Source organism: Lichenostomus cassidix, chromosome 2, assembly GCF_008360975.1.
Source record: "Lichenostomus cassidix isolate B80296 chromosome 2, HeHo_3.0, whole genome shotgun sequence".
NCBI classification, from domain to species: Eukaryota; Metazoa; Chordata; class Aves; order Passeriformes; family Meliphagidae; genus Lichenostomus; species Lichenostomus cassidix.
The window spans coordinates 104889674-105003285 of NC_139482.1; the positions used below are offsets into that span (position 1 = coordinate 104889674).

The following is a 113612-nucleotide window of genomic DNA, read 5'->3' on the forward strand; positions in this document are numbered from 1 at the left end:
AGCTGGGAATAAAGTTCCATACTTGCATTGGGAAAGTAAGATCATGCAGTACCACAGAGGCAGGGTAATACCTACATAGGTAGGAAGGCCAAAGATCACTATAAGATCCTTAGGAATAAAGAAGCTACAATCACAGTTGGGTTCAACCAGTGAGAACTCTTTTTAATAGAGGTCATAAAGCAAGCAACTATTGAAGTGCCTTAAGTAAAAATAAAATAATACAAAGTACAGGTCGATACATCTGGGGGTTTATCTGTATATATTTACATATCCATAAATTTCTATTCTTGTATTTTATATGCATCTGTATGTTTGTATAAAACAGTATGTATTTAAAAACTTGGTGGATAGGACCATTTAAATTCAGCTGTATTTATGTAGGAATGGTGGTAGGTTCTTCTGGTGGAGAGGTTTTAGCATAGGCCCAAGAAGAAAACTGAAACAAATGGGATTGATTTAACTGTAACACTGACACAGAATCCTTTTAGGTTGAAATTACAGGCCTTGCAGAAAAGTAGAAGAAAGTATAACAGTAGGTACTGATTTACTTACTTTAGCATTTACTTACTTTAGCATTTTACAGGGGTATATCCTAAGGAATGCCAAAGGCATAAAGCCAAATAACAATTAAATTCTCTAGTCATTCCCATATATAATAATACACACTAACAATAAATGTTTACACACTGTAAAAGATCATTTCTTGGAGCAGGCAGCCAAAGAACCCATGCCAAGGTAAGTCTGATCTCCTGCAAATTAAAAAAAAAAAAAATAAAAAAATTAACAGGTGCTGCCAAAAAGTGGAGTTCTTGCAGGTATCTTGAAAATTGTTTTAAGACAACTTACATGCTCTGAATAAATATTTATCCATTTTAAAAGACATTTTTAACAAGAAAAGTAGGGTAGGATGCTTCTTTTAACTAGGGAGAACCTCTACACCGTAGAAGCTATGTCCACAAAAAGTATGGTGGAAGCACATTGTAACATATCAAATTAATTTTTAGTAAATTTTGCTATGAAGTAGGCTGTTTGAGAATTTTTTTGAAAGAAATAATTATAAATCCTATTTTAAGAACTATCAGAAAGAACAAACTTTATCAGTAAAAGTGAAAGGTAACATAAAAGATCAATAGTGGGAACATTTATCGGTAAGTTGACAAGAAAAGCTGGGATTTTTACAGCAATGTTCCTTATGGAAGTGCCTGGGAATCTTTCTTTGCAGAGTGGGTGGGCAGAGCTGTTGTGAACAAAATGGCAGAAAAGGTCAATGATGACAGTGTCTGATTGGAGCCTGCTCCCATGGGTTGGAAAGGGAGAGAGGAAACTGCCAAATGCCTCACTCTAGCATGGAACATGACACCCAAACCAGCTCTGGTGGTGAAGGAGGCCAAAGTAACAATTCTGCCATCTGGCTTTAAACGACTCCAAGGAGATCAATGGGCTGCAGTTTACACACTGTAAAATAACTGGGCGAATTGATAGTACAACAAACGACTTTCAGGCCTTTGGATAAATACATTGTGAAATACACTTTTTAAAGGTGTTGTTCTGATGGTCTTTTAGACATCAGACACTTCGAAGGTGTCAAAGTATGTTTTATCTGACAGCTCACAGTAGAATCAGCTTGTCATGGTGCAAAAGAAGTTGTCTCCTAGAGGATGCCTGTTTAAAGGTACATAAGAAATTACAGTGGGGTTCTGCTAGGTCCCATTTTATTCAGCCTGTGTTCTGAGAAAGGGTGGAGGGAAAAGTTGGGTAAATTATTCACTGAGCAAGTGGAACTGGGATATAGAAGGGGTGAATTTGCAGAGTAGAACTCCTTCACACACCAGAAGGGGTGTGATGAATGCTGATAAAGTCATGAAGTGTGGAAGCAGGAAAGAGCAAGGATTGCTCTCCAAGGGCAGCACGTTTAGTTACAAGAAAAAAGGAGCAGATAGTGTCTGTGATGATATTACTACTCCACTAGAGGACAGTAAGGAACTGCTTTTGAGTTTCAAACCGGTTAAGAATTATCCTTTCTTACCCTTTGATATCAAGTGACTTCCAAATTCTAGATCTCTTGCCTAGCTCTTCTAATGCCAGAAAGACTGTTTCACTTCATCTTTAAAAATAAGAGATCAATTGTAAAAATCGAGAAGTATAGAAACAGCCTATGATTTCCCCTCCAAAAATAAGAATAAAGAATACCAGAAGTCTAAGCAACCTTTGTGTACTAAAAGGATTGTTGAAATTAATAAATTTTAAACATTTAGTTAAATATTTCTATTTGTGGAGGTTTCTAATTATTACTTACCTATATTTTTAGCACACTCTTGGATTAATATATGTCTTTTGCCCAGAAGGAATGGAAGAAAAAAGGGAGGCAATCAGACTCAACAAGGAAAGTCTGCTAGAAAAAACTTTAAGTATTGTTACATTTATATATATTGGCTATCTCTGCCGTCTTTATGGCATGGCAGCACATTGTAATTGCAGTCAGCTGCACTGTCAGAGGAGTGGACTGTGTTCTTTGAGACTTGTGGGTTTTTCCACATCTGTAAGTGGCAGGGGGGGAAAAAAATTTGGATAAAACCCATAAGCTGAAGTAGGTTTCTGTCTCTGGAGGAGATTGGGGAAATTGGCTGAAACAAAGTTCATGAACTGAATATTCAATGACTTCTTACCAGAAGCCATTACTCAGAAATTGAGAGGGCAGGAGTAATTTCCTCAGGTGTATTGAGGTGTGAACATCCAAATGGGAATCTCTGAACAGCAGTGCCTGTTGGATCATGTATCCACCATCTGGCAGAACAGCCAGGATAGCCACAGATGTCTTCTAGCTCCCTCTCCTTGTCTGACTGTGTCTTAGGATTCACGCTGCTTCTTCAAATTTTATGAGATAAGAGAAAAATTAGTGTAATTGATGCTAGGATTTGTGCATCTTGTAGTTATGTAAATAAATACTAATGTAACATTAGCCATGACTGGAAGAACTTGAAAACTTTACAATCATGTAGTAAGAATTCCCAAGGATACAGTAATATCTTGGAACTTATCCATTCAACATCATCAAAAACAACCCTCACTGGAATGGGTTGAAAACTGGAATGGGCTTCTGAAAGTCAGTTTTTCTGAACTCAGATCAAGGTAAACCTCTTGGGTTCCAGCTGAGCTCCTCCTGGCCTGCTGGAGTACAGCACATTCCTAGTGATTCTTAGCATATATTCCATCCTGGGATGTTCAGACACTGGTATGGACCCAACATTTGTACGACTTCAAGTTGGTGGCTTAGTGCAAAAACCCAAAAACAACACAAAAACCCCACCACCCCCCCCCCACACCCACAAAAAAACCACCCACAAACAAACAACCCCCCCAAAAAAACACAAACCCACAATCGTTGCCAAAAACATAAAGATGGCAAGGTCACTTCCACAGTGTTATCTGTCCACTCTGCAAACCATCTTAGCCTGAGAAGGAAGCCTTTGATCAAAAGTCATTTTTTAGGCTGCTTGGAACACAGAAGTCAGATTGTTGGTAAAATGTCCACAGGCAAGCTGTGTTTCCCGTGCTGCCTAAGAGGTTAACTTGGTTGTTAGTTGCTTTTAATTAGTCGTGCTTTTGAACTTTGCCTTTCTCATGCAGAAAGGATGAATGCCTTGTCCCTAATGATGCAGGAGGAGAACTACGTCTGTTTGCTAACAATTAGAAACTCCCGTCAGAAGAGAAAAAAAGGAAAACAGTACAAGAAGACAAAATCATAGGCCAGGGGAGAACAGAGGAGGCAGTGGAAGAGTTGATGAGGTGCTTATTGGTGGTACATCATGGGGTATCAGTGGGCTCTTGTTTCTAGAAATAATAAACATCAGCCCTGATCCTCAAGGGAAGGGTTTCACTGTGTTCTAATAAATCTGTTGTGGAGTATTTAGAAGAAGGAACTGATGCTTTCTTTGTCCTGTCTGTTTTAGTGTAGAAAGGCTGCTCAGTCTGAACATACTCTGTCTTTGCTGTGTTCATGCAGAGAGTGAGCATAAGATTTCCAGGAGTGTTCTCTACGTACAAGTGTTTTTCTGAGAATTCATCTCACTTCTTTAGTCTGTGCTTTGCAGTCTGTATTCCTGTATGTCAACATAACAAAAATTATGTGCTGTAGATGATATAAACAGTGTTGTCCTCTGTGAATTATTTTGCAGGTTACAAAGTGATGGGTCAGCACAAGTTGGGTTGTTGTGTCTTACAACAAGGATGTGCTATAAAAACACACAATTCATTTTGATCATCAAGATCCAAATTATCATTCCTCTAAATGCACATAAATCTCCCCTTGATGGTCATTTTAATATGAGAATTTTTTTTTCTGAATTACAAATTGTCTCCTGTCTCCCACTCTTTAAAAAGCTACTTGTCCTCTTTAGAATATTTATTAGGGTATATATGTGGCTAAACATTTGGCACCCTGGGCACAGTGCCTGAGGTGCAAGCATTATCACAGCAGAGCCATATGGACTTCCAGGGGTTCAGGAGAAGTTTTTGTATCATGTTCACTGTGGAGAGAGGCACTGGGAGCCTCCAGTCAAGGGCAGCCATGTCTGTCTCCACCCTTGGCAATGGTAGGAGATAATGCTGCCCAGCAGGAACTTTGAGAAGGACATTTGCAGACTTCTTGTCCTTGGTTGGTTTTTGTCTGTTTTCCAGCTGCAGCCATGAACAAAGCTTATCAGTCTCATTTATAGCTGAGGTTCCTGTTTAGCATCTTGTTAGGAAAATTAGTTGGAGCTTAAGGTCAACATGGCAGAAAGGTTTTTTCATTACAGATAGGAAAGCTGATTTAAGCTAAAAGCATGTATTTATTGGGAAGGCATCCTCAAACTAGAGTATGTTACCAAATCAGGACAGTAATATTTGGTGCATACTTTCTACACCAGTAAGTGACTACACTTGGAACTAACCAATGCACCTAACAAAGTTTTAAGTACAAACTGCTGACATACATGACATATTCAGACAAGAAAAGTGAGGAAAATATCCCCAGAAATAATTATAGGAAGAGTTCCATACCTCTTTTCCACACATTTCTTCTATGAAGATATTATACCCATATGGTTATGATGCACATTAATATATTTCAGCTACTGTACCAGAATAAATATAATATTAACAACAATTTGGAAATACAGAAGATCTCCCTTTTCCCCTTTATTTTTGAGCGGACTACCTAGGACTTTAAATTTCAAAGTAGAGATCAGTTAGATTTTTGGGTTGGCTTTTTTTCAGTTTTGATAATCACTAACTTTAATAACTGTTTTGAATTAATTCATTTTCAGTTACTTAATACCTTTCTTGGCATGCTTCCTACTTAAGACAACAATTTCATGTGGAGAATGCTTTAAGAAAAAATCAGTGATAGAAAGGACAAAATCTTTATATGCCTGTATTCCAAAGCCAGTAGGAATAGACAGGAGACAGTGCTGTGGATCAGACACACATGAAACAAAAAGCAGAGGAGACAAAATTCAGTTCTAGTCATCAGCTCAAATCCATATGGTGATAAAAGCCGCTCAATTCCCTCACAGTCAAAACTACCAACTCTAGGAGTCTTTTTAGAGCAGTTTTAAATAAAGTGAGAATAAAATAAGGCTAGATAAGAAAGAAATAAAAATTTAGGGGCCTTTAGGAGTACATTTTGTGTGCTTTACTTGTGCCCTTGGGTAAATCAGTTGTGGGAAAAGATAAAGAGATTAAATACAGTCTTTGAAATTACATTCCTAATGACTCACCATTTCAGAAAGCTTGGGAATTCAAGCTGCAATTGAAAAGAAGCATAAAATGAAAGAAAAGTTAACATTATCTTGGATAATGTGTATCAGATAATGAGTTGATACTCTTTTAATGTTGAACAGATGTCCTAGAAGAGGCAATTATTTTAATTCAAATTTTCTTCTACTTAAGCCAGTTTGCAAAAATACAGGTACTCTCTCACCCAAATGTAAGGATGAATATAATTAGAACCAAGATACTAATAGCTGCAAATCAGAAAATCTGATTTCTTATTTCTATTCCATGGAAATATCCTGCATCTCAAATTGTAGTATTCTTCCACTTTGGAACAAAATGGCAAAATTTTCCATTAAATTAAATCTAAAATAATTGGATTTGAAATATTAGACTTCTTGAGGTATTTCACTCTGTCCTAGCAATTGAGCTTGTATCATTACTGTCAAACTAATAGAAGCAGACAAGAAACTCAAACTCATCATGACAACCCTCTCTGAAATCCCTGTGCTCTTTATATGTGTTTCTAAAGTGTTTTGCTTGCTGGATATCGAATGAATACTTTCCAGTTTGCTAGCCTGCCAAGCACACTCTATTAATTGCTAATAGATCATTAAATGCTTGGCAAACCATTCAGAGAAATGGGACTTTTGAAGCTTAATCCTAATAATTTGACACTTAACCAAGGAAAAAAACAAATGTAAAAAATTGCAAAGAATATTTTTTAGCCATATTTCCCTCTTATTTCTTTTTTGGTTGGTAATAGAGAAGCACATGAAATCATTGGAAATATGATTCTCTTCTTCTCAAACCTGTGTTGGAAGAGTTAACTGTTTAGGGGGCATGTCAGAAACCTTTTTTTATTCCTCAGCATCTGAGTATTGACTGATAATATTTTCTTGGCAACTCTTGAAAAGTATTATGTATTCCCAAGAAAGGAATTGCATTTATGTCTCATCTGCTCTGTCTTGTGCTGTGGTTAATGAAGAGAACTGAGCCAGGGGGGTCTGGGACTCATGGTGCTTACTGGGAAAGCCCCTCCACACCTGCACTTATCAAGACCTTGTTAAAGCTCTTCTCCACCCTAAGGATAAGCAAAGGAGGCTTTTGTGAAAATTTTGTCTAGACATGAAATGACCATGTTGTTCTGATATAGCATTGTGGAAATAGATATGGAAATACATTATTTATTTCATAAGTAATTAAATGTGATCAATACTTCTTTCAAAAGACAGGTGTGTGCTGTGGAGAGTGGTGGTCTCTAGGCTGTGCCAGCTCTTTAAAGTCACTGCTTGTATGATCTCCTCACAGAACAGGGTTCATTTATAAAAAGGCATTTATATTAAAACAAATGTGAACTGGCACTGAAACAATTGCTATTAAAATATATTTCCCTTTGTGATGTCAACAATTTTCAATTCAGTATATATAAAAATAGATCTCTTGGGCTTTCTCAGAAGAAAACTTCTGCAGAATCTGCTTATCCCAGGACTGAACTGGGAAGGACATGAGAACAAGAGCAGTAAGATTTAAGGCATTTGTTACCCAGAGAGACTACAAATTATTATTCCAAATGGGTCTGTAGACTTGACATGACCTATTCTAGGGGTTCTGACCCATATTCCCAAAACCCATGGCAGCTTTTTTACACCCAGCAAAGACACCCACAAGCTGTAGCATACACTGAGTTGTTCAAGAGGGAACTGCCTTCAACATGCAGTTATGAGACTCACAGGAGTCTCCCAAAACCAAATGTTTCTTGTTTCTGCCACTCTAATTTGCTTCCTAGAGGCAGCCCCCTGCTTTAATTTTTTCAGTTCTTCCAATTTCTAGATGTACATCCCTTTGGAGGAATAAAACTGATACTTTTCTGCCAAGGGTCATCACCTGCATTCCTGGTGGTAAAACATTTTCCCCAACAATTTCCCCATCTCGTCCACAATTCTGGATTCAGACTTCCAGTTCAGACTAACTTGAAATGTTTTGAAAAGGGGATCACATTTCAAAGGGCAAAAGACTCAAGGCACTCTAAAACATGATGGAGTTCAGCAATTAGAAAGCAAGGTGCTGCAATTCACATCCTATTGCAGAAAGCTGGGATATAGGTTGGCAGCTCATGCAGAGTTTTGTGTGAAAATATTGCCTTTTCTCAAAGAAGCAGGTTAACATTAGGATGTGTTGTGGTTTTGAGGATGTTACAGCAGACTTTACTCTAGAGCTTCTCTACCCAGCCCGGTTCAGCGCTTCAGTGCTCCAAACCCTCTGTCCCAGGGCTGGACACTGCACTTTCACCGGCCAGGGAGCCATAAGGCTAGCTCTGGTCCGTCTGCTTCCACAACCGGCGGTGATAAAGGAGGCGAGGAGGGTCTATGCGTTGTGTCCATGGAAGATGTTTATTCGCATGGTGCAGCAGAGGTCAACGACCTCCCCGAGGCAGAGATGCCTCGAGGGCGAAGGCCTCACATGCACAGCCACATGTGGAGCATAAACACACATGGAGCATAGACAGCAAGATGGCGGAGGGTAAGGGGTTTTATAGGGAAACAGAGAGGGCAGGGACAGCACACAGGCCCAGTGACCTCTGGGTACAGGGGAGGTACAGGGGCGGAGTTAGGAGTACAGGAACCAATAGGGGAAACCCGAGGGAGTGGCCAGGGCCACGTGGGGTTAGGGTACAGGAACCAATAGGGAAAACTGGGGGCGTGGCTAGGACTATGTGGAGTAGGGAAGGCAGGACAATAGGTGACAAGTACAGTTGTTAAGAAAGGGGTGTGGGGAACTTGCAGCCATTATCACAATATTTCCCCATTTTTTACTAAATTAAAGAGGGAAAGGTTTTTCCTAAAAACTTTCATAGCAAATTTTTAAACAACAGGAAAATGGTAAAACAACATAATGTAAAGCAATAACAAAATTAGTTTTGCTGTGAGTATGGGGAAAACGATGATGCAGCTGGCTGATTTTGATGTTGGAGTTTAGTATAGGTTGAATTTTTAGACTGCAGTCATGTTTGTAGTTTATTTTTCTTTTGCTGGGGTTGCTAAGATGAAGGCAGGGTTTGCAGCAGCAACGGCGTTGTTACCGAAGTCTTTCTCAGCTTAGGAGAGGGAGAAAACTTTGGATGCAGCGCAGCTCTACTGGGTGACACACAGCTCTTCCCTGCTGTGGCTCTGCCGGGTCTGGAACATTTCCACTAGGCTTCAGCACGGCTAGACGGCAGTACAGCTTTAGGGACTGTTTTGGCACAGCTCTACCGGGCTTCAGGGGCAGTGTCTGCCGCGGGGAGCTAGAGGTGCAGCTCCACCGGCTCTTCTGAGCTTGCCGCGGGCAACTGGAGGTGCGGCTCTGCTCTTGGCTAGGCTATAGCTGCTTCTGGCTGAGAGGGAACACTTGGGAGGATGGGAGGAGGGGCTTGCACCGAAGAGAAATACTCAGATGGGGAGGGATCTGTAACTAAAGGGAGCGCTCACCGACGCGGGGGAAGGGGCTACAACGGAACACGAGGGATGCAGGGGGTGGGGCTTTGGCAAGCCCGGGAAAATTTTAAGGGGAAGAAGACAACATGGCGTGCCTGACCATGCGGCCGGCGCCATATTGGAAAACATGTGGAGTCAGCTCGGCTGAGGTTTGGGGCACAGGAAAGGAGGTTAGCAGGGATCTCGAGTTAGAGTGGTTAGTTTTAACTCGGGAAAGGGACAGGAGAGGCTGAAAAACATACGATCAGCTGTCTCCTGAGAGACAGAGGGGGAGCACGAGCTGGTGGAAGAGGGGGTGCCACCAACACATGGCCGGCACCATGTTGGGGGATATATGCAGGGGAAGGTGCTTATTAGGGAGAGAACAAGGGTTTTTCACTGCTAGATAACTAAATAAAACAAAATACAGATTAGTTTACTTTATCTCTCGCGCGCAAAAACTTCTCACACAACAGCTGATTTTCCACTCCTTATAAAAAATGTTTAATTTTATAAGAAAAACTTCTCTCAAAATGGGGGCACAAAACTTAGGTTTCCCCTTGTTAGAAGTGGGTTTTTTCTTGTCGAGATTTCGCATGGAGCGCGACTCCCTTCACCTCGACAAGACACCACCTTTAACCCTCCACCCACCCCGAGGTAAAAAGAACAAACTAAAAAGAAAAAAGGGACCCCCGTACCAAGCCGACCAGGCCTTTACCGGCTCCCCTCTCAAGGGGCTTTCCAGAGGGCTTACCAAGCACGGAGAATTAAAAAAAAAGCACTCGGGATGGTCTACCGCCGTTTGGCTGACTTCCTTGAAAAGCGCGACTTTTTTCCAGAGGCTACCGGCTGCCCCTTCGGTCTTTTCGCTGAATGTAAGCTTCTCGTCGGGGAAATGGCTTCCCAAATGCGACTTCTCCCCTGCCGCAGTTGCGGCTGCAGGGGGACGCTTTTGAGGGTGGCTTCTGCCCCACGTTGGGCGCCATTTGTTGTGGTTTTGAGGATGTTACAGCAGACTTTACTCTAGAGCTTCTCTACCCAGCCCGGTTCAGCGCTTCAGTGCTCCAAACCCTCTGTCCCAGGGCTGGACACTGCACTTTCACCGGCCAGGGAGCCATAAAACTAGCTCTAGTCCGTCTGCTTCCACAACCGGCAGTAATAAAAGAAGCGAAGAGGGTCTATGCGTTGTGTCCATAGAAGATGTTTATTCGCATGGTGCAGCAGAGGTCAACGACCTCCCCGAGGCAGAGATGCCTCGAGAGCGAAAGCCTCACATGCACAGCCACATGTAGAGCATAAACACACATGGAACATAAACAGCAAGATAGCGGAGAGTAAGAAGCTTTATAGGGAAACAGAGAGGGGCAGAGACAGCACACAGGCTTAGTAACCTCTGAGTACAGGGGAAGTACAGGGGCAGAGTTAGGAGTACAGGAACCAATAGGGGAAACCCGAGAGAGTGGCCAGGGCCACGTGGGGTTAGGGTACAGGAACCAATAGGGAAAACTGGGGGCGTGGCTAGGACTATGTGGAATAGGGAAAGCAAGACAATAGGTAACAAGTACAGTTGTTAAAAAAGGGGTGTGAGAAACTTGCAGCCATTATCACAATAAGGATGGTCCAAGACCATTTTGTCACATCCTAGCCTACTTTACAGCCATTTTCAAAACACACCCATCTGTATTAACCTACTCCAGTGGCATTTCTTGTGACATCTTGCAACTGGTGGCTGTTGATTCAAATTCTTCAAATCGGCTTACTGTATTTTAAATCCTGTTAGCTCTTTTGCTGTTGTTTTTTGTTGTTGTTGTTGTTTTTTTAACACTCAGACAAAGGGAACTGCATCTTTTTTATACATTTATGCTCTACACTAGCCAAGAATAAATCATGCAAGTGGAAAAATATCAAGGACAGAGTGTAGAAAAATAAAATAATGTGATTATGTGTGTGGCTGCTGTCTCTGCAGCTCTCACGCAGAATATCTTCTGCTCTGCACATCTCTCTTTTTTTTTTGAAAGGTTAAAAAAAATCATCAACATGAAAGACCTGCTATTCCTTGGCCATGGCTGAAGCTGAAGGGAAGAATTTTTCAGGGAGGATTTCCAAGCTCCCGCTCACTTGCCTATTCAATTTTTTCAGGCTTTGGGATAATACAGACTCATTTATTTCTCAGAAGTGGCCTGCATGTAAGTTTATATGAAGGAGGTTTGATGAATTTTCAACATGTGAAATTCCAGGATTTTCCTGGCCCGCTGACAGCACTTCTGACATCTTCCTCTTTCACTACTTATGTGTGTGCAATTAAGTATTTTGGTTGTGTTTTCAGACCATTCCCCTCTCCCATTTTCACTGCTGCACTGCTTTTGAGGGTCCTGATCTCACCACCAAGCCCACAATTGTATCAACAAAGCTGCAGCCCCTAAAACCCAAAGACTGTATAAATTTATGCTTTTACTTAAGCAAAGCTTTCAAAGTAACCTGAGAGTGCAAAAAGGTTTTCATATGTCAGGCCTAGAGTTGTTATGTAACAAAAGGTAGGGACACCCTAATAACCTCACTGGGGATGTGATCCCTCCCTGCCCTTTGCAGGACTGTCCCAGAGAACCCTTAGCCCCATGGACCAAGGGTGACATCCATCAGGGTGAGACAACAGGAGGGGCTCTCCTGAGGAGGTTGGCACATTATGGGGTGCAGGGGAGCAATGTCTTAGGATGGAAAAAACTTAGAGGATGTTATGGGGAGGAATCAAAGGTGACAAAAGGGAGGGAGAATAATGAGTAGGGGAGAGTTAAGGGATATAAGAGGCCAGTGCACACCAACAGTGGCTGGTCAGTAGCCTTGTCTGGCCATGCCCTGCATCTCATTGCTGCAGTCTGTCACATCAGCTCACCAACCTGTGTAGCCTGGGAGCCAGATGTTTCTCCATCCCTACCTGTGAGACAGCTGGATGTTGGCTACTGGTCCAGGCCAAGCACAGGGGAGAGTGTGGGGTCTGGGACTCACCATGAGACCTGTCTGCATGTGTGTGTGTGGATAGGGTGGACGTGTGAGGACAGCTCCCACCCCCATGGTGTGTATGTATGTATTGCCAGCACACAGGCCTTCATGCTGATCAGACACAGAGAGGAGCAGGACTCAAACTGTTTGTGATGCTTGTGACAGAGCTGTGTTTTCTGGGTGTGCTGGTTTTGACTCGGATACAGTTGTGGTTTTCAGTGTAGCTGGTGCGGAACTGTGTTTTGGATTTGTGTTGAGAACAGTGTTGAAAACACAGGGATGTTTTTGTTATTGCTGAGCATTGCTTACACAGTCAAGGCCTTCTGTGCTCCTCATTGCACCCTGCCAGGAGGAGGCTGGGAGTGCACAAGGAGCTGGGAGGGGTCAGCTGACCCCAAATGACCAAGGATGTATTCCATTCCATATGGCATCATACTCAGCACACGGAGCTGGGGGAAGAAGGAGGAAGGGGGATGTTCAGAATGATAGAGTTTTTCTTCCCAAGTCACCATCAGGTGTGATGAAGTCTGGCTTTCCTGGAGGGGACTGAACACCTGCCTGCCAATGGGAAGTGGTGAATGAATTCCTTGAGGTGCTTTGGTCATGGGAGTGGCTTTTGCTTTCCCTACAAAATTGTTTTTAACTCAACACATGAGTTTTCTGCTTTTAGCCTTCTGATTCTCTCCCCAGTCCCACTGAGTAGGAGTGAGTGAGCAGCTGAGCTGCCAGCTGGGCTTAAACCACAACATTGAGCTGTGGTGTATGTCCACGTGTATACACACAGGGTTTGTGTGATTGCCCATTTGGAATTCATGTTCAACCTGGCTACAGACTACTTTTACCTGCTGGGCTGCTGAATCCAGTGGCCTCCAATGCCACAAGTCCAGGACTCTGCTCTGCTGAATGCAGTGGGGATGAATAAGTGACCTAAAGTTTGATATTTACTGAGTTTTACACTACTGGGGTTTCTAAACAAAGGATTTTTTCTTTTACAGTGAAGGCTTACAGACACATGGGGTCCACTCAGTCTTGCTGCTGGCTGCTCAAGGATCTGTACAGGGGAAAGTTATTTCTGACTGCTGCACAGCCACTATGCAAAAAATAAGAGAAATAAACTATGAAGGGAGAAACTTTCAGCTGTCACTAGTGCAGAGGTTGCAGCTTCTCCCATCAAATTTAACTAGTGCAAGGCCATACCTCCAGGATGGCCGTGCCTGTGGGTTTAATTCTCTCATGCTGCAAGGGATTGCAAAGCTTCCAGCACAAGATCATAAGCTACATGACCTGGGGCTTCAGGTCCCTCCCACTATCCAGTTACTAGGAATTTTCCAGTAAGTGAGACCCCATAAGGAGGTGTCAGTGATAAAAGCCAACCTGAGAAGAACCCTCTCAACGTCAGCGCTGAGCACACTAATAAATCATTTAGCCCAGCACCTTCTGAATACCAGCCCCAAAGCAGCAATATTTACATAAGTTTCTCCAGCCCCTGCACAGATGGTCTCTGACTGCTTATGCTCTGAGAGAGCTCTCAGCATGAGCAAGAAGTGCCCTGGGTGGGAGAATAGCTCAGGCTTTTCACAGGGACAGTTTGCATGGCTAGCTTCGGGTATTAAACAGTGAAAAATAAAGCAGAGAGTATTTCCTGTGAGTCTGGGAATTCTGACCTAATTCTAAACAAGCATCTGTTTGCTCCGAGCATCAAAACCATGAATAAGCACAGTAAAACCCTTCTTCTGAAAGCAGAGTGATGGAAAGCTTTCAAACCCTCTAAAACCCCTGAGATCCTTTAAAATTCCCCTTCAGATTCCTGAGTCGTGGTATCAAGCAGAAATGTCACCTCAGCACTTGCTAGGCTGGCTGGCTGGGCTGGCTGTAACGCTGCTTGGAGCACCTGACCCACTGCCCAACTGAGCAGAGACAGGAAATTGTACAGGTGATGCCTCATGTCCTCCCACCAGGACAACAAATGACACAGTGGAAGCAGGTCAGCCTTATTTCCTTGTCTGCCTTTTGGTCCCAACTGAGACAGTTTCTCTCTGCAAGCATTGCTAAGTACATTCTCACTTTCCCATACAAAGCAGATTTTTAAAGCAACCTTTTTTTAAGCCATGCATTGATATGGGGCAGTCATATTACAGGAAATGCAGGTATCTGTCCCCCTCTGCATCACACTGTTCTGACATCCAACACCCACATGCAGGTATGGCCATACTAAAACAGAGCAGGAACATCCTCTGCCTCTGCCAGCTGTACCAGCAGGAGTGAGGAGTACATCTCAACATGATGGTCCCTCAGCAGACACCACTTTCCAGTCCCCACCGACATTTTCAGCTCCCAGATGGGTATGAGTTTGAATTTAATTTCACCCAACAGCCTCATGATAAGAAAAAGATTAAAACTTGGAGGAGTATAGTAATTTGAAAGTCATAACACAGAAACAGTGGATAATGCACCAGCTGCATGGAGCAACATGGAACCCAGAAAAATACTGCCAGGGCACAATAGCATCCTGTGATTCTCCTTGCAAGTCTTTTGTCCCATTCTGCAGCACTTTACACACCTTGGACTGGTCACCCTTTGTTGCTGTTTTTAATAACATCCAAACTTTATCTTTGTTTATAAAACACAGAAGAAGTTCTCATGGGAAAGACCTGTGCTAGCCACAACCCTTTTTTTACAAGGTACCCATCTCTCTGGCTTGTGCCTCTATCCCTAATGTCCTCTCTAAAGCTCTTTCATGAGCACCTGCTATCCAGCCAGGGTCAACACACCTCTGACCCTGCATGCCTCAAGGAAAGGAGCAAGGATCTCTCTAGCCTCCACCTAACATTCAGTCTGCTTCCTCAGCAAGTAAATATTTCTGGAGCAGGGATTTCTAAAACATGTGCCAGGGAGATGGACAGTGAATCACCCAGGTCAAAGTAAGTGGTCAATACAGTGACCCAAATGCAAAATGGTCTGGCATGATCTGTTCCATGTCAGTGCGCTGAGCATCCATGCATGCAGCAGGGACAGCCCTCCTCACCCACAGACAGACCCTGACAAACCTCCCCTTTCACCTGGCTTGAAATTTTAAGAATGGAAGGCAGCTTCAAGGTATGGTACATATATTTAAAGATAGCAATAGGAAGAGCAGCTCCACGAAACCACTGCTTAAAGAATTTAAAGAAAGAATCTAGAAAAAGACACAGGTAAAATATAGCAAGCTGTTCTTCCTGCAGCACAGTGTTCCACCTTCCTAAAGTTCAGAGACTTCCTGGACCAGAGGTTATTCATTGGACCTCCATCTGAATATACAGCTTGATCTCACCCTCCATAGAGGAGGGAGGCTTGTTCCCATGTGAAATAAGCAGATATCCCAGTGGAAGTGAACAAAAGGTCTCCATGGGACTGTGCCATCTCACATGCCTCGACAGCAAGGTTCGGGAGCATCCTGCCATCCTGGCAAATGGTCCAGCATGGAGTGAGCTAAAGCTTCAAGTCAATAGCAGGATCCCTGTGCTGTGCATTGAAGGAAATATTTCCATATTTTCCTTCCACATAGTGTTGAGATTGCCTCTGTGCTGTGGGTCTGACTTAGCTTTGCTCACATCAGGAAAAATCCAAATCTCAGGTGATGTGAAGCCCCTCCTAGGTTTTGTTTTAGGTCTCTCAAGCAGAGAGGATGAGCTGTAGCCCAGCAGCAACTTGAAGCCAAGGAGAGGGAGCAGGCCAGCCAGCAGAAGCTGACAGTGTCACAATGACTTGTGACCCACTTGGAGGTCCCAGGGGGATCTCAGAAGATGCAATGTTTGGTCATAGAAAGGTACTTCTTTTCTCCCTGCCAATCACAGCACCCACTTGGGGCACTACTGCTTTCCACCAGCTGAGCTAATGTTAAAAGTGTAGACTGTTTCCTTGAAAAATCTTCAGGGAAAAATCCTCCTGCAGTTATGCTGAAGAGAGGAGGAGGATGCAATCCCCAGAGAAGCCCTGCTGGCAGCTGAAATCTGTCCACCAGACTTTACCAGCTGGGTTAGGACAGGCAGGGGAGGAAGAGTGTTTCTTACAGCCCTTCATCTCCTTGTTTCGGTATATGCATGTCTCCAAACACAAGCTTGGATCTGTGAAGGCTAAGATTTGGTTTTAATCACATCTCTAAGAGAATATAACAAAAAGCTGTGACCATATTTGTTTGAGGTATGAATAACTAATGGAGCAAATACCAACCAAATCTGAAACTGTTTTAATTAACCACTGTGTACCAGAGATTTTGGTTCATCATCATGATGCCTTTAAATTAGGAGGTTATCTGCATGTAAATTGTAAGTATTTTTCAGAAAGGGAGTAACACTAGAACAACTTGATTTGCTTTAGGAACACATTCTGGAAGTCAAATTTCTATTTATTTACAGATAACCAAAATGAAAATATTACGTCTATTTTCATATGGCAGGCTTAGAAAACAAAAACAGTCACAGGAAAAGCATTTGTGATGGAAAGTTACTGTCCTCTCAATGGGACTGCTCAGACTGTGAGAAGAGAAGGAAAGGGGATGGGAAGGAATATATATGTGTGTGTGTCTATATATATAGATGTATATATTTACTGATATATATTTAGTGCATGTTTATTTATATATATTTATAGAGAGAAGTAAGAATCATAATCTCAGAACCAATATGAGTATTTTTAGTTAACATGAGAATAAATAATACTGTTTCTTAGGCTCCCTCCTTAGGAAGGGAGCAATGTGTACACCAGAAATTCAGGCATCCCTGGTGGGAACTGGAGGCCTGAACTACAGTAATTTTGGTGATGGCACAAATCAAAGACAACTGAATCGAGGCTACAGTTGCCACCACCACAGCTCATGTGGCTGAAGACATGGAGAAGTAGGAGTGGAGGCCCCAGCTCTTCTCCAAGTTTCCCATGAGAAGCCTTTGGGGAAGCTATGTGTTCTATAAAGACCTAACACACTGTGTGAAAAGTGATTATAAGGACAATTATAATATTTCTCTCCTTTCCCTGTAATAAGGAGCATCTCTAAGAGAGACAGGGTGGGGGGGGAGAGAGAGAGAGAAAAAACAAGCAGGTATCTCATTCAAACTCCTTTGCTCTGCTGCGCCCTGTATTTCCCCAGCTTTGGCTGAGCCAGTTCCAACAAACACCAGCCCTGATCTCACTTCTCTCTCACTTCTCTCTCACTTCTCTTGGGTTCAGCCCCTCTGTAAGAAAAGACACTGTGGCCCTAAAAATCAGTGTGTCAGACCATCAGCTGGTGCTTTTATAAATAAAAAGGAAGGGCTATTGGATCACGCCCTGAGAGCCCATGAGTGTGCAAGGACAGTGAGCCACCTGCCCGGGTGGGTGTGCAGCGAGGCAAACCTCACGTGCAGCAATGCTGCCTGACTTGTGGAGAACAAAACCCTCCACCAACTCTTCCAGAAAAGAAAACAAAAGCCTTGAACAAACCATCCCCGGGCCATTTCAGCCAGCAACAAAGCTAACAAGCAAATCAAACAGAGAAATATCCCAGCAGACCTCAACTGGCTGAACAAACAAACGGAGAAACTCAGGTTCCAAAGAGCAGGGGAGCTGGGTTATGAAACAAGATTTTTGATACAAAAGGAAGCTTACAGCTATCGCTGGTGATTAGACACGGAAGAGAAAGGTCGCTCTGGGTGTTAGACCACACTTCACACACACACAGAGGTTATTCAATCAATATTTGTCCTGGAATCACATGCAGCGGAAAAAATTTCAAGTGAATGGTCAGCAGAATTTAATGCTCGCATTCATTCATGTTGTGCTCTTGGATGAACATGTGTTTTTATATCTAGCACAACCTAAGCTTTAGACCCCAGGAGGTTTTTAATCAAAATACGGGAAAATCTTGGAATTAAACACTACATTTGTATATGCCTTCAATTGCATTTTCAGCAGGACAGGAACCCCTCACCTATGGTTTTAGAAAGGGATCTGTGGTAGGAGGGAGATTATTTGAATCTCCAGGTTCTGGAAATAACAGGAAAAATTATTCTGTTAAGGCTCCAGAAAGACAACACTGTCCACAGAAATTTCCCCAAAGCAGAATGGAGGAACTTATTCTGCCATCACTGTGCTCTCTGGCCATGCTGCTGCGCTGGCATTAGAGGTTTTATTTAGGGTCACAGCAGTAACAGTGGGAAGATATAATCCTCTGATGAATAGGCAGCTGTTACCCCCTGCCTTTGTGAAAATGATGATCTCAGGTTGAGGATATTGTTGCCTTGAATCATCATATTTTTTTATCCCCCTGCTAGTTTGTCACAACAGATTGTTTGCTTATATTCAGATCATAAGACCATGGCTCAATTTTCTCCCCTCAGCAAGAGTTAAAGGAAATTTGGCCAGAGGTGCCTTAACCATGGACTTTAGAATTTGGGTGTAAATAATGATGACTAAAACACAAACCAAGCAAAACAAAAACAGACAAAACCCAACCCTCTGACTTAATGACAAAATATGTGTGGGGCACAGCACAACATCCAGTTCACTTCAGATTGTGATATATCTGATGGGTGGCATTCAGATGACTATCACAGAGACAGGATGCCTCTAAGTCATTAAAATAGTGACCTCGTGTGACTAAAGTGAGATATTAGTACTCTCTAAGATTGCATAGGGGTTCATTTCAGGTGCCCAGGGAATAGCCTAGGAGAGGAGAGTCCCAGTGAACAGCACAGAGCTATTGAACAAAGGCAAATACAGGGTGGCTGCTTCAAGGCAGAAGCTGTTAGGGAGAAGTTTATTGTAATATCCTAGCTGGAAATTCACTGGAAAAACAGCTCCATCAGCCCTGGTCAGGAAGAGTGAGAGGGCAGAGATTATGTTCCTCTGGCAGTCTGTCCTGATGAAGCTCCCATGCTCCAGCACAGGACAAAGCATTGCCACATCCTGTATCTGATGGCTGTGCTTTCTTCCTCATGCAGCTAACGCAAACGAAAAAAAGCCATAAGTTGGTCACACTGTGCTCAGGATCGCTTTGATGGACTTCAAACAGCCTGCTGAAATCATCTGCTGTGCACGCAGTGCCACTCTGCTGCCAGCGGAGATGCTGCAGGAGGGCAGAGAGAGGGGAGCAATGCTCAGGTCAGGGACCACGTCCTGTTTCTCTTGCAAACCATTATTCTTCACCTGCGCACCTCCTCCCTTCTATAAACACCCTCAGGGCAATGCTGGTGACCCATGTCGGTGTTGTCTGCAGAGAGGAAACTCCCTATTCAGCGCGGGGCACCCTGGCACAAAACAGGGTTTATCCTGCAAATGGGCTGGCAGGTTTCACATGGGGATTTGCTCTTTCTAGGTTTCACCCACACGAGGCTATTGAATTTGTATTTTGTAACACTTGAAAGGGAATATTCAAAGCGGAGCGGGAAAAGAAAGATCACCCGTGAGTGTGATTTGTTACTCTCAGAGCTTTGGCTCTCACTCTGCTTGGCACTGAGCACTGCAGTGTCCTGTCTCACTGGTTCTCCAGCTCTGGACTGGGGCAATTCACAGATTCACAACTGCACAGATTCAGGCACAATTAAAATGATGTTTCATGGGAGTCACTCAATGCCCTGTAATGTATTTCCTTAAATAGCCACACACTTGGCCTAAAATTACTTGGCTTGATGCCCTTCAGAAATGTCCACTTCAGAAAGAATTGCAAGCTGAATTCGAGCATTTGAAGTTCTGGGATCAATTACCCTACATATATTTGTTTTCCTCTTACCTTTATGGGCTATCATCCTCCTGCTTCTCTCTGCAGGCCAGGTAGGTTTTGTACAGAGCAATAAAAACAACATATCCCCCACCTATCTTGTTCTGGTTGGCAAGCAAATACTAAAGGCTCAAGACCAGCAGATGGCTGTTCAAACAAATTCAGTTCTTATCGAGCCTAAAGAGGATTGACACACCCATGTTTTCACTGTGTGGCTCTCCTGTGAGCTGTAAGGGTTGATCTGAAGACAGAAACTGCAAATTGTTTTTTCCAAGGGCAGAGTATGATTCATGATATAGTATTAGATATTATATTTGGTCCACTGTAGTACTGAGTGGGTGTCAGACATTTTAAAATTTCTATACATTCTTAAGAACAAAAATAGGGAGAGGTGACAACATGCCATTGGTGTTTAGAGCAGCACGAAATTTATACCAGGAAATTTCTTGGTATTAAAAAGAGGAATTCCAACACTAATTGAAGTTCTGCCATTTAAAAACATTTCTCTATAGCCTGTTCCTCTTCACTTTTCTTCTCACAAACATGCTTATACCCCCCAAAATAAACAATCACTCAGATGAAACTGTATGGGGAGGTGGCACCTCATGGCCCCTTGTGAGCTGCTGAGGTGGCCCAAAACACCAGTACCACACAAATTAGTGAAGATATCTCCTGAAATATGCCTCAAGTTTCTCAACAACACGTGCCAATCCTGCCACATCATGACCAAAACCTTTCCCTGGAGATTTTTACTGGTGCCTTAAACATAAAGATTTCTTAGGCACCTTTAGGATTTTCTTCTTAGGGCCTCCTCACCACCATCTTCCCTAAGGGTGACAGGGGAAATAGCACTCAGAAATGCTCCCCATGCCTGTAGCATGTTGATGTCTCACCTTGGCCCCTCAGAACCCCAAGTGAGGTGTAAGAGAATTTGTATTGATAGAAGAGAGTGAGGGAAACCAGGACTATGTCAGCAGAGACAAGATAGACATAAACCAGGACCAAGAACAGAGCTAGAGAAGATATTTGAGCAGTGGTTACAGGAGGGATAAGACCATGAAAACACAACTCTGACAACCTTGCTTCATTTCTTTCCATTAGAAAATGGGTATTTCTGCACTCATAGTACCAGATGGCAAATAATGAGACCACAGTTGGGGTTTCTTTTACAACTCTACTCTTGATGTACAGCACTTCTGACTCCATTTAACTGTGTATTTCCCCCAACTTAAAATCTTGCCCTGAAATCTGAGTTCCAGCCTCCCTCTGACTTCCAGTCCATTCATTCATTACCTGCTGGCAAAGAACTGCAGGTGAAGTTCTGTCTCCTTCATATCACTTAGAGACATAATGGCTACTTTGCTGGTAATTTTAGTGGCTTGGAGTTAAAAGTAAAGCCCAGATACATTTGATCAGCTTCAGATCAGGGAATGAACAGTCAGAATATAGATTCAAATAGGTATTCAGCTAACTGCAGCAATTGCTCTGATCTCTGACCAACTGTTCAGATGGATGCTTTTCTTCCCCAGAATCCCTTCTTTTCAAGGCATATCATAGAATTATAGAATATCCCAAGTTGGAAGGGACGCACAAGGATCATTGAAGTACAAGTCCTGGCCCTGCACAGGACACCCCAAGAGTCCCACCATGTGCCTGAGAGTATTGTCCAAGTGCTTCCTGAACTCAATCAGGTTGGGTGCTGTGATCACTTCCCTGGGAAGCCTGTCCCAACCTCTGGGTGAAGAACCTTTTTCTAGCATCTAACCTAAGCCTCCCCTGACACAGCTTCATGCCATTCCCTTGGATCCTGGCCACCAGAGAGAAGAGATCAGCACCTGCCCCTCCATTTTCCCTTGTGAGGAAGCTGTAGACTGCTATAGGTCGCCCCTCTCCTGCTCTTCTCCAGGCTAAACAAGCCATGTGACCTCAGCCACTCCTCGTAATGTTTCCCTCTAGGTACTCCCTGTTGCAGCCTCCTCTGGATGCTCTGTAATAGCTTTGTATCTTTCATATGCTGCGGTGACCACACAGGGCTCAAGGTGAGTACAGAGCAGAGCAGGACAATCCCCTCCCTTGCCTGGCTGGTGATGCTGTACCTGATGCACCCCAGGACACAGTTGGCCCTCCTGGCTACCTAATATTCAACTTGCCATCAACCAGGACCTTCAAGTCCTTTTCTGCAATGCCACTCTGCAGAGTTTTATTCCTGTCTGTACACACACACCCAGGGTTGCCCTGTCTCAGGTGCAAAATCCAGCATTTGCCCTTGTTAAAGTCCATACAGTTGGTGGTTGCCCAGACTGATGTCACTGTAACCCTTTCCCCCTGACCCCGTGAGCCAGTTGCTCACCCAACACATGATGTGTTTATCATATTCAAGAGAGCTTTGAAGTTCCAGGGTTTTCTCCTATAACATTGCTCCTGCTGCAAGTCAACGTTAAGACAACATAAAACACTTCCACTATACAACACAAGACCTTGTTTTTCACAGGAGATCTGCATTTAAGGCAAACATTAACATAAAGCCAGACTCCAGTGCACTATTCATACAGAACAGTACTTTAATCAAGCAGTAGTTCCATTAAAGCCCATGGGATTACTCCTGCAGTGTTGTGCTTTTCAAAAGGGATAGCATCGCTAGGCTGCAGCTCTGAGAAGTGACACTGTAGTTGCACAGGGGGTACAAACAAGCTTTTACTACCTAGGATCTCCTAATTAGTCCTAGTAATGGTTTGAATGTGACTGATTGCATCTCTTCTCATTGGCAGAGTAGAAAAGAACTATTTGAATTAGTTTTGAAAATGAGTGAATTTAATTAGAATATTGCAGAACACTTGATATTTACAGAATGTTTAATTTTGTGCTGAACATCAAGTTTTTAGCCAGGATTCATGTACTCTTGCTATAGAACCCTCTTGCTTTGAGGGAGCTTGTTCCCATAGGAACACAGTCACACTGGCCACATGGAGACAGCTAAAGCATTTCCAAAATCAGTCAGCAGAATAATTCTGCTACTTATTCCTTCTACTGCTCTACTTTGAGTGTATGTACTATGTCCTATTATATCTAGTTGGAGTTACATGCCCACAGGGCAAAGTGAAATATAAATATATACACACACACATACACACACATATATATACGTACATGTGCACAAACACACACATACAGAACCAAAACCTTGTTAATTCTCTTTGGTGTGTCTTTGAACTATTCCCTTTTTATTTTCTTTTTCCTGAGGGACTGGACCAAAAACCAGCCATCTCCAAAGACATTGTGGTAAATTAGAACTAAATCATTCATTTTTACTTTGGAAGAAGGAATTACCAGTGTGTCAAACAGAGCCACCTGCCGATGCACCAAATATGCACCAAATGCCATGCTAGGAGAGCTGTGCCCTCCTGATACCTTGCCATTTATTTCAGTTTCCTTACTGGCCTGTAAGTAAGTTTTATTTGTTATAAGTTTTAGGATGGATCTGACAGACTCTTTCCAGCTCTTTTTTTTCCTCACAACTTAATGGATTCATCCTTTCCTTGGGGCTTGAGGAAGCTTGAATTTTAGTCTTTCAAGCTGAATGCCATCTCTCTCTTCTCTGACTTTCTTCTACACTTGAATGCTTCGTTTATTTAACAGCCTCATTGATCTCAACATGAAAATTATTACACCGAGGTGATATTCAATTTGAGAAGAGAAAGCAGAAGACTTTGGATCTGTCTTGCCAGGGGATTGCCTTTCCATTTGTGCAATTTCCATTTGTTGCTTACGAAACTTTCCTGCCAAAATATTCAGAGCACAAACGTATCCTGTTTAGACCAATTCTTAGCAGCTTTAATCACTATCAGACTATGTAAAACATGGATGTGGCAAGTTGAGGTTATTTGGGGTAGGATTGAGCTGCTGTTTCCCCATGCAATGGCAGCAAGACATCCCCACCCCACAGGCAGCCCCTCTGTCCTGGCAGATCCCACCATGGAGCTGAGGCACCCATGGCCATTCCTCTGGAGGTAAATTTGCTGTTCCTCCAGTGGGTGGCTGGACTCCCTCCCCTTGCTACATGAAGGCAAGTGGGAATATTTGGGAAGTGGAGGCAGCAGCCCCCCATGAGCACAACAACCATGGCCCAGGTCTGCAGGGAGCAGTGAAGGACCTCTGGAGGGCTGTGATGGGGAAACCTTGACTTGACCTAGCTGTGATGAGAACAGCATCCTGGCATATGCAGAGGTGCACAGCCTTTGGCAGCTCAGAGGTCTGGGGAGAGAGAAGCCTCATCATCCTCCTCCCAGCCAGCCTGCAGCTGAGGCTGGACCCATATTCCCCTGCTCCCAAAGTCACTGCCATTTTGTCTTCCTTCTTGGAGGCCCAGTCACTTGTGCCAGCTTTTCTGACCACCATGGAACAGAGACAGAGCTGACCTGGCTGGGTTTTATCATGTTGGAAATTTGCCAGTAGCAAATATTTAGCTGGGAATATCGCTCAGGCAATCCAGGCAGGATCTGTGCCCTGTCCTGGGTGCACAGTACAGTGGCTGCAGACCCTTCAGACTCCCATCCAGGTGGCCCAAGGCAACAGACCACAAGGATGCAGGCGCAGGTTTTATTTCTCCCCTCTGGTTGCAAGCTTTCCACACCAGCCTGCAATGAGCACTACCCAACTGAGGATCTTCCAAGTTAAAATGGCTCTGAAAACTTCCCTGAAATTTTGGAATGAACCAGGTGTGGTGCTCATGGGATATCATGTTGCCTGCAGACTGGAAAATGCCACAGAGCTGAACGCAAAACCCCAGCTTCTGCCACCAGAAGTTTTCCACTTGCTTCCTTCACTCCCCTTGGAGTCACACTCCTTGAATATTTTCAACAGGAGAAAAAAAAAGTCCTTTGAACATTTTTTTTTTCTTTTTCTTGGATATTAAATATTTCCAGTCAAGCTGAACTTGAAGGAGAGTCTCTGAAACATTGCACCAGCATGTCCCTCTGGGTACCTTAGATTGTATTTATTTAGTGTTTTTACTCACTGAAGACCATGTTTGAGAAGGCGTCAACAGTGTTTTCCTTCTCATCCAGCTCCTTGGTCTGCCTGTCCTGTGAACTGGAGGGTTTTCTTACCCTTAGCAGCCAGCAAAGTGAAGGACTTGCCAACATGAATGTTTCAGAAAGCTGCAGCCTGTCTTAAAATTATCCCGAGGTGATTAAAAATTAACAGACACTGTGACAAAGACGTATGTTCTTCCAGGCTTCCCTCTGAAATCTTAATGTCCAGTGGTTCTATACTTGATTCCAAATTGCCTCACAATGGTAAAGAACAGGATAAATCACAGCTGTCACTTAATGGAAACCTTAAAACAGCTCTTCTTAGCAACCAGTCATTCTGTTCTACTGCAGTAACAAGTTGATTTTATTTACACCACTGCTTAAGGTGAGTTCCAAGCAGACAGGACATTTGCCCATTGCTCTTTTCAATACAGATGACTCCATTTTGAACCTTGGGCCTATGTTAACTTACTATGACACTGAAAAAAAACCAAAAACCAAACTCTGATTTCAAGGAAGAAAACTGCAGCAAGACAAGGACGAACAGAAACAGGGATTGTTTTCTGTACAAGTGCCCACAGTTTTTGTTTTTCAAGGGAGGGAGGAGCTATGTGGCCCTGTTCCCATTTAATCACTCCAGTAGGAGCCAGTAGGAGCCAGCAACAGCCACATTCCAGTTGCAGCTCCGACATGGCCACCTTCTTTGTTTTGTCTAGTTATCCTGCAAGCTCACTGAGGCATGGGAAAGCATTTTAGCAGCACCCAGTAAAATGGAGCTCCCGGTTTAGTGTGGGTCTTTAAGGGATCCAATAGTATTTAGAGTGAAAAAGACAACAGCAGCAACAACAACAAAAGTTCAAAGCCAGCTTAAGTTGAATGAGGAACTTTAAAAGTTCAAGGATGCAAGAAAAAAGTGAGGAAGAATTCATGCTGGATGTGCAAGCCCTCAGCCTCCCTGCTGTGTGTATGCATCCAACCCCAGGATGGTATTTTTTGCTCCTGCAGCTCCTTCCCACTCCACAAACAGGCTGATCCTTCTTCCACTCCATTTGTCCACTTTGCACCCGTGGTCCAGCAGCCACCTCCAGCATGCCCCAGAGCAGCTGGGAACATCCCTCCCAGTGCTCCTGTAGTTCTGGGGCTGCCTGTGCTCAGGCCCTTCAGCAAAGGTGGAAGCCTGAAGTTCAATCCATGATGTATCCTCTGCAGTCTCAGCTGCCAGGCAGAAACAAGTCCCTAGCTAGCAAATTCGAGTTGTGATTTAAAAGGCTTAAAGTTGGACAAAGCTGGGTGGATTTTGACAGGATGGGCACCCCCTCCTCATTCCCCAGCCCACCTCAAAGACAGAAGCCCACCTGCTGAATTCTTATCTTGCTGTGGGGATCCTTGGGTATTTCAAAGGAGAGGTCATAAGAATTTCTAATGTGGGCAAAGTGATGTGTTTTTCTTGATCTTGCTCATTTTGACCAGTTTTCCAAGAAATGCTTGGCCTGAATTGGGTCTAGCATGGATCTAGCAAGGGAAAATATTAAGTGCTCTTAATGAAGGTGCAATAAGTTGGAATAATGATACAGAGGCCAGTTTTGACTTGACTAGACTGCCCTAAATTCTTCAAGAGACAAACAACTACCAAATTGGCTCTACAACCTGAGTGCACACTAGCAGCTTACTGATGATCTCAGAAACTCTTCAACACAAACACCACACATGCCGCACCTCTGACATCCAAAATAATTGGCAGGTTGAGTGTCCTGACCATCCACACCTCAGCTGATCTGCAGAGACACTGTTTCCTCTCTGCTGAGGGCACCTGCTTCTGCAAATCCTGCCCTGCAGTCACACACACCACTCCAACCATGATGTTCAGGGATTTCTCCCACTTTACCATTGCTGTGTATGAATTTTTATGTCAACTTGGCAATGTTGACACCTACCCTGGAACAACGCAAGCAAAATTATGTTCTTCACAGAGAGGCAAGTGTGGACCAATCCTATCCAAGGAATGCTGCTTTTCCAAGAAGGCAACACTCTTCTTAGTGTCAAACTCCAACATTTCAATTTGCAAAGGTGACCCTAACAGGCAAAACACTCAGGCTCCTGAAAAATCACCAGTGAGAAGCACAAGCACTTAGCATTTCTGAGAATCAGGCTAAATTTACAACAGACTGAAGGTTTGGGCCTGGCACTAAAACAGGTCTTGCTATCCAGATGCAGTATTAGTCTTTTGTAAAGAATTTGTACTGTCTTTATCCAGTTTCCATTCTTAACTATGGCTCTCAGTGAAATTTGTTCAAACTCCCCCAACCTTTTTCTGCCAGAAACTCCTTCTAAACAGAAGGATTATTAAATTCACATTCCAAATCTTTCTCCAGTATTACAACTGCTTTCCCCTTTTGAACTGCAATTCTCTTCTGCAAAGTGAAGGAAAAAAAGTGTTTATAAAGATTGGATTTGGATTGTTTCTCCAAAGTCTTGCAAGACTAGAGTACTCACAGGCTATGGGAATGCTGCCTGGCTGTGGGGATCTGATAGTGATATCCAAGACCACTGGAATCATGATCTCTGTTCTCACCTACAGGAGAACAGAAGCATTATCTCCAGATATCTTTGCTGAGCTTTGCATAACAGCATTACCTGACTGAGCCTGACAGTCAGAAAACAAGACTGTCAAAATTACAAGAAACAATTGCATTTACCTTTTCTTCCCCTAGCTGCCTCAGTCCTGCAGCTCTAACAAATACCAATGACAATAAGAAACTTGTTTTTGTCACCAAAGCAAGCAAGCAAGCACTGTGCTGAGGCCACTCAAGAACTAGTCTGGTGACTCATGCTGGTGACTCAGGACCAGTTATTCCCACGGAGTTAACTCTCAGTAGAACACAAATCTTGCCTCTAACTCAAATTCTGGATGAAGTTTTCAATTCACCTGCAAAGACATTTTTAAACTTGGCATGCCAAACCACACAGGACCCCAACTTTAGTTCAAGGTCGGTGGCCTTTCAGGCTGGCTCTTCGCATCTTGCTGGCCACACACTGGCCTTGCAGCAGGACTGCACTCACACCAGTTAAACTAAACTAAAGACAACATGAGGATTCTATGCTTGTATTAACTTTCCTCTGAGGGCAGGCATGTAGAGGCACTGTTTCTCCAATCCCATGCCTCAGACTGGTAAGCTGCTGAGCTTTTTTTTTTTGGTCAAAACTCCCCCCACCCTCCTCAACCTCTACAAAGAAAGTCTCACCATCACCTGTATTAACAGGTCCCCCAAATTCCATGCTCCCTCTGAATACCCACAACCAGTGAGGCTCTCTTGCAGGACTTGGTGCATTGGGTGAAAAAGTCATCATGCTCCATCACTCCCATTACCACTTGTCATCCAACTGCTTACATAAGCCTGTGACCTCTGAAATAATAACATTTGCTTGCACTTGGGTAGAGCTGGTTGGTTGGAACAAAACTTGGAGAAGGAAATGATTGAAAAAACAGTCACAGAAGCAAGCTTCCAGAATGTGCCTTTTTGGTTTTCCTTTCAACTTTGCTATTTCCTCTAGTCAACCACTGCTTCGCCATCAAACAAAAAAATTTCAACCAGCAAAATCAATTTGTATAGCATTTTCACATATCCTCCAGCACACAGGACTTCTATTGCACATACAATCACCTAAAGTTTTGCTAAGCACAGATCAAGAGGACAGAAGTAACTGGGAAAAAACCTCACATTATGTTGTGCACATTAATTTAAATTTGCCACTAAATGTATAAATAGGTCTAGAGAACCTGGCATTTCTAACATGCCAATTATCTTTGTACTGTGGTACCCCACTCGTTATCAAAAATAGCTTCACTTCAGACTGAAAAAGTAATTTTCTTCTTGTATGTGGCTTTCTCAAATGCAGTAGAAGGGATGTTTTAACCAACCTTGAGTGTGATTTTTGGAAAAGGCAGTCTGCACACAGGCACTACCCCCAGAGGCAGCTTGCACATTTTAGACCATGAGCATCTGTCTGGGTTCATGGGAGTATTTAGGCTGGTGAGCACAGACAAGCACTTTGCAAAGTGACAAAGTGAGCTCAGCTGGATGAGCCAGGCCAGGAAACACCTACAATCTATCCTGACCACTCTAATTTTGATGCAAAGAGGTTGATAAAGTCAACCATTCACATAAGCGTTCCTGATTGCAGAGACTGTAAAAAGTTGTTTTGTAGAATTCAGGTGCCAAAATCATTGGGATGCACATGTGGACAAGGGAAAGGCTAACATTTCCCTCCTGGTCGGTTATAGACGAACTCCAGAACAGAGGCTGTGGCTCCATTCAATCCACACCAGCACTCAGTGGCCACACAGTTTTTGAGCTCCAGAGGAAAATACACACTGTTGCTGCTGCCCCTCAGAAATGCAAGAGGAAGAAAATATGCCAGTGTATATCTTACCTGGCTCTAACTAGGAGACCTGAGCTTCATGACCTATTTACCATTTGGTAGTAGTCCTTGGACCAGAGGTCAGCATTCAGTAATGTACCAAGTATCGGGCTACAGAGCTGAGACATTTTTCTGTGACCCAGGAGTCCTCCTCCAAAAATTCCCAAATTCTTTAAAAAGTGGTAGTCTCAAAAGAAGCCTGGAACTCCCCCACAGCATCAAAGTGCATCAGTGGCCCAACATCTCACTGGCTGCCACAGCAGGGGCAAACCCTTCAGTCAGAAAACAGGAATTGCTATCAAAGGAAGGTGGCAGAAAGGTCTGACATTCTTCAGCCTTCCTCTCCAAAACAGAAGTTTGAAGGAACCACTTTGCAACCACAGGGGTACAGAGCATCCTTCCAACAGATGGGACATGTCAGTTAGGCTTTCCTCTGGGGAAGAGAGTTTAATACTCTGGCCTACCCACTCTCCATCCAAATGATCCATCCTTGACACGCCACCGAGACAGGCACAGAAGTACCCTCTGATAAGAAAGACAAAATCAGTGTAAACCTCAAGAGAGCAGACTGAAATGAGAATGTCCATCTCAAAACACCTACCTCACCTACCTCTCTAAGAAGGTGTGATCTGGAAAACATCTCTTTCCTCCATCATTTCCCCTTCCCTTCCTCACTGCTTCCTGCTCAGAATGCTGCCCATGCAGTGTCCTTACCACAAAAGTAGCACACTCCAGAGACTTGGCACCTAAATTTGGGGGTTGTGGTACTCAGTGTGAGTAGAGGCCCAAAGGTTTAGAAATCAATCCATGTCACAGAGCTCAATTCCAAAATCTTTGAATGCTCAAAATATCATTTTTGAGAAGAGCACATACCTACATGGGTTCACAGCTTCCTCCAACAATAGGATTAGGTTCTCCTTCCTGATCAACTTTTTTTTTTTTTTTAAATCATCAAATTAGCAAGCTTTAACAAAATTGTGGGGGGCATTACAATATTTAGTGACAGTTTGGGATGGCTTGTGAATCATCCATGAGCTATAACTGGAATGCAATACAAGCCATTGTAATGCTTTATGAAGAAAGTGCATGTTGCTATCTTGCGACAACCATATGTTCTGCTGTTTGTATGTATCTGTTATCCAACCCTTACATAAGCCGTTGATGAAATTATCATCACAGGACAAGCACACTTGTAGCACGGTTGAGTTGATCACAATAAAGTAATGAAGAAAGGAAGGAGCTTTATGCTGAGGTGGAACTGGCCACCCGCCTTCCCAAGCCACAGCTGCAGAAGAAGGCAGAGTGCAGACCTGCAGTCAGCTGCTCAACAGCCTTCTCTTTGGGGACGACACGAATACAGACATTTGGGGCTAGGGCTATATGGGAAAGGGCAAAATAAATGTCCTTTCTCTGGTACAGGGGAGAGGGAAGAGCTGGGGAGGTAGTTGAGGGAAAGGCTGGGGAGGGGGTTGCTTTATTGGTTTGGGGTACCCGGGAGATGTTACTTGCACACACAGAGGCACTCGAGCTCCTCAGACTGCAGCAGGGGCAGCAGGAGCCGGGACAGCCCAGGCTCGCCGCACCGCGGAACGCACCGTCGGCATCCAAGCGCATCCCCAGGGGCTGACCCCGTCCCCGACTCTCCTCCCTGCCGGTCGGGCACCGCCAGAGCCTGTCCCGGGCACCAGCGCCCACCCGGGAATAGCAGCGGGCAACGCCAGGGCCGCTTGGCACGGCACGGCACGGCACCATGCCGGTGCCGCTAACGGGCCGGGCCGAGCCTCAGCCCCGGGTCCGGTGCGGTCTGTGCTGGGCTCCGAGGGCCATGTGCCCTGTACTACGGGCACTGACTCCACCTTCCCCGGCTCCCGCCCGCCCCCACGCATCCAGGAAGGGAAAAAGAGGAGGAGGAGGAGGAGGAGGAGGAGGGAAGGGGGTGAAAGGCAAAAAAAAAAAAAAAAGAGAGAGAGGTTGAAAGGAGGGAGCTCGCCGAGACCCACCCTTCTCCCTCCTCCTCCTCCGGGCTGCTGGCCGGGCTTTTGTTTTCCTCCAGCGCCCCGTTTCCCACACGTGATTGCCGTGTTATTGCACAGGGCGCTCGGCGGCGCGGCTGCTGCACCTATAAATACGGAGCGGGCGGGCGGCGGGGGCTCGGGGCAGCGCGGCGCGGCCGGGCGGAGCGCACCCCCCGCCACCCCCATGCACCCCGGAGGGACCGCGGCGCCCATGCCCCGCCGCCCGCCCGCCTGACGGGCCGGCAGCGAGAGGCAGCGCCCGGCCAGCGGCGAGGGGAGGGGGAGCCGGCCGACAATGGCGGCGGCCGCCACCGCCGCCAGCCCCGGCAGTCCCGCCGCGGGGCCCCTGCCGCCGCCGGCGGAGCCCTGCCCCAGGAAAGCGCCGCAGCCGCCGCCGGGGCCGCCGCAGCCGCCGCCGCCGGCGCGCAGCGACCCCCGCCGCAGGCAGGCCGCGCTCTCCTTCCTCACCAGCATCTCCCTCGACGGGCGGCCCCTGCCGCCGGGCAACGACGGCCCCGCCGCCCGGCCCCGCCAGCCGCAGCCGCCGCCGCCGCGGCTGGGCAGCCCCCCGGCAGCGCCCGCCGAGCCTCCGGAGGAGGAGGAAGACGAGGAGGAGGAGGAGGACGCCTTCGCCGCGGTGCAGGTGCCGCCCGCCGCCTTCCTGGGCGCCGCGGCGGCGGGCAGCCGCGGTCGCCTCAACTCCTTCACGGCGGGGGTGCTGCCGACTCCCTTCGGCCGCACCAGCCCCCAGGGCAGCGTCGGCGGCAGCGGAGAGCTTGGGCAGCCCGGCCCCGCCGCCGCCTTCGAGCTGCAGCGGTCCCGGTAAGCCGCGCCGCGGGGATGAGGGATGCGCGGGATGCGGGGATGAGGGATGCGCAGGGTGGCGATGGGCTCGGGAAGGGCGGGCACGGCCGCGGGGCGGCCGGGGGAAGCTGTGGGCAGGGAGGCCCGATAGCCGCGGGGCGGGAGCCTTACTTCGCGGGGCCGGCTGGGCGCTCCGCTGCCGCCCGGCCCGGGGCGCAGCGGCAGCGGCGGGGATGTGCGAGCGTGCAGGGACAGGGCGGCGGAGGTGCCCGAGCTCCCGGGCGGCAGCAGCCGGTCTGTCGGTCGTTCCCGCCTGGGCGCGAGTAGCTGAAAGTTTCTCTCCTGCTCAGCAGTGGGGGCTGAGGCTGCACAGCCGCCGTGCCCCGCCGCAGCCCAGCACAGCTGCGGAGCGGTTGTCATCCGGCTCCCCCGACCGCTGGTGGATTCAGCCTGTCCTTTGGACAGCAGGCTGGGAATCAGCCCTGAGTCAAGTGCGCTGTAGCCAGGTCTGTAGCCCGCAAGGGGGAAGGAAATCTTTGCGTTGAAATTCACGGATTACGGTGCGAGTGTATGGTTTAAGCAGCGTCTCGCTACCACCCTAAATAAGCTCTTTATTTGCAAGCACTTTGCGTTCCTCTGGGTCGTTTCTTGCCGCTGGGTACTCTTTTGCCTTTCAATTCCCAAAGGAGCAACCTCACCTGTTTCGGCTTTCAAGCTGAGACTTCTGGCTAAGGAGCTGCAATCATGTAAAAATGTGTGAATGCCTGTGGATACAAAATCACCTTTCTTCACTTCCTCGACAACATACTCAGATATCAAAGACGGAGGGGGGGAAGAACCAGGGAAAAAGCTGGAGGAAATGACTGTGCTCCCCAAGCCCACATCGGCAGCCACTCCCACATTCCCCATTTGCCACACTCCCTCCTTGTTTCTCCCTTGGACAAATAGGTAGACTTTGAGTCACATGTTATTGCAAGGGTTTATAAGGGTAATTGAGCATAGATCGCTGTAGAAAAGTCCCTTTCAAAATCAACAAGCTTGGAGAAATTGGAGGTATTCCAGGAGAAAGTTATCTTAGCTGCATGCCCCACTGTTGCTTGTTTATTTTTCCCCTTCCATCTGGGTTCTATTGGTGGCTTTTTTGAGCTCTTTTTCAGATGCTGTGCTAGGGAGCCCCACCTTTCCAAGTAAAATGCCTACTGGTGGATTAACACCCTTCTTCTCCCAGTCATGTGTCTCTCAAAACATTTTCTGCAGTGACAACCCTCTAATTGCTCTGTGGATCAACTGCACAGCAATGTCAAACACACGCACTCATGCCTTTTATTCTGCCATGTGCTTCTGCTCCCACAGCCTTGTGGGTGAGAAGTGACCCACAGACCATGATTTGGGAATTGCTTTTCTACTCCTGAACTTCTTACTTTAGCATTTAAGAGACTGGATTGTCCTTGGCCTTCTGCTTAGTGAGTTTATTATGGATTCAGGATTCTGATGTTACTTTTCTGGATTCCCAAGGATCATCCTTGGTTTTTCTTTCTTGCATGCTTTGATCCTGTGTGTGATTCTGGGAAGGATGCTTAGATCTCACCAGTATCACTTCAGTGAGCTCTTCCTCTTCCAGTCATTTTTTTCCCTTGCCCCTGTTTGCCACTTTCTGAATGTTTGCTTCCACAACCCATGCTTTTTTTTTTTTTTTTTAATTGCATGAGACCAGAGTGGAGTTTTAGAGGGGAAAGTAATTACTGTTCTTGTTTACAACCTAGAAATCCAGAGTCTTGCAAGTTCAGCTATGCTGCTAGCATGCAGACAAACTTGAATGGATAGCCTGAGTCCATGGCAATGGAAGTCACCTAAGGAAATCTTGCCAGGATGCTCCTCCAGTCCTATGGTGGCTGTCATTTGTGCTGTTCCTTTTCTTGCAATGCAGGTTGCAAGGAAAGTGCTGGTTTTCTTATGCTGTTGTGTTTCCTTAAGAGCTAGATTCAGCTGTGGGAGAGTCCTTGTATTACTCCACTGACAGGTACGAGGCTCTCCATTGTATCACTTGCTTAAGGCTGACACTGGTGTAGGAGAGCTCTGGGTAATGTCCCCTGCCTTTGCTGGCTGTCGTGGTGCTGCACGTGTGCAGTCTGGAGCAGACTTTGGTCTGCTTTCCCTAGATGTGTCTGTCCTGAAAAAGGTGTATATTTGTAAACATCAGGAAGGGGCAGCTGCGGACCAGGGAGGTTGCACAGAAAGTTCGCACCTCATCTTCTTAATGAAAAGGTGTGGTAGGGGCTCTGATTGCTGGGTTCACTCTTGGCTGCACAGAGGATAAATCACAGGCATGCACCGGGCTGGCACAAGCCCAAGAACAGAGGGTTCGAGCAAACCTTCTGCTGCTCTCTTAATGGAGAGGAAGGAGCCAAATCCCTAGCACAAAGCCAGCCCTTCTCAAGGCGACAGGGTGAAAGTCACAGCAACTGCGCAGAGACAGGCATTAGCTCACCTGAAGGGTGATGCAGAGAGGAAAATAAGAATTTTTTGGTAGTTCACGTGTGCACCTGCTGCCTTTCCTCCCAGCCTTCTGCTATCTTTGCAGTGAGCTTGAAACTGAGTTAGATGAGTTGTTTGATGGACCAGTCCTCTGTGCTGAGACATGTAAGTTACAACGTGAAGCCTTTTTCTCTTATAGTATCAAGCAAGACAGGTTGCCTTACGTTGTTATTTAGTTTTCAGAAACCATTGTGAACATGTAATCAGAGTTCCCTGGCTTTTTTGTTTGTGTTAGCAGTTTGTATAATTGCGTACTAGTTTATATTTAACAAGGTTATCATTAATGTGGTTTGGGTTTGTGCTCTATGTGTATTCACAAGAAACAAACGACACAAAAAGAACATGGAGCTTCTAGCTGCTTGGAGGCTAGTATGTAATTATATGTAAATGGCAAAAAATAGGCTTGTTCAGAAGTTGGCTGGTTGGTGCCAAAGGCTCCTGTCTAATGCAAAAGTTTGTTCCAGTTTGTGGTGAATAGGTGGATGAGGACATGAGTTTACTAGAAACTAGGGCCAGGGTTTCTTTCATGTCAAATTATAATTAATTTTAATAGCATAATCTTAAATTAGCAAGGAGCTTTGTGAAACAAGGTTTCAGCAACACTGAAATTAAAATTTAAAATTATTTCACATCCTGTAGATCAGGTGATGGTCCCAGGTACCTGTTTTTGTGTATGCCTAGAATTCTTGTTGCCATAGTTTTATCTGGGAGAAGTATTGCTGTTTCCATATGTAAAGTTTCATTTTCCAGTGGGCCGGGTGGTTGGAAACAAGCACAATTTTTTTTTTTGGTGTGTGTGTTGTTAGATTTGGTTTTGGGTTTTGTTCTGTTTTGCTAAGGAAGCAAATTGGTGATTTGACTTGGACTTTAGACATCGCTTGCAGTTGCATTTGTCCATGTCAGTGTGTCAGGTTTGAAGGCAGATGGGCAGGAGAATTCCTTCTGAGAGTAGCAGGTGCTGGAAGCATGGAGAGAATATCTGCCGAGTAATCACTGGGGAGAGGTCCACACAGAAGGACACTGAGGTTATTATGGTCTGAATAGATTTTTCTACAGAATTTCCTGACCTGCAATAAATCTCTTTTCATGAGTAATTCTTAAATTAATTACAGTTAGTAAAGCTTGTGAAAATTCAATTTATTTCTTCCTGTTAGAAAAGACAGAGCTGCATTTGGCCTCAATATTTATCTTCTGGAGAGATGCAGTGAAGGGAGATGCTGGAGTGGTTGACTTGCCTGACTTTCGTGGGGCTTGCAAAGTTCCATAGGATGTTAGTGCTGGAGGAAGCCTCCAGGATGTTGTTGAGGGGTTGAATCCTGCCATTTAGTATTTGTGGTGGAGGGCTGAGAGGTCAGAATCCACTTCTGCATGGCCTCAGGCAGGCAGGCAATGCAGTTTCAGCCCGCAACAGAAGATGCCTCCAAATAGATGCCTCCAAACTGAACACGCAAGAGACAAAAGAAGAATCTCTCAGAAACAAGAGTCTTACAGGCAGAGTCCTGAAAGGGGAGCAGAACAAAGAGCTGGGGGCACCCTCCACCCCGTGGGGTCATCCCAGCATCAGGAGTTGGCTTGTGAGCTGCTGGAAGCACATCAGACCTTTTGTGTGTGATGGACACTCTGCTATTCACTGAGCCTAAAGCCCTTCAGGCAGCCTGAATTTCAGAACATGTACAAGCATAGCATGAAAACAGCGATTTAATGGTCTGAGAAGTCAATGGGAAGTGCACATGCTAAACTAAGTCTTTTCTTAGGTGTGTGACCTTGTACACCACTGATAGCTGCTGCCTCTAAAGGAGGGGATGCTTATTGACTTCAGCTGTCACTTCAGGAGGCTAAATGGCCATCCTGTGCCACCCTGAAGGGGGAATGTTCAACAACAGGGTTAAGACTTAGGTAATAAGGGCTGTTTCAGTAGTAGCACAGGGTGTACAAGCTCCTCCAGGAATCCTGTAAGGGACAAGGAGCACACCCCTGTCCTTCAGCATAAGCACACTGAGAGAGGCTGAGTCCTCACACTCACTTAGAGCTGTGCAGGGGCAGTTGCTGGTGCTGGTGGGTTTTCTGAACTGTGCATGTGCTGAGCATGGCTGACCACATCACATGAGCTGACATTCACCACCATTGGTCTCTGCCAGCCTTTCCCCTTGTTCAGGGCACAGAAGTTTGTGTCTCCCTCTGTTGCTTCCTTTGAAACTGGTGGAAATGGGGTTGTCTTCCAGGTGTTAGTTGAAGTTGACCAGTGGTTGAGGAGTCATTGTATTATGATGACACACAGATGGATGGACACCACAGATGCAACAGCCTTGTTCCCTTACTATGCAAGCTTTTGAAAACAAATCCCACAGAAATTTGCTCTGGCATATTTTAGGCTCATATACTATTTAGCAAGCATCTCTGTCAGATAAAAAAAAGGTTAATATTCATCAGACAAGGAAAAACCCCCTTTGCTGTCAGTTCTGAAGAGCAGAACAGTGGGACAGAACATAGTGTTCATGAGTACTGGGGAATTAATTAGAGAGCTTCACAGAGGGCCAGATGCTGAGAGGCAGCTGTGTCTGCCAGAGCCTCAGGACTCTGCAGGTTTTAGAGTGAGGCAACCTTAGAGCTGGACAGGTGAGAGAGGTCTACCTGGGTGGGTGCACATTAACCTCTGAGAGAAAACCTGAGCTGGTAACACATGAAAAGTCGTGTTTGTGTTGGCTGCCTTCGCTGGCTGCCAATTCAAAGCTTTCCAGGTCCAGCTCTGCCACGGGAAGTGCTGTGGTTGTACCACACTGGTGCTTGGCTGGTGTGCAGTGACCCCTCATTAGCTGTCAGGAGAGCAGAAGGAGCAAATTTCAGCAGGTTTGCTTATGTGGTGGGTGCATTTCCACTTCTTCATCTTTCTTTCCATCCTTTTCTTTACCAGCAGAGCTCCTGTGCAGGCAGCCAGAATGGATCATTTCCTTAGAAGCCTGCTACACAGCTTTCCTCTGCACCATAATACTGTTGAAAGCACCTTGAAATGATGAAGATTGGTAGCAGCTATGTGAGTCACCAGCCCTCCAGACCATCACAAAAACATAGTTCCGTGGTAGATAAATAGGATAATGACAGATCATAGTTTGATGATAGCTTTTGGATATGAAGTATGCTTTAGTCTGCAATTATTATGACTTTGAGAACTCTTCTGGTGGAAGATGGCAATCTCATACTTGTGTTTTAGGTGTTTTGAACTGTTCCAAGCTAAGCACTAAGTGTGCTCTCTGAAAGGAAAAAAGAAAACCAATTCTCTTATCATTCTGTGATTTCCTTGTTTCAAAGTAAATATCAGGTGGGCTGTCTGGTGACTCAGTAGTACAAGAAGTATGATGGAAGGTAAAGGTGAGAAGCAGAACCAAATCTTGATTAATTTTTTTTTTATCTTTAATTTTTTCTCCCTCTGATTTCAGCTGCACTACTCTTGTAGTGCAAGTTCTCCATGACACAAGTGTAAAGGCTCTTCTTCATAACTTAACCTAAAAATGCAGAAGTTTGGTTTTATATGTTGGGTCTTGGGTATACTGAAACTTCTCTAGGGCACCAGCTTGTCCCTTGAGAAGCATGGGAAAGCAGATTCTATTTGCAAATGGGACAAGCTGGTGTCTACAGAAATCTATATGCAAATATCCACAGAATTCACCCCTGGATATTTGCCAATACCTCTGAGGGTGGTGAACTCAACCCTTTATGACAAGCTCTCTTTTCTGGACCCAGAATTGCTATGGATGGCTGTGGGGCTGCCACCAGATACCAGGCTTAGCAACACAGCAGGTGCAGCAAGACACAGAGCTGGCTCTTTTCACAACCCAACTGAAAAAACCCTTGCCAGTTTGCTGTGAGAAGTATTCTTTCTAGAAAATGGAAATGACATAATTTGGCATATGGAGAGTATCTGCTTGCTGGCCTGTCGTTTGCAAATAACATGCTGAGAAATTTAAGGAATGGTATTTGTTTTCATAAGAAGGGCTTTCAGAAGTTGTTTTTTGGGTTTGGTTTTTTTTTTGGTTTTTTTTCTAAAAGGGTAGGGTAGAGAGCTGGGTAGAGCATTTAGTAAAAGAAAATTTAATGATAGTTGGAGAAAACATGATGTGCCAGTGGGAGACTTCTAGGACTCTCAGAATTTGCTTTTCAGTGTGCAATATGCAGATTTAAGGGGATACATATTTAAGGAACTATGAGGTTCCTTTACAAGGGCTACTGTGTTACATTCATAGCAACTGCTTTCCTGTCATCAATGCTAAATGTATTTTCTGTTCTCATGATGTATTTCAAAGCCAGCACTGCTTTTAGAAGCAATGCTTCAGTGTGTTTACCTACGGAAGGTTTTCTGTTGTGGAAAATCGAGAAATGAGTGAGAAGTGAAGCAAGGTCTAGCTTATTTTCTAGAAGTATTTTTCTTTAAAATAACCTTTTACCTCATATATGAATATAAAGCACAATTGCATGTTTTTAGCAAGCAGTTGTGTTCCCCCCCGTGTTATAGATCAGGCTAGCAATTTGGTGAAATTGGGGTTTGGAGAACGGTTCACTCACCACAGTTGAAATGTTTTTCCACTCGTTGTGCTGAATGGCAGAGGAAAGTATGTCCTCTCTGACAAGGGACCCTGAAAACCCTGGGCTGTATGTTTACCTATGTATAAAATTGCTCAGTTAAATCAAGCACCCAGTGTATGATGTTTTGCTAGTAAGTAAATCTCTGCAATATTAGGGATTTGACTCTATAGTATTGGTGGGATTAAAAAATAGAAAGCTAGAGAAGTTTATCATAATTTTTCAGTCAACAATGGATTGCATTTTGGTGCTCCTAGAGATAATCATATTACCAAGGTAAATATGATTAGGTTTTCAAATCTACATGCTGTCAAGGCAAATCAGACATAGGCACATCAGTTTATAAGTAAAGACATTCAGAAGCAGCATAAATTTTCCTGCAATGAAGAAAAATCCCCTTTTTGTGTAACAGGAAAAATCTGTAAGGTGACATTATGATGCCTTCTTTCTGCACCATGTAGCTGGAACTGAGCTGCATGAAACAAACAGGGATGAAGATCTTGATCTTGCTTTTCCCTTTCTCTGGGCTTTGGTTAGAATTCAGCAGTGCCACTGGCTTTGCAGCCTTCTAGCACTAAGATGTTTCTTTCAGCCATCCATGTGCTGTCTGCTGTGTGGCTTCACCCGTGACTGTGCAGATCATATCTGCAGATTTTTTTGTGTATGCAAGGGACAGAGAAGTGATACTGGGATGTGGTGGTGGTGCCAATGCAGCCTCAGTAGGTACCAACCACAGGCACTGTTGCTCTCCTTGTAGCTTGTATCTTCTGCAGTGTGGGAAGGTTGGTGACAAGTTTCTCTTTATCCTGAAGAAAGGATAAAGAATCCTGAAGGATGAAGGAAGAGGCACTGCTGGTGGATAACAGGGTCAGTAACTCCTCATAAGGAAAGTGGATGGACAAACATGGGATGCTCCAGCATTTCCAGCATCGTTTCTGGTGGGTCTGCCATGGGTGGAAGTACAGGGAGATGTTCCAGTCCTCCAGCAAGAGGTTCATATACCAGAACGGGGAGAGTGGGAGGTGAGAGACCCTGAGCTGAGATCTCTCCCTTTTTGACAGGAGGTGTGCATGCTGGCACAGTGGCATGGAGTTAGTTTCATCATGATTGAAGGGTCAGATATTACCATTGCTTTTTACAGAGATAACTCAGAGCACTGGAGCAATCTATTGCCTGCTGCAGCTGCTGGCAGAAAGGTGGGTTCTATCCCCAGCCTGATGGTTTGCCCTTTGAAGGGTGAAAGCAGCACAGCTTCACCAGCCTGATTCAGAAAGTGGTCTACTGAATTTTAATTTCTTGGGTTCTTGGTGCTGGAGGAGGGGAGAGCAGAGCCTCGCTACCCCAAGGACACAGGATGCCTTTAGCATGCAGGGAGGACCAGTGTGTCAGCTGGAGGGTTGTCTGGTTTCATCCAGTATCCCCAGCAAATTTAGGGATGGAGGAAGGAGAGCCAGGAGGCTAATGTCACATAAGGCCCTTTGCCTTCAGGCCTGCTTGGATCCAGTTCATACATTTGTGTTTGCACAAATACAGCCCATATCTGCAGTTCAAGAAGCTCTCATTGCTCACTGTTCACAATGACAGGTGCTAGGGAAACCACACTTCCCACCTTGGCCTGTGTGAAGGGTGCAGCCTAAAGCAGAAGCTAGATGTCAGCTGTAGTATGAAATGTCTTGAAGATACCTTTCTGGTTTTTTAACTCACCAACTTTATTCCTAGTGTTTTGTCAGTCACAGACAAACTTTTATTTTCCTGTTGCTTTTGTGCCTGTGTTAGTACCTACAGATCCAACAGAAAAGGAGATGAATTTCCTCCTTTTTTGGTCGAGGTTACAATCAGCTACACCCAGACAAATGCAGGGTGACAGAAGTATTGCTCACGTGTCCATGGGGTGTGGTGGATGTGCACAACAGGGAGTGAAGTCCTTGTTAGGTGACAGCTACATGAAAATGAAGACACCCATCTTGATACGTGGAATGTGGGCACGGTTGAGCAGGTTTGGTAGTTACAAGCACACTCCGGAGTTCCCTGAGTTTAGTTAAATGAATGATACTGTTTCTGACTGCAAAGCATGGAGGGTTTTTTTGGATAATAGGAAGAGAGACAAAACAACTTTCAGCTGCTACAGTGCAAAGTACAGTTTGATTGCTTAGGTAGGTGAGTTGTGCAGGTGCTGCATCAGGTTATGTAAAAAGGTGTGGAAAGCTCTCCATCTGCTATTTATCATCTTGGAAGTGTAGCCTTTAAAGCATAAGGGGTTTGTATTTTTGAAAACAGGGTTCACATAACCCTCTGTCTTCAACCCATTGTGTATTTTAGGAACCTTCTTAATTTTATGAGGCTAAAGCAAAACTGGGTTTGGTTTTTAATTTGTGGTATTCACTGCTTTGTAGAATCCCATCTTTTAGCATAAGATAATCCAGAAGAAGTGGCAGCTCAGAGGTGGTTGCTTTAAAAAGGCAGAATTATTTACAGCAGAACACAAAGTGCCACTGTCAAGTACCTCAATCGTGACCTTTGAGATTTATTTGGAAAATCCATATTTTTCCATGTGCATGACTTGCCTCAAGATAAAATATTGTTCTATTTTGGAAGGCACTCCAGGTACTGCGGAACTCAAGAGCAGCCTCTCAAGTGTCTGCACCACATTTCTTTTAAGGAACAGATTTCATTGTCCGAGGGTTTTTGCTTCTGTTTGTTTTAAAGGCATTATTATAAATATTCATTTCTTGTTTGCTCATTAGTTTCCTTATTGATGTAAGGCTATTCAAGTCAAAGATAGTGCTAGGGTGTAGCAGGGCGCAACTTTGAGCAGACAAATTTGAAAATAAAAAGCGCAAATTGTATGAATTTGCCAGCACCCTTAAATAGGCACTTTCAAGGCAGTATTTTCTGTTGCTGTTCTCACACTCTGTGGGAAGGTTGAGTGGATGATGTGAATGGAAATGTGTATTTTCTCGCAGTGTGTTTGTGAGCTTGCAGGCTTCCTTCTCCTGGAAGATGTAGCATTGCAGAAGGAGTGAGGATTTTTTTTTTACAGTGTGGTACTGATGCTGTGCCCAGTGCTGTACAAAATGCCACTATTCCTGCATATTCCTTAGGAGCTAAGCCCCAAGCCTATGACCTGTGTAGTGCAATAGTGCACTGCAGAAGGGTGTGGGTTGTAACTGGAATTCACTCCCTTGGGGAGGATGGGCTGAGAGCAAAGAGGCTGGTGTGAAAAAGCCCTTGTAAGCCACTGCCTGTTTGCGAAGATCAAGGCATCTGAAAACGAGCGGCCTCTGAATTAATTGCAGGGTTGCTCAGGTACAAATGAGAACAGGATTAGACCTGTCTTTTCTATTTTAAGTGCAGAAGTAATATTTCCAACCTGTCAAGCGATTGCATATCTTGAATATCTTACTGGATAAATGAACGTGATAGCAACAGTAGAGGGTGGCACAGTCTTTCGTGTAACTGGCACTTACCTTGCAGTTGTTGCAGTTCTTTGTTTTGTATAATTCCTCAGGAATATTTCAACATGGTCTCGTCTGGGTTGTTGGTTGGTTGGTTATTTTGGTTTTGGAGGGGTTTTTTGTCATTTACGTGTGTTAGAAGAAACTATCTTTTGAGAGGCTCTTGACCTTGACATCCACTTTCCCAAGATGTGGGGTTATGGTAGTGAAGAATTGACTTCACCTCCCCAGTGACCTGGGGAGGGATTTGTTTTCTTTTTACTGGTCATTTGTGGGCTTTCTAAATTTTCATTTTTTAATCCGGTAGATTCTGCAAAAATTGATATTACTTTTTTTTATTCAGTTGATCACATTGACAGATATCTTTCCTGTCTGTTTAATGGAAAAGTTGAAACAGGAAAACCAAAATTTCAAAATTGTGTGTCACATGTTGGTGGCAGTTTGTGAGCTTGATCAGCGTAGAGGTCTAATGTCATATCCAGCACGGTTTTACCCTTGTCCTGGGCTGGTTTTAGACGCAAACATGCAGTGACTGAGGAAGTAGTGGTTTCTGTTTGTGTGGTCTGGTGAGGAGGGCTCATTTGTTTAATTAAAAGAAAGAAAAAAGTCCCACTTTTGTACAAAATACAGGTGATTTCACTTTCAGTGGAAGCAATAGGGCACAATTTTGCCTGCGACTTCTATGTTAGAAGCTACCAAATGAGCGTTCACATTGGAGAGATCCAAAGGTTTGGCAGGGGGAACCACATCAAGGTTTTGCACAGAGGGGGAGGGTTGTGCTCTTCCCTTGGTGCTGCTGTCTGCAGCTTCTCTCCTTTGTGAGAAGCACCTTTGTGTTTCCTCCCTATCCCAGCCCAGATGCAGGTGGCATTTGGCAAGCACATCTGTGCATTTATCTGCTCTGACCTATCCAAGCACAAAGCCATTCCACTCTTTCCTCCAGGTTAGACAAGCTCATTATTGTTCAGGTCTGAGGAGGCAAAGAGTGACAGAAGCAAAACAGTACAGCTTTTGCATAATTTGGGGTTTTCTCGCTGCTGTGGGGGTCATGGCCCTCGTATAGCAGCACTTTGTTCAACCTTCTTCCTTTGTGGGGGGAGGAAGACTGCTGTGGGTTCTCGGGCAGTCAAAGAGACAGCAACAGAAGTGCAGTTTTGGTTCCTTATCCAGACAGATTCTTGAGGTCCTGCTGCTTCAAAGGGAAAAATAAAGGCATACAAATCTCCTGTTTTCCAGATAGCAGTTAGGAGATCCTGCCAGGATAGGAAATCACAGTTCTTCTTGTTGCTCTGTCACAGGTAGCTGAATGCTGCTCTATTAGCACTTGCATCCCTCATTTTACTTGCTGAATTTGTAGAGATAGTTTCCTGCTGTCGGGGTCGAGTATCCCAATTTCCACTGCTGGTAGCTCTACTCATTGGCCTACAACAACACCCATGAGGGAACCTCAGCATTGGCTGCAAACGCCATGTCTGCTTCCCTCCCCACTGCTGCAGCCTCCTGACACCTTCTTGCCCTGGAAGGCTTCACCACAGGCACATGGTGGTGACCATCACATTACTTGACCATCACTTTTCTTGCTGACGCTGTCCTGGCAGTCTGCAAGGCTGTGCAGTGCCTGTTGGAGTGTGGCAGAGGGCTGGCCCTGTCACTGTGAAGGCTTTGGATGTGCTTTTTTTCAAACAATAGCTGTGTGTCTGCATTATATTTGTTCTTATTAGTACCGTCAAGGATGTTTATTTTGTATTCATAGCTGTATTTGTTCTTTATGAGGTGCAGGAATAAGTTTTTCTGGTTGCTAAAACACAATTTTTCCTGTCTAGAACTGCAGCAGTTCTACTCCCAAATTTGTTTTCAAATTTTTTTTCTTTCTTAAAAAGCTTCAAAGAATGTATGCTTGTTGTGATTAGGTGAAAAATTAGTTCATATATTAAAAATAAAGGAAGAAATACTAAGTCCTAGGCCTCTTTATCTATACCCCTTCTATCTTATATTGATACAGAAAAGATTTTGTATGTAAGTTCAAAAGGATGCTAAACAATTTGTCTTCATGTGTTATATTGTCATCTGGATACTATTTTCTGTGTATTACTTACCCAGATACTACATTATATATGATTTGAAAGCTTTAAGTTACCAAAAATATGCTACAAGAGTGTACATTTCATGAGCTCCTACTTAAAGCCAAGAGAGAGATTTACAGATGTACATTTATAGATGATAAAAAGTATTGTTTGGGGGAGGATTATTGTTACTCTAATTGCCCGTCTGATATCCTCCTTGGAAGATTAAGTATTTTTGGTAGCAGCTTTGTGGTTTGTACCCTGTTAGCTTAATATCTGTCATAAAATGATGTAACTGTTACTGGCACAGGTAAAATTGAGCTTGAGTTCAACTCCCCGGGAGGGTGTTGTGAATGGGAAACTGTTGTGTATACATAATCCCATTAGTCAATATTGTTGTTCAAAAATCCTTTTTTTCTCCTTCCTCCTCTCACAACAAAGCTCCTAGGTCTGTGGTGAAGTGTTTTGTGACACATTTTTGAATGGGCCTTTTGCCCTGCTTTCAGTTCTTTAATGCAAGAAGCTTTACCAGGAAACAAGAATCTCTTTCTTCTCTGTCAGTGTTTTTTCAGCTTGGGGCTGTGATGCTGAATATGCAGACAGACACACAAGTCAGATGATCTAAGATGTGTGATATTGTTGAGGTTATCCATTTCACATGATTAGTATCTGTAGTGGAGTTGTTTGGTCTGCATTTCACGTCTCTGCCATCTAAATATGTCTTAATCTTTTTTAAAAGGCAGGGTTTTGTGTGTTTTAACACACCCTCAAGGCTGCTATAAAGTAAGTCTTCCTTGCATTATATTTAGTGCCTCCTCTTGAAAGAGGCGATTAGTTGGAAAGAAGTATTTTTTTAAATTAACTTCTGTCATTGATAAAAGGCTGTGTAAAAATAGAGCCTGATCGTGCAAACACTTGCAGATATATATTCAGTCTTACTTTCTCAGGTGACTTGGGCTCATAAAGACATTGCCTAAAATAGTCAAAATGAATAGTTTTGTAGTTTCATTTGAGCACGAGCCCCATCAGCTGAGGTTTCTGCAGAAGTGCATCATTAGTCATGCAGTTAGCACCTTTGTTAAGAATACTGAAGTGTGTGAGTTCTTACAGAATTGGGTAAATTTATTGGTATAAGTGATTTCTTTGCACTTCTAGGCTGATACATTTTCAGATCTTAGAGGGAAAGTCTGAGATGTTCTTGCAAATGAATGTGTGCAATTAGTTCTTGTAATACTGAAATCTGAATGTAGCCTGTGAGAATACTGGGTACTAAATCAGTGAAGTCTGTGACAAAAAATCATTTTTATCTAGAGCAGGGTCAAAAATGAGATTTTTTTTTCAAGGTACTTCATGCTTTATGTTGTTTTTAATATACTTAATCTTCTAAGAAGACATGATGAGCTGCTGTCAAAATTTTCTCCAGTTGGTTTTACGTTTACAGGTTTTTTTGTCTGTGTAATGCTGCTTATAGAACAAAGACTTTTTTTTTTTTTTTTTTTTTTGCCTGGAGGTGCCACTAGGTGATTTGGGTCAATTAAAGGGATTACTGGCCCCAAAGCAGAGGCTCACTGAAGCAAATATGTTCACAATTCCAAGGTTTTATTTCACAACCCAAAGTATCACCTTAAACTCAATTAACTGCTGGTTTAAGCCAGCACACAGGTCTGCCTCTGCTCTCATATTACCCCACACTTAGTTTTTTCAGCTTTCAGAAGTACACAGCTTTATTGATTGAATGCAGGAGGAGAGCAAGATGAATTTTATCTGTTTTCAGGGACTCAAACTTTCTTTTCTTTCTGCTATGCATGTGACTTCAGCAGAAGTCATAATCATGTTTGGAAGCTAGCATGTGCAAGTACGTCACACTCTTGGCTCGGGGAAATGGAGGAGCAAACAGCAAATACTATGAGCCATGGCTTAGTGGTTTTTGAGATTTTTAGTAGCTGGTTTTAAGATTTTAATATGTTTTTTCATAACAGTTGGAAGCATTAGCAACCTTTCTAAGTCACATGATGTGATAAAGAGTCCCATGTGTCCTCTCCGTCTTTGTTGGCGAGGAAGTTATTTCAGTATTTCCAGCTCTAAGGTCTTGCAAGGTATGGTACAGGCTTTTTAAAGTTCAGGGGCTGTTGAGAAGAGGTGGAGATGCTCAGTCTAATCCCCTTGTATTCTGCTGTTTTCACAAAGTTTCTGGCTTTCAAGATCAAAAAAAGATTTAAAAAGATGTAGACCTAAAGAGCTACATAACAGAAGGCAAAAATAAGATTCATTAAAGATTCACAGAAATTCATGAATGTTTAATATGTTTTAGCTTTGTTTTTGTTGTTTAAACAGAGTCACAGGTCTCTCATGCCTTCCACTTTCAGAGAATCACCAATGAATACTGAATGCAGCATAGGCACATGCAGAGTCCTTGTGTATACCTTTTCATGGAGAGGCTCTCTGAGCAATGCCAGATATTACCATGGAAGTGATAACAACTATGCCCATTGCAGTGTTCCTGTCAGTGTCTGCCTTGCTCCTGCTGTCAGGGGAAGATGCAGCTGCTGAGGCAGATGTGGGTACCATGCAGCTGGGTTGAGGCAGCTCAGGTACCAAAGTGTGCCCCAGGAGTAGGGAGGGCTGTCTGCAGAGTTGCCTCTGCACTGGTATCTCCCATAGCAGGAGCCAGGGTAAGGTAGATGTGAAACTGGAAAACAAGCCAACACATCTTGATGATCAGCAGTGTAATTCCTGGGTTTATAGGAGGAGGTGTAGAGAAATGCAAGGGGAACCATGCATCTTCTGGCTCCTTGACTTTGTTCCCCACCCATCCAATGGTATTTGTGGTTAGGGTCTGGATATGTGGACATCTTTTTTTCTCCTCTCCCAGAAGCTTGTGATACTGAGGTCAGTCAGGAAGGACTTCTGTGGCTAGCACAGGTTTTTCCTATGAGAAATTTTCTTGTGTTTTATAAATAAAGTTTGGATGTTGTTGGAACAGTGTCCCAGAACTTGGACAGTGCAGGCCTGGCCAATCAGGCCTGGGGGAAGGCTTCTGACTGACCAATCTGGGTGACTTTTGAGAACTCTATATATGTGATGAAATCAAAACAATAAAGGTCATTCCTTCTTGCCACTGAGAACTGGTGCCTTCATTACTCTGCTAGCCGCTCAACAGCGACAGACTTCTGACTTTATTTCTTTTTATTGTTACTTTTCTCTTTCAGCAAGGCAGTTGCCTCCTGTTTCAAAAATGCCTGTCTTCTGTGGATGTGACCCAGGAGCACCATTGCCCGTCTCAACGAAACCAGCCAGCTGCTCTGGGGTGTGCTAAATCCCCAACAGGTTGTTAACCTGTCATGAGATGGGGTGTCATCTGCTGGATTGAAATGTTCAAATCCAGCTGGATTTGGAGCTTTTTCAAAATTACCTGTTTTGCATGAGCACAGATTTGATAAGAGTGTTTTGTGGTCATATACACAGTGGTGCCTGCAAGTAGCTCAGCACCTGCTCTTGCTGAAACTCGTCCCTGCAGCAGCTGCTCACTGGGGTTGTGGTGGCTATGGGGCTGACAGCTGCCCACAGTCCTGGCTTTGGGGTGTAAATCCAGCTGTGCCTGATTAAAATACCTGGGTCTGGTTGACCTAACAGTCTTTGGCAATAACACATTTACTGACAATAGTAAAAGTACCTTGAAAACTGAGCAGTGGCACTGCAGAATTGATCCAGTGTGTAACACTGGGATGGGACAAACAGCTGTCCTTTGTACTTACGAGCTTTATTTTAAAGAATTTCTCCAATTGTTGCTGTAGTCCGTGAACTGAAATGAAGTCGTATCTCCCCCCAAACATTCATAAAATTAGGCAATTCCTTGGCCAGCTTCCTAGTCCATAGCTTGGGAGGTTGGTATTACTGAATTTCCTTTTCAGTTTCTGATTTTTTTTATGTGTGTATGGTCTGTCAAATCATTTGTCCATGGAGTCAGAAGTTAGAGTCAGCATCTTCGGAGATCAAGATAAATATTTTTGAAATTTAAGCCTTGGTTCTGTGGAAAGCTTGATGGGCTTTTTATTATGCTCTGGAGTAGCTCCCTGGGCTTCAAATGGGAATTAAGAATAAATGCTGGAAGTGAAAGTTGTCTCTGCACAGGACTCTGCAGCTCAGCAAAAGATGCTGCTCCAGCTCCCCAGAAAAACTGGCAGGGACATGGTAGAAGATTTGCAAGAGTAAAGGAGGGTAAGGCTTTTTTGTCCATCTTTTTCCAGTACAGAGGAAAAGAAAGTAGCTCCTGTTTCACTGTGTGTAAAGGGGAGATCAAAGCTTTCAGAAGAAATACCAGGTTAGGAAGGGGAAGCAGCTGTTTCCTTCTTCCTCTCGCTTTCCTCTTCACTTCCCTGTCCTCCCCCGTTGCTGGGAGGATCTCAAAATGCTGCAGACATTTGGGCTCGAGACTTGTTTTGTGGTGAGATGTGGATTGTGAGAGTGGTTAGGGGATATGGCTTCATGAGATTTTTCCTATATTTGTATTAAGTGCAGAGCTGGGGGCAGCATTTCTGAAGCCTGCCCTCTTTAAGAATAGGATAGATAATTTGGTGTTCCCTGTTTTAAGAGTGTGTGCTCTGAGTCGCTCAGAAAATTGCCCACCTTTGACATGAAGATCTGTGGGTTTAGGGTGTGCACGTTTGTTTGCATGCATATGAAATTAGGCAGGTTGTTCAAATGACCATCAGGTTGGTCACATCACTCTTTGTTGAAATACCTGTGGCAAATAACTGGGAGAACTAAATTCAAAGTGACTCCTTGTGAGAGAGGTAGGACAGCTCAGGAAATACACAGCAATACAGGATCCTAAAATCATAGAATGGTCTGAGCTGGAAGGGACCTTCAAGATCATCCAGTTTCACCTCCCCTGCTATAGGCAGGGATACCTTCCACCAAGACCACATTGCTCAAAGTCCTGTTCAACCTGGCCTTGAACACTTCCACAAATGGGACATCCACAACTTCTCTGGGCAATTTGTTCCGGTGTCTCACCACCCTCAGAGGGAAGAATGTCTTCCTAATAGCTAATCTAAACCTGCCCTTTTCATAAAATAAATATGATTTTATTTGTCTTTCAGGATAAGTATGTTGGTTTAGTGATGCTTTATTGTAACATCACACTGTGGCCAAATGGGCAAGAGGAGAGAAACCTTGCCACCTCTAAGTGTTTGGGCTACTTCACAAAATACTTTGAAATTAATATTTTTCCTTTTCTGTCCTTCACTGGCCTGCCTGACAGCAGTGTCAGAATACCTCCTGCTCCTCCTGTGGTTACAGCCTGGAATTGGCTGCTGAAACGACTTCTAGAGAATAAAATTGAGGGGTAATAGAGGATGGAGAACAGCATGGCCACGCTTCATATGTTATCTGTGATGCCTAACAGAGCTTCTTTAATAGAAGACAATTCTTCTCTGCTGCCCTTGTGTTAGCTGGGAAACATCCTACAAGGAAAAAAAAATTGGATAAGTGAATATTAATGAAATCCATCATTAATTATCACCAGAGCAGACTGCGGAGAATTGGGTTGCATTTTCAGTGGATTTAAATATAACTTGGCTTATGCAATCCTGTTAAACATTGTTGAAGTATGTCACTGAGAAAGCTCATTATATTTGCTATATAAAGATTACCACTTTTGGGGGGGATTAAAGTTTTAGCAGCGGCTGCCGTCTTTCTTGTGGTCACAACAGCAACCTGTTCAATGTGGAACAGAGGGGGGAAGCTGTGGGTAAGCCAGATTTTCTGTCTGTCTGGAAGCACAACCTTTAAAGCTGTTAAGCCAAACCAGAGGAAACTCTGTGAACTTTATTTCAGGAAGCAGAATTCTTCAGGAAGGTGACATGTTCAAACAGGGGGGAAACAATTGTTTTTCCCTTGACTATGTGTCTTTTATATCATATATGCAGGTGAATATGTACGCTTGTGTGTATATAAGAAAAAAACATTAAAAGTGTAACATTGGCTTCAGGCAAATCAAAGTGCTCTGTTCCCCATGAAATAGGAGATTGTTTTGATTTTGCTGAGAGTAGTGTCAAAAATAAAAGCAGAACTGTTGGAAGGGGGAGTTTGTAATTGAGTCGTACCCCTGCACCTGGTGACTAGCAGTACCTCTTCCCCCCACCCGTGCTGTGCTCTGTGTTTCTGATTGCTGAGCTGTTTGGCATTGGCAGCCCTTAGAGCTGTGGTGAGCGTTTTGTCTTGCTGCTACAAATCTAATTGTGACCCTTTGTCCTGCTCGTTTCTGTAGCAAAAGCTGGAGCTGGATGTCTGGGGAGGCAGGGCTGCCTCGGCTCGCAGCTTTGGTGTGCTGGGCTGTGTCTGGGGGGGCTGATGTGCAGACACTCTTCTGCCATGTGTTTTATTCACACCAAGCAGCACTTGCTCCAGCAAATCATCTGTCGGTCTGAGTTAAAGCAATGTCTGCAGCTCGATAGCTGTAATTAGACAAAAAGCACCTGGTGTATCAGCGATTAAAAAAAATAAGAAACATTATGACTAGTTATTGTACAACTTGCTCAAAACCACTGGATAATGATGGTACATTTGCCATCAGATTAGGTCATGTAGCAGCTTTACTTCAGCTTAGAAAATTAGGATCAAAAATAGTCCTCTGATTAAAACTTGAGCTTTTGAAAGCTCTTCAGAGAAGAAAGATATGCAAATGCAGATGTATGGGAGAAATTAAGCAATCTGGATATGCACGATTCTTGAATTTAAAGAGTAATTGATGTAACTACTGTGCTACTCATTTCTCACAGTCACCCTGTTTTAACACAATTAAATGAAACATTGGCATGATCTGGGAATAAGTTGCTTAAAATACAATCTGCAATGGCTCAATGTATTAGCATAGCGAATTTAGGAGTTTCTGTAGGCATGCAGTTGTTCTGCATGAACCAATGTCAGCCTGCAATAGCAGTTTTCTTGAGTTAGATTATTAATTTCTCCCACATTTTAAAAAAAGAATGGCATAACTTTGTCACATATTTATCAGAAGTAAAATAATTTATCTTTGAAACAACATTTGCTTTTTGATATCATCAGGAGTTGGTCTCCTCCTTCTTTGCCCTTTGCTGCAGCAGTGAGATTCCATCAACCTCAGGGCATCTGCAGGTCCCTTACATCCTGTCAGGCAATTTTTAAACACTGGGGAAAAAAAGAATGTTTCAACCAATAGAGAAAAATAGTTAAGTTCTAAAGACTGGATGTGATCAATATCAGTCACAGGCCTGCTTGGCATCTCTATCTGTTGAGCTTGAAGAAGTCCAGCCTGTTCCCTGTGACTGTTTTAGGTGCTGCTCACTGGCTGATTGAAGGAGACACCCATAGCTGCAGTGGAGGAAGGCTTGGGGACAGCCAGCAGCTATGGGAGCAGCCTCTAGTGATGCAGGAGCAGTTAATCAGTTCTTGTGATTTAAGGATTGTTTTGGGCTGATCCCATGGAGGACAGCAGATCTTTTCCTCCCTCACAAATCCCAGTAGAAGCCAATCACTAATCATTTGTGTGCTCATTAGCAGGATCAATTCCCTTACCTGGCTGGCTTCAGGAGACCTGCTGCTGCTGTGATGCAGGGGGTGTTAGATGGCTGAAGCAGCACGATGGCTGAAGCAGCACAATGCCTTTTGGTCACAGCACCAGCTTATTAGTATAAATGAGGCTGTTTTAAACCAATTTAAAACTGTAGTTCACAGGAGATGTGTGCAGGGGCTGACCTTTACTTCCTTTAATCTTACTTTGATGTCAGGATGTTCTGTAGGTCTCTGAGGGTTAAGTTGTCCATGAAGACAATTTCTCTGCCCACCAAGCCTGCAGTTGCGGGCTATTCTGCTAGTAAGGTATCAGTTTTATAAGTCTTGATGGTATTCACTTTTGAAAACCTCATACCCACTTCAGGCAAAATGCAGCACAGTTTGTTGACAGCTGTTTAACTGATGTCTGTTTACACCTGGCCCAAGCCCAGTTTTGTATATTAAAAGTGATGTTCTGTTGAAATAGATGTTGCCTGTTGTCTGTGACATGGACGTGATTTATGCTACTGATTAAGGAATCATGATCATGGTGAATCCAATTGCTGCCTGCTCCTCTGCAGCACCTCCATAAGCCTCAACACCTACAAGTCTTGGTCTTGGAGAGGAGCAAGGAGCATGGAATTATAGGAGAACATAAAATCAGCTAATGATACAAACAAGCAGTGTCCAATATGATATACCCCAAGTTCAAAGTCAGGGGTCAGCACAAGTCTCGTGCCTATTCAGAAAATTGCTGCAGGTTCAGCTGGAAAGGGCAGTGGTCCTGGCAGTGAGCATGCTCACGGTTAGCTGGGGCAGTCAAACTCCCTTGCCTGTTTATCAGTGTTCCCAGGCTGAAAGCCTGATAGAAAGTGCTTCCTGATCAGCATGATAAATGGAATTTTGCATGATAATTATGTTTACAGCAGGACAGATGTACTAATAACACGTTCCCTAAAGACTTCAAATGAGCTATAAAAGAATCAAATCTCTGCTGAAAATGCTGGCAGCAGTATTATTAATTGTGTAAGTTACAGCTGATAATTGTCTTGTTTCATTTGAATGAGGCAGTCAGCTATTAATGGCTTGTGCTCTGTAGTACCAAAACAGCAGACTGCGCAAAATTTGTCAGTCTGGATAATATACTTGTATATTAGCAATGGGTCCTAATGGACATACTCTAGTGGCTAGGGAAGGGAGAAAGTGTTACAGTTAATTTCTAATGCTGTTTCATCTTTTCTGTCAAAATAACTTGCTTATATGCCTTCAGGAAGAGAACTGTTTTTTCTTATCTACAAATTGTTTGATGTAAGACAATGCCTGCAGTAAAAAAACAAGCTCTCTTTGTGGTTATAGAGGATTGAAATGGAGAATGACTAATTAGCTGTCTTGTTCCACTTACCTCTTCCACAGTGGAGAAATGAATGAAAGTCTTACCCTTGTTTTTATGTGTGTGAAAGATCCCACTGTTGTGCAGATCTGTTACAGAGCATCCAAGGGTGTGCAATTGCATAGAGATATACATATGTGTAATAGAGATGTGACCTGAAAATCTGTTAGAAGCCATCAGGTCTGATTTTTAAAATAGCAGTAAAATGAATTTCAAATCGGAAATCACGGTAAGTATTGTATCAGGTTTACAGTTAAATAAAGATCTTGTAGGTAACTAACCAAATTCAAAACCCCGCTGCTGCAAATTGAATTACTTTTTGTGACATCCTAATTCATTTGCATTCCCAAAGCACGTTTCATTTCATCTGCGGTAAGTTGAGCTGCAGATAATATCCCAGAGGAGCACGGTTCTAGTAGTCCTAACCTACATCCGTGCTCTGGCTGATTAATCTGTAAATCCTTCAAAATTTCTCTCCCTTGCTATTACATCAAAGCATGCCCGAGTAAAAAACATGTGAGCAGAATCCTGAAATGTGTTCCCATAGCATGAGAAGGACTCTTTGTGTGTTTCATTAGGCAATACTTTGGGATTTTTTTTATGGGGAAACAGACGGTTGAGTTTCTAAACAGTGCAAGACGTGTTCCTCGAGATGTTTTCCTCAGTTAGCAAAAGAGAGCTGATGGTCTGGAAAAACTGCCTGGAGATGCTTTGTAAAAATTGTCCTTGGTTTCTTGTGACCTTTCATCAACTTAATTCATTGCTAATGAGCTGCAAATTCATTGCAATTCATTGCAGAGCTTTAAAATTGCCACTGAGTCAGATGACAAAGTGCCTTTCTTTATGTTATCAAGAAAAGTGCTCGGACTGAGGGAGGACTAGGCAGTAATGCAACTCTGAATAAAAGTCATAAACCCTTTGTCTCTGAAGGCTGCTGGTGGAAGTGCAGAGATTTTGAGAAGAGAAAGGAAGGGGGAGACCAGAAAAATTAAAAGTCTTACATCTACATAGGTTCTATCTGTATGCCTGCTCACCCTAGGGAAATGGTAATGTGATTGATTTGTTCCACACAGATAGGTAGAACCTTTAATATCAAATATATCCATTTCTGCATTGGCATAGTGTTTTTTCTTCCTAAAGCTGTTTAAAAAGTGTATGTGTATAAAGAAATTAAACACCAGCAAGGGTCTCTGCTAAAGAAGAACTAAATATTTTTGCATCTATAGTCATGGCATTTGCCATCCAAAGGTCTGCCTAAGGTTGTACTTAGCATGGCTACAGCTGCAACATTACCCCTTTCAGACCCTGGAAATCATTCAAACTAAGTCATTTAAGACTAAGCATACAACACCCCAGCTTTGAAAGGACCAACCACCATGTCAGCTCAGGGTCCCATTCCAGGTGTTTTTCAGGTCTGGTGCTGTGACTTGCTCCTGTGCTTCCCAGACTTTTGGAGACAGAGACCTCAGGCAGCCAGCTTTGACTGCTGGGAAGAGTTGATAATGTTGAGTGGTGCTTTATGCCCTTCTAAATGCTTTTTTAATAAAGCTATTGACAAGGGGAGGTTGTTCATCAAATGTGGGATATGGAAGCCATCCCTGCCTCTCCTGAGCCTCAGAAGAGGAGGTGGGAGATGTGCTATCAAGCTCCTTCTCCTCAGACTTTACCATTATTTTTAGACTTTTTGTCCCCACCTGCTGTGTGTACAGATGTCTGAAGTAATGTACAGGTTATATAAACTCACCATACACAGCCTAATGTTTGTGTTGTTTGTTTGTGATGGGGACAGCTCAGATCCTCCAGACTTCCTGTAAGGTCAGGGTGTGACCCCATTCTCAGTTAATCATCTCTACCAGGAGATGGGTTGCAACTATAATTAATTGTTGATTATTTTACTTTAATGATTGCTCTATCTATTTGTTTGCTTGCTTTTAACAAGACTAGATCAAGTTGGAGGCTCAGTACGCATTTGAAGGGGATCACTGAGAACATCAGGGTCGACCAGCCGACCTCTACCCTTCCTCATTGCATAATCTGAATGCAGCATATCTTTTGGGTGTGTTGGGGAGAGGCTGAACAAGTCAGGAATCATTGCTGAGGTTATTTGGTAGAGCAGTCAGTGGTGTTTTAAGGAGGCTGCCTGGTCTTGAATCTGCCTGAGCTGCTGCCTCTGATCCTTCTGGCATGGCACGAGGGAACCAAGACAGGAGTATGGGAAAAGTGCAGTCTGGGTCTTGTGCTGCATTCTAATAGCAGTCTCCTAAACTGCACTTTGTGTGCCAGATTTGTCAGTATGAGATGCTTTTTTAATTGTTCTGATAATATAAAGTATCAGTAGACTCAGTCTAACAGAGTGCTCTGGAAATCTTCCTCACTTTTGGTGTGTTAATGAATCTGCTTTTAGAATAAAATATAATAAAATATCGCAGTTGGAAGGGATCTGCAAGGATCATCTAGTCCAACTGCCTGGCCTCTTCAGAGCTGACCAAAAGTTAAAACATGTTAAGGGCATTGTACAAATTTCTTGCAGGTTTTTGTGGGTTTTCTCCTCCTAAAATTGATAGAAAAGTAATATCTCATTACTGGGTATTTGCTAGCCAGACAAATTGTTGGCACCCACAAAAATTCAGTTCTGTAATAATTACATAATTTACTAAGCAGGAGATTGCTCAGATTATGTTTTATAATCCAGCACTTTGACAGTATGCAAGGAATGTAAGAAAATAAAAGGCCATAAGTTTGGGAACCTTTCAAGTCTGCATATCCAGCTGTTTGTGGGGTGGCAGAGCAGCACATGTTCCCTGAGTGAGTGGGGATGGCACCCTGGAAAGATGCTGTTTTCAGCAGAGAGTAAGGAGATGCTTTCTGAGCCTCTGGCCTCTGCCAATTGTCCTGTGTGCTCTTGGGGGCGTATTGATCCTGGGAAAGGCAATTCCCCAGCCTGCAGATGTAGGCTGCATTTGCCAAGTCAATGAAATGTTCATTAGGGTGACTGCTGGGTACTTTCTCTTGTGAAAACAGGTGGGGAGGCTTCTTGGCCAGCTTCTCTAAATATTGGACCCTACTGTACCAACCATACCTTAAAAGAGAGCAATGATACAGCCACACAACCAAATGTTACCAGTATTATGAGCATTCCCACAATACTTGCTTACTGGGAGTAGGGGGAAGCGAGGGTTCCTCATGGATATTCAGTCTCTTAAATGTCACCTTTTAAACCATGATAAATCTTTGTAGGTGCACCTGTGATAAGCTGAACCATGGTGCAGTCTGTAGCTGGTCTTTCACTGTGCAGAGCTAAATGTTCACAGTGGAGTAAACTGGTTTTTGAAAACATTTAAATTTTTAATAGAGATCTGTAGCAGGAGAGAGTAACCTCAGACTGGGGATGAGCCAATTGCTGTAAGCCAAGGGATCTCAACAGAGAGATGACCTAACCCTCTGCTACCAGCAGAAACCCAGCGCCCAGTAACAGGAAGATGCCATGCTCAGTCGTGGTAGCAGAGATGGGGGAATGGAGGAGGTAGTTTGCTTTTTCCAGAGCAATTACCTGAGTGGCTTCAGGATCTGTCCCTAGTGAGACAAGCAGAGAAGAACTGAGCTCTCCCTTTGCAAGACTCAGGTTCAGAAGCTCATTGATACACTGAAGCAGTTCTGCTGAACAGTAAGGATCTGCCTTAACCCTAATAATGGATCTTGTGGTACATGTTTTTGGAACATGATTCCTGTATTGCAAGTATGTTTTTTGGTAAAGCATAAGCAAATGCAATATTTTAAGTAAATACATATTTTTGTACTCAAATGTCTTTGGCATTGAAGCTGACTGTGCATGAGCTAACAAGCAGCAAGGCGCTAATTCCTGTGGATGTAATAATATTTAAAATTATGGCTCTGGACTGCCTCACCTTATCACAGATACCTAAAAGTTAAGATGTCTAAGCTGTCCAATATGACAGCTGATCTCTGAACAATATGCATAGGCTTGGTCTTCAGCAATGAATGGGAGGGAAAGCAGGGCATTGACTCTTGGGTATGTAATGAGGTGCTGGGAAAAGTGCCTGATCTCAAGGGTATGTGTAGCAAGTGTAGCCAGAACTAAATGCAAAGTATGCACCAGTAAACACTCAGATTGCCACCACCTGTGCCAGCATTCATCTCTCATGCCCGAAATGCCTCATGCTAAGCTTTCTCCTATTCGTTTGGGTTTTTTGCCCTACTCACACAGGGGCCTTTTCTTTCTCTGTCAAGAATTCTAGCCAGACCATTCACAGTGTCTGGGATATATTTTTTTAACACTGCAGTTAATTGTTCAGATTTCTTCTAAGTCTAAGAATGTTAAGATGTGGGATTGTGGAATAGTTTCTCCCAGATAGCATCTGGAAGCAAGGCAGGGCTATGAGGTTGGGCTGTAGGTGACCTAAAACACACCTCAAATGAAAGAGGAAAAGGCTGGAGTTTTAATTGCGTGGTTATGTATCGAGGCTAGAATTACAGTCCTCTTTCCAGATTACTTAGTAGTGCATGTTTTTCCATGTGTTGTGCTATGTGTTGCATATAACCTTGACTTGCAAGTGAGTTTCTTAGTTAATTACACGACTTTAAGTGTTGTGGAATACAACGTTTTGGGATTTGGTACTTTTAAAGACTTGCACTCTGGCAGCATGTGGTTTCCTCAAATACTTGGTTTAAACGTTGGTTCTTCATTTCCCTGGGACGTGGTGTTTAAGGAGAAACATTACTTTTGAACAGAACTAAATCTTTGTTGTTTTGCAATACACAGAGTTTGTCAGGCCTAAGTGAGATACGTGAAGAATCTGTTAGATTCATGTTGATGCAATGAAGGCTATTAGGGTGTGGGTTTTACTGCAAAAAAAGGACTTAAAGATGGACAGTTTATATTTTCTTTACAGTGCTATTGTATCTGCTTTGGCAAGCATCCTTGTTTTCATAAGGTCAGATGATTAACCTTGTTGTTTGCTTCTTTCCTAGTTTTGAGTGTCTCTAATTAAGCTGATGCCTGTTGATGTGAAAATGTATGTTGGGTTATGAGGTAATGGTTGTTCTGAAAAATACAGCTGTGGCAGTGTTCAGCCATACCCAAAATAAATCACTGCACAGAAGCCTTCTGAAAGCTATCACATTGCTGCAGTCAGTAAAGTGAAGACAGTGAATCTGTGAATCATTGCTTAAAGATAATAGAGGGTGTAGATTCTTGGCGCTTCAGCATCTGTGAGAGCCCTGCTGTCTTTAAATGAATCTTACTGAATTGTAACTGTAGCTCCTCATTATGGTTTGGGCAGAGCCAGCAGTATGAGGATTGGGTGCCAAAGCAGCTGCAGCAGGGGTAAGATAGCATGATTGAATCCTTTAGATTTACCTTTAAGTTCATTGTGTCCAACCGTTAACAAGCACTGCCAAATCCTCCACTAGACCATGATGGTAGGTTCCTGTCAGAGACTGAAATAGTTCATGCCTCAAACATTGATATAAAGTTTTGCTCATTATAACAAAAAGTGTATAAAGAAGCTACAATCAAAGAAACCTCCCTGAAGATACCTGACTGAGTCAAACTGCTGAGATTAGATAAAGGGAAACCTATTGTTCAGTCATCTCAGGCTGAGGGAAAGGAATGCATACACAAAGGCCAAAGCCACCAGCTGTGCTGAGAATCATCCCTGGCTGAGTTTGGGGTGGGGGCAGAGCACAGCTCACAGAAGCCAGGTTGACACAAACTGGCCCAGCTGTGGAACCCCCAACCTCACTGGCTACATCCATGAGACTTTCACGTGAGAGGCAGCTGAGGGGGAGTCACAATCCATCACAGACCCCCCCAGAGTGCTAGGCCTGGCACCACAGGAGTGCAGGTGATGCAAGCAGAGTCTGCTGCAAGAAACTGCCCCTCCCCTGGGGGAACATGCCTGGACATTGCCCCTGGCCTGAGTGTATATTAACCCATGGCATCCTGTGCTTTTGGGGGGACCACCACCACCAAGAAGACCGGCTGGAGAGGATCAACGGAACGTCGTTGGGATCCACGGATGGTGATATTTTCTCTTTCCCTCTTTCTGTCCCCCCCACCTCTTTTCTTACTTCTCTTTTTCTCTCTTTTCTTCTCTCTCTCTCTCATATTTTCTATCAAATAAAACTCATACTATTGACTGGCATATGGTCTCGTTTGTACCTTAATTCAGGCAGAGGTATTTCTAAAGAACCTTAATAATTGGATCATAACAGTTCCAAACAAGGTACATCTTCGGAGAGTTGGGAATCCTGCTGGGGAAGGTGAAAATTAAATGGCCCTCAGAGTCAACAATTTGTTGTTGATAGCTCTTCTGTGATTGCTCTTCTGTTCTCCCTAGACTAAGCCCTGGGAGTTTTTTCCTTCACTAGAGATTCCTAGTAATCATGTCTTCTAGAATGATAGTGTGTCAAGCTGAATGTGCAAGATGCTAAAAATGCCCAAAAGTCCGAAAATTGTGTTCTACCATACCTTCTGTTTTCTGCATGATTGCATATACACATTCACACTATACAAATGCATTGCCAGTGAACAGCTTGCTATTCAGCACTTCTAAGTGAAAGTTCCTTGTCTCTTTGCAGTGATGGTACTCTTGATTTTATATTTGGTTTACCCAGACCCAGATGATCCCTCTGGAGCATTGGGACAGGGCTGTGCTAGAATTTTGTGTACTATTTGAAGGTTCACATGCATAAAGCTACATAATAATTTGTGAACAGAGCATTGTGTTGCATTGTGAAAGGTCAGTGGGATACTTCAGTATTGTCATGTTTATTTTCTTGTTTCATACTTCTTCATTCTTACTTAATTCTTACTTACAGGAACCTTTAGAATGGCAATGTAGGTGTTTTTCTTCTTGTGATGTTACATGGAGACAGGTCAGGAGGCAGCAGTTCAAGTATTGTGTATTTCAAAGCTTCTGCCTTGCGTATTGTGGGAGGATGAGGCTTGGAGAAGGAGTTGGATGACTGTATAGGTGGAGTACTGAGTACAGGGGGTACCCCTGTACTAGGAGGGGTGTGTAACATGGAGCCATGTGCATGCCATACCTCTCCCATCATCTCCTTGTTTTCTGTCTTATCCCCAAAAGGTTGACGGAGACTGAGGAAACATTTGGCATGGCGTTATTCTCCTAGTTATCACTAGATTTGAAGGTCTCTCTCCTTGCAGTGCATATCCCAAGAAAGCAGGTTGTTGAGAGTCCTGCTAGCTCAGGATTTCTGCTTCACATACTTTCCTTCGCAGTCTGCTGCAGAAGGCTTTGGTCTTAGACCATATTGGCATCTTGCCTGACATAGGTGACAGCTAAATAGAGGGGTCTTGGTATGGTCTCTGTGTGTTTGGGCTGGGCTGCTGAATTAACAAAATAATCCATTTTCAGCATGTGCCAGATGCTTTTAACTCCCATTGTGGGCAGCCCTGACAATATGCTGCGCAGCGTGGAAGTCCTAAATGGAGTTTGATGTTCTTTGCAGATAATGGCTCTGCTGCATAATTATGATAGCACACAATTAAAACCGGCTTTATATCGCTTTGGGTAGCTCCTGGAAATTCTATTTCCCTTAATAATTTTCAATAGTCTCAGGGTTTGTTTTTCCTGTGTTTGTCTTCCTGTAATATTGGCAAAAGATAGGAAGAAAATGAGCTGGGACATAAGAATCCCAGTAAAAACTTCAGAGGGAGGGTGAGAGGTGACTCATTAGCGGGTCTTTCATCTGGGTTCATGCTGGGGCATGAAGTCAGGGGTCAGGAAGTGAATGGGGATTCGTTCACAGCTGATGTCTTGTATAATATTTCAGAAGAGTGTGTTAATTGTCGCGGCTTACCCTGGGAGTTTGGGCAGAGGCATTCAGCCGGCAGCCTGAGGAACAGTTGGAGAGAAGTGGCATTTAAGTTTCTTTCCCTGGAGTGACACAGGGGCTGGAGCTGCTGGGGACAGGGCATGGCCTAAGTCTGGCAGCTTTGCTTATACCTACTCCCCTGGTCCCACAGTGGGAGAGAACCAGGAGCTGCACTTCTGTGTATACCCAAATCCAACTCCAAAGCAGTTTGGGAAAAGAATGCCATTTGGTAACTTACTCAAAACTCAGAGTAGCTTGCAAGATAAGTTTGTAGCCATAATATGGTGATATATTATAGATATATATATATATATGTATTTGTGTATTTATTTACTTTTAGTATTTTTTTTCATTCTACTACATAGATGGCTAATCTTAGATATCATTGAATATTCTCCTTGTTTTCCTTTTACTGTTCAAGCCATTTTGGTGCTGGAAGGAACAATATGAAGCCCAATGTAAAAACAGCCCTAGTGTTGCTGTTCCCCTAGAGGATCAAGGTGATGCTCTGCCTGGTTTGACCTATGGGAGCTACAAGTCCAGAGCATGTTTTGGTAGCTCCTCAGGGAGTGCTTGCAAAGGACAGGTTGGGTTTTGAGGAAGACCTCCTCTTTGAGTCTGGGGCTGACACCTCTCTGAGGACGGGTGGATGGATGAGAGAGAGAAGCCCTTCTCTTACACCTTTTGGCAGGCCCTGAAGTATCTTTACAGATATCCTGATCTCATTCCCAATCACTGTAAGCTTTATGATTAGTTTCTTTCCACTCCCCTTCTGCACCTATCTAGGGTAGTGTTCCTATGTGTAGGATACACCTTTTGCAATGATGGCACAGTGGAAATGAAGATTCCAACATTTTCAAAGTGTCAGGCAGTCTTGTGCTTTTCTGATGCTTCCAAGCCACATTATGATAATCACAGCTGTGACCAGAAGGTTATAGCCCAGATGTTTCTGCCCCATGGTTCTTACCCATGTTGCCTGGCCACCTGAGGGGAGGAGGTGGCCCAGTGGACATGGGAACTGCCAACAATCTTCAGCTCTTGAAATGTCTTTGTCCTCCCAAAGTCTGCCATCAGTGTTAACGCAGCTGGCAGGTGTTCGGGAGATTGGCACCCGTGTGTCCCATGTCACTGCAGCTCTGAAGTGATGCAGTTGTTCCAAAGTGAAGAAGCTTGTCTGGAAGGGCTGTTTTTTGTTCTGGGAGCCAGCAGCACCCACGCTGCTGGCTTCAGCTCTTTCAAGTTTGTAATCTTAACAGAAGCAGGGGGAAAATCATGCCCCCAACTTTAACAGAAATTAGTTGTATTTAAAATGCAGCTTTTTCTTCCTGATTTTGTAGCTGTGCTAGAAAGTCATTACACATGGATTTATTTTTCCTTATCTCTTGGATTATCATTGGCTTCCTTCCTTCCTTTCTTCCTTCCTGGATGAATTTATTCAGTGTTCTGATTGCAGGTCCTTTTTTTTTATCACCTCCTGTCTATGTAGCATAAGATTTTGTATGTTTAACATAACTGAGCTGAGTATTTTGCAGCAATTAAGAGCAGAGATAATTTTCCATTGATGGGATGTTTATGGTGAATATATTTACAGTCTACTTGCTTTGGCTGTTTGCTGTTTTGGTTACAGACCTGCCTTATTTTATTTTTCCTTTTATTTAGTTTCTTTTTTGGCCCTTGTATTTTATTTAATTTTTGCAACCGAGCTATGTATTAATCTGACTCTGGAGAGGGGAAATGAAGACAACATTTTAGCTTTTAAGTAACTTCCACAGAGATTCCGACAGCTGGTCAAAGATAAATCCAGTATACAAGCAGGGTCATGAATATTTTAGAAAACAGCCATTTAAAATACCATGGCATTAAATATCTCTTTAGTTTCTTTCTTTGGTCTGCACTTGGAATTTGCCTGTAGGATATTGGTTGTTTCTGGGTGCATGCACAGGGAACAACAGCAAGGAAACAGACGAAAAGTAGTTTAGGTAGGTGTTTAAGGGAAAGTGATATTGCATGATTTTTAAACAAAATAAGTCTGTAAGTTGCATGAGACTGTGACCATTGTCTTAGAGGGGCTGATCATTAGAACAAAGAGGTCATCATCTTTCCAGTGCTGAACTGCCTTTTTCTGTTTGCATGGACTGTGAGGAGTGAGGGTGAGTTTGGTATACATAGAATGTGGTGATTAAACTAGGAGGAATTTTTTAAGACTTTCCATGGACTAGCAGAAATTAACATTTTTATTGAAACATCTTTAATTTGGTTGTTAAGGGCAATTGTATTTTTGTGTGTTAGCTGACTGACATTTACTCTACAAAAGTTTTAAAGCATTTTATATTGAAATTGCATCTGCTTAAAGACTTATCCCAAAACCTGAATCCTGTATGAGTCACATAATGCTATTTTGTTTTGTTCTGCATATATTCTTCCTCAACAATAGAAGGATTTTCTCATTATTGAAATGGGGCATTTTTAAATACAAAATAGGTATCAACACGGCTTTACATCAGAATGATGGTAATGTGTGATATAAAACAGTTTGGGTTATTTCAGTGCGAGTATCTACATATACCAGCTGCTATAGCATGCTCATCAATTTTTGAAAAATAACCCTTTTAGGAGTTGTATAGACAAACCCTGGCTGCTTGCCTGAAGAGAGAAAGATGATTAATTTAAATACTAAACAGCAGTTGAGGTGATTAATTCTTAATGAAGTCAATGAAAAACTGATTTTGGTTGTATTCCCTGGAAGATCCTTTCAAAAGCTTTTCTTTTCAAAAACTGTTTTTTGTCCTGTGTGTGTGGCACAGGATGTGACTTTATTCACAGCAGGTGGGTTCATTAGTTGGCATTTCTGGTATAATATCCAGCTGTGTAAAGCTTATAAAATACTGGTATTTAGGTCATCTTAATTAGGTCTTGAAATAAAGATTTAAGATAAAGTGGAATAATTACACATCCTTCATTGCGGCTGAGCTTTTTCAGTGAAAAGAGGGTGTGATTCCTGGACAGTGTGAGCTGATTTCAACAGAGTTGCTCCACAACTGCCTCTCTGGTGCTCCTTTGACAGTGCTGGGAGTTGAAGTGATAAAAACTAATAATTCTGGGGAGAGGTGAAAGATGTGGCAGTTTTCAGCTGAACTGGGGGCTGGGCTGGATATCCTTGCTCACACTGCTACCTGTGCCAGTACCTTTTATGTGTGCTTTCTTCCTTCCTGAATGAGTTTATCCAGAATCATGCTTATATTATGCCCTAGTTGAGAGGGAGCTCAGGTGCTGCTCTCTGAAGTTTGGGTGAACAAAGAGCTTTCCCTACTCCTTTGTGCCAATTCAGTTGCCATGCAAGGTACCCAAAATGCTTCAAAATCAGTACTGGTGAAAATCAGTGTGAGGTCTTTCATGCCAAGAGAGGTGGCAGGGATTGCCACCCAGCCTATGTTGCATTCGAGGTTAGCAAGCAAAAATCAGGAGGGAGCATGCCTGGTGCTGGGTTTAGGAAGTTGAGACCAGCAAGGGAAGCCAGAGGACTCCAGCAGGCAACTGGATGAGCAGCTGATGAAATGCAGTTGTGTTCCTGCCAACCAGCACATCTGCCTTAACGACAGTTGCAAATGTAGGGTCTTCAAACCCATGTCTGTCAAACTATCAGCAATGAAGTTGGGGATGGTGCATAGCTTGAGCAAGGAGACTTGGAAAAAGGTTTCAGTGGTGGTTGGAATATGCACTTGGTGCTGTACAGGCACCTGGCATCTAGAGGAAATACAGTGTGACTAATTTACTAAATTTAATATGAAGAAGGTGACAAGGTTGTACCCTTGTTTATCTCTCTTTGACTAACAACATGCCAAGTATGCTTTTCGTGTTGTAACACCACAAGATGGGATCATGGCATTATTTGTGTTATTAAGCTAATGATGTATAAAGAGGTATTTACGAGCCAACAGCTATCATCTGCTATGTCAGCGTGCTGGTAGTTGAAACTTCCAGCTTTTGCCTGTGGATCAGTAAAACTGAAGATGGAGGAGGAGCTCCTCCTGATCTGAGTTTCTCCCAGTAAAAGCATTCCTGTGTCCTCTCAGACTGTGGATGGAGCCGAGGGAGCACCCATGGGTGCAGGAGACAGAAGTTTGGTCCCTTCTTCCTCCTTCTTCCGTGTCTATGCCAGCACATCCTGAAATGCAGACTTTTTTCCCTTAGAATTTTGAAGGTGTATCCTATCTTGTGCCAGATCTTCTAAAATCCTAGTTTAGACAAAGCCTGAGGGGATTTAGGTTTGCATATTTTTCCTAAGAGGATTATGCTTCACACTTAGTTGATCTATAAATTGTTTGAGGGGTTTTTTTTATGATTTTCTAAATACACAGAAAGCTGTATACACATTCAAATTGCCCTGAAATGTGTTGTCTGCAGGTTACTGATAGAAATCTGGTGTTTGAATTAATAGTAAATGGAATCACTGAACCTCAGGGTTATTTTGAACTGAAAAACATTTCAGTAATCAGATTTGCAGCACGGCTGCAGGAACAGTTGTAGCAGCACAACTGGAGGGGCAAGGGAATTGCAGGAAGGATTAGCAACTGCTTACACTGGCATCAGAGAAAACAATTTATTGTGAAAATACAGCCAAGGAATAAATAATGAGCACCTTTCCAAGCATATAGGCCTGCTCATAACATTCTGGAAACTCTTTGCTTGCAGATCAAGGGAGTAAGGCAGCTCAGCGGGAATTGGGAAAGAAACAGTGATAGTCTATGAGGGCTTTTATCATTTAAGTTCATACCCGTGAAGTCACTGGTGAGGTGTTCTGGGCCTCAGCCATGGCTGCTGGGATCGATGGGTGCTGGCATTGCTCCTGCCAACCGGGTGCTGGGGCACAGTGCCACAGCTCTGCTGGCTGTTGCAGCTGTTTTGACACCCATTGATGATGGAGTAGTTTCAATGATTGCCAGCTTATTTTTTCTGTGTGTGCCTGTGGGTGGGCTGTATCTTACACCTTCATTTGTGGTATTTACAATGTTTTTTTGGAGGGCTGGGCACAGTCCTTGTTTTGTGCTGCTGTCAGGGTGTTTGGAGGTTGTGCAACAGCAATGGCTGCTAAAACAAAGCTTGTACTGGGGCTTCTTCTGCCTGCTAGAGCAGCCAGAAAACCTGTAATGCTAAGATTTCCATAATTATTTCTCTGAAGGTGGAGGAAGGATGTGACTCAGGCATACGAAAGTAGTTTAAAACAGAACTTAGCTCACCTGTACTGCACAAAGGGATTGTCAGAGCTTCTGTTTAAACTGCTGTTGTGTGACCAGTGCTGCTGGCACTGTCATCTTTCATCTCACTTCAGACAGTCCTCACAGGAGTGATGAGATGGACATCGTGGAGAAACAAGTGGCACTTACTTGGTAGAAAGCACAAAGGGCAAAGAGAAGTGTCCCCTGTGGCAGCATGAAGGACAGGCAGTCTCTGTGGATCTATCTATGCATTATTTTGTCGAAGTGCTGTACTTGGAGCATTGCCGGCTGCACTGCAGCACATGTGGGACTGTGTTAGATGGGTGTTAAACCCTTGAAGGAAGGGAAGCATCAACTGAGGAGGAGCTGTTGCAAGCTGCAACTTCTGCTTTGCTGTAGCAGATTGTGTGGAGTAAGTTTGCTTCTGGGTGGAATCAGATTAAGATAAGCACAACAGAACAAAATTTATTGATATCCAAAGCTATGGCTTGGCTAGTGAAGGGTGGTTTGTGATGTTCACTGAATAACAGCTCTGAGGACTTTCTTGTGCTCTCTAATCAGCAGTGATGTTTTGTGTTCTGTTTTCTCTGCAGACGTCGGCTCATCTCCCAGCGATCTTCTCTGGAGACTCTGGAGGACATCGAAGAAAATGCCCCACTGCGGAGGTCATTTTATTTACTCTCTCTCTCTGGCTTCTTGTCTGTAAAGCACATGCATGGGCAGGCTTGCTCTCCCTCCTCATGTTCAAAAGTAGCTGGGTCTTCACATTAAGATTTTTCATAGTGAGTAAAGGAACTGAAACCTCACGTGTCCTGCGAGGTGGTGGCTGCTATGAATTGTACATTCCCTGGCTGTAGGTCATTAAACAAAAAGGCAGTATTTACATGAAATGTCAGGAAGTAAAATGTGAGATTTGGTTAATAGAGAAGTTTAGTTGTCACCCATATTAATGACTAGCCCCAGTCAGTAGTACCCTAACATCTGTGGTTCATTTAAAAAGTATGTACAGATGGTTTAAGACAGTAAGTTTTTGAAGGCTAGTATTTTTTATGAATTTTTATTATTTATTCTCTCATCACATGCAGTCTTATTTCAGTTACCAGCATTAATGTCTGTGTGTTGGCTGGTAGGTTTGTGACTGCCACCCCACTAATAAATCTGCTCCCATCCTAGTTATATTGGCAGCTTCAGTGTGTGGTTTGATTTCTGCATCTGGAAGACCACAGCTTCCTTCTCTGGGGACCACAATAATTAGTCACCAGGCAATCCTCTGGGCTGATGGAAAATTGGAGCAACTGCTTAACAGTTCAGAAAGTGGCTGGTCAGTAATCTGACCAGTGCATGGAATGCTTCCAGGGCAGCTGTTCGGCAAGACAGCAGCCTAAGTTTGACTGTCTCGTTATCTTAGAACCTGTAATTCAGCAGGTTTATATTGGTGTTTAGCCTATAGTCTTGTTTATCCACATGCAGATTGGCTGTCTCTCCCTACCTCGAAGCAAAGAACAGCAGAGGCTGTACCAATTGGCTTATTACCAAGGCTTGATTATTTTTACAAAGCTTTCTGTTGCATGCTTACCAGCATGTTATGAAGTGTTCCCATAAGTGATTCAAACATGTATAATTGGTAAAAGATATAAACAAAGTATGGTTTGCCAGGCAGTATTTTTACTTGCTAATTTGCAGAATTGGTAGTAGAATGTCTCTCTTGGTGGTATTTTCATGTGAAGAAACTAACAAGGCTAATTGCAATCAGAGGGTGAGGAAATCTCAAGGACTTTACTAGCAGGAGGAAGGCAGAAATTGCAAAGTGATGGGTTGCCCCCCTCAGGGTGTGCCCATGCAGCACGGTGGTGTTTGGGTACAGCAGTGGGGACTGGCACAGAGTGGCCTGTGGTTTCAGCCCAACATAACAACTTCTTGGGCTTGAGAAGCTGCTGAATTCTGCCTGTGCAGAGAGGAGGATAGAAAAATAGGTTAGGGGAACTTAACACAGAGGGGCTGTGCTGGTCCTGTGCACTGGCAGAGGATGCTGGTCCTGTAGGTACCACAGAGGATGCAGCAGCCACAGTCCAGCAGCCCTGGCTGTGCTGCAAGCACAGGACTCATCTCCAGTGCCTGCGAGCTGCGCCTCGCCTTGCAGCAAAACAGCCCTGAGATGAAACAGAGAATGCTTTCACATGCGCTGTGGTTTCAGCTGATTAGAAAGAGCAAGGGTGGAAGGCGGGGGGGAGGATATTGCTGTTTGTCTCATCTCTCCTCCCTCTGGCAATTCTGTAACTGCAATTTATAAAGCGCATTCAGATGTAAAATAGATTTAAGGCTTAATGTTTTGAAGAACGATTATTTTTTTTCCTGGGGTAGTTTATTTTATTTTCAGTTGTTATGTATACTGTCAGGAACGTGAAAAGTAATATTTGGAGTTAAAATCAAATTGGAATTATCCTTGCAAATAGGAGATTTTAAATCTTTCTAAAATTAAAACAAGAAACAACTTTCCTCAATGGCTCCTTTATCAATAGCTGAGAAGCATACAAAAGCGTGGGTGCTGGTGTGAGTGGGGAAAATTGCATATTTACTAGGTTTTTATTTGGTTTAATTTTTTTCCCCTGAAAGCTTGGGCTAAACTGTCATGGCAGATTACAGGAAGTTTTACTTTGCTGAGATTTTTTTTAATGATTTTTTTTTTGCATGAAGGGAGGGGGTGGTGCCTTTTCTTATTTTTAATTTTTTTTTTTTTGTTTCAGCCGTCCGTCGCGTTTCCAGACTTATTGTCTTTATTGTTCTTGCTGATTCCTAACACGGGGTGACTTGAATCATTTGTCTCGTCTTTCCTTCCTGCTTTTGTGTAGACTTCTTGGCGGTACAGCAGGGAACTGAGAACATTTTTTTTTTCTTCTCCCTCCCCTCCCTTGCAACTGATTTATTTTTCAGATGTCGGACACTCTCAGGATCACCCAGACCAAAGAACTTTAAGAAGGTTCATTTTATCAAGAACATGCGGCAACACGATACCAGGAATGGCAGGTATTGTGCATGCAAAGGCTGCTTCTGCAGAGGCAACCCATGGGATGAGAGGGAAGGGGCAGGATCAGCATCTCCCTGCAAGAGCAGGGCCATTGCCACTCACCACATATCTCCCTAATGGCCTTTCAAATACTCCGTGAGGTGCAGGCTGCAGTGCATGCTCCTTTCTCCAGTGAAGTACGTGTCAATGGAAATGCTAGCCCACAGATTTTGAGATCTGTGTCTCCTTAATACAAATAACCTGCATAAAAGGAAAATCTGTGGTGCTGTGGGACTTAACTAAACATAACTTGATTGTATTTCTTCAAGGGTGTTGCCAGGTTCTAAGTGTGAGAGGGGCATGTAGCTGAACCTGCCTGAACCAAGTTTAGCAGCAGTTCAAGGATACTTCCAACATCTGTTAGTGGATAGATACAGTGTGCAGGTAAATGCACAGCCAAGGATGGCTGTGGCAATATGAGGCATGGGATCCTAGTTTCATGGCAGATGTAGGCAGAGAGGATTCCAGAGGATGTGTGAGGGGTGCACCTGTGGCTGCAGCATGCCCTGAACTGGGATGTGGACTGCCCAGGTTACAGCCCCAGGCAGTGGTGGGACCTGTACAGCAGCACTGGCTGGGACTTGGCTTGCAGCAAAGGCATGGTATTCCCATCAGAAGGAGGTGTTTCCATCAGCAAAATGGGTTCTCTGTTGCGGTATCATCCAGCTCAGAAGTCAAACTAGCTCCTCCCTGCGTATAAAGAAGATGCCTGTCCTCTCTGATTTTTCCAAACACAGTTTCTCTGTGTGCCTCATGATTTATTTCATTCTTGTTCTTCCAAACCTGAATAAGTTTGAACTAGGCCACCTGAATAGGTAGCATGTAGACTAAACGATCCCACTGAGAGTTGCCCCTTGCCCGTGGCTGTTCTCATAAAACTGCCATGGCCAAGAACAGTATAAGCTCTGATGGACTGATCTGTGCCTGTAGCCTTTGATTTCCATCAAACATGGAACCATGTCAGTTGAAATTCTAACATTGTGTTGAAACACAGGTTTTATGAATTGAATTCCGGTAGGTGTTACTTGGCTCAAGAAAAATTTTCTTTGCTGTTATTCTCACACATACACTTGAATGCATTGAAACGTAGTAATCAACATAAATGTTGGAGAAAGTGGCCCTGTGAGATTTTAGAAGCAGCTTTCAGGCCCAGCTTTTGTATCAGACAGACACATGCAGAACTATTGACTTGACTATTGTCTGACTTGCCGCTGATTATTGTCTTTATAACAAATACATGTGGAATCAAACACTGAAAAGCACCCCTTTAATTTCAGTCCATTTTGTGCATAAGTAGATACATGCTTTGGGAATTTCTTACAGAAAAATATACTTACAAGGTATTATGCAAATTCCACAGAGAGCAAGTAATTTCTGAGATGTGTATATAAAGTCTAGGCATAAACTTGATAGATATATTACCTGCAAAAGCATGAAAAATACTTGATTTGTAAACTCTTTTTTCCATGTTTTGCAAAAAAGTATTTGTAGCATGTATGCAACATTTTATCTTAATTCATAGATCAGTCATTATGCCTGACAGTATTACTGAGTATTTTTCTTGCTAAGAAAGCAGTGTGAAAACTTCTGCTATTCAACTGGCTTCTTATCTTTATCAGCAGACACAGTTTTCCAGAATATTTCTACAATCATAATAAAGATCTCTTTATCTAGAATACATGTACAATAAGAACAAGAGATACAGTTTTGGAAACAGTTTTCATCCTGTGGTCGTAGAGCCACGATGATACTAGCTAAAAATTAAATGCAGAGTTAACACTTTGTGTCACCCCTATGTCTAGCAATAAGTAATCTGAGTGCAGACTGTTTTTCCCAGGGGTCTGGATGCAGTCACTGAAGTTAATAGACATGCTGGATGAAAAGGACCTCTAGAAATACAGGTGGATCTGCTTTATGTATTCATCCTAAAACCAAGAGTGTTTCTCTGTACCTTAAGACCTTTGAAGCTGGTGTCCTCCCCAGTTCCCTGTGACAGAGAGGAGCACAGGTGTTGTAATAAATAGAAAACCCTCCTGGGGCTCCTTTCCGTGCCTGAGACCTTGTCCCATGTGGCTCATGCATGACTCTGCAGGATGCAAGTGCTGAGCTGGGCTCCAGTCAGGCTCTCTGAGCTCCCTCCAAAACCCCTGACCCTTCTCTCAAAGTATGTTAGTCTTCCACTTAACATGATAATCCCAGCTTTGAAAACATCTACATTGAATATATTTTTGGGTGGTGAATTTAATGACTGGGCTTTAAAATAGCCAGCACTTTCAGAAAGTCACTGGTTTGTGACTGTGTCAAAGCAAAGAAAACTCCAGTGTGAGTGATAGCTCAGGGCTCCTCTCCCCAGTAACGGCCCTTGTTTGTGTCTCTCAACCTGTAAAGTGACATGTCCTTGTCCTGTGGCACTGAAAGCTCTTCCCATCAGCCTCAGGGATGATATGTGTTGAGCAACGATGCTCTGGGCCCAGCCTTTGGCAGTCCTGCGGCAAGGCAGGACCAGCTGTGGTTAAAATAGGAGTTCAGCTATTTAGCACAGAGAAAAAACTCATACAGAAAAAATACACAGACTGGAGCTTATCAGCAAGGCCTTGTAAAGCTTCCTGTTGATGGTTCTGTTCACTGGTTAAACCGGTTTCTTTGGATTTGTAGGTCGTGGCTTATTAAAGGAGTTAGAAAATTAGGGTTCCTAGACTGTGTTATCAAAGCAGTCTTGTGAAATATCACAAAATAAATTTTCCCCTTAAAAGACAAAGACAAGTCAGCCCTGACATAGAAAGTAGCATAGGTAGCCACCAGCATGTGGTTTTACCCACTTTACTCAGCAGGTTTATTGGTGATATCCTCCATAAACACTGAAGCAGAAGATTAGCAAAAAAGGAGCCACCGAAATGGCAATCTGAGGCAGCTGAACAAACAGTTCATGGTGAGAATGGAACAAGAGCAGCTCTGGAGTTATCATATATAGCAGGTATAAAAAGCAGTAAAACAACGTTCGTCTCCCACCCCCATGCCATTGCTTTCTCAGCTTTCTTGTTAGCAAACACATCTAAACAAAGGCCAAACACTATCGTGAAAGGTCTCTTTTCCTGCTCTCTTAATTGCACACACATGCAGTCTAAAAGGGTGATGATTGGCAGCACCCTCACACTTCATAACTAGTCTCAGCCACCTTCTAATAGCCCTTGAACCTGTGAGACTCCAAAATGAAGGCTGCTACCGTGAGCATCCATGGTTTGTGTGTTGACCTTTGTGTGCAGGGTGACAGAGCCCTGGCAGTCAAACATCATCAGTCAGGGTGAGAAAAGAGGCTACAGTGTTCCACATGTGGATGGTACATATGATATATATCACATTGCCTGATGGCAGCCTTTTGGTGCAACACAGTCAAACCTAGGTAGATGCTGAGGAAAGTGGACATTATTCTTCAAGTCTAACAAATTATTGATTATGTTGAGAACTTTGTGCTCAGTAAGTTTTTTTGTAGTACACGCTTCATAAAGAAATTGGAAGATTAGCTTTTATAGCCTTTTCACATTGTCAAAACTCTTGCAAAATAATGGTTGCTCTGAACCATAGTAATTAGTACAACTTTTCAGTGAAATGTGAGAATTAAAGAGTGAAAACCTTTCCCTGAAGTGGTTTTAAACATGTCTAGCTGGCACAAAAAAAAAAAATTCCTAATTGGAATTAGGGCATGTAAACACATTCTCAGATGGTTTCCGATGTCAGAGATAGCTCCTTCAGAGGTGTGCAGGAATGTAGATGCCCTTTGTTGAAGAGCTGAAATCCAGAAAAATGCTTTTGTCCCATTTTATTGATTTTCTTGAACAGCAATAGACGTCCACCACAACTTCTTCCCGAAAGCATACTTTGAGGCAAGTTTCTGGACTTTTTGCCCCAGCAAACCACTGCAGGCCTTCAGAAATTTTTTTTGCTTCCATGCATGTCATCAGACCTCTATGTAAAATGCAGTTTTATCCCTCCATGATGAGTATCTGACCACTGCCTTCCCTGCTTCCTTTCCAGTCCAGTTCCTAAAGCTGTTTTGCATCAACCTCCTTCAGCAGCTCTGCAGATGAGGTTTTGTGGCATCCTGGCAGTGGAGGCTGTGGGCTCCTCTCACGCTCTGCCTGGGAGATCTTTGTGTAAAAAGGGTCTGCCAGTTTATGAAAAGAGAGGCAAAACTTGGGTCCCAAGGGAAAGAAATCTGAAAAAAATAGAGGCTGGGCTGGTGCTTTTTATTTCCTTTCTTGTCTGATTCCCTCTGATACACACAGTTCTGTGGTAACTTCCTACTGTTGTCTTTGCTTGTGGACATGGAAGCACCAGTTTGTTTTTCTTTTAAGTATTAAGAGTTGAGTTTTATTTTTAGGGAGGTGTAGGGCGTTGGTGGAAGAGCTGTATTTCCAGAAGCAGCCAGAAAGAGGGGGATAATGTGCTTAGTGGGTACTGTGGTTTTCCGAATTCAAAGATGCTTTCTGATGTCAGCCTCAAAACCTGTGCCAAGTTTCATACATCAGCAAACAAGGCTTCCAGTGAACAAGCAAGCTGTTGTGAGTAGCAACCATTCAGCAGTAAGCAGTGGCAAGCACAAAATTAATCATACGCCAGGGTTTTTTTTGCTTGTGGATTGCTGTTCTCAAAGAGGAAAAATTATTCCTCCCCACTCTGTAACGTACTGCTGCACCATGAGACCATCTTACAGGATCTGAGACATTTACCTTAGATAAGGAGTGTTACAGCATTCGGACAACAATGAAATTGTACTTAATCTGCTGCAGAACTTCCTAAAGCTGTATGCATGTTTATTATTAGAAACCCTTCTTCATTAAAGGGTAAATCCCTCTTTGCTTTTAAACAGGCTTTTAAGGAAGAAAATAGGATTGCTATAACAGAGTAATCCAGGAGAAGGAAAATCGATCATTCTGCATTTTTCCAAGGATTACGTGCAGCAGCTCTCTTGGGGAGCTAAACCTTTTCCAAGAACGATGACTAAGCTGGTCCCTTAAGGAAACAGTGTTCTAATAACAGCATAACTGGTGTGAGATTCATAGGTGCATATGCTGGTTTTCAGACAGCAAAGAGCAACAGAGCTTGCTAGGGTTTGTTGTCCAGCTTTCACCAGCGTAGGACAAACAATGAAGAATTCAGTTGAAATCCTCACATACAGATCTGTGGGACACAACGTCAGAAAAACCAGCGTTGGAGAGCTGAGCAAGGAAGTGCTATAGCCCTGACAATCAGCGTAGTGGTTGGTCCTAGCATTTTCACCACAAGTGGAGATTTTTAGAAAGATAAAATATCAGTAAATTCTAACACTGATCATGTCAGGAAACAGCACAAATTGCCATCGCTCTTAGAGGAATTTGACATGGTGCAGCCTGTTGGCCAACTTCAAAGGGATGAAGGATCAGTTGTACAATTGTGCACTTATTCGGGTCCTGAAGGTAATAAGGAAAAAGGGTATATTTGGAAGCAATCAGTTATTTATTGCCATTTTATATCTTACTTCTTGATCAGACTTCTCTTGGCCACTTGGGAATCTGCATCTCCCAAAACTGCAATAATGTAACTACTGGCATTCCACTCTGTTTTATAGAAAGTGGGTCTTGACCTCCAGGTGGTTTTGATGTTGCTTAATGATATGTCAGAGCTTGATGGCTGAAGGCAGTAGTGTGGCTGTGTAACAGATATGTTGCTCCAAGCTATTTGATTTAAAGAAAATGAAATCTATTTGAGTCTAAACCAGGACAGTATCACACAGTGACTTTGCAGATGTTGCAGACATTTTGAGACTGGTTAGAAATACAAGGCATTTTTTCTAAGGGTGTCCTGGATTCTCAGATAAGCTCTCTGCAGACAGATAATGTATGCTTTCATGAAGCCAAATCTTGAGCTAACTGCCTATGAGGAATGAAGGCAAGCCATGTGTAGAGCAGGAGGGATTAAGCCCTGATGGTGACTGAGACAGATGTGGTTCTGGAGGAGAATTGGCCAGGAGCTGTGGGGTTGGTTATGTCTGAGAGTCAATGCAACATCATAACCGAGAGGGTTAATGTGATTGTTGAGCACAGAGGCTGGCAAGGTGTCATGGCTACATACTGGTCTTCAAGGTAAGACTGGAAAATGTGCAACTGCTGAGGTCAGGGATAATGCCTGGAAACCAGGAAAGGTGATGGAGGAAAACTGGAGAAGACTCAAGGAGGAAGCTTGAAAACAGTGAAAGGAACTGAAAACTTAGGATAATAGCAAACCTAGCCTGACTGCTGGATGAAGTCTATTTCAGGAACAAAAAGCTGACAATCAAGGGAATCCTTTGGTTTAGCAAAGTTCACAAACAGCAGCCAGGGTGTGTTGTGTATCAGTGGTAATTGTTGGTATCACTTGGGATGCTGCTAGATTTGTCTGTTGAGTTTCAGCCATTGTAGTGAGTTAACAGAATGGTCCTGTGCCTCTCTGGGTGGACTCCTTTTACTAGGAAAGCATCTGTCCTGGCTTCCAAGTCGCTTATTCAAGATAGTCTTCCTAGAAAGCCTATAGAGGGAATGGGACTCCACTGCTCATTCACTGTTCATTTGCTGCAGCACACAGGCTTCAGCCCTGCTGTAAAGACTTCATAGCACAATACCTGTGAGATGTAAAAGAGGATGGAGACATCATCCATCATGGAAGTTTTATGATTGTCAATTCCTCAATGGTAACATCTGTTGCTTTGCTTGTTGTGGTGGGATTTTTAAATTTTAGTCTTTGATTTCTTTTATTTTCTTTTATATTTTAGAATAGTCCTTATCAGCAGCAGAAGATCCTTCTGTAGCATATTTTCAGTGCTGCCATATCGAGACTGTACCCAAGTCGGGTATGTATATTTATACATGTACTGCATAGTCTTTCTGGGCCTGCATGTAGACCTGATAAGAGACAACAGCATGATGGAGGCTAATGCTTTTACATGTCTGCTCTGAGAAGAGAGAAATGTTCTTAGGTATATTTGCCTTGTGGACCATTACCAGGTTAAAACTACAGCTTTCAGTCCCCACTTTATTTAAATGTGTTGTGGTATCTTTGATGATTACACTGGAGAAAACGACTCCCATGAAATCAATGTTCTTGAAAAATGCACTGTTTTTATTGTTTCTTCTGACTTCACTCGTCTTTCACAAAACAAATACTCCAGACAGCACAACTTTAATTGTATAAACCATCTTAGCTTTCTCATTCTCCCACATGAATGTGGTGCTACTGTATGTAGATTTCTAGAGCTATAAAGAACTATTTAGATTTAAAGAGAATACTTCTTTATTTAATACTTTTAGTCACTGGTCAGATCATTCAGTGAAAACAGATTATTTTGGCCATAATATTATACAGGTTCATAGCTGTCCCTGCAGCTGCCTTGCATCCCCTGACATGCTGAGACACTATAACTAATAGAAAAGTTGCTTCAGAGTCAAGTAGTTCTCCAAAGACTGAGAAAGCTTTTAGCTCTCCACTGAAACCACAGAAGTGGAAGAAACTGGATTTGGCTGGAAGATGTGGCCTGGCAGGCTCTGGTGGTCAGCTGGCTGCCTTCAGAGGTGCAGTGCAAGGCTGGGATGGGCACTGCTGGTGGGCAGCAGTTCCATGACTCTGGGACAAGGAGGGGAAAGCGTGGCCACCACAACCACTTGCCAGAGACCTGAGAAGTCCTTGTGGTTGACTTGCTGTCTGCAGGGCACAAAATTCATGGGAAATAGTCAGTTGATACAATGAGGTTGGTTGCAAAGATCCAAAATCATCTAGAGTCAAATCTATCCACTGTATAAAAGATGAATTTGGCTCATACTTTTCAGCCATCTGGTTCGTTCCTGAGAATGATTTGTCACAATCTCCTTGTGCACCAGTCATTCAAAACAAAGGGAGATTATTTGTAATGCACAAAGGAAAGGAAGCACCTTTGTTGGAGGGTTGACTTGGTCTGCTCTCTCTTACAGTAAATTTTTTCCCTTAATTAAATTGTGATGACACATGAGGCAAATTCTTGACAGACTGGCAGATTTGTTCTTTGTTCCTGAGTATACTGTCATTCTTTTATGGTCATCACCCTGTCGAAATTGCCTCTTTATAGAAAATTGAATATATTTTGAAATTCTGATGACTGGTTATACCTTCTAAATTATAGCAGCAATGAGCCCAGCTGCAAAATTAAATATTTCAGCATGTCATGTCTTGTGCTGTGCTTGCACAGCAAGAAGGGCATGGGATGAGAAGGTAGCAAGTGCCAATACCTAACAGTCCAGCCCTGTTCCCTTTGCTAAAAAACCAAGATTAAAAAAAATGCCCTCTGTCTTTCTTCCAGAGCATCAGAGGAAGAGAGAAACAATTCAGTGGCACCTCCTTCCAGGAACAGCTGGTGCTAAGAACAGATGAGGCAGTATAGCATAAACTGTAGCCACTCTGTTCAGGCTGCACAGTGCTTGCTTACTTGCACATTTTGGATGTGCAGTGGGAGGGGGGAGAGACATTGGCTACTCTTATGAAGTACTGTAGTGACAGCATCCTTTAGCTTTGCTTTCTCTGAATCCCTGTCCTCAGGCAAGATGTCCCAACTGGTTTATGCTCTGCAAACATCACTGAATAGTTAATGGAAAGAAACAGGTTGTTGCAGGGAACCACGGGCGCATGTGAAATTTGACTGGAGAAAGTCTCGACAGGAGTGGGAGAGTAGGATGGATGAGCAGGCAGGAGGAACTGTTCCATGTGACAGGAGCACATAGCGGAGCTGCTGCTGCTTCTCCACCTCTGCTCCAACTCGCAGGCACTGTGACCAGTGAGGAAATCCCCAGGCACAGCTGTTGTGGAGGCTGCCAGCCCATGCTGTACTGTAGGCAGTGCAGCAGAGCTGTACTCTATCAGTGCTGGTAGGTACAATTTACAGGAGCAGATCCATTATAAAAACATGGTAAAAGGCACTTTCTGAAGTCACAACTCCATGTACTCATCCTCTGTGGATGGGGCAGCATCACCCCTCACCAATGAGGTGCAAGCAGTATACTCTAGACTGTGGCCCTTGCTTGCCTGCCCTCCATGCAGAGGTCAAACTACAGCAGCAAGAACCCTCCCCAAAAACCTCCAAATCATGTTTTTAAGTGGTCATACCAATGGTGGTCTGGGGGTTGCAGGGCGGAAAGCCATAGAAGTACATGAGAGGATGAAGTTTGAGGTGCCCTGGAATAAGTTTCCTAAATACTTGCTTTTCTTCCCCCCATCTAGGCCAGCAGAGCATATGTGAGAGCAGATATAGCTAGGTAAAACCAGGAAATGTCAGGAAAGCTACGTTGCAAGTCAAGAACTGAAGGAGATGCTGAGCATCTTGCCTGCTGACAGCCCTCACCTCACAGTATCTCTCGGTGTTACAGCCCAAGGTCATCAGACCCTACACAGGGTTTAGTGGTAGCCAAGGGGAGTGATGTAGTGATGCAGATCATCTTGCACCTGTGGGAACACTTGTAACAGTGTTATTGCCTCTGTTCCTAATTTAACAGACATAGAGGAAGATTGTCTGAATGTTTGGCTTTGATGATGTCTTTATGACATACAAAGCCATTGTGTGAAGCACAGGTTAGAGGCAAATGCTGGTATTGCAGGTTTGGTTTGTGTAGTTGCCACTCTTTTTTTTTAATATGTTGGAAACCTTCATGGATAAAGGGTTCCTCTTTCTTCTTTAAATATAATATTCCAAAATATAGAAGATCTACCTTGTGAACGGTGTTGAAACTGCCTCAACATCCACTTCATATCTTCCTTGGCACGGATGGGCATTAATCCTCATCTACTTCTGTAGATGGGCAGAAAACTGGAGGTGTTGACCTCCAATTTTTATCAGAGGTGCCCCTTAAGCATCCCCTGAGCTGCTGTGGCACACACCTCCTCTCTCAGAGGTTGGTTTACACTGTGGAAGCTCACAGCAAGTGGAGTTGAGCCTTGTTACTGTTCTTGTTCCAGGACAGGAGAAGGTGCCTCAGGTCAACAGCAGGTAGCTGTCCTACCACACACACACAGCACAGGCATGTGCAGCCACATGCTGACCTGCTGTGGACCCTCAGACGGGTTCATGTCATGGCAAACCAAAGAGTGAAGACATTTGCAGATGGATTAAATAAGACTTGAAGGAATTATTCATTTGGAAGAGGGCTCCAGATGGTTTGAGGTGAATTGGATTTCAGCCCTTTGAGACAGGAGACAGGGATCAGACACAGCAGATATTATCCTTTTAGCCATTAGGCAGGTCATACTCTGGACACTTGAGTCCCTAAAGAGGAGCTGTAACAGCCACACTCTCCAGGAACATTCCTGCAGGTTTCTGCCCACCCCACTCCCCAGCATGGTGTGTGCAAGGGCACTCTGTGGACCCCCCATGTGGCCCCAGGCAGGTTCAACTCTGCCTACTCAGGAAAAAGCAGATATCCTGGGCAGGGGAGAAGGGAACCTATTTTTCTTTGCTCACCTGCTCTTGAATCATCTCTAGCCACCACCTCTCCATCAGCTTCCAATGAGATGGTACAACTGTGGCAGTGCTCACAGATGTTGAAATTGCTTCATGTGGCCAGCAGGACATGGTAGCCTGCAAAAATACTCTGCATATGCTTGCAAGTGAGAACAATCCATTCCTCATTAGTATAGCCCAAATGACTTCAAAAAAAGACGATGGCAGTATATGTCTGTTACTGTTAGAGGTGTTGCTAAGGAGGAAGAAGGTACTGTGTTGTTTTTCCCCCCAAGAATAAAAGATACTTCAGTTAGTTGGGTTTATAGTTACATTGTGGGTTGGATCTTTTTTCCCTTTGGCATGCACCGTTGTGGTTCATGATTTAAAAGCATGTTTTGGAAAAGGGACTTCTTAGGCTTGTTTTTATCAATGGCAAAAGCATTCACAGATTGAAATCATACCTATGTTTTCTGTGATGTGGTAAGAACTCTTTTAAGAGCTTTCAAGTTCCTGTGAAGTCCTGTCCAGAAGATGAATCTGGAGGACCTGGGGGAGGAGGAGAACTGATGGTATGACACAAATGCAGCACTGCAGTATGGTTACTCTTACACTGAACTCTCAGACCTGGCTCACAGTGACTGACTGACTGACAGCAGGGCTGGAGGTGATGAGCTACAGGACAGAAAACTCAGAACATGAGATAGTGCACATCCTTATAAAAATGGCCAGTTTACCTCATCTTTTATTCTTTGTGGCATTGAATTCATTAAGTGGTTAGAAACTTACCTGCAGCCGGCATAGCTACTGAATATTATTGTCTTGAGAAAAATACAGGTATTCATCTGATGAAACTTGCCTCCAGTTAAAGGAAATAATGCAGGATGAGTAATCAAATGGACTGAAGCCCAGGAAACAGACCATTCTTGTGAAGTAAAGCAGCAAGTCGTTAGATAAAAAGAATTTGTGTCCTTCTCAGAAATGCTACTAACCAGCTTCATCCAGTTTCTAAAGATAAATCACTGCTGAATTTAACTTTGAATTGAACGAAATGCTGACCAGAACAATGTGTTCAATGTTGCCAGGAGCAAGAGGTTTTCAATACCATCTCCCCAAATGATGTCTAACCACAATGATCGATTAGTCCATAGACCTGACTTTCCCAAAAGCCTTCTTTACCTAAACTCTTCAATCATTGTTCGTGATTAGTGTTTAAACTGGGTAAGAGAGTCATATGCAAAATGAGGCAAAACGAAGGACTCATGAGAGTGTCTTGCTGCCATCAGTTATTTGGCAGGTTAGTGAGTGTGGAAAACAGGGCAATATTTACAGGAGAAATGAGAGCATCTAAATTGCCATATGGATAGTAGCAATAAGCAGACAGCAAAGCAGGATACTCTGTTACATCCTTCAGATTTGTTACCAAATTCCTTGCTGTTCTTCCCCAACAGATTTTGTATGCAAGGCAGTTTTGATTAAGTCATCAATCTTGAGTGCTTTTCCTTAGCATTTATCATTCTGTAGGCCTGGGGAAGAACAACTGTCTTTTTTTAGGCTTTGACAGGGAAACTAAAATATCCCTGCTTTTCTTTACCATTGCCCATTTTCCTTGCTTCTCACAAATTGAACAAAAAATGAAACCAAGCACATATTAGCTTTACAGAAAGACACATAAATCTGAGGCTTTTTTTTCTAACAACTGGACATTTCAAAACTAATAATCTCATGCATGAACTTTATAGAGCCACCATTGCTCATTCTTGTGAGCTGCCTTATTCCCTTAGATTGAAATTAACCAATGAATCTCCAAAGGCTAATAAGTTTAAATTTTGAACTTTCACTCTTAGTTGGGCAAAACTTCAGGAGAAGAGCTGGCATGCTAACAGCTAAATGTCTTCAGAGAGGGAAAAAGGAGGCTGGCCCATTACAGCCATCTTTCCAGGAGTTTGTTTGCTCCTTTTCCCTGTAAATTGCAGCTGGAGTTGTTCTGGCAACACTAATGGCATTAGGATCTGAAAGCTCTTGATCAATTATAGCAGGCAGTCTCAGGCAGCGGGAGATCTGCTGCTGGACTGCCTGGCAGTGCATCTTTTCCAGAGCTGTCATTGTCCTTGTCTCTATAAACAGAGATGATAAGTAGAAATTATTTACACTGACAGATGAGAACAGCATCTTTTCTTGATATCTCATGAACCTCTTTTGCTTTTAGAATAAATCTTAGCAGTCAGGAATAGCTAAACATAAAATATAGGCACAGAAGGCTGACATCTCTAAACAACAATTATCAGATTGCTTTTTGCAATAAGCAGAGGGCTTTTTCATGTATCTAGACATCTGTTTAATATTTCATGGACTCCTAAATTATTCACAGGTTAGAGTGCTCAACTGTTACTGTCATTTAAAGAGCAAGTGCCCAGCAGGAATGTCGCACAGGACTTTGTAGATCACGTCAAACATAACATTTGGTTCATTAGAGAAGTGTTATACTTCCTAAGGTAACAGCATCCAATTTACTCTCTTAATCCTGGCCTGGCTAATAAAAGACACGATGAGATTGCTTGTTTTGATCCTTATCTATCTGCTCTAAAACTTTTCACCATCTGACAAGAAATCTGGGATCCCATGTCACCTGGTATGGTTCCAAGAAAATCTGTGAACTCTTTTAGATGGAGATACTTTCATTTCTTTCTTGCTAAGGAAGCTACCCAGTCTGACTACTCAAGAGCCTGCTGATCGCACTCCCAGTGCCAGAGACTTTCATTGCTAAAACTGAGGCCCCTTCACAGGGGGTGGCTCCAGTCAACCACTTGACTCCCCACACACCCCACCCAGACCCGGTTTCCTCGCTGGCTTGAATCCAGGTTTCCCATGGTAAAGTCCCAGATGTCTCATTCCATAAAGCCATTTATTCACAGTGCAGTAACACAGAAACAGCCCAAGCTGGTGCCACTGACGAGGGAGCCCCAACCAAGGAACTTCCTGGCTTTTTTACCCTTACAGTCTCCCCATATGGAAGTCGCCTCTTTCTCTGGAGTCCTTGGCTCCTGCCCTGCTCTCTCTGTCCATCCACCTCACTGGCTCACTGGTTTTCACCTCCTTTATTATCCAAAAGACTGCAGTTCCAGGCTCTCACTGTGCTTCCCAGTGTCCATTCACCTGGCTGGTGTCACCCACCTTCATGCCCTCTGTTTCCCCAAAGGCTGGCAGTTCATGGCCTCTCTTCTCAGGCTCCTACCCAGAGCTCTGCATCTCAGTCTGCAGCTTTGTAGGCTGACTGCCTGCACCAGATATATTTCTCAACATTCTGCAGTCATGGATAACTTAGACAATATGTTTCGTTTTGAGGGTAGTTTCTAGCACTGCTCAGCCTTCTGGAAGTAGTATCCATGAATAGAATATCTAGAGTTTGACATTGATGTAAATCAGGGTACCTCCCCAAACTTTGTCAGAAACTGGGATCTAGTTTTTTGCCTCCTAAGGAAATGTTATCCTTGATCTTCTCATTTTCTCAAGCTTTCCCTGCTCAGATAAAATGAAGGTAGTAATATTAAGTTCCCATGGTTTATTTTTGGCTTTGGGTGTCTGCTCGAATTCCATGAAGTTTCTTAAAAAGCACTTTTGGAAATAAAGCAGGAAAATCAAAACTGAGGAAGAGGAGGAAGGAAGTTTTCTTTATTTAAATGACTCTTTGGCAAGAACTGCCTTTTCTACTCTGCATTTTTTAAGCACTGTTTACTCCTGGATATTGGTTTGTGCAGTTCCTCAGTCCCATCAGTAATTTAAATAACTTAAACACAGTGACAGCTTGATCTGTTTTTTCTATGAAGTGCCTGTCTTCCATATGCTCCTGGCTCACAGGGCCCCTTGGCTGTGGTGCCATGTAAGGACATGAGTCCTAAAGAGCCTGGTGGCAGTGGTTGGCCACACTGGTCTGGTGGCTGTACCCAAACAACTGTCCTGACCTTTCCCCAGGCACAACTCGCCCATTTGGAGAGGGCTAAGTGAAAGCATGCCCCAGATCTCTCCTAGTTGTTGTTCTTGGGATGTTGAGGCTGTGGGGAGGAAGCAGCTGTGCTGGGGCACCCCCCAGCAGCAGGCTGGCAGCCTCTGGGCTTGCCCTCCCAGCAAAAGCTTTTCCAAAGCATTCATGAACTCTTTGTCTTTAATAGGAGTTAGGGAAAAAAATAAAGGCTTATCGTACAAAAGTTTTATTAGTTTGCTGTTGATCATACTGATAGGGAACTCAGAAAGGATACAGTAAAGTTGCTTAGGAATTCCTTATGAGGTGTAAATCAAGATCTTTTCTGAGGGAGAGGAGGATGTGTATAAGCCAGGATGAGCCTTTCCATGTATATGTTCATAAGAAACTGCACATTTTTTAGTACTGATTTTCCTCAAGAGTGAAAGTTTAATTCTCTGGTTTATGGACAGGTTTCTCTCCAAACAGTAATATTTTATTACTCCATTTTACAACACAAGCAGTCATACTATCTAGAAATACAGAGCATATGTGGACAAGGGGAACACGCCAAGTAGCCTTTGCAAAACAGGGAGCATTACTGCAGTGTTGCTCACAGAGTCCTGAAAGGAGAGTCCTCTTTAGAAACATCAGAAAGAGGGGGAAATGGAGGCATTAATGTCCATCAGTCTTCAGCCAATATCCAGGAATCAGCTTGCCAGCTGACCTTGCTCCTTGCTTCAAGAGCACTGATTCCTTTCCAGTCCCCAGAGCTGCTCTTTATTTTTTAAAGCTGCTGGGCTGACTCTTCAAAGGGTGATGGATTTCTGTTTGATGAATCGCAGAATTATCTGTGTTAATGACATGGAAAAATTTCTCCATGATGTGTTTTCAGAGTTGTAACAGCATTATTTCTTGTTCTGTGTCTGTAAGGTCTTGAATGGAAGGAAACTACACTGTTGTGATTTCAGGTGGTTCAGATACTTGTTTTCATTTTGGGGTTCAGCGGCTCCCTCAGGTTGTGTGTTTGTTTTATAGGTAAGACCTGCTGAAATAGTTACAATTTCGCATTCATCTCTGTGAGTAGTAGTTCCCTTAAGCACTTTCTGTGCAGGAGCAAAGAGGCTAATACCATGCTTCTGACAGAGGTTATTTTTACATAATTATTTGTTCAGCCCCTCAGTAACATGATATCAGGAAACAAGAATGATAATATGACACTGCTAAGTGAACTCCAATCAAGAAACTAAGAGGACTTTGTTGGGATTAGAAACTTGATATAGTCTTTTCCTTTGTCACTGAAGTATGTTTTCCAGCAGATAGATGGGCTGGATTTTTCCAGCAGGGAGGTACGTGACTTACTGGGGACTCAGGATAGCTGTGTTTCAGAGAAATAAAATGTGTGATAGGTTGAAGAGGAAAGACAAGGAAAGAGGGTGTATTGTATGTCACAGCAGGAGACAGCCCAGCCCTGCAATTGGGTGAAGAGCCTTCAGGGCTTCTCCTGGCCTCCATGTCAGCATCTCTCCCACACAAAGTTTGGAGCACATACTTGGGCCTTAGCAGCCATCAGCCAGGAAAATATTGCAAGATAAATATTATGGAGTTGTATACAGCTGTCATTTGTGAAGCACAAATTTGCTGCTAGTCTTTTTTACCTTTGCTCACATTTTGATCATGAGGCTAAAGCCTGCTTGTCTCAGGCATCTCATTTATCTCCAAATGGAAGATGCCAGGTGGGTTGGTCCTTCTAAAGTACATTCCCAGGTTTCCATGCCAGGATCATGGAAAATTGGGTTTCTCCTGTTAGCCTCCAGTAGGAGGGTCACTGGGCTTTGGCCACTCTCTTGTGTTCTTGGAGGAGCAGGAATACTTCCTGGAATCTTCCATGGGAAATTACCTCTGTTTCGCATAGGGGAACGTGAGTATGTGGACTGGGAACATCTGCCTGCTGGATAGATGGCAGTCAAGTGTTGAGGCTGAATTGTATCTCTCATGAAGTGCATATGACTTCCAGTTCCTTCCCAGTGCCAGGTTCTGTCAGAGGCACCCAATGATGGGCAGCCTTGCTCTGCATCATAGGTGGGGTATGAGCTGCAACCTGGAACAAAGTGGTGGTTTTCTCTATAATATGTTTTAGACAACACAAGCGTTTCCCATAGGAAAATTTGTCTGATCTGTGCTTTGCATTGGCATGTCTTAATTAATGCTGCACCCTGTTTCAGCATTGGGTGGTGGAAAGTGAATAAAGCACGTGTACTAAGAGCTGTTTCTGCTCTTCTTTCTGCTTCCCAGGGATATGAAGCTGGATGGTGGACGCCAGTGCCATTCTACTGGAGTGTGTCTGAAAGAAATAATTGGTCTTGAAGGTGTGGAGCTCGGAGCAGATGGGAAGGTGGGGATGCTTCAGTTCCTACTCCCTTATATTTTATGTAACATGGGAAAAAATAGCTTAACTAATAACAAGTGCAAATATAACATGCAGTGTAATGCAGTGGTTAAACCACAGTATGTGCAACTGTAAATAAGCTTAGCAGAAATTCATGAGGACTGCCCAAGCTGTCAATGCAGACAACTCTTTATCCTTGAAGAAATTTGCCTCTGGCAATATGTGAGTCTGTAAAGTATTACTGAATTACACAGCCTTCCCCTGGCTCTAGCAGGAGGTATCACTGCAGGGTATATTGTCAGGAGCTTAAAAATAATTTCTGGTGAGAATTGTAGATGTAATTCTGTTTGCTTTCAATTGTATTTAATTACATTTTGCTTACTATCTTTTTCCAAAGAGCAGGAAGACAGTAGCACAAATGTGATGAGTTTTTCAAAATCTAGAAGTTCATTCACTTGAATAGAATAAGCAAATATGAATCTTTAGGGAAGTGATCCATTTTAAAGAAAGTCATAGAGGAGACACAGTTTTAATCATAAAAGAAAGCATTTCTTCCTGAAAGTCTGATTTATTTTCTACAGTTCAGTTTACCCAGTCTGCCATAATATATGGATTTAAAGGCCCTGGGTCAATGCTGCTACACATGTTGTGCTCACCTAACCAGGTGTCAGGCCAGACCACAGGCTGTAAATTCCTGAGGAGAATGTCTGCTTATAAATAATGAAAGCTCACATGTTTTATTTGATAGCTGTTCTGACCTCGTCATAAACCAGTCTAGAGTCTCAAACTCATTTTTTTCTTCAATGCAATGTTATTTTTGGAAAATAAGCCAATGAGAAGCAAGGCATAGCTTTTTCTTGGCCAGAAGTACAAGCAGAGAATCAGTGCACTCTAAAAATAATTTTGTCACAAGTTATTCATTCACACTTAGTCCATGTTGAGGGGTAGTAAATGATATCCCACAACCATTGCTGTGAACTGCAGCTCACTTATTGCATCAATAAGACTCTGCCAGTCAAAGTCCTAAGGAAGACAAATAGCAGAGAAAGTGCTTCAGTTTAGCAATGTTCAAGTGATTTGCCTCTGGCAGCTGTGTGCTGAGGGACCCATATAGATGATGCTAGTTCAGTAAAGAAGCTGCTGAAATGTGCTACAGAGAAGGCCACTGGAAAAAGCCTGACCAAACTGACATATCTTTAAATTTGACCCTAAATCTTACTTGATTTTGTAAATCCACTGCATTAGAGCTTGTGTGTGTATGTGTTTGTTTTGCTGAAGAATTAATGTCTTTGCAAAAGCATTTTTTGCATGGATAAACTGACAGCACTGAAGCAAATGTAGGTGACTGGTTTTTATTCATCTGTGCCTAGCTACTAAATCCAGAAAATCCTCCATTAATTTGGCTTCTCTTGCTTCCAGTTGGAATGCACCAAAGATATCCCACTGCATCCAAGCTGGGCTGAAAGTAACTGTCTGTCTATTCTGACTATTTTTTGTAGACGGTTTCTTACACACAGTTCCTGTTTCCCACCAATGCTCTGGGAACTCGGAGAAACACGATAGATTCCACCTCATCTTTCTCCCAATTTCGCAATGCAAGCCATCGTAGCCTTTCTTTGGGAAGAGCTAACAGCACCCAGGGGAGCATTGATGCAGGTAACTTCTCAAGTAGCTTGTTTTAATATCCTTGGGTACCCTGATAGTAAGCAGTTATTAGACAGGATTGATGTGTCCTAATCCCCCTTTACCTTAAATTAAGTAAATACAGTTTCATCTTGTGGACAAAACACAGTTCATTCTGTATTTTCTCAGAGAGTTTTCTTGTGGAGGATAGAAAGTTAAATAAACAAGCAAGTCAGTAATATTGACAGCCCTGATGGCACCCAGCGTGCCTCCTCCTGTCAGTGGCATTGTTTGTTCCTCCTGCATCAGGCTTATCCTTCCCTTCCTTTGCTGTGGAAAATTTACAGTGGCAACATAGTAGTCATAAGCTGAAGGTGTAAATTCCACTTGTGACCTTTATTAAGCTGGAAAGGGCTATGTTTACAAAACCAGACACAAAACATAAGCCAAAGCACTATATGCTTAAGATATCCTGGCATGATAAATGAAACAAATCAAAACATTTGCTTCAACAGATGAAAACTTGTTGCTGGGAATAAAAGTCATTGTGAAGCTTTATATAATTCTGCAGTTCTCTAAGTCCTAAATTCATGTTTACCAGGTAATTCATAAGCTGTAGGTCCTCTATATCCTGGCAAATCACATTAGTATAGAAATGCTTAGAGTTGTCAAGACTTAAAGCAATTTTTCATCTCTTTAAACAATCTTGAATGGAGATAATATTGTGCATTATCTGTGAACTTGTTTGCCACTTCTGTTAAGTCCAGAGATTTGTTGATGTAATGACTTCCTTTCTTCTATATCTAAACTGTTCTTTTGTAGGTAGTGACCTGGGAGACTTTGTTGAATATGACCCAAATCTTTTAGATGATCCTCAATGGCCATGTGGCAAACATAAGCGGGTTTTAATATTTCCTTCATATATGGTAAGTGATTCGGTGTAGGACAGAGAAATTCTGGTAACAAAATTTTGTAGGTTTCATGTGGCCATATTTTAAGAAGACTATTATTATTTTTAATCTACTAATAAGAGCTGTTTGGAATGCTTTGTTCTAAATGACAGTTAATGCTCAAGACATGTTAAAACAAACTCGTGGAGGTATTACAAAAGCAAACACTTTTATTACTGCTGTATTTCATAAATGCTTAAGATGAAAGGCTTGTTCAAACAATGCACTCATTCTCTGGCATTCAGAGGAAAACTTACACTTCCTCAAATTGGCATCTATTACAAAATAGGAGGATGCCCATTGGGGTTTTTCTGAAGTCATGAAGCTACGCTGTGTTTTGATGATAATCATTCACCCCACTGAACAGTTTTGTTTCCCAGGTATTTATTTCACCGTGGGATAGTCCTTCCTTTAATTGCAGCAATTGTGAGCAGAGTCTGTATATTTCTCACCATATCCAAACCCTTAACAATACAGACACGTAACTGTTCCTTGCTCTATTCTCTAACTCAGTGTTTTCTGTGGTGAGAGACTTCTGTAGTCTTTTTTTTGGTTGCTTCAGGTCTGCAGGACTGTTGCAAGATGCACTGCAGTTGTACACGTGTGAGCATGTATCCATCTGGATTACACATCCAGAGTAATAGTAGGCAGTGGGGAAAAGATTCTTCTTCTGTTTTCCCCAAAGTGGTGACCTACTACTCTTACCTATATACAGATATGGTAGGACTTGAAACACTGAGGTCAAAAGTGTTGTCCATGTTCTTTTTAAATTTGGAACAGAAGACTTTATTTATGAAACTGCTAACGTATGTAAAGATACAGCCTTTGTATGTTCTCATCTGCCCCTCACCCCAGGGATAATTTGGCTCTTGGGGTGCTCCTTCTTCAAAATAAGCTCTAAGTGTTTCATGTAGATTGAAGATTATCTCCCTTCTAGCAGGAATGTTCTGTCTGTTGCACACAGAGGCTTAATTGAGTTCTAAGGCAGTGTTAATGCTTGATTTTTCAAATGGGAAGTCCAGAATGTCATCTGCTTACTTGCTGCCAGTTTTCCTTTAAGGGCTGGCAAGTTATTTTTTGGCTGCCAACCCACAAAGTGACAACCTTTTATAGCAGCTACATCTGTGTGGGAAAATATTTGTCAGGTTTCGGTATGGTTACTGTCATGGACAGGGAACTGACTTCCCTCAAGGAGAAAGACATTGTTAGCCAACATCCAAAGGGAGCATAGCTCTAGTAGTCATGGCTGTGTTTCTGACCTTCCTCAGGCTGCAAATGTGTGCCAGGCAGTACAAGTCCCCTAGGATCACCTGAGATCTTTGACCCCTTTTTTACTTGGTGTTGTCATGGAAATGGTTAAATGAGTCAAAATGGGGTGGCCAGGGTGGGATCCTGCAAGGGAGTTCTCCATCCAGGAGTGGGTGTTCAGTGCCATTCTTCACTGTATCCTGATTGACTACAGCATTTCAAAGTCTTCTATTTGTACTTCTATTGTAAAAAGGAGCTCTGGGGATTTGACAGGGGTATGGCTAGATGCCCTAAAGGTGAAAATGGACTTCAAGGACAGTTGTTAAAATCAATGTCACTGTTTATCTAGAATATATTTGCATTGACAGAGATCTCCCTGCTTTTTAATTTTCTCTAGGGGTTAATTACTGCTCTGTCTGGAATAATGTCTTATTTGACAGTTGAGGGAGTTTTTTCCTGAATTTGTCTTCCAGACATCACTTCTTCAGCACTGCCTGAGAGTCTGTGGGACTCCTATCTCTGTTTCTGAAGGCAGGCACTAATCTAAGAAAGGCTTGAAGGACATTAAGTGCTCTGTTTCTTTTGTTGAGGGGAATCACAGGCATGTGCCAAAGGCTCTCTTGGCTGGGGTTTTGCAGGTGAAGCAGCACAGCTGTGATGCCATGCAGGAGCTGCACAGCTTTGCAAGAAACTGAGGTGTGGGTGGTTGTTCTTTGGTGCTCAGCTGAAAGATTTCACAAGGTGCTGGTGCTTCCTTCAGCCAAGAGAAAGGAGAAAAGGTAGTGCTGGAGTGTCCTGGAAGTTTGCAGGTTAAATAGGATTTTGCAGCTTGGGCAAAAGAGGGCTTGTGCATAGAGCTGGTGAATAAAAGACCACCAGCTCTATGCACATATTGGCTATGTAGGAAACTTTATTCACATCTGTTTTAGACTTTCCTGACTCTGCTGGCATTCCTTCTCCCTCTTCCTGGAGTTCCCATCAGTGTGAGCAGGAGCATAATAGGCTTATGATTTCAAGTCGTTTTCTTCCTCCCCAAATATAAAAATCAGTGCACACTGCAATTAAAGCAAATTGCAGTCTGGGGCCAGCGAGAAACCTGTGTTCTTTTCCTGAGCATGCACAGCCACTGCAGCAGTGCCAGCCCTGTGCCAAATGAGCACAGAGGCTGGGAGCAGCCGCTGGTTCTGAGCAGAATGGGGCTGTAATTGCTGCCTCTCACAAGCATTGAGCAGCTGAGAGCAGCTCTGATGTCAGCACCCAGCATTTTGTTGTGTGTGGAGAGCTGCAGCTTGTAATTAAAGTTTCGTTACTTGGCCAGCATTTGGCATTAATGCTTGACAGCTGCAAGCTTGTAGATATTCCCCTCACCCCTCCTTGTGGATGTCAGAGCAATTAATGGGGGGAAGGTGTGGAAGAGTAGTGGATGCTGAGCTGCAGCACTGCCTGCAGGATAGAGCTGCATGCACTGACATTACTCCCATGAGCCTGACTTGTGCTTTGCAGGCCAGGATTTCTCTGCTGGGAAAGGTCTGTTGAGGGCTGTGTGAATGCTGCAGCAGTAAACACTGCAGGCTTTATCCCGAGGCATAAGACAGACAAAATGTGTGGTCCAGCTTGGAGTTTACTCAGAAATATGTGCAACTAGCACTCTTATGTGCTCGATTTTTGTGGGACCCTACTTTATCATCACTGACATTGACTTTATAGTCTTTTTAATTTTACTGAGCTGAATTAACCATGACTCTTGGAGAGAAGTGCTAGCTAGACGTCCTCAGCTGTTTTCAAAGAAGAGCTGAGCTTCCTCCTCGAAGATAGCTGTGGGGAAGGAGAAGTGCTTTTGGTTTGGTCTTTTTTTTTCTTTTTTTTTTGTAGTGAAGTCCCAGGCTTAAAACAGCATACACTTCCCTGTCACATTTCTAAACGTAATACCCACAAATTGTCTGTCAGGGGACAATTCTGAAAGTATTCTTCAACACTTTCTCAACACAAACTCTATGGCTTCTGTTAATTGTCTTAGTTGTATTTAAACTCTGTTCTGCCCTGGAGAAATTATTTCATTTTGTGTTGTCTTTGTAGGAGAGTCTGCAATCTCTGCCACAATATAAACAGTAAGAGGTAGAAAAAATTCATGCTGGGGGGTGGGGAGGGAAGGGAAACATCATGTCATGGTTAACAGATGTCTTCCTGGCTGATACTGCTAAAACAGGAATTTGTGCAGATTCTTAAATCTCTCTAGAACAGGAACTTTATCTACCAGACTGAGCATTAATTTCTTTCCTCGAATCTCATGTTGACTAGCGTGCTTACAGGCTCATCAATGCCTCCCTGCTCTCTCTGCATTCTTTCCAGCAGGAACTCCTTCTGTGCCAAAGTAGAAAACAGTCTTGAGGCTGACCCTGCAGTACTGCTTTTGTTGGTTAACACAGAAACACAGGAGCACGTTAGCTGGTCACTGTGTGCTGCCAAAACTTGCAGCAAAAAAAGAAAAGCTCAGATCAGCAGCAGATTGACTTTAAGTGACCCCTCTGTAGTAGCATCTCTGAAATATCCATCTATCTGTGCTCAAGGGATACATGTGGAATTATGTGTGGGTACTGAACTACGATTTCAGTGTGTTGGTTTAATTATATAAAAATCAGTTGACATCTCCATACCACTAATAAAAAAAAGTTTGTCACAAAAGTCTGCAGAGCTGTTACCGTGGCTCTCTGTCAGCCTGCACTTGCCAGGTACTGCGTTAGCGCCGGGCACAGCCGGGCTGCGTTATTTAATATTAGTCCTCCAGTGTGATTTTAAAATTAGAACTGCTTGCTGCCCTAGCCCTTTGGTCTAACAAAAGCCCTGCATGATGATATAATACTTTTGGTCTCTCTCTCCCCCGTTCTGTCTTTCACAAGGAGCACCAAGGTCAGGAAGACTCGACTACAGCCAGCGTCCTTCAGTGCTGTCACCCTATTCTTCAAGCCACTTCCGTTGTTGTATATTAAGTATCTCCATACTGCTTTTTTATCAGCTGCTGACCTTGTACCCAAAAGTCTCAGGGAGCAGAGGATTGCAGTGGTAGATAATCATAATTAAACCCCGTGCTCTGTGCATTTGATGCTATATTTGGCTGAGACTCCAATAAACAACTATTTTGTAACAGTGACACACTCTATTAATTGAGAATAATTCCAGAGGGTTACCAATATAAAATAAATTGCTGTCCTTCCATGTATTTAATTTCAAAGAGGCGGTTTTGAGATTTGCCTTGTGAAATTCAAAATCTTTCAGTTTAAGGTCCTTGAATGTTAATAACTTTGTAGCAACAGAAACATCTTATTTTAGTCCATCTTTTCCTTTTTTAGAATTTTAATTATAATTCGGTATCACTCCCATTTTCCGTCACAATTTAAAGTCTCTTCTCTATCGGGATTCTGCATATATGTGCATCATAAGCCATAAGTGTATGAATTAGGTTACTGGCAGTTGATAGGTACATAGCTGGTTGCCTATGGGATGCATTAAAATAGTCAGAGAGTGCAGAGTCATTGACTTCTTTTCACCTCTTGTGTGGCTGAGAACTTATCAGTGATCTACCAAAAGTCTGTTTTAAGGTATCAGCCTTCTGTCTGCTCTCTGTGAAGTAGATTTATCAGGGGTGCACAGTAACAACAGCTGAAGAGAGCCTGTCATATATATCTTTCATTTTATTCACCTCTTTTATTCTGATTTTATCCTTCTTAAGCTAAGAGATAGAGGCTTCCAAGGCTAGATCATCTTTTACTGGTTGCATGCCAAAGTAGGATTTATTTTCAACAATATTTCATCCTGCCAGTCTTCCCAGCCGTTTCAGGCATCCTCTCTCCTCCCATATTTATGAAACTATATATACAGCTTTCCTATGAGAAAGCAGCTGCTTGAAAACGCTTGTGAATAACACACAAGCTGAGCTCCAAGTTCAAAACTGCCAGCCATGCAGAAAGTGTGCAGAGTAGAGACTTGGGCCGAAGCGTTTATCATGCTGTCCAGGCATCTGTCAGCTACCATATATCAAGGCTTTCATTTGTCTTGTGCAACTTCCATCGCCAAAGTAAAATATACATACACAGATTTGTATACAGAGAATGTAACAGAGCCCACCAAGGAGTATTGCTGAATGCTGAACTGAGATGTGTTCCCTGCAAATAAGCTGTGAGAAACAAGACAGACGGTTCTGGATGACAGAAGTTAAAAACATTGGAGATTAGAGTATGAGAGAGACAGTTTAGTAGTTCCCAGTGCCTTGCTCGTGTGTCTGACAGCTCTGGGAGTACAGAGTGCCTGCCTGGTAAGGAATAATATTATGTATGAGAAAGCATGTTTGGATAGACAAAAGCTGTGCTCCTTATAGGGAAATATTTGCAAACTCTTCATAAAATTTGGAGCATCAGTACTGAACAGAGCCCTGACACAGGCAATACCAGAATTGCCCTGGACAGACAGTCATGTGTTTTTCTTCACATGACAGCTTCGTTGGGGACACACAGGCAACTAGAGTGCAATGACATGGCCTCAAACAGAAGAGAAGTCTAAACGCTGAGCAGAGAGCAGGCAGAGAAGGATGACATTGTGTCCAAGCCCTCCCCTGTCAGATCCCAGTTGGTTCCTGTGGGTCACTCGACCACCCCAGAGCTTTCCTCCACTCTCTTACTCGTGGGCAGGGGCAGCAGCGAGGGCTTGCTGCTCAGTCCCAAGCTGTTTGGTGCATGAGGTGCCCTGGGCAGGAGCAGGGCTGGGGACCAAGATTTCTGTGTAGCCACAAGTGCTGTGCCCCAGCAAGAGAGGTACTCAGGTGCCTGATCAGAAACCGTTTGAAGGTGTAACTGATTCAATCACTCAACAGATGCTCATTCAACATTGATTTTAAATTAACTCTCAACAGATATTCTTTGGGGTTTTTTTTCTGCTTGCCTCACTGCTGGGCAGAGTCCTGCATGCACAGGATGCATGTCTGAAGGCACCAGCTGGGCAAGCAGCATCCCATTGCTTAAAGTCTGGCATCTGCAGCAGCTACAACAGAAAAAATAAATCAAGAGGGAAAAAAAGAACTTGCACAAATCCTTTTCTTGAGAATAAGGGCAGTTAGCTGAGCTCTCCAGCATGGCACTGACAAGATGAGACAGCTGCCTTAGAGCCAGTGTGTTCAAACATGCTGCCGTTATCCTGTTACATGAATCAAAACCAGCACACACCAGCTTTCATCTGGATTTCATTATTGTGATTTATATCGTAGAGACTCTTGTCTCGCAGGAAGCGGCAGTATTCAGACTTGGAGAGAGGGAGATCCTTATCAACAGGACAAAATTGACAAATCTCTGTGTTTAAAAATAACCGTACCTCTTTACTGTTTTCAGCCTTAAGCTGTCTGCTTAGTCTCAAGCCTCTGAGTACTTTGCTTTAAATGAAATTTTTAAAAAGAGCTTTTCTCCTTCCAAAGAGAATTTAGCTGGATTTTGGCAAACCTCCCACAGGCTGGAGGAATCCCAGGTAAAACAAGTCAGTGCCTGCAGAGCAGCCATGGGGAAAGGTGCACCCAGGGGGCTGCTGCTGCTGTGGCAGAGTCCAGGGTTTGCTCCCCCTCTGCACAGTCACCCCCAGAGCTGGGGTCACCCTGACACCCACTTGTTAGAGGTGAAAGCAGCTGAAACTTGCTGTCTGGCACAGCTTCTGTGCAGCCCTTCAGCTGAGCCTGGAGGATGGACAGGCTCTGTGCCCTTTCTGTTGGGAAGTGGTTTCTGTTGTGCGCATGAGCAAGGGAAGAAAATAAACTGGAGAGAGCTACAGACAAGTTAATTAAGGTAAAACAATGAGCTCTGTGGTAATGAAGAACAAACAGTGGGCAGTTAGGTTTGTAGTGGAGCACGAAATAAGGTGTCAAGTAGCTTTGCACAATAACACTGAGCTCACTATGTCTAGGATTGCCCAAGACAACCAGAAAGCACTGGTAATAACTAAAACCATCTTTTAATTTGATAGCATGTATGTGCTTAGTGTCTTGACTTGGTAAGCAAGAGCAGCATGGACCCATGTTTCTGTATCCCAAATTAGATGTGCCTTGTTTCACTGTCCTCTTGTAGCAGTACCAAGAGGAAGCCTCTTCACACATAAAACTCCCAGCATATCTGTATGTCAGCAGCACACAACTTGATGATGATACTTTGGCAACAATACCAAGGAGTAGGCAGGCAGGTAGCAACATTCTAGGGAAAGAAAGGAAAGGAGTAGTCATTAAGGTCTTAATTCTTCTGTTTTAGAGGGCTGAGCCCTGCCAGGTGAGACGAAGCACATGAGAAGCTGTCTGCAGAGAAGAGCCACAGCTGCATGGTGTGTGCACACATCCTTCCAACCTCAGCAGGATTAAAACCAGGCAGGCCCACACATTCCATTGAAGCCTTTCCCACCAATCCTGGGTAGGGCAAGGTTTCTCCTCCCTGTCTTTTCCTCTTCCTTTTATTCAGGTGTGGCAGCACATTGCCTACTTTAGCATCAAGGTAGCTTATGAATTTTTAACCTCAGGGGCACTGCACTGTCTGCCTGAACCTGCACTCAAGCTTATCCATACACGTGCAGGGCAGCAGGGATGGCTGACGAGTGTTGATGTGGCAGAATGGTCCATGTTTTAAAATATATGCATGGCCATAACAATACCCATGGCAAAAACTTGGTATTTTCCTCTCTGTTGCAGTATGTTTGCCTCAAGTACTGCTGGGCACTATTCAGGGGAACACATGCTTTACTCTGTTTTAACTTCCTATAATTCTTAATAATTCAGTACCCTATCTCCTAAATAAAGTGCAAGAAAAGTTAGGTGTGTTTCACTCTCCTTCATGCTTATTTTGGAACCAGAGAACATGACTGGATGAAGGGAATTGTCTGCTTTCTCTCTAGTGCAGTTGCACTTGTCTTCCTCAAGCCCTTCCATGTACTATATTAAATGATTGAAAAAAGCCTGAAAGAATATGTAGTCAGTCTTTTTGGCTGATTTGGAGTCCCATGAGGATATATTACAGCAAACCTCCACCTTCTGTAAAGGCATAACATGCAGCAAGGGTTTTGCCTGCCTCTTTCCACCTCTTGTTGTTTGGTGTTGACAGCCTTTTGCCAAAACACAGGTTAATCAGAACCAGAAATTAGAAGGGAAATATTATTTTACAAGCAGGAGAATGCACTGCATTGTACCCCGCTGCTCTCTTACACCCTTGAATCTGGCAGGGAGCTGGATACCTGGGGACCAGGCTGTCTCCCAGGTGGCCAAGCTGGGGCTCTTCTCCACTTCTGTTCAACAGGCAGAACTGTAAAAGTGTGGAAGAGAATTGGTACATTCCCAAAAGTGCCAATTGGTTGGTTTGTTGTTGAGCTGATAGATTTTGGCCAAGTGAATGGTGACAGAGATTTAGGCAAAGTGCTACCTGAACAGACAAAGGGCATGAGAGAAGTGCTGGGCACCCACAGATGCAGGTTCTGTGTTGGCCAGGAGAGCCCCCTGCAACTTGGGGAGATTCCTTAGGTTGTAACAAAAAGCAGTAGGAAGCTCAGAGGAAATAGATTGTGCACTTTGAATGTTGTCCTGACTCTTTTGGCCCCTGACTGCCTAACTTACAACAGCATTACTGCCTTCCACTCTGCTGAGCAACCTCCCATGTGGGCTAGTTACTTATTTGATCGTAAATGGATGCTACAGCAGTCAAGAGTTTGTACCAGTGGTGTCTTGGGAGAATCAATTTGAAAGAAACCATGTGTGTTAGAACCACATGGAGATATACACCAAAATCTGGTCATCAAATCAGTTGTTGTGATGGGGTTTTTTGGTTTTACAAGACTTCTCAGGTAGGTTTCATCTAGCCACATTAATCTTAAACTCACTCTTAGCAATACTTGGAGGATGCTAATGAGGTATGTATTGTTCAAGGTTTCTGCTGAACAGGTCACTTGTTTTGTCAGTCACAAACAAATAGTTGTCTTAATTCAGCCTTAGTTTTCCTGTCTGCTGAAAGCATTGGGACTGACTGGCACTTGTTTGGTATTCCTTGCTTTCCTTGCTTCTGGGAGTCAAGGGATCTTCTTTGTTACAAGAGTAATTCTCTCTTGACATGTGTTACAGACCACGGTCATAGACTATGTGAAGCCATCAGATCTCAAGAAGGACATGAATGAGACCTTTAAGGAGAAGTTCCCTCACATCAAGCTAACCCTCAGTAAAATAAGAAGGTATGTTGCAAAGCTCAGTAAGGCTGCAGCTGTCTCACATTTCAGTGCAATTCCTGCTGTACATTAGGGGAAGCACAGCGCTGATTGATCTTTCAGGAGCAGTGACCAGCAGAGGTGCAGAGTAAGTCAGATGATTGCTTTGATTACTGGGAGGAGTAAACAGGATAGAGGAATGTGTAAACACACACTGGTCAGATGTCCGACACAGCATCTCACAAGATGAGGATGGGAGCTGGGCATGCACTATATTAAAATACCCTGAAAAATAACACAACAGAGTCTCCAAGCTCATGGCACTTAGCATAAAAAGAGCCTGAAGAAAGAGAACTGCTGACTTTTGTGCCTTGGCCAGAAGCAAAAAGCGTAGTTGGCTTCACAGCAAAGTTGTAATATTCCATCTCTGTTTCCAGTGCAGCAGGCTAGACATATTGCTCCACTGGAGTAATGATAATTTCATTTGACCCTAGTGGCCAGAAGGATACTAAGCCACGTTGCTGTGTAGCCAGAGAGTGCTGCAGTACATGGACAGAACTGTCAGTTTGGATTTGACTAACCATAACCAGCAGCAAATCTGCATGCAGAGCACCAGTAATCAAAACGTTGTTACTAAACAAATGGTATGCAGCATAGGACCTCTGGTGAAATGCTATTGCTAAAAATGTCAGAGCTTTTCAGTTGCTTTTACAGCTTGGCACAACTATCTGTTGGGGGCACTGAGGGGGAAGGGTGAGGTAAAAATGTGCCATGAAATGTGCCCCCAAAACAGCATAAAGATACCTGCCCAGTAAATTATGTTTTCTCCTCCATTTGACTAAGGAATCTCTGAAAGCATGGCTTTTGGGGCAGAATGGGACATGCTTTAAAACTCAGCTCACAGTGTACTTGTCTGGTCTCTTTACTCAGCTTGAAGAGAGAGATGCGCAAGCTTGCTCAAGAAGAATGTGGTTTTGAAGAGCCCACAGTGGCCATGGCCTTTGTCTACTTTGAGAAGCTCGCTCTCAAGGGGAAGCTGAACAAGCAGAATAGAAAGCTTTGTGCTGGAGCTTGTGTTCTTTTAGCAGCCAAAATTGGCAGTGACCTCAGAAAACATGAAGTCAAGCATCTTATAGATGTACGTATCCGTAGGTTTCCAGTGTTCCATCTACATGAAGTGCTGGTGTGTGGTCTGTGCAAGCGTGTTTGTCAGTGAACATGCTCTCCTTTAGGCTTCCAGATCTACAGCCAGCTAAATACCTTTTTTTGTTACATGTTTTTGGGGAAGTAGTAGTGATCAATGTTACTGCAGAGGCGTGGGAAGCTTGTTTGGTGGGATAGAAGGCCCTGGTGTCAGATACTGTGAGGTTTGAGATGTATCTGACTACCATTCTGTCAATACAAGGCAAAAGTGAACCCTCAGGAAATTAATTTTGCTTTTAATTATGTTTTCAAGAATGTCAGTAAGGATTCTCCTTTGAGAATTAAATGCAGATACTAATTTCTGATGGAGTCCAATAGACATTTGTATTTCTTCTATCAAGTTCAGCTTTTGGACAAAAAAACCTAAAGAGGTGTTGCCATTAGAGCACCTCACTCCAGATGTTTTTTGTAGATGTGTTTGGTCTTCCACCCGCCCCATGTGAAAGAGTTAACCTGGGGGAGTGTTATGCCATAATCTCCTGCAAGCACTGAGGTACCCATCTGATTTAATGCTGCAGAAAGTTAGGCAGGTGTCTGGGTATGTGGCTACAACCAGCTCACTCAGCAGGAGAGACATGGGAATGTGGACGAGGGGCAGGACTGGACTCATGCCCTCCTCCCACAGTCACAGAGCTGGGCTGACAGTCAGTTTGTTAGAAAGACCTCTGAAAAATCACCAAAAAAATCAGCCAAGTGGGAATGGGAAGATCGGCCTCTCTTGCTATCTTGAAACATTGGTCCTTCCATAAGACACATTGAACTTTGCAGTAGACCCAAGGGCAGAGAAGTAGCAAGCCAGAGAGATCATAAGAGGATGAGGAGGGAAATACTCCTGAACAACTGGTTGCCTACTTGTAGCATCCAAATCCAGCAAAAACAGCAGTGCATATGGGAGGTTTAGTACATTACAGCAAAAAGCCAACTCTAAAACCCATCCTCCTTAAGGATAGCAGTTGCTATTAGTCACTGTTCTTATGGTTGCTGTGGATGACACCTTCTGCCTCTGAGGTATTAGGATCAAATTATGGCAAAAATAATTTCCCCAAAGGGCATTGCAGCACAGTCTAATGCTGAATGAAAAATTAGTGATTTCAAGCAGTGCAGGAAATTTATGGACAATTACAAGATGCATGTCTTCCATTACACAAGTGATTTTGATGTTTGCATGAAGCCTGGAATTTCCTGTTGCTGCAGTGGTAATCACTGTGATCATTAGAATATGTATCTGCTGGCAGTGGAATGAGTGAAATGACGAATGTGTCAGAAATAGCAAGGCTGGCTGAGCTTTATGAGTTCACCTTCACAGTAAGGAATCAGTACATCCAGTTCACCCTGCTCTGATTTTCTAAACCTACAAGTTGATCAGGATGGAAGTTTAATGACGGCAGCATGCATGTTTTGAGTAATGTCATTTGTGGGAAAGCACTAGAAAGGCAAACCCTCATTCCATTTTTTTTTTATTTACTTTTTTCCCCTTGGCTGTGGTTGCAGAAACTGGAAGAGAAGTTCCGGCTGAACAGGCGAGAGCTGATCGCCTTCGAGTTCCCGGTGCTGGTGGCCTTGGAGTTTGCTCTGCACCTTCCCGAGCACGAAGTGATGCCGCACTACAGACGCTTGGTGCAGAACTCCTAGCGCTGGCTGCCCTGCGGGGAAAGAGCTCCTGACTGTTCCCGCTTGGCTCTCCCGAGCCGCAGTTACTACTGGAAATGCAAAATCAGACTCCTAACACTTCACTCTCTCTCCCCCCCAAAACAGTTTTTCCGGCTACATACGGGAAAGACTGCATCGACTCTCAGCTTTGATGAATTTATGTATCATTACTTTCTCAAAGCAGGTGAAGACTGAGCTGTTGGTAAATAGTTCACATGCTGAAACTGGGTGGCAACTGACCCTAGCTGTAGGGACTACAGCTATAAAAGTAGGCAAAAGTTAGAAGGGCAGCCTCCATGACCACCCCTCTCTCCATCACACAAACCCTGGAAGCCCACTGAGTGCATTCTCGTAGAGCTTTTTCTACAGACCTGCTGCAAATTCCAAGAGGACTTCTTAAAGTGAAAAAGCTTTTAAAGAAGATATCTTCACTGTGTCAAAAAGAATGTGCCAATCTATTTTTGTATCAGCAATTGAAAGTGCACTTTTTCCTGTGGGGTATTTGTGTGTGTATCCGTGTGTGTGTGCGTGTGCGACACCGAACTGATCTCAGTCCAGGTGGCTGGCTTAGCTGTTTCCAAGTGTATCAGTTACTGATGGTGAAGATCAAGGTGACCTTACACGTTTACTTCTTGAAAAACATAACTACTGGAAAAGTGGTAAATGGGATCATTTTTGGACGCTTGGGTTTTTTTAATCTCTGATCTTTCCAACATTGTACCTTTGAAAGGATTACACTACTACTACTGCGACAGAAGGATCAGCAACTGACCTTAAGTTTTCAGTCATGTTTGTGGTAAAGATGAAAGCATTAGTATAAGATTTCCATGTCATGTTTTTTAAAAATATCTTGTGTTAAGCCACATGCATATTTTTAACCTTCGCACTTTTCCCACTGTGGAGATGGTTAGACTTGCACTCTGTAGTGTTGTATTTCTGTGCTCTATGTTAGAGTGCGTAATAAGCACATTTATTGTGCTCTATCTTAAAACAGTGTTTTATTAAAAAAAAAAGAGTAGGGCTCAGCAGTATAAAGGGTGTCTTAAGGCTCCAACAGCAGGGACATCAGCCATTAAAGTTTTGGGGTTTTAATTAGGATTGACTGTGCAAAGCCTAAAATCCATGCCCAATGAGATCCAGTTCCTTTAGACATTGCAGTACTGGAGTTTTATGGTAAAACTTCTTGCAGCTTCCCTGGTTCTGACTGGACACCCAGAAAGCTTAAAGGCTTTATCCCAGCTCCTGATGCTGTATCCACACTAAGCTAATGCCATGCTGATGGACATTGTACAATTGCTGTTACCATGTGGGATTCCATCCCTGTCCAATCTTCTCCTGTGCTGGTTCACTTAACAAGCCTTGCCCTCAACATGCCCCACATGGATCTGCTAAAGTAATTACTTTTGTGGTAATCACATAAAATAAATTGTAGTCTCAACTGTGAGATTTCAGCTGAAGCCTTACCTCTCTAAGTTTGGGAGTGCTTGCTCAGACTATGGAAAGGGCTTGTGAGCAGAATGTAGAGAAGTGGGACATACCAGAGGATGCAAACACACTAATGCTTACTTTCTTTCGCTCTTACTTTAATCAGTTTTATTATTTCCTTCAGTTAGGCCAGGAAACATCCAGTTTCTTTACCAGCTTTGACTCCTTTAAATTCTAGTATGAAAAAAGCCTGCATACAATTGCTCTACAGGATCTGGAAAGGTTACATATGTCAGGACAAATGGGAATTTGTTTGATGCTATTGCTCTCCCCCCATTCTAAGGGGGAGGGTGACTATGCTAGCTTACAGTTATTATTAATACTTACCTGATTACTGGTATAGATACATTCCAACAGGATTGGGAAGGAGGGGGTAAAGAGAAAAGTGTGCACTTAAACCTTCCCAGTGTAACATCCCATGTCGCTGCAACCCACACATCACTCAGCCAGCTGCAAAGTGAGGGGAGGGGGTCCTTGACAGCACTCTTACTGCCTCCTCCTTCTCCTGGCCCCCACACAGCCAAGGAACAGTGGAACCAAGAGCCTGGAGCGCACCTGGAGCCTGTGGCTGCCTACTGGTTTATTCAGACCAAAAAGGTGGTGTAGTGTGGACCTACAAGCCAAAACAGTCTGTGGGTCTGCTAGGAGGGCTTCCACCCTTGGCTGTATCCCTTTCCACCCAAATTGTGTATATACGTTCAAGGTTTGTTTCTGATTGCAGAGATCTGTTTCTAATAGCGACCACTCAAGGCTAAGCAGAAGCTTTACCTCTCCGTGAAGGCTTCTACCTTTTGCTTTTGAGTCTGATTTTTTTCTTATATTGCTTTTTAGCATTGCAGGGAAAAAGCAAATTGTGATTGCAAGATGCAGACTAAAGAATGACAGTCTTACAGTAGTCTTTAGAGACGCTATTGAATCATGCTGTCACATCTTTTGTCTTCTGTGCTGCTACCCAACCCTGATCTACAGTTTACACAGATTTCTGGGAAGAAATCTGATTGCTGGAGACTTTCTGCTTTTCATTGTTATCACTGTTGTTTTGGGGGCGGAAAAGGGTTTCAGAGTGATGTTCAGTTACAGTTTGAATGTGGAATAAACACTTAAGATGGTGATGATGTTGCACTGTTCACTTAAGAACGTATATAAAGCCATATGTTGCTAGATCTCAGAGCACAAAGCTTGGTCAGTACAATTATGATTAGGACAATGGGCAGGATTTGCCCCCCTTTTCTGCCCAACCCTGGGAAAATTCAGGCTGAAGTGGTAGAGAAAATCTGTACCAAACAAAAAACATGTTGATTGTTTTCCTTTGTCTTATATGGCAATGAGTGTTGATTTACAAATGATTTTAGGTTCAACTTTAAATAGTTTGGGAAAATAATCCATTCCATATATCTTGTTCTGTTTTGAAATTATATACCGTACACTCTACCATGCAGAGTTTATTCCTTTTCTAAAAAAATAAATAAAAGTTTAAAAAAAATTGAAAACCACAGACTCTTTTCCACCAGTGACAGTATGTAAAATTATTCTGTCTCTCATCTGTACATGACAAGGGGTTTAGTTTTGTCTCCCTCTGGGACATAGAGCTGCTTATTAATAAGCCAATGGTGGAATTGCCAAAGGATCCTCACCCTCTCCTGGCATTCAGCTCCCTGCAGAGCCCTCATTTCTAGGATCTTCTCTCACTACCTTTACCCATCACTCCAGAGACCCACAACTTTAAATCATATATGTGACAATATGAACATTAGTGTGATTTACACAGACTCCAGCACATACAAACACGCAGAAAAGTACTTACCAATCATTTTCCTAAAATACCTATTAACAGGCAATGGCTTCTTTGGGATTGTTTGTAACATATCTAAATGACACAAACTTCAGCTAATTGCTCCAGCCTCCTCCAATACAGAGCTCACAGCATGAGACTTCTGTGGAAGCAGTGAGGAGTGGTTTGCTAAGAGATGATTGCACCTTCCCACGATGCTGAAGGATTTTGGCACCAGGCCCCACAATAAATGTAAAAAAACACAAACAAGGTAAAAGTAGTTGAGCGAGGCGAGAGACTGAGCAATCGGAGTAACAATGCCAACATCACTAGCTGAGACTGAAATCTGTCCCAGGTTGCACCTTTGGGAAGGGAAGGGAGTGTGGGAAGCAGATTTGAGCTTAATTTGTTCATCTCCCATTGTAAAGTATGTACTGAGGAGGGAGGGAAAAAGAGGGGAAAAACATCAGGTGCATCCCTTCAAAGAATGTTGTATGCAAAGCAAAAAGGCTTTTGTGAAATCCCAAATGGTGATGCCTCCCACCAACTTCATGTGAGCCTGTAACAGCCAGAGATACCCACGTCAGCCTGGAACCTGCTGGTCCAGATGAGCTCAGAAGAGAGCTCTTCAGTCACTGAAAAAAACCAACAAACACACACCCTGCAGACCCCAGGCCCCAGCAGCAAATACCAGGACCAACAGAGAGGAGAAGCAATGCTTATAGCATGGTACTGGGAAAGAGTAGGAGCTGTGATCCTGGAAAAGGGCCTGCACACCTTCAAGGCAGGGTGGACCAAGAAGTTGCTGCTGATTTAAGCAGCAAACACATTCTTCCCTTAACAAGACCTAATGTTTGGCTACTATCATAAGGTGCCCTCTGGACAGGCTCAGCTAGCTTGTGATACACCCCTTTCCATAACCTTGTTTAACATCATCTTAAGCCAGCTAGGACCCTTGCCTCTGTTACGCTGTTTATACAGATACTCAAGGACTTAATTCCTCAAACCTAAAGAAGTATTCCAGTTTGCAGTCAAATTTCATTGGTGACCAATTTATAACTTCTAGAACTAAGCGCAGTATTTCATCTAATTTGAATGTGAAGTCTTTTCCCTGTATGAATTCTGCTGTGTGGTGCTCCTTGGCAGCAATGCTTAACAAAGTCCTGGAATTTAGTTAAGCAAGATACTAATAGGAGAAAGTAGAGGAGAGAAAACCAATCCTCTCCTAGGAGCTTCGAGTTGTAGTGAATTGTTGTCTTGGTTAACATCAGTGGGTACAACTATCGGGGAAGAAGCTGTGCAAGTCAGGTTTTCAGAACCACTGAAATGAGACCTAAACTTTCCTCATTTTCAGTGTGCCAGCAGCCATGAGGTGGCCTTTATACCCTTCTATCCCTTCCATGCATACACAGGCCCAAAGGGCAAGTTTCCCTCTTCCTCATTGCTACCCTTTACCGACAGCTGGAGGGTTTTTACTCTTGAGTGTTGACTGGGAGAGCAAAAGGATGAAGAGGCCAGAAGGGTTTATTTACAAACCAGTATTAAATCACCTGTGTTCAAAAACAAAGACTGGTTTACCAGGAATGGATTCTGTTCATTGTTTTAGGAGAGGAATATTGGAATTTTCTCTTAGGTCTTAGACTGGGCTTTAGATAAGCTCTTCTTTAGGCTGGAGCCTTCCAGCAAGGAAAGATTCAGAGATACCTAGACTAACTTAAGCCACTTGTATTTCCCTTGTTGCCGTACCATTTATGTTGCCCACAGAGCTGAACTGTGCTGGCTTTTTATAAAGGACAAAGGCATTGTTTTGCAGCACAAAAATGACAGGCACAGCATCAGCTTTTAGTATCTCACCAGAAGACTTAAAGAACCCTGTTCTGGTCCCTAGATTGTTTTCCCCTCTGTATCAGGAACCCCTGGGAATGCACAGGTCTGAGCTCTTTCTCCTTATCTCACATGTCTCCAGTCATCACACCCATCTAAATTAAAATTAAAAGGAGGTAAGATGGCAAATCTCAACATATTTATAGAGTGCTAAAAAAAGAGCAAGCTTACCAAACAGTAAGCACAAGACTTGCATGCTGGTTTTCTCCCTCCTTGCAAGGAATGCTCGTGGCAGTCCCTGGCTGGGGAAGCAGCACACTCATGACAGCCTCCCCCAGCCCTTCACAACTCAACGTGCTCTTAACTAAACAGCCACTCTGCATGGCAAGGGAAGATAACACTCCAGGAATAGATTCAGAAGAATTGCAGGGCTGAACAGTCTGACAGGCTGCGTGAGGGAAGAAGGGATGGTTCGCAAAATTATAAATGTGCAGAAAACAGCAGGAGGCTGTGGTTTCCAGTGGTATTTTCTGTTGGCAACCAAAGAAACATGAATACTGGGGCAGGAGTTTTGTTTAAAAATATGAAAAACCTAATGAAGAAACAGTAGCTGTGAAGTTCTAAAAAGACTCCTAAGATACTTTTGTTTCTAAACTGCACTCATCTCGCTCAGAGCAAAACTGACTGAATTGCTACCATCTGAGTTGGATTAATGGTCTAGACCATGCTGTTTCCCCAACCCCTCCCCACTTGCCAGCACATCTGTAAGCAGAAGCCTGAACCCCAGACAGGTTCTTCACATTGCCCTGCATCTGTGAGAGCATAGCCTGTGAAGCAATTAACACCTGTCAATTAAACTGCCTCATGCAGTCCTTTTTAATTGGGAAAGATGCAGTTCTGTCCTCAGTGCAGGGCAAGAGCACATGGTGGGCCAGGTTCCCACCTGGATACATTGGCTCCCTCCTAGCTGCATGCTGGGGTAAGACCTGGCTGTGTACCCACATTCATTCAGCTTCCCTTGAGAAGGAATCCCACAGCACCAACAAGAAGGGCAGCAAGAGGTCATCACCACAGTTGTCCACATGAACATCCCTAGAGGAAAAGGGAGAAGAAAGGAGAACTGAAGCAGTGACTACCCCATTCACCATCATCATCTTTATTGTCAGCATCACCTTCACCCTCGTCTGTTCTTAAGATGTGGGCCTCTCTTCTCTCACCATCTGTGAGACAACTAAGAGGGTGCTGAATGAACAGCATGACTGAAATGCAACCATTAGCAACCTTCCTTCTGCCTTCAAGGTCTAAAGTGAGCTATTTGAAGAGGGCTTAGTCTGAGCTCTAATCCCCATGATGCAACCCAGGCACTGACTGCACTGGGGCTCCTCATGGAACACAAGCATTTCAACAGAACATCAAAGCATAGATTTTGACATTTCAGGTGGACAAAGTCCAACACATTTCCAAACATCAGTAGGTTGTGATAATGTCAGTCTCTTCTAGTTGTGAACATTTTTTCTGGTCAAAGCTAGATCAACTCCAGCTTATAAGCAACCCCAAGGCATTTACATCATTTACATGCAGATCTTCCAAAGGCACAGCAGATTTTTGAAAGCTCAATATGTAATGACTTCTTTCAGAGCAACTTCCTCCCAGCTATCCTGAAACATCCTTCCATGAGCAGCAGAGACTGTATGGCATTGAAATCTGGGGTATTCCATGGGCCAAAATGACAGTGCACACAAAGCCATCCCCAGAACTGCAAAGGCTTCATCTCCCACAACAGCCTGAGAGGTTCATTAATGTTTTCTGAATACAAGATTATGCAAGCTGCCATCTGCCTACCAGGGTGATCAGTGTATCTGCACAGAATGGAGGTGAATTAGGACAACAACCTTCATAGAAGAAAAAAATACTTCTTTTTTTTTCTTTTTTTTTTTTTTACTTCTTTTTTTTTTTTTTCTAGTACAAAATCTTTCACTTCCTCAAACCTGAGAAATATCATGGCAAGTCAGACCTCCACCAGTCAGTGAAGCATAGGAGGTGTTGCATTCAGATGTACTTTCTAAGGAACATTTCAGATCACAGTTTCAAGTATGGATCATGCAGATTGATTAAGAACAAAATCCCATTTCCCCTTTTATTCCTTGTTACATTCTTTTCTCTTGACTGCTGCTGTTTAGGCATCTTATTTTACTCCCCCTCCTCCCCACTCCATTTTTTTCACCTTTTATTATTTGAATAAGCACAAAGATAAAGAGAAACAAGTTGATGCAGTGCTGGGAGTTGAGTCTGGCTGACTCTTTCACATGGTGCATCCGGAGCTGCAGACTCCACCCTTCGTCTGATTTATTTTAAAAGCCTGCTGTGTCCATTAATGGAAAATTGGACTCTGTTCAGGCTGTGATGGTGTCCATGGACAGGAAAATGGAAAGTTTCAGATTAAAGCTGCAGGAGACCAGGAAGAAAAATATCTGGAGAATTTAATTGATGGTGGCAGCGCAATAATTGCAGACAAATATAAAAGAAATGGAAGTCTGTGACACAAAGCAGATCCTTGGGTCACAAGGAGGGGAGCATGAATGTCTGCAAGGCCACAGGGCTGAGAAATTAAAATATTCCTCACCAGCAGGAAGTTCAAACGTTGCAAAACTGAACACGTAGGATAAAACCACTATCATTGTTGTGTTACATTTGCTAACCATCCAAGTTATTCACCTCTTAAAGATGTGAGACGTATCTGATGACACCATCTGATCTGAGAAAGTGGTCAGAATCTCAGAGACATCATTCTGCAGTTTCATTAGAATAAACAGCTTGGAGAGTCACCTTTACTGAAAACCCAGTCAGACATTGGAGAAGCCCATCAAGGCACATGGGAAACAATTACACCTGGGTTGCTGCTGTCCATAGAGTGGAAACCAATGAATCACTGAACAGACTACAAATCCCAACCAAGCTTAGAGCCCAGCAATGGGATTCCTGGGGAAAAAATAAATATGTTAAAAGCTGTAAAACCAAGCAGAATTACTGCTTTTAAGCCCACTGAATGATGTAGTAACAATACTGTCCTCATATGATTTTTTTTCAGTTAACAGTGTAGCAATAAAGTAAAAATATAACTGTAATTATGGCTATTTATGCAAGACTACTGTAGAATACAGGAGGAGATGAAACCAGTATGGTGACATGGAAACTTAATGAATTCTGCATCCAAACCCTGCCCCCCTCCAAATTCCAAAACCCTAAAGAATGCTCTTGCTGAAATCTCATGCCATGGTCTTGCTTTATTGTTTGTTTTTAAACTGTTACATGGAAAATTATGATAGAATTCTATGGCAGGAACATATTTTTGGAATGGGCAAAAGTATGTTGGGCTACTTGGTACCTTCCTATTAAGGCAAGACAGCCAAATCTCCAGCCCATGAAAGAATTTTTCATGAAGTGAATTCATGAAGTATCTCAGAGAGACCAACATGAAAGACACTGGCTTTTTAAGAGCATGTTCTCTTCTTTCCCTAAGAAACACAAATACATGCAAAACCTTTCCAGTCTTTACATTTGGAAGAAATGATTGCATGGACTGGGAACTGGTACAACATAATATTCTATTGTTTTCATCCTCCTAGCTGAAATCACAGCCTAAGACATTCCCATCAGCACAGCCATCTGTTTACAGGAGCTGGATCTAGCCTGAAGCCCATACAAAGTGAAGAGAGGAACATCATTGATAGAGCAGATTTAATTTTCATCAGTTTAAAAGATGAGGCTTATTAGCTCATGGTGAAGAACATGGTGCTAGACCCAAGTTACCTTCAGTCTAGAAAACTCTGCCTGTTTTCCCACGATCTGTTGAAGCCCCAGATGCTGGCAGCAAGAGGTTACACAATCATCTCAGCTGTTTTCCACTGCATGTACTCCTTTAAAACTGACTTTCCATGGTTTCAAAGAAGGGTTTGAACCAGAGTGGTGCATTTTTGTCACATTTTCAGAAACAAGAAGAGTAAGAAACATGAGAGGGATTTTGAAGGGAAAGGGGAAGTTATTCTGTGGCTTTTACACCAATTTCTGTAGCAGGAGGTCAAGGGTTCCTCTGTCAAAATTTTCAGTGGTGCTGCCTTTGCAATTCAGCATTTGCTCGCTCTGGTGAACTACACTTCTCTCCAAACATTTCTGAATCACAGAAACAGGGCTTGTTTGTTTGTTTTAACCCAAAAAACCCCAATATAGTCGAGTTTTTTCCATCTGAGAGACTGCGGTAAGCAATTTATGCATACAGATGGCTATTCACAACAGGAGCCATTCAATTCTTTGCTCAGCAATTTTAATATTCCACTTCGAATACAGCTGAGCCACATGAAATTCTGTTGTGTAAGGCTCTCCTTCAAAGTAGAGATTTATTTTCTTTGGTTACAGCTCATCAAATCTTGAGGCTACAGCCATCTGTGTTAATCTCTGCACAGTCTGTTCTTATTCATCATCAATAATAAGCCCAAGGAGCACCCATACTGAAGACAGTACGAACAGACAACTATAATAAAGAAATAAAAGCTGCCTTGCTGAAATTTTTAGCTTCTGTGTCTATCATACATCCTAATTCTTTGACCATAAGTGGAGACATCAAATGAGGGAAAACAATTAACTTCACCCTGAAGGAACATAATGTTTGAAAGAAAGTTCAACTATGTTTTCTGAGTGGCCATTATGGGAGTGATTTGCAGATCTCAGGCTTTGGCAGTGGGACAGCTGGCAGCAGAATGGCAAAGAGAAGAACTTGGATGCTGTTTGCTTCTTCCTGCTAAAATTTATTGTGTCTCTTACACCACAGCTATGTGGATGTTCTCTACTAACTGCTGAAGCTTCCTGCACAAGTAGACTGGGTTGTTCAGCTACTGGCAGGCGAGATCCAGGGCAATGCCTGCAGAGTCACATAATAGCGTTACCTCCAGCTTGATCTCCACTGACACTGAAATGAGGTTGTCACTTCTGTCGTTCAGCTTAAATGGAGAAACTCGCTGTAAGGGCTGATCACGCTGAGCATCCTTGGCAACATGCTGATAATCTTTTTCCTGGTATTGGACTGCCCACAGGGTTGCAGACTTTATGGGCATGAAAGGTCTCAATTAATATTTCCCCTGTCTGCTCAAACCTGAAGGAATTTAATTTGCTAACTTGTGAACTGGTGGTGGTAACTGGCACAGGGACCCCTTCCCTGAGAAGGCAAAGAACAGACCAATTTCTAGGCAATCAGTAAGGGAGAAGTGACTCTTTAAGAGATGTTTTCCATTACTTATTTGAAGCCAAAGCTCATCACTTGTTGTCCCAGAAGGTACGTAACAGAGAAACAGCAAAAATCCATTTTGGTTGCCCTCTCCAGCCAAGGCTAGAGGGGACGATTAGCCAGACTAGCTTGGTCCCCACAGCTTTCAAAGGAAGGTCTGAGAAATACCTGCCTTGAGGCATTTCCCACCCCAGTCAATGAACACTTTCTGCTTTTGCGATGTGACTGCTAATTACAGCCATGCAGTTCTTACAGCGGGCATCTGCAAATCGCCAAAACATTTCTGCTTAACAACCACTCCATGCCTGAACCATACTCAGCAGAAACTCCAACCCCCTTGTCAGTCTAATTGGTGTCAGTGATACTCCTTCTGTGCTTATGCATGGTAGGCAGCATTCCCAGCTCTCCACTTTTCCTTTCCATCTTTGTTGCCTAATGACCAGTTTCTCAATCTGAATAACCATTTCCTCCAAACAACACCAACCTTTCTCCTTACCAGGTTCGAAGGGATTGTGCTGGTTGTTTTATTCAGCCAGGTTGCTCCAGGCAGGTGCTGTTCTTACACAGTATCACAAGGCACTGGTTGCCTGCAACTCCAGCATAAACAAACTTGTTGGTGCACCAGCTTTCCCCATCGGCAGTGGTACAGAAATCAGAAGTTTAAGTGTAAACAGAGATCAAACTCCTACAGGAAAATGGGCCTTGCCTTTGATTCCCAACCTGTATGGCCCTCAAGCACTTGAACCAACATGAATCTTAGGGTAGAGCAACCACTTCTTCACCAGCTTCTCCCACGAACATGCAAGTTTTCCTCCCTCTCAAACTGATGTTTGTCAGGAGTCACGAAAGGTATGGGACTGCTGATGGCAAATAGGAAGCAGAAAAGCTCAAGCAGTCTCAGGGTCTCCCACAGTCCTGACTGCAAATACAGGATTTCACCCATTGCCTGGGAGGAGCACAGAGAGAGACTTGCACCCATTTCACGATATTCTTCTATATACAGTATTCTCCACATGGGCAACAAGTTCACGGCTGAACAACTTCACAGCTGAACAAGTTCTAGGCTATGAGTTTTCAAATCTTAATGACAGAACAAATGAGAAATATACAAGCATGCTCCCAGTGTGGCTTTCCGAAGGGTTTTGTATGCCATCAAATCAAGAACTTAACATGCCAGCTGACTGCTCCCACCTACCCTGGAAGCCAAGACAATTACTAAAAGGTAGAAGAGTATTGTGACTGCTTCCCATCACAGATACTAAAGAGGAGGTACACTCCCCATCTCAGTGATCCAGAAGAGAGCTCAACTTATTTAGTAGCATTATTTTCTAGAAGAAATCAAGGCTTACATGACACTTTAGTTAAAAAAAGGGTTAAGTTTCTCAAACCAGGCAAATAATATGGAAATAGTTACACAACCTTCATAGGCTCCTCTAATTCCTTTTTGGGACTAAACAGACATGTATTTGTAATACACCCTAATTTAAAAAAAGCAAAACAACAAACCCACAAAGAAAAGTCCCAGCCCCTGCAACCCCCAAACGTATGAATAAGAAACACATTTTCAGAAGCAAATCTCATCCCATTTTATCTCCTTGTACAAAAGTATTTCAGCCTCAGTTTTTTCAGTTCTGCCCCCAATCTCCTTCCCCTCACCCACGCCTTCTTT

General features: G+C 43.3%; 1 protein-coding gene across 2 annotated transcripts; it reads left to right on the forward strand.

Annotated features, from left to right (window-relative positions):
- The first annotated feature begins 31303 nt into the window (after window positions 1-31303).
- On the forward strand, window positions 31304-104560 carry CABLES1 (Cdk5 and Abl enzyme substrate 1). Of its 2 annotated transcripts, XM_085052690.1 has the most exons (10): window positions 31305-32221; window positions 67424-67495; window positions 69762-69854; window positions 76679-76756; window positions 86616-86715; window positions 88209-88365; window positions 89155-89258; window positions 98653-98759; window positions 99663-99870; window positions 101427-104560. In XM_085052690.1, exons 1-10 carry the CDS (start codon window positions 31695-31697, stop codon window positions 101565-101567), a joined length of 1587 nt encoding a protein of 528 aa, XP_084908816.1. In that variant the 5' UTR covers window positions 31305-31694; the 3' UTR covers window positions 101568-104560. The 2 variants fall into 2 exon arrangements, with proteins under 2 accessions (XP_084908817.1, XP_084908816.1); XM_085052691.1 differs by lacking the exon at window positions 76679-76756 and having other exon boundaries at window positions 31304-32221.
- Window positions 104561-113612: the final 9052 nt, after the last annotated feature.

What these genes read in the sequence shown, in the direction of transcription:
- CABLES1 (XM_085052690.1), top strand. Translation starts at nt 31,695, where the DNA reads ATGGCGGCGGCCGCCACCGCCGCCAGCCCCGGCAGTCCCGCCGCGGGG. An exon ending in TTCGAGCTGCAGCGGTCCCG is followed by an intron (nt 32,222 to 67,423) that starts GTAAGCCGCGCC and finishes TTTTCTCTGCAG; the next exon opens with ACGTCGGCTCATCTCCCAGC. An exon ending in GAAAATGCCCCACTGCGGAG is followed by an intron (nt 67,496 to 69,761) that starts GTCATTTTATTT and finishes TTTATTTTTCAG; the next exon opens with ATGTCGGACACTCTCAGGAT.